Below are 144179 nucleotides of genomic sequence, written 5' to 3'. Positions count from 1 at the left end.
AATACACAGATTGTAAACTGTTTACTTTATGGTCTTAATCTAGAGACTTAGGCCAAATGTGGGACGTTTTTAATGGCATTATAAGTAATAAAGGGGTCAAATGTGATCATGTTGGATTCTGAGCCATTGATTAAAAATCCACTATCCTTTGACAGAGTTGGGATAAAAAAGAAAGCGAGACTAATAATTATTTTGACCAAACTATTTAAGCACTTTTTATGGTCTTGCGTAATTGTTATTTCGTTTTTCAAGCCGTTCAAGTTAAAGTTTAATGAAACATAATTCAGCTTTACCCTGCTCATGCTTAAACTAATTTAATGAAATACTGGTTGAACAATTGTTAAGCGGCTTCTATGAATATCAAAAGTATAAAAAGAAAACTATCAATCAATACATGCTTCATATGCTAAAGATTATAAACACTGTTGATCCAATGAGTAAGGAGGACACTGTTAGAGGAATTAGACCATGGCTGACCTTAGGACCTGGAGAAAAAGATTGCTTTACATGAAACATTGCTTTACGCGAAACATTGCTTCACATGAAACATTGCTTTACGTGAGATCCAATTAAAGACTCCAGTCAAGTTTTAATATGATTTTCTTTTAATGTTTTCACATTTGAAGTTTAGCAATCACAGTGTTTGTGACAAATAAGATTAAAAAAGGGGCTTATGGAAATTGAATCTGGGCTTGTGAAATTTGAGTCAGGGCTTGTGATCTTTTTTGTTACCAGCCCTGGACCAGTGTCTAAAAAAGTGTTCTTTAACTATTTGTTGCTTATATGTCAATCTGTAGCAATAAGGAATAATGTACTCTTTCTTCCTTCAGTAGATGCATTTTGGAAGAGATAAGGACTTCTGATTAATCTTATCAGAAACTTAAAGTTGTGCCAGTTTGTGATCTGGGAGTTCTCATATGAGACTGAGGCTTTTTACCAATAAAGTGCAGAGTGGAAAACTTGCTGACAAAAGAATCTTTGTGAATCAAGGAATAATCGTGAACTGTATGAGCGTCATTTTCAAAAGTTTCGACCTTTTGCTCTTCAAGACAGGTCACAGCTGATACAATTCCTCAACTCTTCAATTAATACGAGTTGTCTGATGTTATTGTAGTATTGATCAACCTTCTTGGCTGAGCATCACCTATCAAAGAATTCATCTTTTTCTCTTATAAATTTGACATGAGTCTGTCTAGTTCCATTTTACAGTTCCTAAACCTTTTTCAATATGTCTCAGGTACCAACTCATAATCCTTCAAGATAGATTCCATATCCATATCATAACCAGCAATCTGTTGTGCTGACAACGAAGTACAAACTTCACAAGCTTTGCCGACAAATACATTTGTTAATAATTGAGTCCATTGCTCTCTTGGCCATTTCAAATCTTCAGCAATGTTCATATTATGGAAAATATTTATCGACTTCTTTTTCTTTAAAAAAATGTACTAATCTAATATTTCTGGAAACATCAAAACTAAAAGATGTGTGTAAAGTGGGGCAGTGCGCTTGCCAGCGAAAACTCCTTTAATCTAAATTGAAATTCCCTTTCTTCTTTTTATATCTGCACATTTATTTCCCCTCTCTTCTTTTCCTATTTGCATTAGCATATCTTCTCTTTCTCATTCTATAATTGCATACATCTTTTTTCTTTTTAAAACTACATTTGTCTCTTTTTTTCTCATTGTCCCATTGTATTGTCTTTCCTCTTTCTGTAACTGCAATTCTGTCTTCTTTTGTTAAGCTGCATTTGTCTCTCTTTCCTGCAAAGCTGATACTTCCTTAAATCTATTTCAGTCTTGTGTTTTAATTTAAATTCCATTACTTTTATGCCAGAACCTGATACAGACTTACTAATCAAACCTAACGTACTTTTATCCAAAATATTCTTTTCCACCAAATACTGAACCAAAATATTTTTCATTTCTTGCTTTGATAAATAAGCCTTTATATGAGAAATATCATGTTGTCTGGCAACCTGGAGCAATCTGTCCTGTTGAATGACTCTAACCTTTACTGGGTAGCATTTAAAATATAGTTCTCCACTTTAGATGACATTGTGAAAGTTTGTTGGTTTCATTATTGATTTCTCATATATGTAAAATAATACCTGGGACTTGAAATATTCTTGAACAATGTGAATTTAAATTTCAAAAATATGTTTCCTAAAATATTTGTTAAAAAGGATGAGCCCCCAATTTTCTATTATGACTTATGGTCTTAAAGTAACAGAAATGAGTGAAACCCAACAAATATAAAACTTGATCAATAATTCCTCTGAATATCAAGTGAAAATTTAAAAAGAACTTTCAGTATTGCGAATTAATTCCCAAGAAGTCCAAAAAGTTTTATCACCAGTCCTAATGAATAAAGTTCTAACTAAATTCCAGTGGTGTTTGAAATAGATCCAGTGCTGAAGGTGTTGATGTGCCAGTAATCTTGAACGTACCAGTGTTCCAGTGGATTGAAATATGATGATGTGCTAACAGTCTTCCAATTACTTACACTAGTATAATCCTGGATGTCCTTGTCTGAATTCACTGCAAGGCCACACACAAAAATGTTTCTGATTGGCCGACCATCCCTATTTTTCATTGCTGACCTTAGCACCATTTCACTCCCCGCAAGTCATGTCCAAAATACAATTATAGATAACCTATGCTGAGAAAAAAAGTAACAAATACAAATGAAACAATGTAAGCACTTGCAAAGACTGTCAAATAAATGTTGCCCTATTAGATGTAATGGTATTAAAATTAGATCGGCAATGATACAAATATAAATCATGAATGTAATGAAGACTTTCTCCATGTCTGATCTGGACAATACGCTATATAAGCATAGTATGTGATTTCTACGGGGCATAACAGCAGAGACTTTTTAAGAATGCAAAAAACATATACTCTTTAAAAAAAACGATTCAACAAAATCTGTTTTCAGTTCTTGGGAAAACCTTGTGATGAAAATGGCAAAAGGAAGAAACAAAAAAAATAAAGCAAAGATGAAATTTCCATTTAACTGGTCATATTTGAGTACCAGTACCTAAAGCATGTGTGAATTCATCATGACAACAGTTCAGTAATCTGAAGTCTCAAGCTACATATATTTAGGCACCATACATGTACATGTGTGCTAAGATTAATTCATCTTTTTATAGAACCCACATTACCATCAAATTAGATTTCTTGCATATATGCCATCTTGCCATATTTTTTTCATTCTTTCTTTCATTTGATGATGGTATCGTTGGCATATATATATATATATATATATATATATATATATATATATATATATATATATATATATATATACACTGTAAAGAGTGTAATGTGTTTATAGAGATATTTACTTGCAGAGAAAACTACACAGCATTTATGGGATTTAAACTACTGTTGATGATTTTATTGTTGTAGTTTATTTTCTTATAGTGCTACTGTAGGGGTTAAAAATTATAAATGTACTCGCACAGTGTGACCACGCTATAACACGGTGGTTAGGATCCATAGAACCTGACCGTGTTACAGACCGAACAGTGTTATAACCAACCAAGTCTGTTAGCAGAAGAAAATTATGCATTAATTTTAAATATAGCCCAAGGGAGGTAATAAATCTGGTGTAAAAATATGTGGTTTGGATTAATGAAGATAAATTAGTCTGAAAAACACCTGTAGATCAACAACTTACATTTGTCCTGTACAATCCATAGTCCATTATCTACTTTAAATGTATATAAGAAACCAATAGATCTGAGTATAGATCACATTATAAATTGTACGTATGACTCGCATGCTAATAGTTTCACGCAATATTATCATATACCACCAAGTCAGCCAATTCTGTGTGTCAGGTAATTCTGCGTAATGATACAACATTCCAGTAAACACTGGATCATGTGTTGTTTTTGGTAGAATATCCAATTTTTATCAAGAAAGAACAATCATCCTTTAATTAAGGAAGTGATATTCATAACGTGTACAGAAATATCCCATATTTCCACCCGAAATGCATATGAAAATGTGATTTTCTAAATGTCAACATGAAGACCCACTCCATGACCTTCTTGAACTTGTAACCCAGAAAATCCTATTTATTATGTATCTTTGATTATCATACAAATAAATATATCACATAAAAGATGGAAATGTATACCTTAAAACAATACTACAAGTTTCCAATTTTGCAAGTAGTTGTACCACACATACAAAATTGTCTGATATCCAAAATGTCAACTTTCCGCTAGAACGGGCTTCTTAATAAATTCCCCGGCATATAGTCTGTTTCTAAATTCTTTAGAAAGTTTTTTCCCCATAAACGAGACATTGTAAACACATAAATTGTTGTTTCTCTTCAACATAATAGCGCATATTTTTTTACAAACTTTTGAACTTTACTAATTTCTTTACAAGATCGGTTTAATTTGCTTAATATCTCTTAATTTACTTAATATCACTTCCATGGCCCGATGGATAAACATTACATGTTTTTAAAGCGATGTGCAGAATATGCCGACAAATCGCGAGTCATGAAAACACAGGGGTGGTATCCCGTGTGTCCAAAAGCAATATCATTTTGAACATAATATTATGGTGATAACTGCCTCTTTTCAAATGGTTTGCATTGCAATATTTTATTTTCGTCAATCAGTCGAATTCAGTATGCGTTTTGCTTCAGTCTTGGTGACCGTAATCTTACGTGCGCAGAAATGCCCAACATCAGTGAAAACATTACAACTGAAGTTAATGACACTGGATAAAAAAGAAAAAAAATGTTTTATAAAATGACAATTAATTAGCGTTTTATCTTGAATCGTTTGAACACATCGGAGCCCATAAGTGATAAACTACTTCCTCATTTGTTTGCGTTAGTCGCCGCGTTTGGAAATCAATATGGCCGACTATTAGGTGTATGCATTTGTGCAAGAGCAGGGGTGCACAACCTGTAGCCCGCGGGCCGGACCGGACCGCAAATGTGTTCTGTCCGTCCCTCGGGGCAAATTAAAACAACACATAAATCTGGCCCGTTCACATTAATTATATTAAAGAAATTAGTGTTTGCGGCCCTCGAGTGGTTTTAGAAAACGCAATTTGGTCCTTGGCCGAGAAAGGTTGTGCAAGAGCAAACTCGCTTAGTTTAATCTTACTGCAGACTCATACTTACAGAATATCTATATATCCCTTGAAATATTAGTTTCCTAGTATTCTCTCTCTCTCTCTCTCTCTCTCTCTCTCTCTCTCTCTCTCTCTCTTGGTAATCGCAGTTCTCCAAAGTCGCTTTATTTTACGCATTGAACAACAACTTGGAACAACAACCTGGAATAAGTCGTTTCTAGACAAAATCTGCCTAAGAACATGGAATTCCAATATTATCGCGCTCTTTCTCGAAAAATTGCAGGATCGTGTTTCCTGAAAATCAAATATTACTAGACGACTTGTTTTGACACTTTAATCGGTGTACAGACATAAATAAATAAATACACGATATAAATGTATCACACTACTGCCAACGCGTTCTTAATACTGGTGAATATTTGAAACTTGTAATTCTAATTAATCAGTGTAGTCAAATATACTTCCCTGTTTGTTTGTACCCCACCCCACCCCACCCCACACACACAGAGTGCTGATTAAAAAAAAAACGAAAAGCTCAAATTTGATAAAAGATGCATAAAACTTAGTTCGTTTATTGGTTTATAATTTCAAACCTAATCATGCCCATAAAAAGGGGAGCAGGGGCTCATACCGTTATCGTCTGCGCATCTCATTCCAAACGGAGGTTTTCACTGTGAAAGACTCAACTGCTTTCCAGTCATTTCCAGTTCCTGGAAAAGTCCATTTTCAGCGAAGGGGTATTTGTACGCCTACCTAAGTATGTACAGAGAAGGAAATTGTATGTAGTCTGCTTCCGATATTTACAATGTTGAATCAAGCAAAGGAAAATAATGTCACCAACGAATGTACCTTTTTCCGTGGATTAAGGAAGCTGTGCAATTTCTATAACTTCAAACTCTCAAGGTTATGTTAATCTACAGAATTATCTGACAGTTACCGTATAGGATGAACTACGTCACAATGTTTTCTGAGGAAAATAAACTAGCCCATAGTGTACGCAATATGGTGCCGTGTTAGTATGGAAGTCTATTAAACATGAAAGGTGCAGAGGATGCCAGTATTAAGACTGTCTGGTCAAAGTCAGGTTAAAAATTATAAATCAGTGAATAAATTTACTGAGTTCTGTGTACTTTTAAAAAATCTCATACAACATTTCCGTTATTGAAATGGGGGGGGGGTTTACAAATAAATTGAGATGTATAGCCAGACTATAGATGCCTGCAAATGTTAATGTTTACGAACCTGGGATGAGTATTCCTACAGTGTAAGACATCGACCCACATATTTATGTTTTGGGGGTCTAGGTCTTACTGCCTAAATAACGCCGCTGTGTCGGGTGTCTTGATGTCGTCTATAGTCAAAGTCACAGGTCATGTACTGTCAGTAGTCATTCAGCACCAACTATTTCAGTAATGGGTGTCCTTTTCTACACAGGTGCTCGACGCGAGCTTTATGTTGAAAAAGAAAACAATAATCTAAAGGAAAAAATTAAACAGAGTGAAAAAGATGCCTTAGATTACCCCCATGACCCGTTCTGACATAGGAACCCTCCCTATCATGATAGAGAGGGTCCTATGTCAGAACGTGTCATGGGGATAATCAAAGGTATTTTTGTCACTCTGTATGATTTTTTCCTTTAGATTATTCGTAAATCAGTGAATAAATTTGCTAAGTTCTGTGTACTTTTATCATTTTTTCCTTTAGATTATTGTTTTCATAGTTTTGTTTTTGTTTTCTTTCTCAACATCAAGCTCGCGTCGAGCACCTATGTTTTTCTATAGCTTGATTCTACATATCTTTATAAGGCAAGTATTCACTTCATTTTGATTCATATACAATCATATTCCTTTGGAAGGTCATTATTTAGACGCCCATAGATGTGCATAGATAAAATCAATGTTAGAGATTTTTGGACAAAATGAATATATAGTTGTGATTCAGTACAATCCGGATTGCATGTCTCGCGCTGTGATGTCACAGTGAAATGTACGGATATTGATAAACAAATTCGTACTACCCTATACTGTGACGAAGACGTTGTCACTCACCCCTCATGGAAGAGCGACGGATTCAGAAACGGTCCGACTTGTCATCAGCTTTTGGTTCACTTGATATACTATCATATTCTATGGGAACGATCTTATTTAATTAATGAACAGAGGCATCAAACGAAGGTAACATTATTTAATGACAGAAAAGATGAGCCAAGCAGCTCAAGTGACTTATGGGAAATGTTTGTGAAATTATAGCGTGATTAACATCATGAAATGCAATATATTACAATCTAAAGTAATGCTAGTGTAAGCTGAATCTGTTAGTAGAACACAAATTTGTTCATAAAGCTTGTTAACATATGATAAAACTAACAGGAAGCAGCAAGTAATTACATATGCTTTTCTAACTGAAAGTACTTTTAAATACAGATATAGAGAGCTGAAGCATGCAAGTGCATGAGAATGCAGTGTCAAGCAACTAATTAGCAATAAAGTCTAAAATACTCATGTGTATCTTGTTATTTCTTATATGCATAGTTAACATGGTTAGCATTGAGTCATGCAAGCTATTGGTATTCAATATTTTCTAATTTATTCTTTATCCATTCATGGGGCGGGTAACAAAAATAAAAGAACCTAGTCTGGGTTCAAGGTTTGCCATTGTTGGTGCACCATAGTCTTTGGTGCTCAGGGTGTCTAAGGTCTGGGTGCGGATGTCTGTTCTTGGACATGTTCTTTTCATTCTGCACACTCATTCGCTCTCAAGTGTCATAGATCATCATCCAGTGTCTCACCAATTGTACGCTGATGACACCCAAATATACAAATCTAGCCACCCAACTCAAGTTGATGCTACCATCCAAGGTGTAGAGAGGTGCATTTCTGATGTGAAATCATGGATGACATGTAACAAGCTGCAGATGAATGAAGATAAAACTGACGCCATTCTGATCACAACACAAAGACTTTCTCTTTCACATCCGTTACCTCAAACAATAAATATCAGCAACACCAACATTAAATTCACACGATCAGTATGAAACCTAGGTGTTACTCTGGACAGTACTCTCACATTGCACCAACATGTCATGAACATATGCAAGGCTGCATATCTTGAGCTGAGACGCATCAGCTCAATTTGCAAATATCTTTCAGTTGATGCCACTAAAACACTTGTGTGTTCATTAGTACTTTCAAGATTGGACTATTGTAACTCAGTTCTGTCTGGATCATCTCAATATGTACTCCAGAAACTTCAAACAGTTCAAAACACAGCTGCTCGGATCATACTTAGAGTACCACGATCAGAGCACACCTCCCCGCTGCTCTTTACCCTACACTGGCTATCCATTCCATCCAGAATCAAACACAAAATTTGTTCTCTGTGCTACGTTTCACTGTCGGACTCTAGTCCAACATACCTATCCGATCTCACCCATGTGTACACAACAGCAAGATACTTACGCTCCTTTTCTGACAATCGTATACTCATTATTCCCACTATGAAAACAAAGTCATATGGACAGCGTTCTTTTGCATACCAGGCCCAGCAACGTGGAATGAATTGCCCACTGAACTTAGACACAAAGACACAGTGATCACATTCAAGAGGGCTCTCATAATTCACTTATTTCGACTGCAAGAACAAACTGAAAGACCTAATAATGTTTCCTACCTTAACTATTCTCAGCATGTTTTTTTTATTTTTTAATGTTTTTTCTATATTCATTATATTTGTTTTTGTAATAATATTATTATTAGGTTTTTTTTATCTTATAGGTGTTATTTAATGTTGTAAAGCGCTTAGAGTTTCTAAAGATTAGGCGCTATACAAAGTCCTCATTATTATTATTATTATTTTTATTATTATTATTATTTGTTGTTGTCCTGGTTTTCTCAATATCGAACAACTTGCACATCTCTGCAAAAATCAGAGATTCAAAATTGGAACCTTTATCACTGTGTATAAAGCAGGGAACTCCAAATACTGCTATTACTCTCCACCAGCACACTAACAACAGTTATGGCCTCATGGTTTTGTATGGCAAAAGCATCCATCCATCTGGTGAAATAATCACCAACAGCTAGAATATACTTGTTCCCTTTTGCAGTACGAGGCAAAGGGCCTATTACGTCAACTGCAATCCTTTCCAGGAGTGCTCCTACATAATATAACCTAAATGGTGCCTTAAGTCGTTTAATTGGTCTCTTATGAGACGCACAAATGTCACACTTTGTGATCCATTGTTCAACATTCCTCCTTAAGCCATACCAGAAAAATCTAGCCGCTACTTTTTGAAGGGTTTTCTTAACACCTAAATGTCCTGCAGTGTGGGCGTCGTGCAGTTGTGTCAAAACAAAGCCACATAGGATTTCTGGCATCACTATGAGCCAGGCTACATGGTTTACAACAGCGCCGTTCCACTTATAATACGACACATCGTTTTTCATTTCTAGAGACTCCCACCTGGCCCAATAAAACTTCAACTCAGCACCCTCTGGCCACCTCAGATCATGCCGGACGAGAGTTATTTACTTTCCACTCACAGTCTTTTAATGATTGTGTCTTTTCTTTGTGCATCTATTAGGGAAGCTGTACTGTAACACCACTCTTCTGAAGGCGTTTCCCTTTTTGGGATTAGGCGATTAGAACCATCAGGTGGACATTCAGTCTCACCTTTCTTTGAGTGTGATCTAGTGACCACAGAAAGAAATTCCATGTAGGAACCACATCCTGCTGATACATCATTTGCATCAGACATTAAAAGGGTAGAAGGTTCACCATGCAGTATTTTACCTCTACTATAAAGGGAAGAACTATTTCCCAAGTCAGTACCACATACCTCTCCATCCACAGGAAGTGATCTTAACAATTGAACTGATTTATTTTCATATTTGCTTTCAGCCCGAAGGCAGTAAGTACAGTTAGTTTCAAGACACGGTCGTCTAGAGAGCGCGTCGGGATTGGATTGGATTCTCCCTGCTCGATGTTCAATTTTAAAATCATATGTAGCAAGAGTCTAAATCCATCGAGCTATCTGTCCTTCAAGACTTTTAAAATTTAAAAGCCAACACAGTGCTCCATGATCACTTCTCGCTTGTAAATACCTGCCATATATGTAATGATGAAAGTGCTTGATTGATGACACAACTGCTAAAAGTTCCCTTCCTGTGACACAGTATCTACGTTCTGCTTTTGAGAACGCTTTACTATAATAGCTGACAACATGCTCGACATTGTTCTGTAACTGAGAAAGAAGCGCTCCCATTCACTCATTACTTGCATCTATATCGAGAATGAACAAATCCCCAGGAGTGTGATATATAAGAATGGGAGAGCTAATTAAAGCACACTTTAACTCTTCAAAAGCTTTATGACAAGCTTCAGACCAATCCAATTTTATCCAACTTCTGTGAGTTTGTGAAGGGGCCTTGCAATATCAGCAAATTTTCTAATAAATCTCCAATAATAGGAGCACAAGCCCATGAAACTTTTGACTTGCTTTACATTAATTACATACAGGCCAGCTCATCACAGCCTCTACGTTTGACTGATCGGTTCCATCGCCTTCACTGCTTACCCCATGACCCAAATAGGTGAAGTGTTTTCTAAACAGATGACCATTTCTCAGGACTCAGTTTCAAATTAGCCTGTTGAAGGCACTTAAGAACTTGACTTAAGTTTTCTATGTGTTCACTAAAGGTCTTTGAAAAGACTATTATATCATCCAGATAAACTAAGCATACTTTCCAGGATAAGCCCCTAAAGGACCCATTCCATAAGTCTCTCAAATGTGGCTGGTGCATTGCACAAACCAAAACCCATCACTGTAAACTGCCACAGGTCACTACAAGGAACTGAAAAAATTAATGCTGTTTTAGGCTAGGGGTCGTCCATTAGTTATGTCAACAAAATAAAGGGGAGGGGGTTTGAAGAAGTTTGACAATTGTTGACATGGGGGAGGGGGCGTTCAATATAAATTGACGTCAACAATGTTATTTTTTACAATAAATTTAATAAATCAAAAAATAGGAAATTAGTCGGTGCGTTGGTATGGCACACACTCACTCGACCGTCAACAGCCCACCAGTTTAATCCTAAACCGGTTGAGCTCTTGTCAAGGAAGTCATAGTCTTGCTTCATCATATTTTGTTTTTATTCAATGTATATTGTAGACTGTAGACAGATTAACCACATATGGTATTAATCTGAAGAAATTAATGAAATCAGCCACTATGCCCATTATAACAATTGAGGAACATTTGGCTTCTCCATGGGAAGATGATAGAAGCTAGAATATAAAGTCTCGATTTTTTATAGTCAATTTGAAATCTGTTAAACAAGTAAAAAAAATGTATTAAAATTTATTTGTAGACCTTTTAATTTCCATAATTCTATTTTTAGCATAAAAGCCAGCAGTATAAAATATTGTTATTTTATGGGGGGAGGGTACAAAATTGTTGACATAATTTTATTAGGGGGTCACTGAAAGTTTGACAGTTGTTGACAAAGGGGGGAGGGGGTAAAAAATTGCCTAAAAATTGTTGACATAATTAATGGACGTCCCCTTATCCCTGTCTGCAACTTTTACTTGCTAGCATCCACTTTTCAAGTCAAGAAAATAGCTTAGCACCAGATAAGGCATCAATGTTTCATCTGTTCTGGGAAGGGGATGTGAATCTTTAATGGTCACATCATTCAACTTGCGGTAGTCCACGCAAAAGAGTGTGGACCCATCTTTCTTCCTCACCAACACAAATGGTGAAGACCAAGGGCTATTTGATGGTTCAATGATCCCTCTACTAGCCATATCTTTCATATCTTCCTCTGCTCTTTCATCTTGGCAAGGGGAATGCGACGAGGGGGTTAGCATATGGGTACAGCATCCCCAGTATTTATTATGTGTTCAACTAAGTTTGTAACCCCCAAAATCTTTGGAGTCTTTTGAAAATACATCTCGATATTTAATCATTTGCAGTTTTTCTTTTCATCATGATTCATCTTCTCAGGGCTAACTTCACAATTGTCGTGTAGATGTGAAGGTAAAACATCAGAAGTAGTCGCATTCTGAATATTTATGCCCACCTCACATTTTTCTTCTTCAAAAACATACTCCATTGTCTCATATTTAGCTGCAATTGTGTTTTTGCATGTTTTGCAGGTTTGGTTTGAAGCATTCAAAATGCTGAGAGGAACCATGCCTCTCTGAGTCTCTACCAAAGTATGAGCTAACATCAAACCTGTTCTTTCAACAAATTGTGGCATGGCTTCAACAAAACCAGTCTGAATGTTAACCACAGGGCCAATATACCTCCCAGGAACAATGATCTCAGTCTCTGGGGGAATGTCTACATTTTGAGAAACTGCAATCCTACAGATGGTAGGTTTGACATCTTTTGAAAATGATAGCATGGTATTTTATCTCCTCGAACAAGCAGACAACTCTCTCTTAACAATACGTCACATCCTACATTGGATAAGAAATCCATGCCAAGTATCCCATCATTTTGTATATCAGCCACTAAGACATCATGCATAAAAATATGTTTTCCTGATTTAATTTTTACATTCATCTTTCCAAGAAATGGTGAAATTTCACCAGTTGAAGTCACTAAATTCAAATTTACTGGTTCAATCTCCACAAGGCATGAGTGTGGAAATTTATCAGCAATATCTTGTTTCAAAACTGTCACATTAGCACCAGTATCCACTAACATGGTTACTGATACATCTTGAACTTGAGTTGCAACAAACAATCCCTCATCACCATACTTAGATGATCTAATGGTAATAGCATTGGGCCTGAATTTCCCTGTCGAACATTAGCCCTTGTGTTCGACTGGTTCACGTTTAACTGTGCGGACTCTTAGCTTTTTCTGATTTATTGTAGCCTGTATTGGGCATAGAGGAGTTGCCCTTTCATGCATTGTAACCTTTGTTATTCTTTCTGTGTGATTTATAATGATTTTGCCTGTGTGTATTGTTATTCTGATCAGCAAAGAGTGCTGATTATACTGATCTGAATTGCCCTGAAGCACATACCCAATTGTTGAATTAATAGTACCTCTAGGCTCACACTTATGCCTGGAGATTGTATATGCTTCTTCTGGATCCAAAACCTCTGTATTTCTATTTGAAGAAGGATCAGCTCTGATGCAACTGGAATACATCCGCTGTTGTCTCAGATCGGTAACCAACTCAGAATGTGGATTTTGGTCACCTCCGCCTGTCTTGTCACTTTTAAAACCCACACTGTGGATTTGCGACTTCAGATCCGAGATCTCCTTGTCCATGCGAAACAACACCCTTTCAGTAAACTGCACCAAACTCTCTTGGTTTGCATGTAATTTCTCCAGCATCTTTTGCCATATCAAAGCAAACTGATTTTCTATCTTGGACTCAATGCTAAGTAGTCTTGCTTGAATTGCATCAGTTACAGAGGTTTTGGCAGTTTCAATCCCCATCTCTACAGCATCTTGCACATCAGACAATTACTTTTCTGAAGTGTTCGATGAGCATTCCTCCTCAAGGGATGTTTAATAATGATTCACAAATGTAATCTCAGAATCATCCGTCCTTGATGAAATATGCACGCTTATAAAATCCTCAGATTTACCATTCATAACAAGAGTTTCACCTCAATATATGACAGAGTATCACATTTTCAAGGGGAATAACTATGTAAGGGAAATAACTCCCACAAAAGGAATATATATATATATATATATATATATATATATATATATATATATATATATATATATATATATATATATATATATATATATATATATATTATCCAAAAAGGTATATAACTCTGGTCCATGGTTTTCGCCAAATAGTTTTACATCAAAAGGGGAACAACTCAGTCCCACCAAACTGTGTTATTCATTCAGGGGTAGATAACTCTTAGGATCCCCAACAACAAGTGGATCCCACTGCTGCCACCAAATTTTGTCACGTCACCCCTCATGGACGGGCGACGGATTCAGAGAAAGGTCCGTCTTGCCATCAGCTTTTGGTTCACTTGAGGATATACTATCGTATTCAATGGGAACGATCTTATTCTAAGGGTGCCATTAATGAACAGAGGCATCAAATGAAGGTAACATTATTTAATGACAGAAAAGATGAGCCAAGCGGCTCAAGTGACTTTTGGGAAATGTTTGTGAAATTATAGCGCAACCAACATTATGAAATGCAATATATTATGATCTAAAGTAATGCTAGTGTAAGCTGAATCTGTTAGTAGAACAAAAACGTGTTCATAAAGCTTGTTAACAGGAAGCAGCAAGTAATTACATATGCTTTTCTAACTGAAAGTACTTTTAACTACCGATATACAGAACTTAAGCATGCAAGTGCACGAGAATGCAGTATGTCAAGCAAATGGTTAGCAATAAAGTCTAAAATACTCATGTAAATGCGCAATCATGACCTTGTGACTTTTACTGTAACATTGTAACGAAAGTCGGTGTGTGTGATTTGGATTTTTAACGTAGCTTTGACAATTTTTCAGTCATATCGCTACGATGTCTGCAGTGCGGCAGTTCATAGTGATGTCTAGCTCTGGGGCCTTTTGGCACGCATTACGAACGGCGCCATCTTCTCCGCGTTCTCAGCACTGTCTATCAGAAGTCTTCATAGAGAGCTGTTAAACTATCTTTAGTATGCAGTAATTATTGTAGAATATAAATATATATCTACATATATATTTCTTTTACAAGAATTATAAGCTAGTTATTCCATTGAAATCTTTGTTCTGGTATGGATTGTAGATAATTTATAACTGCATATGATATTTGCATGCCATTTGCGTCGCATATGAATTGTGTTAAGTTTGTATTGTCTCTGGTGTATTTATTGCTGGTATTTCTATTCCACTGTTTGTTTTAAATGTTGTAGGGTTAATTACTACCTTCCATAAGTCAGCGAATAAATTTATATTGACTAGTGAATGAATCATTATTATTCAATCACCCTGTCCACCTGTATCAATGTTGTTTACTTGAAAAATGTTCATTCTTTCTTCACATCTTAATTGGAATTAGTGTTGTAGTCGTACTAGATGCTGCCCGAGAATTGTATATGCTGTTGCAAAACTCAACAGACCGCGAATATGGTTAGGTATCCAGCAATCACCTCTTTGATATTTCTGTATTTTACTTCTGTCAGTAACATTCCAGATTCTTGTTTTGATAGTTTTTCAAACGCAATTTTTTAAAACTATTATGTATTTCATAATCTTCATCAATACCAGGTTTTACAATTACAATTTTTTCAAGCTCCTGATAAAATATGTCTCGTTCGACATCATCATATGACTCTATTCTGGACTCCATTTCTGGTACTGTGTTTAGAGCAGAATTAATGTGATATACCTAGTACTTTTTTATCGCCGGTGAGACAGTCTATTAGAACTAGATATGCTGTTGTTAGCAGGTTAGTGTCAGCACTATTATCTACTATTTTTAACAGTGTCCATTTGTCGTAGTAGTCCATGCCTAGCATAAGAAATACATAACGTTTAACAAATCTGTCTTGGAGCTTATGATTTTAAAGAAACTTGTGTTTTCTTGTTTCAAGTAGTTTGTCAAGCTCGTCATGAATCTTCTTTATTCGCTCTTGTTCTGGTTTCTTACCACCATGAAATTTTGTTTTTATAAGGTGAGATTTGTCAATCATCAGAATATTTTCCTTATTTAGCTCAAGCAGTGTATTTATTTAAAAAAATCTGTTCAACTTTTAATCGGCGAGCCTCGCACTCACTTACAGGACAGTATTTGCCAATTATATCAAATTCTCTGATAGCTTATCTCAGTTGAGGGCCTCTCATTCCTGCAACTCAAGTAAAATTGTCGCTGTTCTCATTTAAACCGGGTGAATTTAAAGTTAATGTTTTCATTCGAGCAATTATATTCACCGCTCTTGCGTCCTCGACACTTTTTGCGTCTAATTTATCAAAGCGAGCTGTTTCAATCTCCGTTTTATAAAATTATAAAACTCTTTTGCGACTCTGATCGATGGAGGTTCAACAGACATTATATATTACAATTACATTTAATCATGGGGTGCTAGCACGCCAGACCTGTATTAGGTGATTGAGTGTATATATCTGAAACATCATGAAAACTGGATAAGGCCCTGTAGCTCCTAAAACAGAAATCTGGAAATACGATTACTTGTTTGCGGTTGCTTCAGTATCAAGTGTAAATTGCCGAGGAGCAGTATCAACATAAACATTCAATGCCGTATACATCTCAGTCCATGTTTTATCATCATTTGATTCTTCTAATCTCCAATTATAAATTATTCCGACATTAAAATTAAATCTGCCTTTTGGTTTAACAAAAGATCTGTCTCATACGAACACTTCCAAATCTCTGTCTGGCGCAATTTTGGGAATCCAACTTCTGATAAGACTGATCAGAACTCTTTTTTCTTTCTACGTGCACTCATTGCAAGAAGAAAAAGCGCGTAATGTCTGATTGCTACAGATTGAAACACAAGTAGCAGAATCAAGATAGAGCTATTCCAAATGCTCTTATTTATAATAGGTCCAGGTGACGGGCATGTATTGAAAGCAATACATTTATTGGGTTAAACCAACCCCCGTCTGGCTTTATCATGAAGAACTATGTATCATTAATATCGAAAGTTTCTATATCATTTATTGGTGATTCTGCCAATCCTATCCCTATTAAATATTAAGGGGCACAGGGGCTTCTCAGAGTCTTTTATTATCAGATACCTTGCTCTTATATGAGAATTCTTGTGAAATTGTTCTTATTCAGGGAATAGAGTGCGGCTTTGTTATTGCTCCTTTCTACTATGTAAATTTGTCATCAGACTTAGTCTCAGGACCCGTGAAAGTCGGAGCAGTTACGTCTTTAGCCATCGATGGTATTAATTTATTACTAGGCAATGAACTAGCTGGAGATAAGGTAGTGGTTAATCCACTTGTAAATGATAAGCCTTGTTTGCATCAAAAAGTTGATCATATTGAAAAGGAAATCCCCGATTTATACTCAGCTTGTGCAGTTACTAGCGCTATGGTAAAGAAAGGTATTGATATTTGATCTTCTTAATACTCATTCGCTTTATTATAACAAGGGTGACCAAAAACAATCATAGTCGAACAGGAACAAGATCACGAGATCTCCTGTTTATTTCAGAGGGTTATAGCAAAAGTGAAGCCATGCAAGTACTAAATTGCTATTTTGTAAATTATTGGGGTCCTTATGAGAAAATGGGGATCACGTGAGGTACCCGCTGGAGACGCGTGGTAAGTGTGGTCTCAAGTGGTTGTTCCTAAGTCATATAGACTAGAAATTCTGTAAGATCTTGAATCATTTTCTTTGGCCGCAAATTAAAAGTGTAGATCTTGTCACACTTGTCAAATGGTAGAAGAACCCAATCAGAAGATACATAAGGCTCATCTGCAACCTATTACTGCATTTTATGAACCATTCAGCAGGATAAGGATACACTGTTTCAGTACCTTACCTAAGACCAAGTCAAGAATGGAATTAAAGTTTGACAGAAATACAAAAGAAAGGAGTTTTCAGCCTGGTGATAGAGTTCTGGCTGTAAAATGAGAAAGAAAATAAGTAACTTTAATTATATTATTAAGACTCGTGGGAGGTGAAAAAACGACTCTGCTATGCAAATATGTTAACGGAGTATTTTGATCGACATTGTCCTGTTAGTCATTCAGCTTCATTGTATCTGTCACACATAGTGAGAATTTAAGTGATGGAATGAAATTGGGCTGTAGTAACTTTTGTGTAAGCATTCGGTGGAGATCAGATATATTGAACAATCTGGGCTTCAAACTTTCATATGCACAGCTGCATGAAAAGAATGAAATAAATCAGCTATTATTTGAATATGAGCACTTGTTTCCTGATGTTCGAACGTGAATACATAAATCTACTATAATGGTGAAATTGTAGATTTACATGTAAATCAGCATATGTACAGGATGAATCCTCTCAAACAGGATTGTTTAAAGTGACTGGAGTTCATCATTTATTCTTGAGCCAAAAAGCAGAAAATACTGTCCGCATGTACGCAAACTACAGAAAAGTGATCAGTGTAACCAAATCGGATTCGTTTCCATGGCCAGGAATTTATGACTGCATTGACAAAATTGAAAATGCAAAATATGTCACCAAGTTTGTCCATTTAAAAGGACCCTGTCAATTTCCACTCACAGACAGAGCAATCGAATTTCAGTCTTCAGAATACCAGATGGACTTTATCAATATAAAGTGATGCTGTTTGGGATGAATGATTCGCCTAGTATTTTCCATCATTTAATGAACACGATTACATCTGGTCTAGACAAGAGTGACGCTTATATTGATGACGTCATCAACTACCTTGACACTTGGAAAGATCACATGGAAACCATTAGGAAATTCTTTGATAGACCCAGTGATGCAAATTTGACAAGTAATTTATCCAAAAGTGAGTTTTTCAGTGCTTATGTACATTTCTAGGACATATCGTGGGACATAGTCAAGTTAAACATACAGAGGTTAAGATCAATGCTGTCTCTGAAAAAGCAGCTGATGCAATTTTTGGGTATGGATGGATTTTATCGGAAATTCTGCTCTAATTTTTCCATAACTGCTGAACCCCTGACCAATTGGTTGGGAAAGAAAACCTTGATTCATTAGTCTGAAAAAAATGTCAGGAAGCTTTTGACAAGTTCAAGGCCTTATTTAAGATTGCACCAGTTCTTTCAGCTCCAAGTTTCAGTAAATCATTTAAAATGCCTGTTGAGGCAAATGATGCTGGGGTTTGTGGAGTATTCAATCAAGAAGACAAAATTGGTGTAGAGCCTCCAGTGTGCTAGACTTCTAAAGTATTAAATAAGCACCAGAGAAAGTATTCCACGAAAGAGAATTAATCTTTTTCTTTCATACTGGCTTTGCAACACTTTGAAGTGGATATTAGTTTAGGAGCTTCTTTGATTATTCATGTCAGTGATCACAACTCCCTTTCATTAAAAAATGATAAACAATGGTCAGAGATTGTTAAGGTTAAGTTTGATTTTGCAGGAAAATATCTAGACATCATGCATGACATGGGACAAAATAATCTAATTGTAGATGCATGTTCACGTGTATACAGGTATTATTTTGTGTATTTTGCATCATGTATAAGATATCACATGTAATTTTAATTATATGTATATTTGACTAATGTGTAAAAGAAAGCTGTATTGTATAAATGTATTTCTTTATGAGGGCAGGCATTGTGTATACATGTTAATTTTGTATTGCTGTTGCTTTTTCCCATGATAATGATAAGTACATAGTCCTAAATCAATTTAATGGTCTCCCTTGCTAGTGACATTTATTTTGAAAATAATATATGGCTAATATTTTTCTATGATTATAGATGAAATATTCAGATGATTATTAAGGAAGGTAAACATGTTCATTCAGATCTGAGTCTAAGACATTAGTTTTTCACTTGGAAATTCCTAAACTTGTCAACAACTCTAAATGTTTTAGAGAGGAGACTGACCTATATCCTAGAGCTATAATTGTGTCTTAGCTTTTTATATCGATAATGTTTGCTTGAAACACCCAAAGTGGAATCAGTCTTATTGTGCTCAGTTTTCAATTTGTGTGGATCTATTTATTTAAATTATACAGTGGAATTACAATATGCTCATTAATACTTCTTGGACTAAATCATTATTTTGGAATTATTGTGAATTCATTCAAGGACCTTTTGAATTATGTTATTGTGGAAGGATGAAATGAATGTAAAGGTGTGTTTCCCAGTTATCCACACATGTACAAATGAATTTAATTAAAGCACACATAACTTGTATACTATGAGACTATTACATAACCTCATGTCACATTTTTATGTTAGTTTTATGAGCAAAATGGTGTCAAGAGTTGGTATAAAATATTTTCTACATATACAGATACCTAGATGCTCTGAATGGTTTTAAAGATTTGAGCAGTATAATGGAAATTTGAGAAACCAATACTAAGGCACAGAGCAGCATCTTTTTGTAAACCCAGGTTGTTTTTTTAAAGGTGGGTATAGGCAGTCCTTCAGCATTCATGGTGGCATAGCAGCAGGTAGGTGACTATCACCAACACACCTATTAACGATGCCAGGGGTCCATTTGACACTACTATGGACATCCTGGGTGTGTAAGTGTTAAGACAAAATGGGAGATAAGTCCTCTAGTGATAACGGCATTAAATTTGATTTTAAAGAGTCAGTTGACTACCGAGATTAAGTTAAGAACTATATACCCCAACCCCGAAACCTTAGAGACCTTACTTATAAGTGCCATTAACATGTATCTGACTTGCCTGGGAAACATGGTTCTTACCTGGATCCAAGACCCTTGCTTTGAACAATGGGGATATTTCATCCTTCCTCCTTCAATAGCTACCCTGTGTGAACTCAACACAATAAATGTGGAACACTGCACTTGTCATTGTTTCCTTATTGTACACACCTTCCGGTAGATGCATTTGAACAGGCATATTGCAACTTGATGCAGTGGCCGAATGGTCAAACGCACTCACCATTCCGGATCGCTGCCATCTCACCTCTGCGTGGGTTGAGTCCAAGGCTCGGCTAGCGTGGGTACGTGGGAAAGCCTGTCAGTAGCTTTTCGTGAGTTGGTGGTTCTTCCCTGGGTTTTCTAGGGTTCTTCCTCCACCTGTTATACTGGCCGCCATGTATAGCTTATCTTGTGCTGAAAAATGGCATTAAGCCCTAGAACAACAACAACATCAACTTGCTGCAAAAATCAGTGTGAGCTATCTTGCTTCACTACCCCTGGACACAATGTTATAAGTTATACAGACCCTAGTTACACTTGTTTTAAATACCATTCATTAGTCAACTTTGCTGTCTAAAATTGGTCAGTTTCATTTAAAAAGTCCTGGATGAAAATTTAATTTTATGTTAAATTTTAGTTGTCTAAATTTAAATGTTTAGCCTATAGCCTGTCTATGGATAATGGAGATGATTATTATCATTATTACTCTTCTTCCTCTTATTATTAAACATTTTCATATCTAACCACATTAAAAATGTTGTATAAATCTGGTAATATTAAATATAACAAAACGTAATTATGGGAAATTGAATAATAATCTAAAAGTTTAATTTAATGTATTCAGAATGTGAGTAAGACTTTATACCTTTCCATAAATTTAGTGATATATAATTATTAAACTCAATTTTGTATGCCATGAGGTTAATCTACTCTCTAATAAATTGGATATGGAAATATGTCCAAACTTGGGCATTTCATTAGTTTGCAATTGTGCAAGCTTGTGAAAAGCACAAGCTTGCCAAAGCTAGCATGAACCTGCTTACTGATATCAAAGCAATAATCGTGTCAAGCTTTCAACAAGACAAAAATATGGATCAATTTTACAATGGAGATTCTTTCTAAGGCCTTTAAAGTGTTAACAAGAGTGTCATCAGAAGCATAAATAATTTCCTGCTATTGATTACGGTATTCTTTGCAATTTCTTGATGGACTTGCTGTTTATTGTAATAAAAACCTCTGATACAATCTATGTATGAATCATGCTGTTTATGCACATGTAATTATGAGTTGTGTCTTTCAATTTTTTTTTTCCAGAAGAGATATTGTGCGTCATGTATATATTTGTATCAGCCAATAATGACGAGATACAAGTGTATGTCATGCATACTTGTATCAGCCAGCAATGAAGTGATACATCAAGTGTATGTCATGCATACTTGTATCAACCAGTAATGAAGGGATACATCAAATATATGTCATGCACACTCGTATCAGCCAGCAATGAAGTGATACATCAAGTGTATGTCATGCATACTTTTATGAACCAGAAGTGAAGAGATAAATAAGGCAAATGTATGTCATGTAAGTCTGTATGTATAGAGTGAAACCCCACTTTAGCATGATGATCAGGGCCCACATGCATATCCTTGTGACTCTACCAAGAGGTGTGGTGGAACTATTAATGCACGCACCAAGCGCGTGCTTTAATTCCACATTTCCCATCTTAAATCATTGTATATTAAAAGAGAAATAGGGACCATACAATGATTGTATATTTAATATTTTATTTTAAATAATAGCTTGAATCGGCACATACGTATAGAGGATGAATACTATAGTTAACAGTATCAATATGTGTATGCACTGTCTGATTTTAATGCATCTGTAACAGTATATCCATAATTCCATCAAAAATATGCACGTTTTAGTAATTACAGCACATATCATGCTGTGTCTAAATTAAGCTGAAAAAAGTAATCTAAAAATGATAAGGACGAAATGAAGATTGAGTCTTCAGGGCCTTTCATTATGTAGTGTTTGTATGAATTACATTCTTGCTAGACTCCATATGAATCTGAGTACTTTATGTACTTCTTATGACTACTGCATGAATACCTATTGACTAACATGATTAATGTAAATTGTTTGAGAACATAACTATGTCAAGTGCACATACAGGCGGTTTCATTTTTGTTTTTGTTTTTATCGAGCACTAAATGATCAATAACCTTAAACTTTAGAGTTTGTGATTGATTAGCAATTGCATAATTAGGCAGGTACATTAACTGATGTATGAGTTTGGGAGAGGTACTTTTTCTTTGACAACACATTGTTTGGTGCTTGGTGTGCAAACATGATGGCCCTGGACTAAATAATGATCATAAACATGATGCACTGATGACAAAAGAAGTCTTAATCACTTTATTGTTGACGGTTCAGGAATAATCAGATTAACAATTATCAGCTTTTTATTGAGCTTAGGTCTTTCAAAAATAACTATTAAAATACAGTAACTGACTACTGACACAATTCAAAAGGAACATTCACATGCAGAAACTTGGAACAGCATTATGTAACAAAAGGTACAGTATTGAAACAGTTTTCCGATAGGAATAAAACAACTCATGGCATATTATAAAATAAATCCTGTTTATGTTGGCACTGAAAGTTTTAATTACTTCAAGATGTCTGTCAAATTAATGTGATAGTTTGGGAGCCATGGCATGATTGTGTTACATACAAATTCATGTTAAAATAATGAATACTATAGTGGAGTGTCACTGTGTACTAGTATCAGCCAGTAATTATAGGTTACTGCATTTGTATGGGTAAATATGAACTAGTTTTTTGGATGGAATACTGCACAACCTTAGGAGTGCAGTATATCCATCTGACAGAACAAGTTCATATTTTCCCATCCAAATGCAGAAACCTTTTTATTATATGCTCATTTTTATATTCTACCTAAGGCTTAATTATATAAACAAAATACATGCCATGAAACAACATAAATGAATGTATGCTGTATTCCAAACTAAATACACAAGCACATATTTATCATTACACAACAACAACATTACTACTGTGCACATAACTCCGTCCAGATAAATTTGAACATAGTCACGCACTAGACATGACTTTCGAAAGAAAATGGCCTATCTAGCTAAAATTGAAATTTGGAGTCATATTGTGAATGAATGTGCATTGCAACAACTTTTCCATTTGATCTGGAATTCATAGATTTGGTTATTTTTTTCGATTCTACGAAATTTCATGATTATGGACTGGATTTGTATGTGACAATTCCACATGAAATACATGGGATTGAAGAAGCATGTTGACATCTGCAAATGTGTTTCTGTTTCTGTCACTGAATGTTTGAAATCATAATGTGGGAAAAATATGAAGTCTTTCAACTGTAATTATCAAAAAGATGCTATGGAATTTAATGCTTATTTCATTTTGAGTGCAGTATGGAGGCTGTAATTGCATTTATCATCGAAATTGCAGTACAATTTCGAAATGTGTAATCCAGATTGCAGAACTAAGAAAGTACATTTTTAGGAAATTCAGGAAATGTAAGACTGTAAGTATATTTTTTTTGCCATTCTTATCACCAGCTAAAGAAGACAGAATATGACTTGTCACTTGTATGTTATTTGTAAGGACTTTATCATGCATCTGTTGTATACTGTAGCTAGCCTAAATCTGAAACATTGTATCAACATGGAATGTGCCAAAGCAGCTGGTATGTGGCAGTCCATGAAACACCTGTTTTAGTTCATTCAAAACAAATTTAAACAACCACAACGTAAAGCGTCTATTACGCAAGTGTACATGATTTGTTTACAAATCAAAAGTGCTGACATCTGCATCCATTGTTTGTTTACAATAGAAAGTAGAATGCTATATGTGCATTGGCGTGCGGGTTCAGTATCGGGTAATACTGCATGATTCTGACAGTGTAAAGTTAATGGGGAAAAAATGAGCATATAATAATGACGAGATACCATATGAAAACTTGGCATGATTGATTTTCTGATACAGTTATTTCCCAACATTGCATAAGGCGGGATCAGCTACAGTTGTGTGTCCTTGGGCAAGGCACATAACTCAACTTGCCTCAAAAATATATATTCTGAAAGTACATGTATTGTTGTGCCATGAATAAGCCATAATTGTTGACTCTTTATTGTCTTCATAAGAATTATTGAGCCGTAAGAAAAACTTTGGATTGTCTGCATGGAGCAAATATTTGATGCAAAAATGTAACCAGATACTTATTACCTCAGTTCAATGTCAATTCCATTAGCAAAACATGAACAGTAATATACAATGTGATAAGAGATAAATAAATACACTTAAACACGAATGGCCATGATAGTGATAAAAAGATATTTAAATTAAGAAAATATCTGGCAAATTATCATAATCTAGCAGTAGAGGGTGGTCAGGTTTTACATTATTTTAATATATTCTTATATGAATTCAGCCACCTTATTTATAATATCTGGGCTAGAACAAATCAGAAACATATAAAAATATTATCATAATCATTTTTTTAATATGAAATCAAAACATTTTGATGAATGGACAGTACTAGTGTTTTTCTTAGTTGCTTATTCAAAAGAGCATCACAATAGGCAGTGTTTTTCGTCATTTAAATATTATGCAAAATTTTCATGTTTTGTGATTGATTCTAACCCAGATATTATAAGACCTGATCTCAATGTTGCAATGAAATTAGTTGTTGTTGTTGTTTTAGGGTTTAACACCATTGGCCAGTAGAACTGGTGGAGGAAGAACCCTGGAAAACCCAGGGAAGAACCACCGACCAATGAGAAGCTACTGGCAGACTTTCCCATGTATCCATGCTAGCCAAGCCTTGGACTCGAACCCATGCAGACAGAGGTGAGATGGCAGTGATCCGGAACGGTGAGTGCTGTAGACCACTCGGTCACTCAAGGCCCCATGAAACTGGTAGAACAGTTGCAAAATATTACACAGAGAAAAGGTACATTCATATCAGCATATATGAGTAAATTAAAATGCATATTTTCTAAACATGCAATAATTAACACACTAAGCACTAAAATGTATGCTTCCTTTACATGTGCTATAAACAACACTTGCCACTAAAATATGTGCTTCCTTTACATATGCTATAAACAACACACTTGCCACTAAAATGTATGCTTCCTTTACATATGCTATAAACAACACACTTGCCACTAAAAGGTATGCTTCCTATAAATATCATAACACACTTAGCACTAAAATGTATCCATTATAGGTGTATATATATATATATATATATATATATATATATATATATATATATATATATATATATATATCTTCTTGGTAGTCTCTTGTGCCAAGGAAGACAGGTTGTGCTATCTCATCAACAGTGGATGAAAATGTGACTCTGGAGTTCAAATTCCAATGCACACAGGTGGTTGCAGGTGGGGCATGGGACACTGGTGGTTGGGGGTGGCTGGGATACAGTTCTGTGATGTCTCTCACAAGCTGCAACAAGACGCTGGTGGCAGTCAACCTCAAAGGTGGAACAGGCTTTTCCGGTCAGGGCTTGCCAGTGGCTTCTGTTTGAGGCAGCGAGCTTGAGCTGGTGGGGTTGAAGGTCTGCCCATTTGATGTGCATCTTGAGATTGTCTTTGTACCTCTTGCGAGGGCAGGCATGGTTTCGGTTGCCCTGGGCTATCTCGGCAAAGAACAACTGCTTTGGGATCCTGTTTTGATCCATGAGGAGGACAAGGCAAGTCCAAAGAAGCTGGGCCTGGACTAGTTTTGCTATAATTTTTGTTTTGTTGGCTCTATCAAGGACTTACTGGTTGGAGATTCGGTCCTGCCACTTGATCCACATGATGGATCTCAGGAAGCGCTGGAGGAATTGTTCCAACTGACTGATATGCCTTCGGTAGACAGTCCACGTTTCACAGCCATACAAGAGAGATGTGAGGACAACTGCACTGTACACTTTTATCTTTGTTGACAGGTGTTATATCCTTGTGCTGCAAGACCTTGGTTTGGAGTCGTCTGAGTGCTTGACTGGCTTTTTCGATCCTCGCAGTGATCTCTTTGTCCAGGAAGCCATCGCTGGATATTGTGCTGCCAAGGTATTTGAAACTGTCTACATTCTTCAGCTGCATGTCACCAATGGTGATGCATGGTTATAAAGGGGCAGTGTCTGGGGTGGGTTGGAAGAGGACTTCTGTCTTTCCTAGGCTAATTGTGAGTCCAAATAGGTTGGAGGCTTCAGAGAACCTGTCCGTGATTACCAGTAGGTGATTCTCTTCATGAGCCATGAGGGAACAGTCATTTGCAAAGAGTGCATCTGTGATAAGTCTTTCTAACATCTTGGTTTTTGCAGCTAGGCGACGGATATCAAACACTGATCTATTCAGGCAATATCTAATGTAGATACCAGGGTCAAGGTCATGGATGGCGTGGAGCAGTACCTGTGTGAAGAAGAGGTTGAAGAGTACTGGAGCGAGTACACAGCCCTTTTTGACACCGTTAGATATGGGGAATTTCTCAGAGGGTTCACCATCTGAGAGAATCTCTCCAGTCATGTCATCATGGAAGAGCCAGACGAGGTTGGTAAAGTTCTGAGAACAACCAAGCTTCTTGAGTACTACCCACAGTGTGCCTGTGTTGACTGTATCAAAAGCGTTTGTCAGGTCCACGAAGACGGCATACAGATTCATGTTCTGCTCAAGGCACATACAGTGTTTCCCTTTACGCACATTTGTGCATCAGGGACACACAATGGAGAAAATTGATGCACACATTTCAATGTTGTGCATTTTTTTATGCAAAGGATTCGCATACTGCAATCAGGATTTATTTAATATCCAATGTACATTGGACGAGGGATGGCATCGTGTATACTTCGAGCATAGGCATTGACTGGTTCCCCGCTTTGTTTGCTCCCTGCAATGCACTCCTCTATTCGTATAGCAGAGTGCAACACAGGGAACATATCAAACAAGGAACCAGACTAGCACAGGCAATGTTATGGAGTAGCTTCCCCTAATTTCGCGAGCTCTCACACGATTTCCATTGAGTTCACCAAGATTTCATCTAGATGTTTAACCTCAATGCTTGTTGCACCAGAAAGTGATCTCCAGATTAAAACGTTGTGCACTAAGAATCATTAGCGAAGAAAGTGAAAGAACCAGAACAGTAACTGGATCTAACTGTAATGAAAAATTAAGAAAATAATTCCACTGACTGGAATACAGCACATCCATCCATTATGATTACAGGTGTGACTTCTGATCACATAATTGCGAAGACTGCAAAAGTGAATAATCCTTTAGTGACAGGATTTAAGAATTTTAAAAAATCTGCCTTCATTCACCACAAGATATCAGAAGAACACATTATAACCCAAAACATTCTTTCACAACAAAGAAATCAGTAAACTTGCCAAGACAAATGCATTATTTGGATTACAAAGTCAAGGGGTCATTGCAGATATTATTGGTTTTTAACTTTGCTGCAATAAAAAAAAAGATCTTAAAGTTCAAGTGTAACTTTATTAGAAAGAAGATGAATCATTAGCCTCCTTTTTTTTGATGTGTGCATCAATTTTCTCCAGCGTGCGTCCCTGATGCACAAATGTGCGTAAAGGGAAACACTGTATATATATATATATATATATATATATATATATATATATATATATATATATATATATATATATATATAGAGAGAGAGAGAGAGAGAGAGAGAGAGAGAGAAAGAGAGAGACATACTGCATAATGTGACAAAACATATTGGCTTTACACTAAAGAACTGAGTTATTATGAAAGTCATGCAAAGTTTCAACAACGTAACACATGGACAAGCATCAGCATATCATGAAAATTGCCTTTACACTGAATTAAGAATTAAATGCATACCCTTTTGTGGATTATATATTGTATTGGTTGTTGCATGGGGACCATGTGAAAACCAATAAAACTTAACTCCATTAGTGTTCACTGGCATCTCTATAATGATCAAGAATGAACAATACCTAAACTGGTATAATGAACACATAAAATGATTCTGACATAAAACAATATATTTTTATGAAATAACAAGCATAAACGTGAAGAGATATTGTTTTGTTATAACAGTCAACACATTGTTAATGATAATATCAACAAAATTGAAACTTGTACTCAGCAGTAGGATTTGAAAGAAAGATTTCCGCTTTTGATGACATTTTAGAAAAAGCTTGCAGATTTCACTAAGATTTTAAAAACTATGGAATTCAAATTTCAAAAAAAAAAGTTTTCTGAAATATTCTATCCAAAATTCAAAATTATCCCAGATGAGCCGCCAATTTCTTGTCATGTGTTTAGGCTCAAATAAACAGTAACACAAGAAAGAGTGAAAACAACAAGCTTTGCAAAAAAATACAATAATTTATTTCCCTGGAAAAATTGTGTAAAAGAAAAAATAAAAAAAATATGAACTTACAGTTTTATAGAAGCAAATCCAAAGATAATCCAAAGATAATCCAAGAATAAATTTTAGTAGTCCTAACAACAAAATTTTCTACTGATTTCAAGTTCGAATCCCGATGAAGAATCCAAGATGGAAGACGCTGACGTATGGTGAAATGTGTAGTGTTGTGAATTCTACAGTTCCTTGTAGAAACAAGAATTATCGCTCTGGTTTCTGATAGTGGAATGAATTTTTATTTAAAAAACTGTCCTTGTTCAACAACTTTACATGAGCAAACATATTTTCCTGAAAAATAACAGAACTAATCCTTCTGAATCTAAGTAATTTGAAATAATTCCAATCCAAGTAATTTTAAATATCTCCAAACAGCACAACATACAACTTCCAGTGTAACAGCCCAGCTTTTACTGAGAATAACTCTCCAAAGCAGGTTGTATCGTCTCTAAAATGTAAACAAGGCGTCATGTGATCATCTTCTGGAAGCTTATAGACATTAAGAACTTGTTAAAGGTCATGTACACCCAGTGTGACTCTGACAAAAACCAATCATTTTACTCTAAGAAACAACAAATGAAAAAAAAATTATGAACATCTTAAACATGAAGTCCCATCATGACCTCAACAACAACCATATTAAAATAAAGATAGAACGTGTTTATGTGGCTGCTACAAATTTTGAAACGAGGTCAGGATTTAGATCAACACCTGGTGTTTATAAAACAAACAGCCAGGTCAAACTATTTTCTGAAAAAAAAGTATCATCTCCAGAGAATAAATATACATTACAATAGCATGTAATAATTTAAAAAAAAAAACTGACAAACAATTAAATTGATATATATATTAAATCAGATATAATTAAATCAAATATACATAAAAGTATGAAGTCTGAGCCTCCAGGCTGGAATTTTCACTCTGCTATCAACTAGGACTGAGCTTTCTGCATGACATCTCTGATATCTTTGGCAGTCTCTTTGATTGTCTCAACTACATTTAATACACTAGCATCTTTCATTATCTCTATTAATTTATCATACTTTCCTACACTAATTATATCTTTTGTTTCAAGACAAGACCACAAATCCTGCAGGTCTTCGGCATTTTCTACAGTATTCCTTCCAAGATGTGTCTGTGCCATTTGTTTTATTTTTTTAAATGAGACTTTTGAAATATTTTCACTCAGCTTAAGACAGAGTTGATTGTGTTTCCTCTTAGCCTCTGTCTGAAAGTAGAATGTAACACACACTTATTAAAAACGGTTAACTCCAGCTGAAAAAACAAAATTATAAATAGTTTCAACTGAATAGTACTGTGAAAGGCACTTAAGTTTAATACAAGATGCTGACTCCAAGATTTAAGGGGAAGAAAAAAAAATAGAATTGTCAGTGTAGCTCAAATATGAGGCTGCACCAGGTGGGCAATTCTCTGAAAGATATTATCAAAACATGGGGTCAATGTTGAAATGTGTCAATGATGACCTGAAAGAATCTTTGAAGTGTTTCTTCTGACCATCCTGAGATCATATTTGGTAGTTACTCTTCTGATATAATGTGGCCTGCAGTTTCATCAGCCAAGTGTAGATGCTTAGAATGCCTGGCTGTATGAGAACCTCAGAGTCTGGTACTCTGTCCTGCCATCTTATCCTCAAGAGTTTCTTCAGGCAGCCCATGTGAAAATTGTTCAGTATCTTGGCATTGTGTCCTGGTTTCACAGGCATATATTAGGGTTGGCAACACAATAGCTTTGTAGAACTTCAGATTTGTTTGCAAACTGATGCCTTTTTGCTCCCACATATTTACCAAAGGCCACATTTGCTTTAGCAATTCTAGCATTGATTTCGTCATCAATCTGGACTTCATACTGCTGAGATAGGTGAACTTGGCCACTGCAGCTAGAGTTTGACCATTTACTGTGATGGCAGGCTCTATATAAGGCATTCCTGGTGCAGGTCGGTGCATCACCTCTGTCTAGTTTATACTGATTGTGAGATCAAAATTATTACAAGCTGAAGAGACATGGTCCATTAAGTGTTGCATGTCAGACTCAGATTTATCAGTCAGGGAAAAGTAGTTAGCAAACAAGAGATCGTGAACAGTCACTTCCTTATAACTTCTTCTTTTCCTGTAGTCTCCTCAGTTTGAAGAGATTGTCATCAGTCTGGTATCTGATGTCATTTCTAGTGTCATAATCACAGAAGGCATATGTAAGCAAAACATCATATGGAGAGCATTGGGGCAGTCTTGCTTCACTCCACTGGTGACTGATAAAGGTTCAGATGATTCGCCATCGTTCACAACATGCTATCATAGTATTGCTGAACTATTACAATGAATTTCAAAGGACAGTCAAAGTTTTCCATTATCTTCCAGAGGCTCCCTTGACTGACTGTGTCAAAGGTTTATGTTAGGTCAATGAATGTCGTGTACAGGATAGAGTTAAGTTCCTGACCTTTCTCCTGGAGTTGAGCTACCAACACAACATCTGTGGTCTCATCCTTCCCTGAAACCACACTAACTCTGGCAGAAGCCTGTGATTAAAGTGATCCACAAGCAGAATTCTGGTGAAGAATTTACCACTACTAACAAGCAGGAGATGCCACAGTGGTTTAGCAAGATTGTCTGCTGACTTTTGGCTGGTACAAGTGTACCTTCTGCTACTGAGGTATATTTCCTTGAGTCCACATTGACTAGCAGAGTCCAGTCAGTTTCTCTACCATATGCAAGCGTCCAGCTTTGTAGACTTCCATTGGTATAGCATCTGATCTAGGTGCTTTGCTATTTGACAACAGGTAAAATGCTTTATCAGTTTTCTGTCAGCTCTGGCCGATCAGCAAGTGATGTGTTGATTTCTGCTTGGAACAGCTGATTAATTGAATCAAAGTTGTTAAAAGTGTTCTGAACATCTCTTCTTTGTTAGTGTTGTCAGAACTCAATACTGGAGATTTCCTGATGACCATGGCCTGTAGACTGTCTTCAATGTATCTTTGAAGTCTTCATTTGATTCCTGTCTGTGTAGAACAGAATCTCACCCGCCTTGTTGCTCAGCTCACTGAGTTTGATTTGAACAGTCCTCTTGACGATGTTGAAGGCTGCCTTCTTGGATGATGAAGTGCAGCCTTCTGTAGCTTATGTTTCTCACTCTGTTGTTCAACACCATTCTCATCAAACCACTCTTGATGTTTACATGTGGTGAGGCCAAGGGTTTTTGATGCAGATGAGTACAAAAGTCTCTGAAGGATGCAGTTTTCCATGCTATTCCTTTAGTTTGCATAGATTGTTTAAAGATGGCTGTACAGTTCTTCAACAACTGCCTGTTTCACATTCTTTCATTACAATTTGAAGATGCTGAGCTTCTTTGGCACATTCTGCCTTGTGGATGTCTGATGGGCTGAATCTGGATATGAAGCTTGGAGACTGAGCCTGTGGGTGGTCCAGCATTCTGCACTTCTCGTGGCCTTCATGAAGTGGCCATTGATTTGCTTCTTCTCCTGATGACGATATAGTTAATAAGATGAAAGTTCTTGGAGCATGTGGTCTGGCAGGCAGAATACTGTGTTGGTGAATAAGTGGTCATGTTTACTGCATTTTGTCATTCATTGTTGTTGCTTTTTGTCAAAGACATTTTTGCCAATGATACCTGGTCATATCTGGTGATTTGTGCTAACTATAGCATTAGAGTCACTGAGGATAAGATTGTCTGCCTTTGGTAAATCTGTGATAAAAGACTCAAGGCCTGCCTTAATAAAATTTAACCTTGATCTCATCTGGATTGGTCATGATGATAGATGCATGTCTTTTCACAGACATCTGCATTATTAAGGTGAAGCAATGTTTTGGGTAAAATTTCGAGCCCCCCTCCCCAAAGGACTGCTCAGTCACCCAAGGGGCTGCCAAATAACATTGCTCCTTTAGTCCAGTGAAAAATGACACTATGCCCTATGCTGCCTATGTGCAGGTCTGCATCTACAGTTTCAAGTAGCCACACGTCCATTGCCACAGTACTGGAAGGTATCTGGTGGAGGAGGGGAATGATGTCCGCATTGGATTTAATCGAAGGGAGAGCTGTGTAGAGTCTCACATCCAGATATGTATAAATCCAGTAGAATGCCAATGTTGAGAAGTCAAGATGTAGTGGATGGCTCTCAGGTTCCACTGCATCTGATGTCCTGCATTGTCCACAAAGATCTTGCTATCTGCCTTCACAGCTTGGAGAGTATGCATGTTTATTCAGCCACTTCATCCACCAGGGAGGACTTTCAGGATGGAGCTAGATGTAGCAGCCCACTCTGGGTCAAAAGTAACAGGCAGTATTGTCCATTGCTACTTATAGTAGCAGGCATAGCATACCCTGACCCCCCCCTCCACATACACACACACATACACACACAGAGATGCATGCAAGCATACACACATGCACACAGGTTCTATATCAAGTCTGTATTTGGATGTTTTATCAATCATTTTTTGTTTGAAATTAATATGATTTTAAAAGAATTGTGACATAATCATCAATGCAACTAATCTGCAATGAACTTATTTGAAGATACTAGTGCTCTGTCAATATCGATCAAACTATAATGATTCCATAATGTAAAGTTTCTTTATAGATTATCATAAAGATACACATTACACATTTGCTACAGTTTTTAAGTATCCTACTTCCACCATTGTGTTTATAAAGTATATGAAATATATGAAAACTCACCATGGAAACTTGGAGGACAGATTGACATTTGTACAAAATGTCAGTGTTCTCCTCCTGGCCAAAAACCTGTAGAAGTTACCCACTGCTTACTGTCATATCTATAGTCCCCTATATGCCTTGTTACCTTAGTTAATATTATCATAACACAATCATTAATTGATCACACCTTTTAATGGTTCAGCAGCAGAGAGACTGAGCCCACCAACTATTTCGTCAAACAGAACCTTCTATCGAAAACACTCGATAGAAGGTTCTGTCTTCACAAATAAACCTTTCTGGTCAGAAAACACTGATAAATAGGCTTTCTTCGCTGACCAGAAGGGTTATCTCATGAAAAATATCTACCTATATAACTACTTCTCGATACAAGGGTCTACTAGACGAAACATTCGGTGTTGTTTCAGTCTCTCTGCTGCTCGAAATGCTTGCATTTCTAACCCTAAAGGATTTCTGTGAATTAAAAAAATTATAAAATCAATAATAATGGCAAATATCGGAGAAGCATATAGTGTTAGATTAGCGCGAGAGCGATTAGAAGCAATTAAAAAATTTCTTCCTGTCCGCGATAGTTTTAGAGAAAAACTTCAACAACGACAGCAAGCACAGGTTGAATTTGCTACGGGTAAAGAACAGTTATTTAAACCCGTTAAAACAGCTACTGAAAAGGCTGCGGCGGTCACTGAAAAAATTGCAAGGAGAACTAAACAAACAAAAAAGATTTTACAAAAACTTCCAACTGATATAGCTGCAGCTCATCCTCCTGTTGGTGAAGAAATACTTAAAGGGGTCAGTGAAATTCGTACTGAAGTAGCTGCAGTAAAAGAAAAACTTACACCTAAACCAATAAAAGAAAATGTTGCAATGATTAAAAAATTTAGAGAAGGGTTTGTTGAAGATATTAGAAATACTAAAAGTGAGGAACTACCTGAAAAAACATTAATTAGTATATTTAATAAATCCAGTATCTTAAAGCCTGGCTTTGAAAAAATAAACGATGATAGTCTTATCAAATGGATATACCGTATATATAAAAATAAAAAGCAAGCCAGAGATGATGATTTAGAATTCATAGGGTTTTTTAAAGAAGTAGAGAGACTTTATAATGAGAAAGTGAAACAAGCAGAACAACAACTATCCACTCAGTCACCTCCGCCATCAGTAGAAAGACAGCTACCGCCTTCACTTCAACGTATTCCATCCCTGCAGCCTTTACATCAGCTTGATACACCTCTACCGTCTTCATATCAACTTACTACACCTCGGCCACCATTAGAAAAACGACAGCGGGAGTTAGCTAAGGAATTTGAAGAAGGGGGACCTCCCGGTGCTACAGGTAGTGGTCTTGGTGGTCACATTACTTGTCCTGATAGTGTTCTCAATGATGTATCACGATTAGAAGTTCTCGTCGGAGGCAGACGAGCTGATAATAACTCAACGGAAATAATTAATGAAGCAGCTGGTATTTGTCAGCGATTATTTCAGGGTGGTATCATGGATGTTCACGCGTATCGAGAACTTATCGATGAAATAATTGACTGAAATCATCGAGTTAGATAAAAAAAAATAATAATGATGATACATAACGCTCACCGTGGACCCGTCGTGGTCAGGGTAATAAATTCACGACTACCTGTTTATAGAGCAATTTACGGAGATGGACTAGGTGATGTTATTCAAGGTTTATTCAGAAGACTAGCACCCAAGGCAGCGCCGATTGCAAAACAACTATCAATGAAAGCTATTGATGTTATTAAAGATAAAGCTCCTGGTGCTATCGGTAATATTGCCAGCAAGGCATTTACTGCAATCAAGGAAAGATTAGCGCGATTACGCAGACCAGTCAAATTACCAGCCACCGCAGAGATGCCTGCAGATGTCAGTAAAGTAATAAATCAAGCTGCAAATAAAAAACTAGCAGAGATATTGGATCAACCAATAAATACAAGTATGATATCAGGAAGTGGTTTTCGTTTTAGATGACTATGATTTACTATAAAATGTTTAAACGCGTGTCTGATCCAGCTTTCGATATGGATGCACCAGTACTCAAGGATGAGTCTGTGCGCGATTATCAGTACTATTCTTATGAAGCAGGAGAACCAGATCAGCGGGGCAGAATTGAATTACAAGTACAGGATACAAGTAGATATTTCTTGCCCGCAGAAGCATTTAATGAAATTACAGGTGAAATCGTAACAAATGTTATCGCTAATACACCATATGCAGCTGATGTCCAAGTTGGCTTTGTAAATAATGGCATCATGGCACTATTTTCCAGCGCCAGATATCTCATAGACGGCAAAGAAATTGAGACAATTCAAGATAATGTTGATGTTGCTATGACAATTATTGGGCTGGCAAGATATTCAGATGATTACACTAGATCAGCTGGCCCAACAATGATGTTCGCCAAAGACAATTCTAACCTTCCTGATGGAAGACCTAGCATCGTAAGGCAACCACAAAACAATGCCAAAAATGCTAATGCCGATGTGGAAAATTTATCCTTTTCCATCCCTGAATACAACTTAGGGTTTGGAACACGAAAATTAATGTTGAAAGGTGATAATAGAGAATTTTCATGTGCGATTCCACTGTCTCACATCTTTGGATTTTGTAGAAATGTCAGAAAGGCCATTTTTGGAGCCAAACACACAGTTGTACTTGTGAGAAAAGGTGATGACAATGATGCTATCTGGCGAGCAGCTGGCGTTGCTGACGGTAAAGTAAATATAAAAAGACTTGCTCTGTGGATGCCGGTGATGACTCAGTCACTCGCTGAAGAACAGCGGTTAATTTCTTTCATGGATCAAGGTGGTAAATCAATACTGTCGTGGCTAACAAGAACCACTGACGTTAATCAAAATTATGTTGATGGGCTATTCACGTGGCATATATCATCACAGCAAGGTGTTGCGGCACCAAGACATGTCTTTGTTGCGTTTCAACTTAATTTACGATTAAACAATCAAGAACGTTCTCATATGATATTTGATCAACTTGGTATCACTGCAGTATCCTTGCGAATAAATGGACATCAAGAACCATCCGAGGATATAATATTGAATTTTGGCACTAATAATGTAGCACGTGTATATCACCGTTTGATGACATTTATGTGACGTGATCAAAATATTGATACTGGTTTGCAAATATCACAGTTGGATTTTACGAGTATGTATCCGATTTATTACTTTTCACTGGAGCATCTTGATTTAGCTAAACAATCTGTTGTTGATTTACACTTCAGAGCTAACGTAAACTCGGGTAACCCTTACAGAGCAATCGCGGTCATGCTCTCTGATAAAACAATGCTACTTGAAGGTGCTGGTGGACGAATGAGAGTCGTTGATGCCCCAGTGGAAAATATGTAACATTGCTAGCAGCAATATGTAAACAATTAGATCAATCTCGTATTAAATAAAATGTCATACAGTCATGTTAATGTCACTCTGACTCCTGGTCAGGTGAAGAAATTACAATCGAAGAACGCGAGCACATGTGGGACAAAAATAACACTAAAACACGATCAGCTAATGGGCGGTCCAAACAAACTGTCATTAACTAAAACCCAACTAAAACATTTCAATAAAGCAAAGCAAGCAACGACTGGAACTCAACTTGATTTCTCTCCTGCAGCTGTCAAAGATATGGTTAAAACCGGCGGTATATTTCCTCTTCTTGCAGCCATACCAGCACTGATAGCTGCTGCTGCTGCTTCCGCAGTCGCAAAAGCAGCCGCGTTAGGAGTTTTTGGAACCGCTGCTGGAATGGCACTAAAGAAAGCCACAGCAAAAGGATACAAAAAAAGGGACGCGGGTTAAGACTTCCAGGAACTCCGCCATCATGGTACCCAAAACGGTTCTGAAAACCGCTGGTTTTCTACCGATGTTGAAGCTTTCAGCTTCTAATTTTGATTTTCTTGATGCTGTTAAACAATTAAATATAAAGAACTTCAGAGGCGTCTTTATGCGAGATCAATTACCAGCACGACCGAATAATCCAGAAACCGGAATTATTAATCTTGATAACAGTGATGGTCCAGGAACTCACTGGGTTGCTTACGCGATCGGTCCACGTGGAATTATCTATTTTGATTCGTACGGGCTAGCACCGCCAATTGAGTTTCTTCGATATACAAAAAACATCCCCCTGACAAAGTCAGAGACAAAGTCAGGTAAGGTTTGGTATTCAACGTTACCAACACAAACACTGACCGATCCTCCGATATGTGGCCGTGAAGTATTAAATGTTCTTGATGCAATCTCGAAATCAAACATTTCTCCTCACAAAGTCGTGCATGAATACACGTTGAAATCACAGATGTGATTTCCAAATTTAAACAACCCCATAACTAATAATGGTTGATATTTACGGAAGATCAAGCAGAACAAAGGAAGAAAAAAAAGATATCGATTTATCGAAGTATGCGACCAAAGATGAAATTGATAATCTTTTAAATCTAACCGGAATAGACCCAGATGAGGTTGTAATTTTTCAAGATCGACATGGCAAGCTAAAAACCAGTAACATTAAGTGGAATGACATAATTAGCAGGGTCCTCGGAGCTACCACGGACAACATCGTTGTATTCACTGACAGCGGCAGAATCATAGATTCGTCGATATCAATTGCGATACTGCGAGATGATGCACGAAAAGCCGCAGGGGAACGTGTAGCGAAGACCGGTGATACAATGACAGTCGAACTCAGCATGAACGGTAACAAAATAACCGTTTTAAGAGATCCAACATCCCCGGAAGATGCCGCAAACAAACAATATGTAGACACGAGTGTCCACACAAGCACTAGCGCCAATGACAGTAAACTAACCACGTTGCGGGCAGAGTATGATGTTCACGTGTGCGCGTTTACAAGACTTCGAAGAAACTTCGCAAAAACTGATGATGTCGTGGATAAGTTCTTTGGGACTCCTCCAGTCATCGACATGAACCTTTCTGAAATCATACCAAATCTTACTAATAACGTCAACGATATCAACAAGATTAATACCCGGTTAGGTGTAGTCAGAACAGATATAAGTTTTTCAGATCAAATCGCGTTGATACAAAATAGCATTGACACGATCAAACAAACACAGCAGGATATCGTATCGGGTATTCCTGAGATCGTTAGCAAAACCAGTCTGATTAGAGTCCCCACTGGAGTTACCCCCGGGCATATCATCAACATCGTATATACAGTATCATCGGGATTCGCAACATGGTCCAAACAAAATAATACTATCAAATATACAGCAACAGCCACTGGCGTGTATGGACTGTCTGTGTTCAGTGCCGCTAAGTTTGAGATCTTCACAACATATCCTTGGAGACATTCCACCGATAAATATTCCGGGGTTGTTACTATCATATTAAACAAGGAAACCGAAGAAACATTTATACTGGAAGCCGCAGACAAGAAATTAACCGCAACATCTTACTGGTGGTGTTTGGAATTTGTAGCTGAAACGCCTCAATTGGTTACCGCGTAAAATAATAAAATGGCATCAACGACAACTCTAATGACAGAGTCATTAAGTGCGCAGCAATATAGATATGATCAAGTACGCGAATGGCAGTCAGAGTTAAAAAACACTATTGACAAATGCGCAACAAAGATAAAAAAATACAAACGGCGTGTAACTGTATTAGACACAATAGTGTATTCGATATCCGCAGTAGTTGCATCTACTGGGGTGCTATTATCAGCGCTGACACCAGTGACAACTGCAATCGCGATTATAATTACAGTATCAACATCAATGACAATTGCAGGAGTTGCTAATATTATTGCGGAAAAAATATCCTCGTGTGCGCTAACAAAATTGCACGAGTATGAAAAGTTAAACAGCGCGGCCACAAGCACCTACTCGAAATTGTCATCGTTGATATCATCCAGCCTTGACGATACAGTTATATCCGATTCCGAATTCATGTTGATGTCCAGCGCATACAACGATTACATTCAAAGTACAAAGTACTTTGATTTGAAAATGATGAAGATAAATAATGACGGAGATACTTCAAGAGATAGCCGCAAACACAGCTCCGGTAAAAACATCAATGATAACAATATCTTCGACGCAACCAGAGTTTAATATTAATTTTCCAACTGCAATTCCAGTAAAAGAAATCGCACTGGCACAATTACGAGTATATAATAGTTGGTCCAACATCAGGTCGACATCATTTCACGAACAGTTGCCAGATAATTCATTTGTATTTTCGTATCAGAATAACCCCGACGGTACTCCAGATTGGGACGTTATTCATTTACCAACAGGGTCTTATCAGATAGAAGAAATCAATAAAGAAATACAGCGTCAAATAAAGCGCATCACGGGAAAAAAAGCAAAAATATCAATAAGTGCTCACGAGCCAACGTTGTCAACGATCATCGAAGTCGCTTCACCGGGTTACGCCGTAGACATTTATAACAGTTCAATTAGAACAGTATTAGGATGGCCTGAAAATCCACCACCTACACCACCGATACCACCAGAACCAAAAAAGTCTGATTATATCACTGACGCGCAGTCATATCACAGAATTACACCGCTATACAAAGAACAATTAGATCTCATAAAAGGGGAAAAATGGTTTGACTGGGCTCACCAATCTGAAGATGACAGCAGCGATATCTGGTGGATCTTTTCTGTTAAAGAATTCCAGTGGGGGAGGGAGGTGGGTATACTTAATATTCGTCTGAGTGAAATTACTGAACATCTTAAAATTATTAATCTATCACATAGAGGGCAAGTAGCGCATCTACGGCAACGCTTCCAAGAACATATTTCCGATGTAACAGGTTCACGTGAAGAAATTATTAAACGAATTGAGATATTAAATCAGATTGCCGCAGATATGGAATATTATAACCAGCGAATGATTCAGATATTAATTAGCAGTAACCCCACTACTAAACCACTACTTTTGAAAAGGTTCTCGCTGAAAGAAGATGAACTTGCAAATTTTAAATTTCCAGGATACGTTTCCCCGGTCATCTTGAAAAAATTTGTTACTGATATCGTTGATGATTACTTCGATGACATACTTGACCAGCACAAAAAAATACTGCCACCACCAACTACCCTCAGACATGACAATTCCACAGCCAGTGATGGCAGACATATTTCTCCGGGAATCGTAAATATCACTGAAGTGGTCGTGGTCAATCTTGTGTGTGACGCAATTGATGGCAGTTACAACATAGACACAACAGTATCAAATCGAGCCCAGCAAGGGTTTATACTATACTCATTTACTCCTAAAGAACCATCTGGGTTTTTGATTGTACAAGAGCCAATTAATCCAGTATTTCTACGGTGTTTAAATCCAACGCTGACAAGGATGAATTTTAAAGTCACTGACCAACAGGGTAGACTTTTGGACCTGAGAAATAAAACTATTAGTATTAATTTGCTGGTAAAGTCCTAAGGACTTTTAATCCTAGAGTGTTTTACACTCCAAGGATTTTCAAATCGTGAAACGATATTCAATTAATAATATCATATTATAATAATGTCCAAAAAATCTTCGATTTTCAAGTCAAATACTTCCAATAAAAAATATGATGATGATGAAAATGTCTCTGACATTTGCACCGACAGTGATCTCTCTGACAGTGATTTTATTGTTAGTGACAGTGATCTCTCTGACAGCGATTTTATTGTTAGTGACAGTGATCTCTCTGACAGTGACGACACCGACAGTGATGTCAGCAACAATAACAATGCCATCACCATTAAAATAAATTATATTAAATGATAAAAAAAATATAGCATGTATCAGCACGTGAAATGTTCCATACACGACAAACAAGTACTTGAAGAATATATAAAAAAAGTATTCAGCGGAACGTCGTTGATAGGTGAAGTTAAAATAGTTATTGATAAATACGGCGATGATAATTTTTTACTGACAGAATCACAGTTGAAACAACTACAAGAGAATCATATCACAATGATCATGTGTTTTCCAGACCAAATCATGAATTATGCTCACTCGTGTATTTCACAGGATCATCTTGATAAGTTATTACAGTAAAAACGCTAGCATTAGAAATGTCAAAGACATTTCCAGAAATACTTTATTTACTAGTAAATCGGACGGTAATAAAAAGTAATTTTTTTTTACTTTCGATTTCACTTCCAAGTATTTTACGAAGTCAATGACGAAATCAAGGTGAGGTATTTACTTCCTCGTCAGTGACTTTGTCAGTGATTTCATCCTTGATGCTGTCATTCATCGCTGACTTTGTCAGCGGACATACAATGTTTCAATTTTCTAACGCGATTATTTATTATCTTTTTAGTTTCATACTCGGCTGCCAGTGCCAGCCTGATCTTTTCAATTGCACGGGACAATGGAATAAATTCATTTACTTGTGCTTCTTCTACGCTGGCCAGCCATTTATACAAATTATTTTGAATCATCTTTATGTATCGATATTGAGCAGGAAGAATATAACGTCCTGCTTCATATAATGATTCAAAATCAGACAGAATTGTTTCAGAATTTAGTGATATATTAAATCCTAAGGACTTTTAATCCTAGAGTGTTTTACACTCCAAGGATTTTCAAATCGTGAAACGATTTTCAATTAATAATATCATATTATAATAATGTCCAAAAAATCTTCGATTTTCAAGTCAAATACTTCCAATAAAAAATATGATGATGACGAAAATGTCTCTGACATTTGCACCGACAGTGATCTCTCTGACAGTGATTTTATTGTTAGTGACAGTGATCTCTCTGACAGTGATTTTATTGTTAGTGACAGTGATCTCTCTGACAGTGATGACACCGACAGTGATGTCGGCAACAATAACAGTGCCATCACCATTAAAATAAATTATATTAAATGATAAAAAAAAATATAGCATGTATCAGCACGTGGAATGTTCCATACATGATTAACGTGATTATTTATTATCTTTTTAGTTTCATACTCGGCTGCCAGTGCCAGCCTGATCTTTTCAATTGCACGGGACAATGGAATAAATTCACTTACTTGTGCTTCTTCTACGCTGGCCAGCGATTTATACAAATTATTTTGAATCATCTTTATGAATCGATATTGAGCAGGCAGAATATAACGTCCTGCTTCAAATAATGATTCAAAATCAGACAGAATTGTTTCAGAATTTAGTGATATATTAAATCCTTGTTTTTCTAATTTTTTAATAGCATCAATCACATTATTGATATTTTCGTGATTCATATTTATATATATTTTTATATATTTAAAATAAAAAAAAACATCACATCTCTTTTGAGTCTCTAGGGTGTCTTATGACATCCTACCAAACTCAGGAGTGGAAACACGACCCCCAATGAGCTCCTAACCTGTCAAATAACAGTCTAGAGAGCCCAGAGGGTGTGTTTGCGAACGACGAGACATTCCCCATTTGTGAACCCCTAGCTTACCATTTGATATGCTAGCAAGGTTCATATAGGGACAACACATAACATGTAACTTATCCTAGTACTTAATTCTAACTTATCCTAGGGATGGTACAAACACATAGTATTTACAGTAGAAGCATATTTACAGCAATTGTATTTACAATTATATAACTTATCCTAGGACGGTACAAACATATAGACAACACAGACAGATGCGGGGTTATATTCTACGTCCAACAAAGTTGCACCCCCTCCCCAAAATCAATCCCGTTGGGTGGTAAAAGGCCACCCCTGACGGGGCGATAACGGAGAAAGTTGTGGAACTTCGTTGGGTTTCGAAACCCCGTATATTATTCGGACGATATTGTATATAAACCGACTGATACCTGGAAGTTCAGAAATAGCTCAGCGTGATTTGTTTAAAATATCTTTTCTTAAATATGATCCTGTGAAAAATACAGATGTACCATAACCCCGAACAAGTGTAATAAAATAGTGATATTGTCTGTAAAAAAAAAGATAAATACGCGTTTATCCCTGACTTTATCAGGGATAAAATCATTCTTGACTTTGTCACCTTGATAAAATCAAGGGGAAATAAAGGGAAGTTATTTACTTCCTTGTGCAGAAAACCATCTGCTGTTACCTGTAAATGATTTACCCCCGAATAAATTTACCCATCGCACAAAGGGAGGGAACTAATTGCATGAGATACGCCTAGAAATGCCGGCATTTCTACGAAGTTATCTCCATTTGAAAATCCTAGGATTTTAGCGATAATGAAAAGTAATCTTCTGCTTATATGTTTTTGACAGTAGATTTGGTTATATTTTCTGTTACGTTTTGTACTGAGGGTGTACAAATATCAAAATACTTGCCAGCCTCGTACATCGATTGATGTATTATTTCTTCATTTGTATCTAAATTTATGGATACAACTGCCCTAGACTCTCTCTTTCCACCAGCATTCCCAGCCCTACAATTTTGGCGTTGTGTCACAGCTCTTAAATTGGACAAATTATTATTAAGTCTTTGTCCATCAATGTGATCAATTACAAGACCGTCTTTGATTATCCCAAAGAAACACTCGAACGCGAACCTATGATTAAGATACCTCTTTTTCCCAGCAGTAAACATGAAATAACCAGCATTATTAACGACAACAACTGGTTTTTTCAATTTACGATGTCTCACTATTCCCTCGCGAGATGCTTCATAATTCTTAATGGTTGGATGTGGGACAAATTCTTGGTTCATTTATATAATAATATATTTGTCTAATTTATAATTTGTCTGAGAACTTAGTTATATAATCGCTCTCGGATTTCAGCGCATCTCCATTATTTTTTTATTGTAGTATCGCTTGAGTTCACGGTATCGCTTTCCTCTGCATCCTGCACATAACTGTGTTTTACCCCTGACCTCAATACCACATCGCAGGCAAGGTATCGGTCCTGTGCTTCCTCGTTTGATGCTTTGTATGTGTTCACTGCAGAATTCCTTCCTGCAGGGCTTATTACAGACTGTTACAGATCCAACTTTTAACCACTTGCAGTTATTCATTTGTATATATATAATATTTCTTATTTAAATATTTGTCTTAAATATAATATGAAGGAGTTATTTGGCGCCGGGAGATTCGATCTTTACAGACTAAACAGAGACTCACGACGACGGAATCTAACTGATCTATTTAATATTATCAGGGATGCCAAAAAAGAATTCTGCGACGACGGCGCTTCTCATGCATGGTCATTGTTTAAAATTATCCGCAATATTGACGAAATCATAGATGACAGCATCGATGTTGATGAAGTCATCAATGCTACAATGACTGATGCCCGTGCAGAAACAATTATTGATTATCTTCCCCTTGATAAACATCAATGCGGTAAGAAATATTTTTTCAGAATAAAATTTATTGTGCAAACAGATTCCGATACGTGGATTATCCGTGACAAACTCGATCCTGTTCTTGCTAACGGAAAGACCATTCTGTTAAGTAAAGATTCCAAACCAGGAATGCTGACCGGATTGAAAAACCATATTACGCTCGAGCGTATCCTGTGACCTCAGTCGTTTATGGAATCTATCTGGTAAAAAAAACAAAAATTGATAAACTCACCCCGATGAAAATGACTTCGTCGTTGACGATTTCGTTAAATTGTGTAGCCGAGCGAGTAATGGAACATTTTAAAAATGCAAAATGAAGAAACGGTTTAACTGATCTGCCACGTGAAAAAATAACAGCATGGGCTGAGCAAGTCAAGCATACTGGGGCATCAATAAATGATGTTGCTGTGCTATCAAGTAAATTAAAATTTTCAATAACAGTAAAAACACTAACTGGGGAAATATTATATAATTCGAAGCATTATGAAAAGTCAGGATCACCGATTGAAATTATTGATCATAACTCCCATGCCTGGACTGACGCAGTTACAATATTTCCACGACATCGTGTTGTAAAACTTTACTCGGAAAACATATTTGATGTTATTTACACGCTGAGTAAAACCGACCCTGTGTCAGTGTGGTTATTTAAGAGTTCCAAAGATGGCGAATATGATCAATTTGTAAAACCCAACGGTGAATTATACCGGACGGAGTCGTTGCAACAACAAATGAAAAAACTCGCAGAGAAATATGTGAAAGAAAACATTGAGCAGTTATTGTTAATTGTTTTACAGTTCCGAGTGTTGCTGCTCATGCCGCAAGAGAAAGAAATTCGTGGAGACCAACCCGAAGTCAGTTTCTTTCGGATATACAATTAAGTTGTGTCGAGTATGGACATGGCGGGCTGTGGAATACCCGGTATGATTACCGGGATATGATTTCTGTGGATATGATTGCTTGCTACCCAGGAAGCTTTCTTGGGATGGGCGAGTGTTGCGAATACTTTAAGCGATTTGGACATCCCACGAACACGAGTTGCTATAAACGGTCCTTTACCCGACTTTGACCTGACAGGATTTGCTCGTGTGACTTCGTTTGAATTCGCCGCGAGACTTCATCTGTGCTGTTATGTTTGGTTTGGCAGACACTTCAGTGAAAAGCGCTGGGTACCAATAGTGTTATTGTGATATATGCTTGACAGCCGAATACTGGTATCGTTGACTGTCAGTGAAGCAATCATATCATATCGACCGCAGACCTCAGTTTGGTTGCCAACACCGGAGCGTGTCAGTGTAGATGAAATTATTAGCGAGTATGCACGAGAGAGTCCAAATACCCCGATGGATGTCATTGTCGGTGAGGCTCCTAAAGTTCTCAAGATCAAACTTAGCAATAGTGAAAAAATATCAAAAGATCTCGGACGAAGAATAATCGGTAAATTTACTCAAGGTGCTGCATATGATCACAAACTACATCACTCGCGACTGATTATCGATGATGCTGAATTGGATTTTATAATTGCTGACGCTGTTGCGAGAAATATATTTTGTAATCGGGAGGATGTGTTCTTGTCCGACGGGAAAAAGTTGGGCACAATTGTAAGTTATATCGACGGAGAATCGCCTCAATACACACATCTAAGATCTTCAATGCTGGCTTATGTTTCTATAAATTTGCTACCAATGATAAATCAATTTCCTGACACCGCAGTTAGAGTTGCAACGGATTCATTTTATATCAATAAAAGATACTTAGAATCACTGGCTTTTACAAGCAACGATGAATGGAGTTCGTGGAGAATAAAAGCAGAGATGTTACATGAATATTGTGAATCCACTGATGTTGCAATTAAGGATGATTATTGTAAATTATCAGAAATGTCGACGACAAAGTCAATGTTACCATCTGTGCATGATTCAATCACTAGACACAAAACTGTTTATTTGAACGGGCTGGGTGGGTCTGGTAAGACAACTCGAGCGATTGAATTATTTGGAAAATCGGATATGATTGTGCTAACACCTACACACAGGCTCGCCAGGGAGACGAAACAACGAGGAGTCAATTCTTGTACTTATCACAGTTTATTCAAATACAGCGGCGGTGTGTGGACGTCAGATCAAATGGGAACAAAATATATTCCCGAGAAAATAATTTGGGATGAGATATGTACGGTGCCCTTGGAAACATTAAAAACATTTCTTGATTGGCTGCTAACGAAAAATACTGCAGTGATTATGTGCGGCGATCATGGTCAACCACCTCCGTTTGTCGGCGCATCTCCACATGATTGGTTAAAAGATTTTGTTGATTATTATGAAGAAGTGTCTGATGATCATAGAGCACTTGATGCAACGTTGAAAGAGCGAGATGATTTCTGAAACTTCAATGAGCGACTTTTGGAGCTCGTGGAAACCAGACGATTTGATAGTGGCAAGTTGAAAGATAGTCAGAGACACACTTCAACAGCAGTTATTTCAATTACAACAAGAAAAGTTTCCAATGTTGCCAGTGCCGTTATGTTATAGACCAGCTGATACGTGGTTACAAAATATAGATGTTGATATCCCTGGAAAAACAGAGAAACAGAATTTAGTATTGAATGATATTGTGTTAGTTGATATTAATGCTGTCAAAGATGCACTAAAAATGAATAAATCCCTGTGGACGCTAGGATACGCAATGACAATTCATTCATCTCAAGGACTAACTATCAGTGATACAACTGTCTGGATTGTTGATGATCGAATCGAATGGTCAAACTTAGTCTACCTAGCGGTGTGCAGAGTCAGAAGAATATCTCAACTGTGAAGAATTGTCTTGGAAGATTCAATAGATGATAAAATTAATAATGAAAACAACAGCGACATAATAAGAAAAAAACTAGCCGGTTACAAACAGAGTGACAAAAAAATTAATCGCGATTTCAACCTTGATGTTGAATTTATTATTGAGTTAAAACAACAGCAGAATAATCACTGCGCAAGCTGTAATTGTATAATGCTATGGCAGTATTCGAATAAAAATTCAAGACAATTTACCGTAGACAGAAAAGATAACAATCGCGGTCGTACACGCGATAATATCATGTTGACCTGTCTTGAGTGCAATCGACGTCGGGGTGCTAGTTAAGTGATCGCGGTGGTAATTGCATATCCTCAGGAATCACCTGTAATTGCTCACGTGTGAATCCACGTTGAGGAGCAGTTGAATCCAACCTGTAGATTGTTGGTCTACCAGTGGATCTTGTTATGTTAGATATCTTGTGTGTGGTAACACTACAAATAGGATCAGTCGCTCTTCGTTTACCACCTTCAAGTTCACCCGGTTCATATAAATATCTAACTGTAACATCACCCAGTATCGGCTGTGCTGAAGAATCACGTCGTACGGGTATATGTTTTTTTTGTGATTGCGATGGCAGGTTTCATGTTGGTTGTTCGTGTAATCTCATTATTTAGTGCAGCTATCACGTTTGGTAATCTTGAAACCCATTCATGAGATCTCTTGTCCTGAATAAATTCCTTTGCGTATTGATATCCAAATAACCGCTCAGCAAGTGTTCGATTGAATTGCTCAACAATTGCCTGATCGCGATGAATTTCAGTATGTCCTCGTCTGATGGTGACGTTATGTTGCTTCATCAACGATGATACTGCACCCTGAAATTCTTTGCCAGGATCAAATTGTAATAGATGTGGCCACTGTAGACCACCTTGTGGTCCACCACCTCGTTGATAAATTCGTTTAAATGCAGAAGCAACCTCAGATGCTGTTTTAGTCGTTAACGGTTCTGCATCTTTGTATTTACTTGCAACATCAACTACAGTTAACGCGTATTTATATGTTCGATGACCAACGGTATCATGTGGTAGAAATAATATATCAGCCTGATGAACCTCATTTGGCACACTAACATCAAAATGTGCAAAGTGAATTTGTTTAGGACGCGGCAGATAAATTTGCCATATTGCCTGTCGGGATAACCAATTTTTAGCAGTATCACGTGTGACTTTTGCTGCACTGGCAAGTTTACTAATTGCTGTGCTACCCCTCCAGTATTCTCTTGGGGAATAATAAATAGACTCCATTATAATTAATTACCAGCGCCTAATACAAGCTTAGATTTCATTGCGGATTTTATTAACCAGGATGCTAACTTTTCTTTGAAAGATTTATCAGTGATGGCATTTAACGCATGAATTAATTTCACATCCGCGAGATGGCGCTGCTGCAAATCCTTACTTCGGTAAGCTACATCATGAGCATGACACGCTTTATCAATAGCATTTATCGGATATTCACCTGGATTTGGCTGATCCTGAGCTTCAAGTCTGATATCAAGTCGGGTTCCAGGACCACAGTAATTATATCCTGGAAGATGTTTTTCTCCTGGGTATTTAGCCCACGGTGTTCCTGGTAACTTGGCTAACTTGGCTGCGATATCACCTCCTTTTTTTTAAAAATAAATTTAAACTTTTTTGTGCCACATCGTTCACAATTGCCTGTAAGCGCTTGTCGATTATTTTTTGTTATAATTGTTGTCATATCCACAGTTGGGGTACGTGCTCGGCATTTCACACAATATAAATCCATATTATTTTTATGATATATAAAAATATCAAAGACATTTCAAATGGAGATTACTGACTTTTCTGCGTCAAAGCGACGAGAGCCAATTAAACATAACTCAGTGCTACCAAATTCTGTTTGAATGATTATTATAGGTCCATCTGGGTCGGGTAAAACGCAGTTGTTACTTAATTTAATAATGAAGTGGATGAAGTGGGATAAATTATATTTGATAGCCCCATCTGTGGATGATCAGCGATGCTACCGCGTTTTAAAAGATTTTAACGAAAGTGCAAAATCGATAAGTGAAGAAGATGTTGATTTTATAACTGATATTGATGAAGCACCGAGTATCGATGATATTGATGGGAGTATTAATAATTTAGTCGTGTACGATAATATCATGTTGGACAAACAATCAAACCCCGCCAGGATATTTTCACGTGGACGACACAAAAACGTTGATGTGATTTATGTAACTTAACGATATACACAAATCCCGAAAGTGATCAGAGATAACTGTAACGTTCTTGCGGTATTTAACGGCATTGACGCACACACATTACGAAATATTCATCAGACCTGGTGCAGCGGTGACATGGACATAAATAAATTCAGAAATTTCTTTAGTTGTGCTCAGGCAAAACCACATGGATTTGTAACGATAAATTTACATGATCCTCAGACACGGTATCGAATAGGATTAGATACAATTTTTAACTAGAAATCCTAAAGGATTTTCCAGAAATGCAAGCATTTCGAGCAGCAGAGAGACTGAAACAACACCGAATGTTTCGTCTAGTAGACCCTTGTATCGAGAAGTAGTTATATAGGTAGATATTTTTCATGAGATAACCCTTCTGGTCAGCGAAGAAAGCCTATTTATCAGTGTTTTCTGACCAGAAGGGTTTATTTGTGAAGACAGAACCTTCTATCAAGAGTGTTTTCAATAGAAGGTTCTGTCTGACGAAATAGTTGGTGGGCTCAGTCTCTCTGCTGCTGGTTCTATAAACAAATAATTTGACTAACTAGACCATTTTTAAAGAGCATCTGTATTAAACCAATGTTAATCTGTTTCACTAAAAGCATTATTACTATCTTTATTCACATTTTACCCCTTTCTAAATTTTTGAGTATGGTATATATTTCACATCGTTTAAATTCTGGGCAAGACATCTGAAGAGGTTTCATCTTTAAGAAATTAAAAAGTACCATTTATGAGGTGCAAATAAATACAATCGGATTCCTATAACTACATTTATTACCTCATTCTTAATACCAAACAAACAAGTTTATACTTTTACTGTTTTCAATGTTTGTTATAAAGTTTCTTGCTTGTGTTCAGTGTACTCAATGCCATCCAATACCCCTTTCAATGTCACAATAATCATATCCATAATCCAGTCACTGTCATGCCAATGCCATCCATGATCACCTCAATGTCATACATTATGTCCTGTTGCTGTCACAACATTACATATTACACATTACTCATAACCTGTGGTACTCTTTTCATGCCATTAGGTAAATACCACTCTTCTGAAACTATTATCTGCTTACATGCTTGCTTTTATGATCAGGGAATACAACAAATACAATCAACTTCTCACAGCGATTATGGAGTTTCCACTGTAAGAAATATAACACACTCAAATTTTCAGAGAGAGTGTGGAGTTTTCAATGCATGAAAGACAACAAATACAATCACATTTTAACTTCTTACTGTGTGCACTTTGTAAAGCTGGGAATACAATACATAGCAACCAATGTTTCACAATGTAGAGTTTTCAATGTCAGAAATAAAACAACAAAAAAAATATCAAAATTTCACATGGAGTTTTTCTATAAAGGGAATACAACAAAATAAAACTTTTCACATCTTAGAGTGTGGAGTTTTCAATGTCCTTAATACACTGGATACAGCCAAATTTTTACACTAACTGTGGAGTTTTCACAGTAGGAAATGCAACAAATACAACTAAAATTTCATATCTTAGAGTGTGGAGTTTTCAATGCAGGAAATACAACAATTACAACCAAATTCTGACATATGAGTGTGTGGAGTTTTCAAAATATGGAAGAAAACAAAAGACAATCAAATATAAACATCATAGAGTGTGGAGTTCTCAATGAAAGGGAGTACAACAACAAAAATTTTCACATGAGTGTGGACTTTTCCATGTAGGGAATAACAAAATGTTCATATTAATAGAAATCTACATGCCACCCCCCCCACCCCACCCCGAGCAAGTAAGTGTACTTTGGGCATAAAAAGTGTGATATTATGTAATATATAAAACACTTCAGAATTACACCATCCATGAAAACGATAATTTATTTTTGCTACTAACCTGGTTTTGCAGCTAGTCAAAATTCTTGTTACAAAGGGCAAAATTAGGGATAAGTACCAGAATACAAACACAAAGTATACGACAAATTATTCATATTCAGCACTCGCTGTGACTGATCTACATGTGAAATTTCCAATGAATGATAATGAGCTTGAATTCTGCAAAGAGTGATTGAAGCTCCCTTGCCATAACAAAAAGAAATGCTTTTGAAGTACCAGAATAAACTGTAGGTGAAATTTCACAATTCACTTACTGGTATATCCTCCATGACACTAGTGCTGTTGGTACTTCTAAGTTTTCCTAAAATATGCATTAAAGGATACAATTTAGTAACCAAGCAGAAATGTAACTACTGAAACAATAAAAAAAATTTTATCCACCATTAGTTCATAAAATATTTAAATAAATGACATATTAAATTGATCTGGTCAAGAACAAAATCTGTTTTGGTTAGTCAAATACATTCAGAAGATACAGGATGGAGATAGATATTTCATAATTTGACACTCTGTAACCACCACAAAAACCAATAGTAAAAGCAACATTACAGTGAAGAAAGTGATATATGTATATTTAAAATTCATAAAAACATTGCCCATGAGCAGTTAGCAAAATGATGAAAAGGAAGAATCATTTGTTTAATGTATTTTTATAAAATGGTGAAAAAAGTATACACTTTTGCAAAAAATCAGACACTCTTATTCAAGTGTCCTTTAGTGTATCAATATCAGTCTATATACTTCTTTATGCAATGTGTTTGTTTCCACACTAACAGAGAAAAATAATGAATGTAGAAAATTCTAGTATCTTAATTAAGGCATCTGTACACTTGCTTAACTTGTGTACCAGGTTTGGTTGAAATACCTTCTATCAATTGTGAGTTATGACCTAACTGGTGAAAAACTTTAGTGATAACTACATCCCAGACAGGCAAAACCTGCAAACATGAGTAACAAGAAGCTCATGTGGATAACTTGGGAAAGCAAATTTATATATGTTTTGGAACTGTGTAGTGGAAAGAAATGTTTGCAGGACTTATTTGCTGCATTATCAATAAATGTCTGTGGCACTTATCTTCTATTCTGAACCTGAATTAAAGTAACACTAATTAAATATGACATAGCCCGTGCTCATACCTTGTTTATTTAAATGGTTTATTTCGGATCCATATTCAGCCTGGTCACCACTAGATCTCCTTTTCTGTCTCTTTGAATCTACACGACCATAGGAAATAGTGAAAGACAACATAAAATCATACATGACAAATCAAATGTTGCAAGTCTTGTGTGCAATAATGGTCAGGACTGTAAAGATTCAATCTTTGGCTCATAAGGTGAATCCCTTTGATAATTTGTACTTATGTCATCTTAGAATTTATATTTGTAGGCAGATGATCTCTGATTTATAATAACATCTCTGATGATAGTTTTTCAATTCAAACAAGCCCACCATCCCCTCTCAGAAATATTCAGTCCAAGAAGCAAATACAAAACCTTTTATAGTGGTCAACAATTACCACAGTGAAATTTGAAATGTAATTATTTCTTTCGTTTCTAGCTATTGATTAATCAAGCTCAATAATGTTATGACATTTAAAACAACAATTCATAAAACCAACTCCTAAATTTCTTTTCAACCAAACCCGTAGGTATCCAAAACCATCTTAAACACTTATCAGATAACAATCAATGCTGAAAGACTTGAAACTACATATATATCCAAACTGTTCAACATTTTCATTATTGGCTCTCTTTGTTACAACAAATACAATGCTAAAATTGTTTTCGCAAGTGACCAATAAGATCAGCTTGAATTTGGCATAGTTACATGTGAGCTCACTCAAATGTTTACATGATGGTCAATATTCTTTGTTCACAAGCAAGAATAGTCAATACTAAAGAATACTAATAAGACAATATAATGATTTTTAGATCTGGCTATCAATGTCCAAATGTGTTATATTTGTTTCTTGACAATTGGTAAATGAATTTACATGTATAACATGAGTGCTCAATATTGTACACACATACACACACACATAGAAGATAAAACATGATTCACTTCTGACAAAACTGTTAACTAGAGAAGGAAATAGAGATGCAAAGAAATATATAGATATACCATGTGACAATAGATGACATGTACATCATGAAAGACATAAATGATAAACATCTGATAGAATATATACATGTAAGGAAGAAGAAATTAAATAATGATTTCAATAAACCCAGCGATATATGAAGTTACTGGAAAAAGACATAGATATGTTCACTAAAGTGATGGAGGACAAAGAAAAATATCACCAACGAAAATGAGGATGGTAAATTAAAGTAGTTAAAAAGTCCTGCTGAATATTAAAAATCAGAGAGCATAAGAACAAATAGTGGAAATAAAGAGTTATATGAAAGGAATGATTGAGAAAATATATGTAAAAAGTTAAGTAACATATTGCTGAAAAACTTCAATAATTGTTCAAAAAGATGAGCAAATTAACTATTGAAACTAATGCAACAGCTAAAAGAATCATTGCTACATATCTTACACTGACAGTTGGAAGCCTTATTAAGAATGTAATTAGGCCAACTCTCAGTCCTAGCTCTAAAGAGGCAGTGACAAAATTAAACAAGGTTTGAACAGTAATACAGAATATCTGAAAATGTTATCTGGTACCCATGCTATTCATGGCTGATCATTGAATACTAATGATGTTAGCATTAGTTCATTGAGTATGGTGTATGCTACTAAATGTTGTTGTTGTCGTGGGTTTAACACCATTTTTCAGTACGTGATAGGCTATATATGGCAGTAAGTATAATAATGCTGCTAAGTAAGTTCAAACAGTACACATCCCTGCATATTTTACAGAATTAGTTTTGAAATGTTTAGAATTTGGTCCTTCTGTACTTCCTGAGGTACACATCCCAGATGTCCCTAGGTATGGAGAAGTTTCCAAATTTAAAGTACTTTTGGAACTTTCAGAAGTGGACACTTTCCAAGATATATGAAGGTCTCCTTATTTTGCAAATGAAAGAAATGCAGCTACACCTCTCCATTGATAACTTACGAACAGCAGGGTCCAGAAACATAGATCGCACTGTAAGCAAGGGCACAAGTTACCAAGGGACCTCCAAAAATGAGAGATCCCATCACCGCTGGACATCGAGAAAACCACCAAATGGGGGGGTGGGGTAAATGTACTGTTACTTGTTAATTAACCTCTTTTCCTAATGAAGCTGTTTGTTATTCTGTGTAAATTACATTTATTTTCGAACTTTAGCCTGACACCAGGCCAACCAGTCCTAACACTAACCTCTTAATCTTAACAACCAAAAGATCGTTAACATTATTCCAACCGGTTTCAATCAACATTTACATGTATGCAAGAACATTTGTGTATTAGGTCACTGCATTTTGTAGCTGATTATTCTGGTTTCCACTTTATATTTGCCTACAAAGTATGAAGCAGGAAGTCTCTGAGGTGACAACCAGGCTAACTGTTGATACATCACAAAACAAGATTCCAAAAACTAATGACATTTATTTCATACAACAATTATCTGTGTCAAAACTAACTTTCTGTATGGCTCAATTAGTAGAATACTGATGCTGTGATTTCACTGCAAATATTAGTGATACTTCCCACCCTTGAGGATATCTCAAAGTGCCAATTCAGGAATTCTCTAAAAACGCACTTCTCCACAATCATACTATCTATGAAACAATGCTCTTTATTTGCCAAAATATTCATTTTGCTTGGCTGCCTTGCTATCTTGATCATATTTATGAATAAGTAGGTTAATTTAAGGTAGTTTAATTATATTATGTACACAATAATATTTATGACTATGTTTGAGATCAAGTGGAATCATTCGAATGAGTTTAACCGATTTACGACCAGGACTTGCTAGATCTTATGCATATAGGATTTGCATGCGGTTTAACTTTTCTTTTATTCAACCTCCTTTATTTGATACAAAAGAGGCAATTAACATGATAACACAAAGGAGGCCAGCTTCTAATTTATTGCAACTATACAGCAAATATGTCCACAAGTCAGATATCAAATACGGTTGGCTCTTAATTAAGTTGTCAGCAAAACGCTTGTAGACTTGGGTGTTACGGTTGACTGATGCATTTTACATTTGAATACAAGAAAAGACAGTGCATTTATGATGATTAAACTTAAACTGAACTAAAATATATAACTAAAACACAAATTTTGCTTGATAAAAAAAAATCTAATTGAAATTTATTTCTTAATATAATGCTTCCAGCATGCATGACAATTTCATTGATCAAAAATTCATTCAATATTGATTTTATGGTACACTAAAAAGGTCTTTTGGAAAGAACAAGTAACAAAATATGTGACTTCTTATTGGAATGTGATAATTTGATAATGTTGATTAAAATGTTCAGGTCCTATCTACCGTTTTCATTGATAAAATGGATGATAAATCAATGTGTCAGTTACCAATTTTGATCGTGATTTTCTTCAAGTTGAACAAATAGGGCTAATATGTTATGTATTTTCTAATTTTAAAAAAGGGGTCCACATGTTTGCAATGTTCTTACAGTCTTGTGCCTCATTATCAATGTTTTCATGGATTGTTTCACTTTCTCTATTAGATGATTGAATGAATGGTCTCCCTACATCTGTGTTAATCTTATTTAATACTATACAGACTTTTCAGACTGTTAACCCTACAATGCTACCAGGTTTCATGACTATATTGCTAAATAAGAAAAATATACCATTACCATCAGTGGCATAATCCAATTCAACTTTTAAATCTGTAGTATACTGATGAAATTCAATCATTTGGCTTCAACCGAAATCTAGCTTTGGTGACACCATTTTAAATCCTGTTAAGTTTTGGTCTTATTTCTGTAGTGGTTATGTAGGAAACTGGAGCAACCAGTATAAATATCATATATGATCTAATACTTTTTCTTTGTATTCCTTCATTTGTTATTTCATAATTATCTGGCAGAAATAAGTTTGCATAACCTGTCAACTGAGCTGGTGTTATATGAGAGTTGTATCGTACGCACCAGCCTCTTTTCTGACATTTGTCTGCTCCATATCTTTCTTGTTTACTTATTTAATCTTCATTCAGTTTTCATTACTATTTTTTTATATGTGTTGGACCATTAATAACAGTTCAATTCTTTCAAATAAAGTCATTACTGCATCCCAAACAGACAAAAATAGTTAACACAAGTCCCAAGAAGGTCTGACATTGCTCACCTGGGTATCTGACATATATCTGCTTTGGCAAGCAAATGCATATCTGTTTTAAATTGTGAAGCAGAAAGAAAATTTGTTTGCGGGACTTATTTGCTACAGTTTGTATAAATGTCTGTGCTGTGTCACATCTGCAACTGCAATATGAGTACAACAATGACCCTCCGCTCAGACAAGTCTGTTGCCTGCACCAACAACAACAAGTGCTCAAAGAAATGTGTTGACATCAGCTCATTTAGCTCACACAAGTGAGACACAAATTTCAGCACCTCTTCCTCAAAAAAGTTGTTTGTGGGACTTATTTGCTACAGTTTCTATAAATGTCTGTGCTGTGTCACATCTGCAACAACAGTAAGAGTACACCCATGGCCCTCAGCTCAGACAAGTCTGTTGCCTGCACCAGCAACTGCATTTTCAAGTGCTGAGACAAGTACATTTTCAAGTGCTGAGACAAGTGCATTTTCAAGTGCTCAGACATCAGCTCAATTAGCACACACAACTGAGACACCAATTTCAGCACCCCTTCCTCAAAGAGGTGTCTGAAATATGAACCGGAATCCAACACAGGAAATCACAAGCCAGAAAAGATAGGACTCTAATAATTGGCTCATCAATATTGAAAAGCATAATACCAAGGAGACTTCTTAAAACAGATGTACAGACTCTTAGAGCTGCACAAATCAACAACAGCATGGACAGAATAATGAATACTGGCCAAACTAAATACACCACTCCCTCGATAACTCGCGCACATCGGGGTCCAGAAACATCGACCGCACTATAAGCGAGGGGCGAGTTATCGAGGGACCTATAAAATAAGCCCAAAACCAATAAAGTGATTGACGACATAACGGAAAAATGGGGGGGGGGTAGGCAGATTATACTGTTGAATATTCACTTTATAATGGTTCTGAGATTAACTGTTAATAAATATCTCTTCATAACGGTGTACTTTATTATTTTCTCATAGGACAACATTAAAAATTTCAGGAAAAATTACAGTATATTGAGGCGATCATCGAAAACATTATTCCACGTGGTTTCCGTTCACTGAACATGTGTACCACTTCACACATTGTGTACTACGTCACTAATTTTTATGTTGAATTGTATACATTCTAGTTTTATTGTTTGAGCCAAATTATAATTTTTTTTTACACAGAAGATCGACTCTTTTCGAGAAACAGTGTCGATCGAACGATAGATAGATAGATAGATTTGTATGCGATAGAAGTAAAATGGAAAAAAAAAAAAACAAGAGTTAATCAGTACTAACATATTTAATTGGTCTCAAATTTAAAGCAACGTAAATTAGAACAAAGTTAATACTTGCCGTTTGTGCCACGCTTGACAAATATCAATTCACTTTTTGAAAAAATCAGTTAATTTTTTTTGTGTGTGTTACTCCTTGGTTTCTCAGCCGCCGAGCAAAATCCCTCAGATTTCTCAACTGCATGAGCTTTACGTAGTCAACATTTTGGGTCTCCAGCCACCTTATGGCAATATCAAAATATTTGCTTCCTGTGCAGAGAGGTGGGGGTGCAACATCTGTGTCTGCATCACTTTCAACACTTGTGTTATTCCAGTTAGAATCGTCTTCTGCTGCAAATTTGTTCGCTATAGAAATAATTATAGTTTCATCTGACATGTATGCGGCTGTAGGGCAATCATTGTCAGAACAAATCCACTCCTCCATCAAGAGAAACGCCCATCTCAGGACCATGAGTCTGTACTAATTTCTCCCAAACTGCCTCGGCATTAATGACATCAGTTTCACTGAAACATTCGAAGTCACTATCGTCGTCGTTGTCTCTGTTACTGTTTTGCTTTACGTCAAAGGCAGCTCCAAGACCCTTAATCCAGCACCCGAGGTCTCTTGTAATCGATTTTTTTTTTTAATGCAACAAACACTTCCCCAAGTTGTTGATCAAAACAAAGCTGGCATGTACATGTAATTAGGTTCTCACAGAAGTACTCACGGGTTTCGATGTGACGGTCGATTGACTCTTTTCATGTTTTCAATGAACAGACTATGTTGTAATTATAATGTTTACACTGAAACGGAATTAAAGGATTAGAACGTGACTTTCACACAGGAAGTCGTTTAATTGGTGTTTATTTCATTCTCTGTTGCCACCTGTTAACATTTACCAGAAGTTTTCATTGATCGCTATTTCACCAGACTGTTTATTTACAGTATAATGACAACTATTTATCCTAAAAACTTACATAATATATGATATCTTTAAACAGAGGTCTCGCTAGGATTTTAAAACTGGGTCTTTCTGCCTCTGAATTCAATCACTAAATATCAGTATATTTTTTCACTCGGCCGCCAAGTCAAAGCCTTTGAACTAGCCGCCTAGCTGTTGCATCATGTTCTTTTTTTTTTTTTAATGTACTCTTATGAAATAGCAACAGTACATCAAAGAGTCTTTCAGTCACTGAATTCTGTCATTGTAAATATCAGCACAGTAAACTGATCAACACATTTTCCCACAAAGCAGGTGGCTGAAACAGGACCGGCAAATCTTTGAATTTTCCCGCACACCTATTACATGCGTACGGAGGACTCCCGCCTTTTCTGCGTCCCAGATCAAAAATTGGCATCCAAATACGCGTAATTAAGCATTTTCCAGATCTCTGAAATTAATTCTTCTCTAGAACTTGCAAATTTCAAAATATGGATTATATTTTTACGGGCATTAATCACCATTTTCGATGATAAAACGAGCAATGTATCAAGGTTTAATTTATCAATTCTTATCGTAATTTTTTTCATGTTCAGCATATTTTAAAGATATTTTAAATACATTTTCTCTGGAAAAAATCGGGAGCCAAGACGGACACCGCGTTATAAGCGGGATCGCGAGTTATCCGGGCGCGAGTTATCGAGGGAGCGGTGTACAACCAAATTATTATTTTAGTAGGTGGAAATGATGCCAGTGATGGCAGGTCACTAAATCAAATCAGAACAAATTCTGAAGGTTTACTGTATGCTGCTAGGTATTGCAGCCCAGATAACATGTAAATTAATGTTATCAGGACTACCTCCTTGTGTGGACACCAGGGTGAAAGAAATCAATGATCTGATAACTGACCTCTGTGAAGACTTCAACCTACAGTACATTCCACAATACACATCTTTCTTTCTTCAGAACCAGGATGTCAGCCTAAGCCTCTAGCACAGAGACAAAATTCTTTTAAATAGAAAAGTAACCTAGCTACTGCTGAGGAATATTAACATGTCCCCATTTCCAGGCAATATGATGAAGAGTACTGTCTCTACTGTGGAGAAACTGGGCATGTGACACATGTATGCCATCATAGCAAACAGATTGAGTGCTTCAGATGCCATAAAACTGGACAGAAACAGAAACTCTGTGAATCAATGTATCATACATACTAGGAAGCTGGCAAAGAGGAGAATGCCAATGCTTCGTTTATAAGAAATACTCTAAATCTAAATGTACCTAGTGGAACTATTGAATCTAACCATTCAATGGACACTGTGGTAAATGCAAAGTAAAATGATTTTCAGGGTCTATATGTGACTTTGCAGATGAATGCACAAGGGTAAAAGAATATCAATCACTCTTATTTATCACATTTATACCAACCTACCAGACAACGTGGCTTGTGTTAATGTACCTAATGTTGGTCTTTAAGTGACCACTATCCTAGTTTTTTTACAACAAAGGTCAAATGCAAGAGAAATAGGAAAAATACAGACAAAACTATCACTGACAGATCATTCAAAATTTTTAATAAAGAACAATTTCTGGATGACCTATACATGTATAAAGTTCCATGGAATATAATCCAAAATTTGGATGACACAGATGAAGCTCTGATAGTGTGGACTAACATATTTATAAACAAAGTCTCTAAGCATGCACCACTGAAAGTATATCGAGCAAAGTATGAAATCCAACCTAACTGGCTTACTACTGAAATCTTAGATGCCATAAAACACAAGACCAATTCAAGGCTATGGGAAACCATGCACAATATAAAGTATGGAGAAATACAATAACAAGTATGATTAAAAAAGCTATAAAAAAAACTCAATCAATGCTAGAAAACAAAAAGAGCAACACAAATACTATTTGGAAATATTTCAATGAAGTCATTGGGGAAACACACCATGATCAGACTAATAAAATCCACTCACTTCTGGTAAATGACACCATATTCTCTGATGGCACTCACATTGCAAATGTTTTCAATGATTGTTGGGTTTTTTTTCTCACCACCACAAAGTTAAAGGAACCAGTGATAGAAAACAACTTTAATGAACTGAAAGGTTCTGTAGAAGCAAAATCCCTAAGGAGGTATGTATATCTATCCACCAGTATCAAAAAACTGTTTTGAAAACTGTCTCATTGAACTTGATACCAATAAAGCTACAGGACTTGATCAGATTGGTCCATTACTCGTTAAAACTTCTGACTCAGCTATTTTAGATAGCATAACATATATAATCAATTTAAGTATGCAATCTCATCTGTACCCAAAATATGGAAAACTGCAAAGTAATGCCTATTCACAATCTGGTTCTAAGGATGATGCTGATAGCTACCAGCCAATCTCAATACTACCAAACTTGGCAAAATTGATTGAAAAACATGTCCATGACTCGTATTTAACCCAACGCTTGCTGTTACACCCTAGTCAATCAGGCTTTAGACAGAAACATTCATGTGAAACTGCCTTGATCTTTCAAACTTATAAGTGGCTTCATGCACTTGATCAAGTTAGAATAATAGGATCTGTATTTGTAGATTTCAGGAAAGCTTTTGACATGTTGGATCATGAAATACTTTTGAAGAAACTGAAAATTTACCAATGTGATGAAAGAACAATTAGATGGTTTACTTCAAACTGTGAAAACACAACATGTTTATATAATGTTCTGTCTGAACCAGGAGCAATTAGATATGGAGTACCAAATGGCTCAATTCTAGATCCATTACTATTTATTTTATTTATTAATGACCTACCACTTTTAGTAAGGGATTCAATTTGATCTACAGATCTCTATGCAGATGACATAACCTCATCAGACATCCAAAACACAAGGCATGAACTGGAAATTTCTTTACAGGATGCCCTAAACAAACTGGACAACTGATGCCCATGCAATGGCATGGTGGTAAATACTGGTAAAACTAAAATATTACTGATCTCAACACGGCAAAAAAGGACAAATCTTGATAGTGATGAACTATGTCTGACATGGGAGGATAAAAATTTGCAAATGATCTGTCATGATAGACTACTTGGTATTTTGGTAGATAATAACCTATCATGGACTGAAATTATCAAACATATCAGTAAAAAAGTTAATTCCAGTTTATGGCTTCTCAGTAAAATAAGATATTTTCTCCCTGAAAGGCACAGAAAACTATTTTATAACAGTTACATACAACCTTTTTAAGACTACTGAAATACAGTATGGGGTAATTCAAATGATAAAAACATAGCAAAGATGGCACATCTTTAAAAAAGATCAATTTGGCGAATATAACTCCAAAAAGAAAGCAAGGAATATTTAGCTGGTAAGTTAAAAACTGTTACCTATTATAGACAATCCGGATGAGAAAAGCCAAATTAATGTACAGGATATCCAAAAATAACAGTGCTCCTGAATATTTCCAATCACTATTAGTATAGGCTACTACTACCCACATGACCTGCGATCCCTGTCTACCAAACAGTATAAAATTCGCAAACCAGATAAGGAATTATAAAAAAAAAGTTTCCAATACATGTACTATGAAACTTTTTTCAGGAATTCCAGTTGACATTAGAAATGCACCCTCTATTTCCTTCTTCCAAACCCCAACATATCCAGTGGTTTCAGAGATGTAGTTAAACTGAGAATGAAAACAACTTTACATGTATCTGTACTCATGAATGACTCTGGCCATCATTAAATATACTACTCATCTATTAATTGCCTATTGCATGATAATAACTATATGGGTTCAATATATATATATATATATATATATATATATATATATATATATATATATATTGATATATGGGTGAGTATCCATCTGGTGAAAGGAAAGAAAGTAAATACTTTGTGCCTATTCATGTTTATGCTACTATGCATGTGTGTGTGTATATGTGTGCATTTGAATATAATTAAGTTCCTATGTACGAGGGCCACAGGGTAGGTTAGTTCTTCAGCTATTTACATAAAGTGATTATCATTATTGCTATTATTATTATTATTATTATTATTTGCAGGATTAAAGCAGGGCCATCAAATGACCTATCATTCAAGTTTAAAATAGAGTTTGAAAATAATTTCTGTTATTATGCAGCCTATCCACAATGTTATATGTTTCATGGAATTTCATACATATGACAAACCTATAGATTTTCCATTAAATAAATTCTGCTATATGAGGCCAACTGATTAATTGACAATAATATCTAGCTTTTGCCTTCATGATTTTACTTGAAATTGGTACTCTCTCAAGAAATTAAAATTATGAACATCTAAATGGAGCTAAAATAGAACTGGAGTTTAATTTTTTTATATACAGAAATGCTGGTGAAACTGCAATTAAAATTTGTCATAGGAGGATAAATTGCTCATGTGATGAATGGTAATAATAAAATATTTACTCACCTCCAATCTCCAGCTCCATTAATTCATTGGTGTCACCAGATCACTCTGCTTTTCAAATCTCGAGCATTAATTACATTTCAGGACTTTCAAGTTATAAGGAATTTTACAGTCATTCAGTAACACAGGGACAACACCTTTTGTCTTTTTGTCAAGTTCAATGCAATTGTAATTTCACATAAAACACAATCACTCTGACAAGTGTCCTGTGTCATAACTACAATTGTTTTGTATGCATATCTGATGCTATCATTAGCAAATTGTAATAATGAAGTTCCTGGAATATGGTCTTGTTTATACTCACAGCAAACAAATCCGTGTCCTTTTTCTAGTCTCTCAACAGTTTTCTTTACCCACTGAATGTCTGAGCTAGAGTACATAAAAAGACGTATTTCTTACCTAATGGTGGAACTGTTCTCTCCTCAGGTGCAGTCAGATCTGGTATACTTGAATATATCTGTTCATCTGTATCCATCTTTTGCTGCATAGGAACGTAAACTAAAATTAACATCTGCTCCTTACCCCACAGATTGCAGTCTTTATTTATACCACTTCCAAATAGAAAATCGGATATTCTAGAAAAGAATTTCCAAATATGTTCAACATCTAGTTCCTATAAAAGTTAGATTATTTCTAAAGTAACCCCTTTGGATATAATGTAAGCATAACATTTATTAAAAACATTCATAAGAAGTTTAACTGAAATTAGTTCAGCTGTTCTAGAGGAAAGTACAAAATAGGTTTTTCATCTGGTTGCTAAAGCAATTTTGAAAACATTTTGATCTCACTTGTTTGTGTACTAACTTAGTAAGACTATTCATTAAAATAGCAACATCAGCCATGGATGCATATGTTAGGTCTACATGAAACTGCAGCAAGGTTTGAGGTTTATACAGTTTCCAGATTGTGACATAGAAGCACTATGGATAATTTGCCCCTTTTGCGTTTGTAATACAAAAAGAAAATGTATCATTTTTGGGAATATTTATTATTCATTTTTACTGAACAAAAAACTACATACTATTTAGAACTGACAAAATGCATCATTCCCCAAAGAGAGTTATATTTGTTCTCAATAGTTCATAGAGCACAATGGAAACAAAAGATTTACATTTAAAAGCATGTCCGGTGAATACACTAAAATCGCCTAAGTTTTTATACTTTGCAAAGCTTTCATTTACTGTAAAATGATACCAAAGTACTGCATATTTGCTGATTTCTAACTATTGCTGAATTGTTTTTGAATATACATACACCTCAGCTAGTTACAAGGTTTGCTTTACTGTTTCTAAATAAATTCCAAACTGTTTCTAAATTTTGCTGTTCTGAATTTGTGAATCATTTTTTCTGAATATTTTCTTGCAACACGCCTGAAATGCAATAGTGCAAGCTAACAATTGTTGCTTTGTTGCTGTTCAACTGACATTTAAAGATTATATTTTATTTTCCTGTGATCTCAATCTTTTAGGTACAGTGTGTACAAAATCTACATGATCCATGCTGTATGTATTATTTGTGTGTAAAGCATGTCATGGAGGACTGATATTAGATTATTAAATGCACTCCATGGTTTTGCTGTGAACACACAAAAATTGTCCAATTACCATATGCTTTCATTTTCAATGCCAAAATGTCTCCAGGTCTTGGAAAACCATGGACATGTAGTTGATGTAACTGTGCAAGAGGAATTAGCCACATGCAAGTGGGTTTTTCTTTTCTACATTTAATTTAACCTTAACGACTCCAGTTCTATACGATGACTCCCTTGTATTATGTTTGACCCTGGCTTATATACAATCCTAGTTGACTTCTGAGAGAGCATTCCCTGAAGAACTTTTTTCTAGCTAAACTTATCTTAGGATTGTGTTAGTTGCAGACCATTTACCTAACTCTAGTCTACAAAATGCACAAAATCTAAATTGACATACTTACTGTATATGATGGGACATGATAAAATAATTTTTTTTCCCTGCCCCAGAACTTATGGTAAAATTTTTTTCACCTAGGTCATATGTCCCAAGACATAAGAAATTAAATAGATTTGTGATGAATTAGCACCACCTTGTACTGCACATTGCAATACAATAGATAATCAAAACGCTTATTTGATAACAAAATTAAAGAAACTAACCATGTACTATCATCATTTATTCCTCTTTTTTCATCAAAAGCATCAAAGGAAAAAATATATCCATGAACTCTGTATATGTAGCATTGACATCCATACTGTGGCCAGTATCACTTATGTCAGATAACATATAACACACATTGTTCATTGATGTGAACACAGAGAAATGAATCATGTTTGGTTGTACTCAGAGGTTTGAATATGTTATCTGACTGAAAACTGGATTCAATAAAATTGCAAACGAGAGGAAAATATCAACTGATTGCTTGAAGACATTTGCCAGTCATGCATGACATGGTGATAGGTGCATAATAACCAAGGCTGTACTATACCCAGGTTAACTATATGACAGTATCTCGCAAATAAAAATCGTTACTTGAAAAAACATTTACTTCAGTGCAAAGACAATCTAGCATTGGTAACAAAAAGTATCATTAAAGCAAGTTATTGCTGTGTATACTATTTACCCACATACATCAATGCCCGATTGTATTAATTATGACTACAGATGAAAAGTAAATAGAAGCCTGGGTAGCGAATAAACAAAACTGGCAGTTAGCATTAAACTCCTTGTTTGTTGTTGTTGTTGTAGGGTTTAACGCCATTTTTCAGCACATGATAGGCTATACATGGCAGCCAATATTAATGGTGGAGAAAGAACCCGGGAAATTCCCGGAAAGAACCAATGACCCACGAGCTACTGGCAAGCTTTCTCACAAACCCATATTGGCCAAATCCCAGACTCGAACCCACGCAGACAGAGGTGAGATGGCAGTGATCCGTAATGGAAAGCGCTTTTAGACCAACTGGCCACTCGAGGCCCCTAAACTCATTGTTTGAACATACTGATAGGATATCAAATACAAAGGTTATTTTGTTACAAATCACACCAACCTCGAAAGCTGACTTTGGATTCTTTCAAGTGTGCCATTTTTTAAAATGTATTCATGAGAATTTTGAAAATAAAATGAAATAATGGAAGAACTTTTAAAGTAAATAATATTGTACTTTGTGCACAGACATCAATGACCCTTTTGATCTTTGCATCCATGTGTTGGTTTACCACAACCTCAGCTATATCAATATATATTTTTATAAATGCAACTGACATGTCAGTGTTTCATCATTTTCAGTGATTTCAGGCCTTTGAGCCTGACAACAATATCCTGAATGTCAATATTTGGCAATTGAAATTTATGTTTGATCTTGAAAAATCACCTGGGTCAACACCAACAACAACACAGCTAGCACACTTGGTCAAATCTGCTATGGTGGTAACCTGCTCAGATCCACATCAGTGCTGCATCTAGTGCAGTAATGTCCATAAATATTAATAGACATTTTGTATAACATTAACCTTATTTTAATGTAAAATCAATAAGTGTGGTATTGGTAATGAGGAAGCTCAGCACTGGTATAGTCAAGTAAAATAATATATATATATGACAGGTGTTAGCACTCTGGGTTAAAAAATTAACAAATCAAGTGGTGGTGCAAGTTCATATGAGTTGAAATAAAATGGTAAGGTGTCACAACTCAATGAATACTAGGTCCTGTTGTCATATCCAAGTTAATACTAATTTCATGTGTGCATTGCACTGCTGATGCAAGTTCAATGTGAATAAAGACACCATGAAAATGCTTGAGGTTATCATCATGAGTAAATGAGTTACTGGATGCACAGCCATCTATGCAATTGGAGACGTCTTCCCAATGGTATTCAATTCTTGTTCCTGGCAATCAAAGGCTTTTTCCTTTTTGATTGACCTTCCAGGTTCACTATAAAAGGTAATGCCTCCAATAGCCTTCTTCAAAGCCTTTCCTGCTGCTGTTCCAACAGCCCCTAGTATTACCACTTTTATAACTTATGCAGCTACTCTGCTAACAATGCTAGAATCACTGGAAGGAATAAAATATTCCACTGGTCTTTTGCATTTGTGTCACCAAGGCGTTATTGTATTTGGCTGCATTAAGCTGATTAAGTTGTGTTTGGAACAATTCTTCTTTTGTTGGAGAAAGTTTCAATGTGACCCCACTATTGTTTCTTACTGCATTTTTTATTTTTATAAGCTGACTTTTACTAAGGTCGACCTTCACTTCATGATAGGACAGTACTATCAAATGAAAGAACAGGTTCAATTACTCTATCAATTTTCCACAGTTGCATCAAGTATCTTCATTCAACCACCCTCTAACAACAGGGTCATGTCAGAAAGTATCATGGCATAACATTAATTACCACCACCAGCACTGCCTACTATTTTATGAAAATACATGTCAACAACAGACTGTGTGTTTCAACGAAAATAAATTGGGTAAAGTGTACAAAAGTTGTGTTGTGAAATTTGCAGACCAGTGTTGATGTTTAGATGCCATTCCTTGTAGGACCAAAAACTGTGATATGCACATGTAGTTTGAGTGAAGGAAGATTTCTTCAGAGGGTTCATGACTGTTTAACTGCAAACAGTCTCCACTAGTCTATCTAATTTTATCTTAAACCATTCTTGGCTATTATCTCACTCTGTAAGTTGAAATGCCACAAATGTTTTGGTGTGGTAAGAACATGTTGGGTGCTTACTTGCCACAAAAATTATCCCACAATATTACTTCTTGGGTGCACATCTGTTGTGTTCACGAGAAATGACACTGTTGGCATTGATATGAAGCATCTTGACGTGTTCTTGATAAAATAGAATGACTTTGTCTCGTACATGAGCAGCTTCAGCAAATCAAGTACTGATGAACCAACATCGACTGGTTTGGTCAACATCACATTTGCTGTCTCACTGAGAATGGCAACAAGACCACTATCAAATATCTTATGGGATTCTAATGCATAATATGCAGTAAGCTCTTCAAAGCTTCTCTTGCTCACTAACACCAACAGGTCCACTTAAATTCACTTTCATAAATTCTCCATTATTTTGCCAAATAAAAGAATTGTTCATGAGCTTGAAGAAATCTTTTTCAAAACTGTTTGGCAGCAGCTGTGTTCAACTTTGTATTCATTTGTATATATGGAGCCATCCAAGCTTGCTGATGATATCTAAGCACCCAATGGACTTTAATTAAGTGCATTCCAGTTGCAAATATAACTGCAGATTTGTAAATGCAGCTTTTGATCCTGAGACTTGGAAGAAGCACATTCAGTAAATTTATGACTGCACTCTGATAAGGTGATAACCAACCACCAGGTACTAACAATGGTTTGGTGCTAGTGGATATTCATTATGAATGCAATGACTTTGTTATGAAGTACATACGGCCTCTGATGTTGTCATAATCATGTGTTTCGTTTGTCAATGAGTGTGGGAAAATCCAACAATAGGTAAATGATTATGGTATTGCCCAACTGCAAAGGTTGTTGTATCAAGATACATGATGAAACAGTTTGGGCCACACGCCTGCCTATGTTTGGGTTGTTTCCACATGCAATTTGATGACCTGATATACCACCATGATGTGTGTGATGTGATGTGATTTTGATTTTTAACGTAGCTTTAACAATATTTCAGTCATATCGTTACGATGTCTGCAATGTGGCAGTTTATAGTGATGTCTAGCACTGGGGCATGATGCCGTAGACATAAAGCATGATGTCCCACACAGTCACATTATCCTGACACCGACCCTACCAGTCCTAACACTAACCTTTTAATGCTGAGCGCCAAGCGAGGCAGCTGTTAGTACCATTTTTATAAGTCTTTGGTATGACTCAGCCGGGGATCGAACCCACGACCTCCCGCATCTGAGGCGGATGCTCTAACCACTAGGCCACCGGAACGGTCCCACCATGATGTACGCATTCAATAAACAAATGCATATTAATAATGGTGAGCATCTGCAACTCTATTTTGATTTTTGGCAACTGATCCCAAGCCATTCTATCAGATGGGAAGTAATGTGTACGATCTAATTTGTACACATGCATGACAATGTCACAAAATTTTCAAACACATCAGCAAGCAACAACACATCAGTGCATAAATACAAATCATGATAGTCACTCATGGTTTTACAATCAAATGTGGACCAAACTTGTTTTGTGTATACATCGTCATTGACAGATTATACCTTCACGTGACAGTGACAAATAAAATGCATTGATTGATGTCAACTAAGTTTGGCATATTTGTCATGTACTTAAATGGATACACTCATTTTCTTGTTAACTAGATAGTGATTATGTTACATTACTGACAAGTAATTCTGAAATTTTCATTCCAGTAGATTACTAACTTTTCCAAGAACAAAATCAAAAACTGTAATGAACTGATGAACTGTAATTGTCAAAGTTTAAATATAATGTATTTTTCCATGTTCTCTGCAATAACACTTATTTGTGCCTTTGACACCATTGCAACTTCCTGCATCAGAAATGGCCATCATACACATTCAGTGGTTATAAAATAGTACAGGAATTCTGGTCTGACTCAGTTTAATTTTCATCTGTAAATAACGTGATGTGTAAACTTCTATATGCACCAGTGATGTGACAGTGTCACAAACTTTGGAACTTTCAGTGTCTTTGCTTTCTACCAATGAATGGGGCTATTACAGATCCAGCAATCAGTGGCCTCAGAAAACTTGTGTCACTGTTCATAATCATGTTGGCTGGTGAGAAGAGCTGTTGACTGATCTGTTTTGCTGAAACCTCAAGTGATTAAAAGAAGAACCTCAACTGAATTCTTGCCACAATACAACATTAACTGTTTTTTTTGCCATTCATATCTGACAACAGTGTAATAAAACCCACATGGGACTTGTGCAGTGGTTTGTATTGTATGGTCGCTGAAACCACAGATGGACAGGAATGTGTCTTCACTAGAACATTTAAGCATGCAAAGTTCACATGGATGATATAGGGTACTGTCATTTTTTTACACCACTGTAAACTTCAAAATGTTTTACCAGGTTCTGGTATAATTATATGCTGTTGTTTTTGACTGATTCTACTGCAATAAAAGTCATGTTCATCGAGCTGCTTTTCTACTGGTATACCATTTGTGAGAGTCTTAATCATGCAATAACATCAAATTAATATTGAACAGACTGCAAACATTTCAGGATAATAAAACTGGTTGCAGGTTTTTATTTGAAACAAACAGATGGAGAACTATATCAAGTCTGAGTCATTCAAATTTGCCGATATCAGTAACCTGCATAAGAAATTTAATATTTCCAAAGTTGAAAACACCCAAATATTGTGGGTATTTACGTGGCTGGTCGTAATTATCATTAGTTGGATATAACATGGACTCAAAACATTGGTTTTGGCAGTTTCTGATCTTGGTAGAGTAAACAAGTTATCAACAAACTTTTCAATCAGAGAACACGGTGTTTTGTGCAAACACAGGCTTAGTAGATGTTTGGCTACAAGCAAAATAATACTCATGAACAGATCCTCATGGCCGACAAAGCTTAATATATCTAATTTGATTACGATACTGCATTTAAGACATGGTCAAGCACCCATTTTTCTGACTCAATACAGGAGCAAATGTACTTTACAATATTCACAATGGCACATTCTACTGCATAATTAATTTGTGAGAAGTATGCCGTTACAGTGATTATGTCCAAATGCCATTGAACTTTTAATATATCACAGTGTTATCTAATTAGCTGATTTTTCCACGAGCTGTCCTTCATTTTCCAGTCACCACTGTTTTGTCTTCTCTCCTGCATAGTGTTGTACATTAATAAGGAGGGCAATATCCAACATTTTATGGAATTTAGTAGTAAATAAAAATTGCAAATAAGGCTTTTGCAAATAAACAGGCTCATTCTCTTTAGAATCATAAATTCCATTATAAAGTTAAAGACAATTTTTAAAAAAAACATTGTGTCAGCCCAAATGAGCAAATATGACATATCATGGCAAAGTATTATGCCAATTCAAATATGCACAGATTTATATTCAATAATGTCAGATGTCATGGAGTACTTGTAAATTTCCTCAACAATTTTTGCTTCTTTGCATTTAGCAATAGCTTTTGTAATTATTTTATGTTACTTGGACCACTTCTCTTCTTGTCTGTAATCCATTTCAGAGATATATGGAAGATTGGTGATTGCAGATGCCAATGTTATATTAATGCCAAAATGTATTTTTCTAAACAATTTAACCTTTGGTGACCCCCTATACTGATATATCAATATTCTCATCATATTAGTCATCATCATCATTGCAGCAGACCTCTGTACTTGTTTGTGCCTTTATTCTTTTCTTGCACAGTATGAAATAATGACTTTTCACGTTTTTGCTCAAACTGTTTGCCAAGCTCAGATTGCTCCTGCTTAAAGATAATTCCCAAGTTAATTACTTTATCAATATGTTCTGGATTACATGTTCAATAATACAGAAAACCTCTTTTTGGTCTCTTTGATAAGTCTCTATGAGAAATACACTGGAATGAAACAGCTATTTGGTCTTTTCTGTAATGTTATTTACACTTCAATCATCTGGCAGAAAAATACCATGACTAAAGCTCTCCTGATATTCTTTTAAAATAGATCTGTAAATATTTTGCTATTATATACTGCAACAATTTTCAACACAAAAATATTCTTTGGCAGTATAAAATATTCTCTGCAGCAGAACATTTCCATACTCTGTAGCAGCGATCAATATTTATGTTTCTGTCTCACAGCAGTTTTGTAGTACTGTCTCAAAGCTTACCATGTAGATCATTAGGGACTTGGAACAAATTACCATCAATAATTGTGGAAACTACTAACTTGGTATCTCACAAACAGGAGCTTTCCAAAATCACATTCTAATGAACTGTCAGCTGCAAGTAAGACCTAGTGATTCTCAGGGCTATGCCAGTTGAGGTTCCTTATTTCATCACTGCTGTGGTAGCCGGATTGGTTTGAGCATGAAGGGACAAAAATATATACAGACACTGTTTTACTTATTTCTGTCTTTCCTATCATTACTTTTCTGACTGTCTTATCACTTCTGTCTTTACTTTATCTTTGACCATGCACCCATTGCTTAATAGTCAAGTGTGATTGCATAAGCATATTTATCAATAGATAGAATCTCATAATAAAGAACAGTAGTAGTATGGAAATGAGTTTTGTTGGACAATAACCCTCAATGGTGAGGCAATAGGAATTATTGTCAGGGATATCTCGATCGTAATGGTGTCTCTCATGGTGTTAGCAAATTAATTTTGAGACAGCTGCATTTATGAATATGTGCCTATTAAGTACTTCTTGCAATCTAGTCTCAATACAATTAGTGAACTACTTGAGGATAAAATAATTAGCACAGCCAAGTTCAAGAAAGTGATGGTGGAAATGGAAAATCACTGACAACTCTGATAAGGGACCGTTGGGTAGCAGATTCACAGAGAGTAAAAAGTTGAGTAAAAATACCCCAAAATAGAAATACCTAAACAATTTGTCACGTCACAATATCAAATTTATTTACCATACTAGTGTTATAACTTGGTTTTGTTAGTAACTAACATTGGCCACCGTCCTATATACCCCATAACTGTTCTCTTATATCATCACATATTGATCATTTTCATGGATTATAATCTGTTGGCTGCATGTACACAATTGGCTTTTAACCAGTATAAATAAATGTCATGGGGTATAGAAGGCTGAGAAAAAAATCTAAATCAGTTTGAAACAAAACATCTGAAACAACCATTCTGACACTACTAACAATTTGGGTTATTCTGAAGAGCAAAAGCTAAAAATATAAATATGTATTCAAAACAAGTTGTGAACAATGGCAACAAAAAGATTCCACCATATAGTACTGGAAGGTTATGGAACAGAAAAAACAAGATCCAGTCTGACTTGTGTGTTACAGCCCACATATGGAATGCCTTGCCCTTTGACATGAACCTCAACAACAGGACATTAGAACTGGATGGGAGGAACAATCCTTCTATCAGGTAAGTATTACATAATACCCCACCCCTCTCCCAACACAATATTTTAACAGTAGCAATATATTACCTGCAACTATTGTATTGCTGAGTTTTTCAGTTAGGTGGGAGGCTGGGACAACTCAGGTATAAACATCTGCACTTACTGGAAGAGATCATTATGATAAGCTGATATGAAATTGGATAAGTTTTACGCATCAAAGACGGAAGGTAAAATGATGAGAAGAGAGTGAAAGACTGCCACAAAGCAGCTGTCATAACATGCTTCAAATAAGCCCATGATGGAGTAATAGCCTGAATGTTATTGGCCATTATTCTTATAAAGGAAAGGTCCCAGCTTTCTTCATAGTAAGGACAATCCACTTAGAAACAGTGGATGCTGAAATATCACTGGAACCCCTGCAAGGGAGGGAGAGACTGAGCACCTACCTCAGCCACTTGGATGATGCCAAATAAAATCTTAGTGAATGTAGTAAATTCTTAGCCCAAGCACCTGAACAAGGCAAGGAAATGCAAACAACCAAATCACTGCTTGCTAAGTATATATCCAATATTCTTAAAATTTACAAATAGAACACAGATAATTCTAAAAAAGTGACAAGGATTGAGGGGACTTACACCTGATTGAACCCAAACTGTAAATGGAATGAAAAAAATGTTTAAAATTGCAAACAAATACATAAACTTTGATGCGCAAAGTGTCATCAAAGGAAAAATAGGAAGGTATTTTGCATTTGGACTGATGCACGAGTCAGATTGGGATCTTTTTCTTTCTGTGCTAGAGCCTTCTAATACTAATTGCAGTGAGAAATATCTTGGACAGGAATCATGAGTCCTGGAGAAGGATAGCAATGCATTAGCAGCACGTACTCTATTACTACAATTAATCAACATTGTAAGGAATATTTGTTTTACCGCTGTGTCATATTACTCACTCATGTCGTGACCTATACAATTTGCTACAGACAAAAACTGTCAAGTTTATCTATATGTTAAAAAGAAATGTATTTGCCACAATCCAATCTGCACAAATCTATAAAGGAGTTTTATTGGTACTCACCTCATTCTCAAACCAGGGTTTCAACAGTTTACATGACTCAATCATGTTGCCATGGAAACTACACTGAACTTCTGCATCCTCTTTGAGTTGAGATACAGGGATCAGGCCATTGGTGGTGTCACTGTTGCTTTCAGCACACTGTATAAAGTATTCAAAGTTCAGTTTCTGGCTCAGACATTCATTAATCTTGTTCAGCATATCAGTGATGAATTCTCTGACCTCAATGCACAACTCTGAAGATGGTAAATTGACAGATTTCCCCTTTTTTGCAATTCTTACAAATATGACATGCTCCCTAAAGTGTAGGGTTATTTCGTGGTACTCATGAAGCTGAAAAACACAGCAATCACAAAAGATCAAATTCTTCTTCATCAGTGTGACTATAGGCCAGCGTACAACACAGGCAGCAAGAAGTCTTTGAAAGACGTAAGATGGCATGGATTTTGGTGTGAAGACATAACACAAGGCTGATGAGTTTGCAATCTGATGATCTTGTTTTGGGCAGATAACCTCTTTTGGTGTTTTCTTCTTATCAAGTATCCATGGAGCAAAGAAGAAATTCTCCTCCTAATAAATAAATGGATTCATTATTAAATGGGAATATTTAAATGGGAATATTTAGCAAATATAAATGTTTCATTATCTATAGTATAGGCCCATATTAAACAAGAGTCCCTCCATAATAACTGCTGATTGCTTAAACCCACTCTGAAACTCTTCAGCAACAGCAAGATTTTAGCTTAGCTCTATTTTTATTAAGTACAAAGGAGACATCATTAGAAGTCTTTTAGTGAGAAAATCATGTCATAATGATCACTGATGCATGGGGAGTAGTGACGAGATTTTGAAGACAGTTTTAAAACGTTTTAGATGTGTATAGTTTTTGGAGGACTTTATTCTGCCGAAAGTAATGACTTTATTCTGCCAAAAGTAACCTGTTACAAAAGGTAGGCTGTTACTTTATTCTCTGCAGGAGTAATGAGTTATGTTTTAATGCCATTATGTATAATTTTACCAGTAAAAAAAACACAAGATTTCAGATAATTTCACTTATATTCATAAACAGCTTTATTTTAGGCACCACAAAATCTAAAAGAAATGGAGTACAAATATGATAGCAAGCAACATCACTGAGAAAATATTCAGCTTTAATAAACACATGATTGCAACAAGATACCTATTTTCCAATCAAAATACCTACTCGCACACTGAATAAAATTAACACTTAACAGAAATTTTTTAAAGTATCATAGGTATTGAATGCTACACAAATACTTCCATTATTCAAAACCAGACATTACAAGAAGAAACATAATAAATAAAATAATTAATCAGTGATTTCTTTTTATAAACTCTTGCAATCAAGGAAAGGGATGCGACAATTATTCTAGGGCAAAATAGGACTTATAAATGAATTGTTCTTTGCACTTTTATCTTTCATCTTGTAAGACCAAGTTCATCTGAGTGTGTTTATTCTATAGTTTTTTACATATACAATTTTTCCTTTATATTTGTTTAACTTTTCATTCAATCAGCACTGCATAACCATGACTGAATTGATACATACATACAAACAATAAAATATATACATACGTAAATACAGACAGACAGTGACATAAACTTTAATCCTAATATAGCAGCAGGCAAAAAACGTTTTTTGTGTAAATTAATGCTATAAAAAATAGAACTTTACTGATGAGCTGCAATTAAATAAACTATCAACAAAAGATTTTAAATACAATGAATACAGTTTATGATCACATTCTTTTTTTATTCTGTGGAACCATAGCTAAATTGAGCAGAGGCAGTAACAAAATATATCTTAGACAGTTTCAGAGAACTGGAAGAAAAAAGGTATAGGATTGCTAATTATTTCACAGCCAGGAACAAATCTTCTGGTGGGGGAATAAAAAGGAAAGTAATGAATATTTGGAGACACAACTACCAGTAAGTAAATGGATTTAATTTATTTCGTATAATGAATTTCATGTACTTCAATATATGTACAGTTGATGACACAATATTTACTTTTATTTTGGTATTCTGTATTTAATTTTCTAATGGCAAAATAGTGTATGGATTCATGGTGTAAGACTATGCGAATCAGGAAGTCACTTGTTTAGCACCATGAGGTGTAACACTTTGTAAAGCACTTGTTTCTCAAGGCTGAAAAAAAGCTGCTATGCTAATGAATGGAAGTTATGTCTAGTTTGATCTAATGAAAAATTAATTGCTTTAAATATTAACATTAAGTTTTATAGGAAGTTAATTAGTGGCCCAATCCCTGAAAGTCTGCCATGTCTCAGCTATGTAGCAAATAAACATTGCTCATACAAAGTCCAGAGTATTTGATGATACGGAATAAAGCAAACCACAAATATATGTGATATGTACAAAGAAGCATTCATAATTTTGCCTCCAAGATTTGATAACAGATTTTGATCCATAGTAAATCACTTAAAAACCAATTAAAATACACAAAAAGACCATGAGTTTGCCTCAACAGAAACATCACTCCAAGCTCTCATATCATTTAATACTGTAAAGACAGTGTTGCACCTAGCATCCCGTGTCCCAATCTTCTAATTCTGTGGAACATACATGAATTCAAAGAGACAATTATTTGTATTATTATAATGGCAAAAACTGTGTAAAAAAAGGGATACACAAATTAAATATACAAAATACATGCATAAAATAAGTTTACCCTAACAAAAGAACTTTTGATTTAAGCATGACCATTTCTTTTGAGAAAATCTTGTATAATATAAAACAGAATTGTACCAGGAGAGGAGGGTTGATCTGGTGAATTCATTTTTAGTTTCTTTCTTTTATTTCCAACATTTTCCAGATGCTGAGTTCATTTATTTCCAATGGAATTCAACACAAAAGAAAAACTTCCATAACAAATTGAGGTTTTATATTAACTGACCTTTATTTCATTTCCACCTTCAATATATGACATTGGCCTTATAAGAATGCTCATCTTATCCATGAGAAGCAAGAGGTGGTCTTTATTTTTACGGAATTCTGTATTCTCCTTACATATCCAGATGGTATCTAGAATGTTAAACAAAGATTTGGGTGAATAAATCATTCTTAATCATAATAAAAATACTAAACTATCAATGATTGATAAATGGTACATTATACATAATGAAACATTATATGAATCAAAATTACATCTCTCTTCAGGAATAGTGTCTAAGATACTGAATGATAAAGAACAGTTAATGCAGATCACTATAGTGTAATATATAGGTCACCATGACTTACATTTCACACAAAAGTAGTACATCTTTTATAAAGCATCTTTATACCAAGTTGTACAACTCTGCAGGCAAAAGTGGCCCAGAAGCTAAACACACTAACTTACTTTTGACTGGAAAGTATAATAATAATTCTAATGAAGCATTGATATACTAACTTGTATCAGTGAAAATAAGCTGACCAGAAAGATTAATGCAGATCACTTTGAACTAGTGAACTAGTTTTGACTATGTGGTGTAAATCTTTATTCCAAGTTGCATAACTCTGAAAGCAATAGTGTCAGGGAAACTTAGCTCATTCCAAACTTTAATGAAGAGAAACTCAGTTGATCACCAATGAAAGCACAAAAGGCTGAAACATGTATGCCAGTGACATAGTTTCAATGTAGTACTTCTCATGAAGCAACTATCATAATGAAATTTGACTCTACAAGCAATAGTGTCTACAAAAATGATCTAAATGTAAACCATATAGACAACACATAGGTTGATGGACAATCCATAAATCAGAATTGCTATGCAATCAGAATCCAATTATGAGACCCTTGATGTGGTTGATGATCTAATGGCCAAAGAGAATTTCCAGGAATTCAGAATGAGACCATTTTGTCACTGAGTGTTGAAAAAATACAATATTCTTCAGCAATAACACAATTGTCAAATTAGTGGCTGTGGTGGCCAAAGTAGCACAAGTTTCATTTAAAGCTAACAACGTAACAAACTCCCAGTGAAGAATCAATATTGATATTAATTTTTGTTTTGCAGGAGCAACAATAAAAAGATTTTCAAGACTGTTGTTATAGTGGCACCATTTCCATTTAGAACAAGCAGGAATTATAAGAAGTCTTTTGATGGAAACATAATATCAATATGACCAGCATTTTTCTACTTATTATTATAGAAGCAGTTATAACAAGGTTTTGAAGTTGGCCATTCTGGTAGACATATTGGAAGAAAGATCAGCATTATTTTTCATGCATGACTACCTTGATATCATAGTAAACCTTTAAGTTAAAATCCCTGATATGGCCATCCATTTAGAATTGTTAACAAGATTTTCAAGATGGCTAAGTTGGCAGCTATAATGGATGTCTCAGCAGCCCAATTTTCATTTAGGACCACCCAGACTTCATAGGATCCATTCAGTAAAATCCCAATGTTAATATGATCATCCATTCAGAAGGAGTAGCTATAACATGATTTTCAAGATGGCCACTATAATGGCCACACTGGATATCAGATACACACCATTTTCAAACTGGCCTAAGAAGATATCACAATAAGTTTTTTTAGTGAAAACCTTATGCTGATATGACCATCCATTCTGAATAAGTAGCAACGCTATGATTTCCAAGGTGGCTGTTTAAGTTATATTGGTTATCTGACTGGCACCATTTTCATTTAACACCAGGAGTATAAGAAAATAAATGTGTTTAAAGTTTTACGGCAATGCTCCAAAATGCTTATATAACCAGTAGAGCTAACAACGCTGGAAATGCTTGTCCAAGGAAATATCTCTTTTAAAACCAATGAACAGATTTGATGGTATTCTTGAGAATCTTTACAGTATTCTTGAGAATTTTTACAGTATTCTTGAGAATCTTTACAGTATTCTTGCCTACATCTTGTGCAGAAATCATATATCCTTCTCTTTCCCATTTGAGGTCAATAAAAAGAAAGTGAAAGATTACAGGTACAAAAGATTAATTTCAAATGCTTTTCCAACAATAGTCATTACTGCATGTATTGATCAAATAAATATTGTGAATTGTTTCCTAACACGGTGACTTTGAAAAATCAATGACAGACTGCAGTTTGTTTCATTAATAAAGAAACTTTTATTTTCGTACTTTGGAACTTGAGTACTGATAGTTTCCTTGTCTAACCATGAAAACTTCAACATTCACACCGTTTATATGTTTCTTTTAATTCTCATCAAGACTATCTTCAACCTTAAAAATGATAACCTAAAATTTGATAATGTCACAGTACAGTGTACCCATACAAATGATAGAAGGTATTGACCAATCCATTCAATTTCAATGGAATATGGAACCTGCATTTAAAATCCAAAAAGAGAATTAGAACAATTCATCAACGGATTCTTTTTGCATACAAGGTCCTTCTAGTTTAATTAAACCAATTTGATTGTCTAGGTCTGAATGTGCAATAGCTAAACAAAAATGGGATAAATGTCATGGGTCAGATTTTGTACATGCAGCATGTTTAAAATCTTTCAATACTAGACTCCATATTCTTTTACTAATTACATTTAATTTGTATGTAACTGTTTTATCATAGATGTTACAACTGGCACTGCAACTCTTTTAAAATGTAAGATTGGTAAACTGGCAGACAAAAACAATTTTAGACAATAGCTCTCACAACAATTGTTTCTAGATATTTCTGATAGTTGTTGCGACGGAAGTAACTTGAGTAAGGCATTTGATATCATCAGTCACTGAACAATTTTATTTTTAAAGTTACTCAATAATCAAAATATCCATCTATATAATTCATACCCAGGTTAACTTTGTATGGAAAACAATTATATTATGTACATTTGGGTAACACAGTGTCGAGTTGTTTCATGTAACCAAAATGGAATGAGGTAGTCAATGGATAAAAAGGAAACAAGTTATTGGTTATACAATAGTTTCCATAACTATTATGCCTTCCAAGATGAAGCACTGAATTTTGTAAACTATTTTTTATTTAGGTTTGAAGAATTAATGAGAAAACATAAGTATTTAATGATGACAATTTGTTTTAGTTCTCAGATTATACACAGATGGCACAAATTACTCTTTAAATGTCTTACATATTTTGTCCTTAACAAGGACAGACACATTTAGTCCTTTTTTAACTCGTAAGACATTCTGTGATATATTTTATGTTTAGAATATATTTACATTTTAATTCAGAAACATGAACCATGCAGTCTGAAATAAAGAATTGTCTTATCTTATAATTGGATAATCTTATGGCAATCAAAACATACATGTTTGCTGAATGTCAATCACCAACAAGAATTATGCTGTATATCTCGCATGTTCTGTCAAGGCAAATTCCACATACTTAGCAATGTCAGTAAAGCGTGAAAAGTAAGTTACTGTGACCTCATTTTGCTTATGATGCAGTGCAGCCAATGTTTCATGATGTTACATGTAACAGTACCTGTGGAAAAAAGCCATAGTGAAGAATTTTGTGCAACAACAAAAATTACATTGGAAATGTGTTATATATGACTTGCTTATCCTCAAACAATGAAATGATAAATAACTATGGAACAATAGCAACATGAATAACATGTTATATGACCATATGTTGTACATAACTGGAACTTTTGAGCATAAACAATTTCTCTTCTGTCATTCATAGTGCCCTTGATTTTTTTTACTTTTAAGTGCAAGCCACTCACAAAGTTTGGGTTATGTCTTTAACATAGTTTAACATAGTCTTATTGTTCAGAAAACACTTTTCTCATTTTATTCAGTGACCTCAGCCTTTGACCTTTTCATCACAAAATGAATAACTTTCTCTGATCCATCTAGAACCCACAAACAACAATTGGTTGAGGTATGTCAAGTACAGCAACTGTTACTGTGTCAAGACCATTTCTTTTTCAATCAAAATGAGCATGACCTTGGATCTGTTGACCCTAAAATCGATGGGGATATTCCATATACCAAATGCAAGCCATGCACAGATGATGGAGTTATCATGCAGAAACATCATTCTTCTTGCAGTCACAGGGTCCCTGATCCTTTAACCTTTCGAGCCAAAATTCAATGGGTTTCTTTCTTGCTCCAAATGTAAGCTGCCTACAAAGTATGATAACTGCAGCTGGTGGAGATCTCAAGTTATGCCATTTTTCTTCTTTCAGTCAGAATTAGTTTACTTTTACCTTCTGACATTAAGACTGAGAAGGCTCTTCTGTGTCTCAAGTGAAGGTTTCTGACAGCTGTAAATGTATCTGAGTGGAAACCAAACTTGTAACAGATGGATGGATGGGTGAACTGAGAACATGTCAGTCATACAAACATTTTATAGAATATGATGAAGGATACACATATTCATGTCAGTAATGTCTGCCACATTTCAATGCTAAGTATGATGAGATCAACAAAATGCCATGGAATGTCTTTATAGTCTGGATGAAAACTCATCTGTGAGTAAGGTGGTAATATTTCTGCTTTACCACTGATTAGTAAATAAAAGCATGTCACTTGTACTCCTCACGCACAAGGACTAATGCAAATTCCACATGCAAATTCTATGGACTTAATCTTTGAGTGTATTATGTTACATGAAAAATAAGGTTCTTAAGTTAGAAAATACGCACCTATCAGTTCATGGATAAGTTTGCCTTTTTCTTCGAATTCATGCCATTTGCCCCATAAGGAAGGGTGATTCGGAAAAATGAACTTATCGCCAGTGATGAGTGAGTTCAGGGCATCAATTAACCATTTTGGATCAAGCACAATTCTCCCTCTCAAACCTTTCACACTGAAAATAAGATTAAAAAAAGAATTATTAACAAGCAGAATCTTGATATAAATCTTCCCTACAGTTGTGAAGCAGGCAAAACACTATAATTCTGCCATATTACTGAAAATGATCTGAAACTGCTGCAACTTTACATGTTAGAAAAATACTTTACAACAAACATGAAATGATAATAGTAAATGAAGATGAAATTCAATACATGCTGAAACCGCAAAATTTATTAAATGATTATCATGGCAAGAACAAATTTAATCAAATAGTGATGAAAAGGAACTTCGACAAAGACTGATTACCTAAAAATCAAAAGAGATAACTTAATTTGTCTACAAAACATCAGAGATATATATAGAAATATAACCTAAACAATAAAGTACATATGGCAATAATAAAGGTAGCCTTTAGTTAATAAATTTTATTCACTGCAAGTAGAAAGCAAATCTTCAATTTTTTTAAACAATAGAGAATACAATAAAAATGGCACCAGAGCCTTTTAAAGATAAACAGTTTAAGTTTAGAAGAAGCAGAATATAAAAATTTAGTCACTGAAATAACATAGTAGGTGAGTGGGACAGAATTAACGGGGAAATTAAATTAACAGCAAAAAGGTATGGTACACTAAAACAGAACAAAAGATGAGGAATGGAAAGAAAATGTAACAGGATAATAAACAGTATGGAACACACAAAGAAAAATGAGAACCTAGAAAGAAGTTTGAATATAAATTAATGGGAACAAAGATAAGGACTGGAAAATGTACGACTCTATATACTAAAGTGCAGGGGATGCACTGAATGGAAGAAATAAGAGGAAAAAACAAACAACAGAGGTCATTGGAAAAAGATAGCATTATTTTAACAAACTGTACAGATATAAAGCAACAGCTATTATAATGAGTTGTATACTAAGCAAAACTGGAGGTGATAGAAAAATATTGCAGTTGTTATTGTAGGCTTTAATGCCATTTTTCAGTACAAGATAGGCTATATATGGCAGCCAGTATAACTGATGGAGGATGTGTGATGTGATTCTGATTTTTAATGTAGCTTTAACAATTTTTCAGTCATATCGCTACGATGTCTGCAATGTGGCAGTTTGTAGTGATATCTAGCACTGGAGCATCATGCTGCAGACATGTAGCATGATGTCCCACCCAGTCACATTATCCTGACACCGGGCCGACCAGTCCTAACACTAACCTCTTAATGCCGAGCGCCAAGCGAGGCAGCTGTTAGTACCATTTTTGTAAGTCTTTGGTATGACTTGGCCGGGGATCAAACCCATGACCTCCTGCATCCGAGGGGGACGCTCTAACCACTAGGCCACCGGAGCGGTTAACTGATGGAGGAAGACCTGGAAAATCCCAGGAAGAACCACCAACCCACGAGAAGCTACTGGCAGGCTTTCTCACATAACCACGTTAGCTGAGCCTGAGACTCGAACCCATGCAGACAGAGGTGAGATGGGAAAAATAATGTAGAAATATAAACTGTGTGCAAATTCCACAAGGCTCTATGGAACAAAGTGAAAACTTTATATCATCAGATGAAATTTGAAAAGCAATTAGGCAACATCTTAAAGGTAAAAATCACCTGGCTCCAATGGCTTATCATCATACTTGTTTTACGACTTTTCAAATCTTTAATCACAATTCAAGCTATTTATAACAATATTTTTCTTCATAAAGAAATGATAGCAAAAATGAAAGAGGGAGCTATAACACTACTACCGTATATACTCGCATATAAACCTAATTATGTATAAGATGACCACCCCAAATGAATAGGTATAAACACTGAAAAGTGCATGACCCGCATATATGACGTCATAAGATGCTAAATACATTTATTTAGGCAAACTTACATTAGCAAAAATTACTCATATAACTCTCTTGGGGTTGGCATGTCCGATTATTATATAGAAATGGTAAAAATTTGTTTGAAAAGTCAAGAAATTTATTTGTTTGTTTTCTTATTGTTTTTGCTTAATTCGGATTTGTGTACAACTTGATCAGATGAGGACAAGAATTGAGCATTCGTGGGTTGCTGTAAGACTACCTCTCCTTTTTTACTCAATTATTATTTTTTTAATGCGTTATTGCATTAGACTTTTTATATATCAGTGCACCAGAAGTTACGTTTTTATTTTGAATTTAAATTGTAAATACCTAATTCATTAAAATATTATCCCAGTATGACAACAATGAACAACAATGGGTTTGATACAATGCTAACAATTAAGCTAGTGAGAATGTTTACATAATGGTACTATGGCATGTACATTATAGGTTTGAACACGCGCTGAATGAAGTATATTCCGCTGAATATCCCTTGGATTCAAATTAATGTCACCACTGCACTAAATTTTAATGATAAATTCAAAATACAATAATGAAGTTTCAGAAATAATGCTACCACAAATTCTTAGTTGTAGACTTACTTCCAGTTTTACAAAACTATGGTAATCATGCTAATACTACAGAGTGAAAGGCAATTACACATCAAAGTACTGGTATAGTTGCCAGTCGAAATTCCCTCTTAAACCGAAGCCAGTTTCAGGGTTTTAATAATTAACTGGCCTGTATTGCTTTTGGAAAATAAAAGACAATTCTGCCAATTATAAACAAAGGAGATGCCAAAACATCCAGCTTTCCTAAACTGTTTGGCTCATACGCAAGTATATACGATATATAAGGTCAAGGAAAAATAAATGACTTAAGGAACTGGAGACCATTTTCTCTCCTAAACAGTGATTACAAAATACTTAGCAAGATTTTAGCTAACAAAATAAAAACCTGTATGGGTACTATAACATTAATCAAGAATGTAGGGAGAGGGCTGAAATATTACAAATAACATTTCAAACTTACAAACTGTGATATAATACATAGAAATCGAAGGGGAAAAGCAAGGTTTATGATTAAACGATCAAGAAAAAGGCTATGATCAAATGTAACTTAGTGTTCCTACTCTTAAACGATGTAACAAAAAAGTGAAATCATCAATTTAATAAATTCAACAAGTAATTTATTTGCCTCAAACACAAAGTGAAAATTCAAAGGATAATTACAGTATTGAAAAATAAATTCCAGATAATCCAAACTGTCCTATCAAAAGTCCACAAGTATAAAATGTTCTAAATGGATTCCAAGAGTTTCAAATGTCCTAATGCACCACAGTTATACTGTCCAGAATGTCTTAGAGTTCTCAATAATCCCAAAGTAGTGTTCAGGTCCAAAAAGTCAATGATTACTTTGTATTCCAATAAAAAATTTAAATTAAAAAATTCCTCTCAAAGTAAACCTGAACACATCTGTAACTCTGGTCATCAATTCATAAAGACCGATAGCAAATAAAAACAATAAATTTGTTTACTAAATCTCTATATATACAAACTGTCACCTGATCTATGACACAACAGAATGTTCTGGAAAACTTAAATTTCCAATGGAAACTTCCATTATCTCATGAAATCAGGTTCTAATTGTTTACTACTTATAATTATAACAAAAGTCAGGTAGGCATTAACTCCACAGCACTCAATTACGATTATAATAAAAAGTCTGGTACACAACATAAATTAAATATACCTAACTATAACTATATCAACACAAACCTAAGAAAGTATGGCTTTGGTATAAATTTATGTAACTGGGTAAAGATTTTGTATCAATATCAAAATATCAACACTTTGTACTGGTAAATGGTACATTAACAAAGAAATTTAATACAGAATGATCATTGAGACAGAGTTGTTCCCTGTCAATGCTATTATATATAAAAGCAACAGAAGCCTTGAGCACAAAAATTACCAACAATAAAAACATAAAGGGTATTAAATTTCCCAATTTAATAAGGAACTAATTGATGATTTTATTTAATTTTAACTAAATTTATTTTGAAAGACCTCTCCTTTAAAGATTTACAAAAAGAATGTATTGATTGCAGAAAAGCTTCAGGATCTAAAATGAATCACTCTAAAATGGAAATATTGCTAATAGGTAACTGTCAAGAGAACAGACCTGAACTTATCAAGGAAGCAGCTAAGGCTTTATGAGTGGTATATGGACAAGATTCTATTAATATAAACTTGAAACAAATTATAGAAATAGTATAATGTGGTCACTTGCAACATTAAAGACAATAAAAAACATACAGGTAGCCAAGATATATAAGTATAGTAGAATTTGCTGAACTCTGTGGATTTTAATGACAACATGTTCAATCTAACTGACAAAGAAATAACTCATTTTATATTTTATATGAGGAGGGAAATTACAGAGAATATAAAAGAAAGGTGAAGGGAGGACTGTGTATCCAACACCTAGGATCTAATGGTAAATATTTTAAATATGAAAATCTAAATAACAAAGTAATGTGTGGGTGGGTAAGTACTGGTGGTTGTTGTTGTTTCTGTTATAGGGTTTAACACCATTTTTCAGCACAAGATGGGCTATACATGACGGCCAGTATTAATGGTGAAGGAAGAATCCGGGAAAACCCCAGAAAGAATAACGACCCACGAGAAGCTACCGGCAAGCTTTCTCACGCATCCACATAGGCCGAGCCAGAGACTCAAACCTATGCAAGTACTGGTATATATATATATATATATATATATATATATATATATATATATATATATATCTGAGAACTAAAACAAATTGTCATTATTAATGAGATTCATAAAAAAAGTTAAATAAGAAGAATGTGATGCATAAAAAAATATAATTTTTTAATACAGAGAAATTCAAAAATTGAGGAGAAGGATTCAAATATATATAAATTTTCAATTCAAGACTTTAGTAAGAGAACATGCTTAATAAGTGAAAATAGGCATGAACAGCTGTCCAAAGTATGATATACAAAATATTTGCATGATGATTGCTTTCTGAAGAAACAGTGTTTAGGAGATGTATTTTAAAGAAAATACCAGTCTACCCCTTATGTAAAATGGGTTTATAAAAAAAAATGTGATACTGAACTCTAAGACAACTGAAGCAGAGAGAAAGATAATAACTTAAAAATCTACAACCCAATATGTTACTTACCAGGTTAATAATCTGTTCTTTGTTGTGTGTATTTAATCTGTATTGTGTGCTGGCTTTTGTGCATCATTATATGCTATGTATATTTAATTTGTATTGTGTATTTGACCTTTAATCATAACTGTGGGTAGGAGTTGGGACTACCTGACTAATGTCTTTCTTTGTTATAAACAAAATATAACATATCTAATTCTTGTCTATAATTTTAGATTATATTTTAAGATCATTATTATTTAGAGGAAAACATGTTTACAGATGTTGAGTTCAAGGTCAAGTTTTTTTTATAGCAATTGATAATTTTTTGGCAAAGTTTCTTGATGGTGTTAAGGTGTGCAGGATTGAATAGACTTCGGTTAAAAGAAAAATTAAATAGTATTATATTTTAAAACAACAATTTATATTTCAGTAAATGCACATACATGACCTGTATGACTTTTACAATACATGTGTACAATAAATGAATCAGCGCTTATTACAAGCTGCAATTTGATAGTTGTTAGGTTGATAACAACTTGAAAGATGCATTATGCTGGAAATACCTATGCTTGGCAAGTGTTGTTTTTGTGGGAAATACCTATGCTTGGCAAATGTTGTTTTGTGGGAAATGCCTATGCTTGGCAAATGTTGTTTTTGTGGGAAATACCTATGCTTGGCAAATGTTGTTTTTGTGGGAAATACCTATGCTTGGCAAATGTCGTTTTTGTGGAAAATACCTATGCTTGGCAAATGTCGTTTTTGTGGGAAATACCTATGCTTGGCAAATGTTGTTTTTGTGGGCAATACCTATGCTTGGCAAATGTTGTTTTTGTGGGAAATACCTATGCTTGGCAAATGTCGTTTTTGTGGGAAATACCTATGCTTGGCAAATGTCGTTTTTGTGGGAAATACCTATGCTTGGCAAATGTTGTTTTTGTGGGAAATACCTATGCTGGGCAGATTTTTTATTTCTGGGACTTTTTTTCAGCCAATCGGAAGATCAAAAGATGGGGTCAAAAAATCACAAGACTACCAGACAATCTGGGAGACTTGGCATGCATGATATATATCTTCATCAGCTCATGGTATTTTAAAATATATTTTGCCAAGCTCTTTGATAATTTCTCTTCCAAAATCAACATAAATCAGGTTACAAAACTAAACACATCACTTGTACAATAATTAGTGCTCCAAAAGCCAGAGGGGCCTTTCTGTTACCTAAAGTAAAGAATATTGCCCATCTCATGTTGAAAACTGAGGTATCGATCCAGTTCTGCAATCTCCATTGGAACAGATCCTGTCTGATTCAGTTCCTCCACTTCACTCAGTGAGATGACCTGACATAAAGAATGATTATGGTTTTATGAGGAAATAAATCTTGGAATCAACAACATTCCATGTTCAACTTTCATAACTCTTTTATTGCTAAGGATTAATTTTCCACATTTTATGACTGCTTATTCTCTCTCTCTCTCTCTCTCTCTCTCTCAGGAATTCTGAAATTCTATTGACTCTTGCTTGGCATTGTTCCTATAAATTAGTATTGAGGACATTTATTGGTGAAATTTAAGACAAGAACATTCAAAGGATATATAATAATTTGTGACAAAAGTTAAAACAAAAAGAAATTACCTTTGACTTCTCTCCATGATTAATTAGGTTAAGCTTTTGAACTCCTTCACAAATGTCCATGCGAGAGGAATAGTGATTATATTTTCAAGATGGTCCCTGTTATGGCTATATTATATATCTGAGGAACACCATTTTCATTTAAAACCAATTAAAACTTGACATGAATAAGTATGCATGTGTAAAGTTTCATGGCGACTCTCTCAGTAGTTGGGCATTTGGGAGTAGAAGCAATAATACAAGTGTGCGAATGGACAGACAATAAAATACAGGCCATCACAAGTTCTTATGTTCTCTGACAGGTAGGACATGAGTTAACTCCAATAAAGTTGGTGCAGGATTTTTTTCAAATATCTGCTGGAATAATATTATTAATTTATCAGCACATATATTTATAAACATAATGGTGTCAGAATAATTTAGTTTTAATTGATAGTGATGTTGGAAGGAATTCAGAGTTGGGCATAAAATAATGCTATAAATGTTTTTATTTATTTTTCATTCTCCTGTAATCTGGCTAGTCGTTGGGGTGCCACTGATAACTACAGCAATCTTTCTCCATTTTGCCCTATTCTCCAATGCTTTTTGGGACTTTACAAAGTCCACGCCTGTCCACTCTCTGATGTTATCTTGCCATCTCTTCTTCTGTCTGCCTCATTTTCTCTTTCCTCTCACTGTGCCGTGTCTTTGACAGGCTACTTGAGCATGAGATGCATCTAGGTTTGAGCAGATCTTCATAACATCCAAATGCACCTTGCATTCTAATATACACCTCATTAGAGACATGGTCTAATATGGGATTTTCAGGATCTTTGACACCTCATCTCTAAGTCATGGATTTTTCTCTCTAGCTCTGCTGTCAGAGTCCATGTCTCACATGCATAAAGGAATATGGACATGGTGAGGGAGCACATAATCTTGATCTTGGACCCAAGCATGATGTAAATAGGCTTCAGCCTAACCAAAGCAGTTATTGTCTGCACAATCTCGGAAAGAAACTCAGACTTTTAACCTTAATTTGAGTCGATAGCACCTAGGTACTTGAACCAGGTTACTATCCAGGTAGATGTTGAAGATAGTGAGAGAAGGCACCTGTCTGACTCTGTGGTTCTACATTGATGAGAACTGTTCAGAGCTGGGGACCAAGCTATACTAAACTTCCCACTGACCACAACAGAGGTTGACCATTTTGATCCGCAGAGAAGAAGTGGAGGCTACAGTAAAGGCACTAAATAAATGGTCAGCTGGGGTGGACAATATGCCAGCAGAACTTGTTCAAGCAGGAGGAGCTGCCATGATAGATGTTCTCACAACAAACTGCAATAAAATCCCCCATGGATCCATTCTCTCATCATTACTCTTTCTAAGAAAGGGAATCAACAACTGTGCCAGAATTACCAAGCAATCAGCTCCAACAGTCATCAAAGGCAAAGTTATGTTTATGACTTAAACCCCAAGCAGGGCACATCATCGCTTAAGACAACAGGCTGGTTTCAGAGCAGGATTCTAGCACTATATAATAGCACAAAAGAACAGATCTTCATTCATCCTCTGTGAAAAATATCTGCAGCATCAACAGGCACTATGTCCCTGTCTTCATCGACTTCAAAGAAGGCTTTCAACAAGGTATGGCATGCAGTACTTTTTTACTATCATGCAGACATACAACATAAATACAAAACTAATCAACACCATAAAAATCCCGTATGAGAAGGCATCTAGCACAGTGTTCTGCCCATCTGTTAAGAATCTCTTGATATTCTATGAGACTCTTACCAGCTTTGTCCTTGATCATGGTTGCCCCTGTTTCTCTTTTGTCAGGTCTTTCACCAACTGGTATGCCTTTTAACTATTATTCTAGGTGATGCTTTCTGACTTCCTTACATATGTCCTCTAACCATCTTCCCTTTGCTTTCTTTGAGTTTTTCTTGATCATGTTGTTAATCTCCCTGTACTTCTCTACTCCTTCAAGATCTCACTGCTTCCTCCTCATATCAAAGAGGCTGACAATATTTGCTGTGACCCAGGGCTTCTTTAACCTATGATGCATGCTAAGGACCTTGCTGCCTGTGCCTATTATTAACATGCTGAAGGTGGTGATCAAGGAGTCTAAGTTTATTTCTTCAGCACCCAGAAATGTGAGTGGTGCAAACTTGCTGCCATGCTTAAAATGCTTGTGCCACACTTGGATCTTTAAGTTTTTCAAGTTCAAACCTGATCCTAACCTGTCTTGACTTATTGTTTATCCTCTGACAAGTTTGTTAGGGATGATTAGCAAATCATTGTTGCTTCCTACGTCAGCTCTTTGGAAGCAATGCTAGACAAGAAGCATTAAGCACTAAGATGCAGTCAATCTTAGACTAATTGGGTTGTAACGTTTTCCATCTGGACTGTGCCAAGTCCATCTTCTAGATATTTTGTTGGGGCCAAGGGTGTTGTTTAGGACTTGATTATTGTAGGTGGCAAAGTCCTGGAGGTTGAGTTCTCTCTCACTGGTCTTTTCTTTACAGTATGGACCAGACTTCTCACCAGTCTATTTGAATAACTATAATATCCTTGGGTCTACGAGAGTCTGAAGCTGTTGGTAGAACTCATCAATTTTCTTGTCATCATGATCAGATGTTGGAGTACAAACCTCTATGATGGTGATGTTGAAGGAAGATGCCCTCATGTGGATGGTATTCATTCTGTTAGACACTAGCTGAAAGTACTCACAATGTCCTTGTGCAGAATTTTTTCTTCTTTCAGTTACAGTTACTTTTATCTTTGAACTTTTGACCAGTGATAGATGGCATTCTTCCCCTCCACAAGTGCAATCCATAAACAAAGTTTAGTAACCCAATGTGGTAACAAACATGTGATATTGTTCAAAAACCATTTATTTTTCTATCAGTCAGCGATTCGAACCTTTAACTTTCTAAATCCAAGGGTTTACCTTATCCTACAGTTCAAGCCATCCAAATGTTTGGATAATGTACAGGTCAAATTATTGTAAAGAAACAAACTAGACAATGTTTTCTGCTTTCAACCATAAAACAAGAGAAGGATGAACAGCACGTTAGAGGCCTGCTCATTTTTAATAGTTCCCTATAATTTTGTGCAGAAACTATTATTCCTTTTAAGCAACAATGACTAAAAATGTTGATCCTTTTACTTTCTTTTTTATCCTAGTTGGCACCTTAAACAATAGGATTAGTAAACACTTATTTTATTCAGCAACATCCATCAAAATCTTTGACAAGCCAATTGAGAACAAATATTTTCTGTATCAGTCTCCTGTAAACAACAGAATATAAACAGTGTTTGTGAGTGCTACATTTCTGATACACTGATCACACTTTGAACAAAATCCTACTGGTGGTTAATTGGCAGAGAAAAGTGCCATTTATTTCCATACACACCTGTCAAAAGAAATCTCACAAGTTATATAATAACAGTTAACACACTCTCACCTTAAAATTGGCAACATGCATCACAACAATCTTTGACTAGCTGATTGTTTAGAGTTAGCAAGCTCAGAGATTGCCAGAGACTTAGTTAGGAGCAGAATGTCTGAGAATCCCAGATACATACAAATAGTATAAACGTAACTTTTGAGTTAAAATAAAAACATTCCTTATTTGTCAAAACATGCTATAAATAGAAATTATTTCAAGGCACAAAAAAGTGACTGACTTTAATACTGACTACAAGATAGAAATCACAACTGATATATGGAAGAAAATGTGGCCAGTTTTTAATAGAAGAATGTGGTACATATAAACACTAAATAAAGGTGTAGTTATATGTAATGTGGCAAGACTGAAGGTTATAAAACTTGCAGGTCATAAAACATTCCTAATGGAATATAACTCCATTATCTCTTTTCCTTTCCTTCTTTTTTTAAAAAAAATCTTAAAATCTATTTCAGAAGCAATTATATTGTCCACCTCAAGAAGCACAAAACATTATTGTGTGCAAGTCACAGGATTTGTTTAACCTTCGTGTGACACATAGCACGGCCATTACTAGAAGCACAGTTCATTCATTACTAATTACCTTGATTAACCACTACTTCTAACAACTCGTGAAATGCATTCAATCATTCATCAAATTCAAATACACATTCACAAGTACACTACACAGCTAATCTGTTGAGTATAGTAATTAATATTAAAAGTTTACCACTAAATAAATATATTTATTACTGCTTCCATCTGAACTAGCTAACAATGGCTGTTTATAGTACTGACAAATCATTTGCTGTACACAGATACTTAAACTATGTTACTAAAGCAGAAAATGTGGGTCAGAGACCTTGTTTGTTAGTATGGACACAAGTGTGAACACAGATGCATCAAATTATCATGTTTCATGATTCTAACAAAAAGAGCTCCCAATAAGTGACGTTTAAATGCTGAACTCCAACATAGTCACTAGAAAGCCTGAATGTTATGGTAGTCCAGAACCCATTATGTTTTAGATACAAACCAGTCATGTTTAAGAAACAATTGCCCTGTGGACCTTTAATGTCTTATTTGTTCCTACAAATTAATGAAAACATGCTTTTTAATTATAAAAACATCTGAAGAGTCATAAAAGTGCATTGTTGTAGCCAGAAGTTGATCAATAGTGTTAGGTGGTGTCAACTGTTACTTGGAAATTTGTCAAAGTGTGTTCTTCATTGATCAAACATTTGTATGTTCTCAACCAAAACGAACACTAAGCAGACCTGCCATCTTGAGTGGAATGAAAATCAAGACGTCAAATAAAAAAAAATCTGGATTTGTATGGAGAAAAAAAGAACAGGATTAGTGTCTATGACCATATATTTACAAAAACTTTACAAATGAAAGGTCTTATGATGTGTACTTATTAACATGAAAAACATATGCTACAGCCATGTCATGAAAATCTATCAATTTTTCATTTCATCTTTTATGCTGATATTTAGAGTTAATTGTGTTGTCAAGTTTATCTCTAATGGACTGAACACTGTCACAGAAGAAATCTGCAGACAGGTTTGAAAGGTCAACTAGAAAGAAGGTTGTTGGAAGTGGTGTACATTTATTCCTTGACATTAACTTCTTCATAATCTGGAAGAGCTCTTTGCACCTGGAACTTTCACTGATCTCAGTAATGTAACATTGTAGGCTGATTTAGCTGCATGGACTATAATTGTGACATTCTTCTAGGCAGTTTCACAGATCTGCTTATGAATAGTGAGTCTGGTGGAAAGCCAAACCTCTGTCTTAGCAGTACAAACACTACTTTACCATGAAGTACACTCTGGAATTCACATTCTACACTTCATAGGAAGAAAATGGAAAAATGACAGATTTTAAGTGTATTCCTCATGGAATTTCTGCATCACTTTTGCACTTTTTGAAGGAGGTGAACACACTGTGAATCAAAAGATTTGTGTTTTGTCGAGTTGTAAAAAATCTGGAGTTTTGGAAATAATCGGAAAATCGGATTTTTAAACAAAATTTCAGGATGATCCCACGTAAATCAGGATATGTGGCAGGTCTGACTAAGCATTACTAGCAGAGGTTCCAGGTTGATGTTTAAGTGTGGATTAACTGGTGAAAGGCAAGAATCAACCACAGGGAATATATCTGCTACAATATGTGTTGCACTGCAAAACTTCAAACATATTGGGTCCAAAATGGACAGAGATTATGATAAAAACAAACTTATTTTGACTTTCCAGGGACTCAGGAAAAGACCTGGCCATGCATTAAGTATGATAACTAAAGGTTGTTTTATGTTTTGTTCAGCATGTACAGCATACCAAGAGTCAGCCAATCTTCCTTATTCAAAGGCATATCTAATGTTATAACTGACCCATTGATAGAACATGAAGACGCTAAGTGCATATTAGTAAATAAAACATAACCCTTCTCCATCATCAAGACCCAGATTGCCTTGAACCTTTACAAAACTGAATGCACAACCATTATTAATCCTGTCATAGGGACAAATTTTTTCCAAATGTTGTATTCGGCCTGAACATCTTAACATCCCTTTTGGTGCCCATGATAGCATACATGACATGTTCATACACATGAGTCAAGATTTATAAATATAATTGCATTGTTATAGTCCAAATGAATTTGTGTAAAATTCAAAATTCAACTATTTTGCAAAAAATATTTATAAATAAATTATGGAATTTTATTTCCATGAAATAAGGATACTTAACATGTCAATAAATTCATAACAAGTTTACTTGGGAATATCTCCATTCATTAATGACAGAAACTACTAAGTACAGGTACAGTGAAAAAGCCAGTGGTACACACCACTGGAAAAAAATACTGTGATAAACTGGTATACCACACACTTTCAATATATAGCATGCAACAAATCAATACCCAGAAAAACTGGACCCAAATGGTTAAATGTAGGAGAGTGGCCTTTTGTTGTAAAAGTGAGTAATATATGCATGCATACAATCATCTTGATGATTCTAACAAAAAGTCTTTAAGAAATGAACTTAAAACATCATACTGAACCCAAGTCCAGGAAGTGTAAAAAAATGGGTCATAAGTGACCTAATTTTGCAATAAGAACTTAAGATATATTTCCTCACCTACCTTCATAGGTCTAGGTATGCATGGGTAATATGCTAAATGCACAAACTTAACATATACCAGTTAAATGTGAAATGAAGGCCACAAGGAATTTCTTTTGTATGAATGGTATTGCACTAATGGAGGTGCATATCATCTTCAAGTTTGGATGATTCTAGCATAAAAGACCTTGAGAAATAAACCACAAAACTGAAATAAAGTCTTGTAAGTGTCAGCTATGGGTCAGTGGCATACTTGTGTGAGACAAATGTAACAAGAAGATGTAATACTCATCGATATGTATCCATTAATGAAGTTTCATGATTCCAGGAGAAACAGTATCTATACATCATAAGCTAAATTAAAAAAAAACTCACGATGTCGATTATAGTAATTTTTTTTTACTATATGCATGTAGCACTAACAGAGATACAAACAATCTTCTAGTTTAATGATTCTAGCATAATGACAGCATAAGAAATAAACTAAAGACAGAAAGTTTAACCAAGTCAGTGAAGCATGAAATATTAGTCACACAGAGTGACTTATGTTATGCTGGTCTAGTACTCAAACAGAATCCCTTCGCCAACTTTCAAGATTTTATATACATGTATACTGCAAATCGTTTATTTGGTCATGAATTAAGTGGGGAAAAAAACCTAACCAAAGTCAGAAATGTGAAATACTGGTTACAGTGACCTTCTTTTGCTGAAATGATGTGGTACTAATAGTACTAAAAGATACACACACACTCATCTAGTTTGATCATTGTAACATGAATATAAGTTAAGAAACTTAAAATATCAAGTTGAACCATTGTCACTAGCACAAAAACATGAACCAATGTGACCTAATTTTGTGATGAAGGTTTAGTACTTATCAAGATATATACACCCATGATTCCAGGTATTATAGTTTGTAAACTGGGTGCAAAAAATCCAGGCTAAAGGAGTGATATATGATCACATATTATTCTTTGTAAACACATAACATTTGGAGTTTTATTCCAGCACAATAGATTATCAAACATTCAATAAATAAATAGCTACCAACAGCATGGAATTTTCAAATACATGTAAGTAAGGAAATATAAAGCACAGTATTTCTTTAGTGAAAGCATGCATATATTTACATGTTAATTTTACATCCTCTGAGAAAAAAGCATGCTTATAAAACATGGCTGAAATTTTCTAAATTGTGTTCTATAAACCTACTTTTCAAAACTGTGCCAGAAGCTTGGTACAGCTATTTGCCACAGCCTTGCCACAAAGACTGTCTTGGAAAGCTAATTTGCATATGCAGAAAGACATTGCCACCAATGAATTGCAAGCTTGCCTCATTTGCCTGCCAAGGGTGTATTTTTCAGTAAGAGTTTGGTTCATTTCTTTTGATGTTTTGATTTTTTTAAGAATCAGTCATTATAAAGTTTTATATTTTAGTAACAGGCAGCCATATTGGATAGAAGACCACTCTTAATGTACAAACTGATAAGCATTCATGACATAATTCTTTCTGTCAAATTTGGAGAAAAACTTGTTTAAATATTTTTATATGTTATCATGGCCAAGTTAGATAGCACATCAGAATTTTTTGCTAAGACTTTTAAGGCCTTTATGACAGGATGCTATCTGACAAATTCGGTTAAAATTTAAGATGGTCAAGCTGTTTTTACGAATATGATGTAAATAGTAAATGATGATGGACAAAACATGATGGATGATGCAAAACATAAATTGAAACATTCACATGTTCACTCTGTCTCATGACTGGGTGAGAGAAAATCTGGACTCCTCACTCCAGGATGAAAAAATATTCCAGAGTTCAAGGTATTGAAAATGCACTTCATGTTAAATGTGGCATGCAGTATTAGAGGTGAAAAGGACTGCTTTGGAATAAACTTTTATAAGACATTCTAAATAGTATTGCTATCAATTTACATTTCAGTGTTTCTTGCAGAAGGTTAAGACAAACATTACAAACATTACTTTGGAAACATTACAAATACTAAAGGATCCTTTATATACATATTTGTAGTATATCCTATTCCCGTTTTAAGATTGTAACTTCAATATAGAATAGTTTGAATACTGAATTACCACTTCATTGTCAGCCATATTAAAGACTTACATGACATCACAATATTGGTTTCTTTACAATGGCTACATATACTGTGCAGTTGAAACTTGTGCTGACATTACATGTATTTCCATGCTGATAATAGCAAATTTTCTTTCAATTTTATCACCAGATAGAGGATGCTTTATCTGTTTAAAAGATTTAGTTCCAGTAATTTCATTTAATGTAAAGTGAGAGAAACTTTAGTCCTTGCTGACAACAAAATCACATAATTGAATTAAAAGCAAGCACAACTTGAAGTCTGAATACAGTAGATTCATGTTTTGATTTTACGAAAATCTAACTAAACAAAACCAGTCATATAGAGTATATAACTGTAGTAAACACAAACTGACCACTCGATGCAAAGAACCAGTGATAGACCCTCTAATGCTTTCCTATAATACTTACACTTTACCTCTGCAATATGAGGGTGCTGAACAAAGTAGATCCACATGACATTTTCCACAAAAAATTCTTCTTCAAAAGTTGTATTTTCCATCTCTGATTCCTATCAAGGTATATTTTCCATCCTTTATGTGTTGTGATCTAATGACATTCCTTTTTAATCTCATGTCATATGATTTGTTCAACATTGTCAGAAGTAAATACTAATGTCATGATAAAATATGACAATCTGATTTGAAATCTCATTGTACACATAAATTTTATCAAGATACTTTATACTACTTAATTTTCTTCTCTTATGTACCTTAGTGCCAGAGGCTTTGCGCTCCATGAGTGCCTTTTCCAAGGGAAGACAATTAGCAGGTATTTCCTTTTTCCAATATGGCTGCTTTGAAGTTAATTCAAAAATCATTTCTTTCAGGGTCCTCAACTGAGGGTCAAACAGGGTGTTATCAACAGCAATAAAATTCTTCAAGTGATGATGGGTTGGTTTATCGGCCAGAATGTAACAAATCTGTTTAAAACAACTCCTGATGACATTCTGATGCTGAGCCTGAAGAAAAAAGGCCTATAATCTGGAGGAGACTCCTACTGGCTGAAGAAGTTCTATATAGTAAAGATAATAATGTACATCAAATTAATCCAATTTGTGTTCTGGATGTGAACATACAACTGTTGCTGGTATTGTTTTCTTTTGTTTAATGTACAACAAACAAATTTAAAATGCATGATTTATTGTCTTGGCTGGTAACTACATTAAAAACCTCATGAGCTTTATTTCATGGACAACCATGAGAAACCTTATCTAAATTTGGAGACTTACTTCAAGCATATGATCTGGTAATGATTTGTTCCACTAAAATATAGTAAAATCACAGCAAAAGTCCATAACAATATAAAAGTGAATGTATAAGCTGTAACACTCACTCCATGTCTTGAACTGTAAAATAGTTATTAATTAATTCCTTAAGCATGGGATATTATGATACATGGATCTCCATTATGAAAATCATGTGAGATCTTGATTGTATAAGCCTATATTCCAAGTTGTATCACAATCAGATAAAAAAAGTTGGTTTCCAGAGTGTTATCATCTTTAGTTAATCACCTCATTAAAATGTGATAATTGATTTATGCTGCTTGAATCAGCAACTGAATATCTTGTCCTGTTTAAGCTGGTTCACAGTCATATAATCACAGCATCATTACCATAAATATACTCCCCTTCCTTGATAATTAGTGCACACAGTGGTCCAAAAACATGAATCACATTATAGGTGAGGTCACAATTTACTTTGGGACCTCTATAAGATAAAGAAGGGGGTGCCATCCCAGTTAGACATCAAGAACATGAAGGAGGGGTAGAAGTGCTGTTTGCTAATTAAATGGCTGAAAACTCATTTTATAATCATGATGGGAATAGTTGTCAGTAAACAGCTGTATCTCATGAAATTGTTCACTTTTTGGTATAAACAACCTGAAGAGATTTCAACACATTATGTACATGTGTGCCTCGCTGTGTACCTGCAAAACATTGTGTATTACATCACTAATTTTTGCACAACAAAACAACAGATCTTCTGTGAGGCAGTTGATTTTTTGCCTGCAAGTCTGACCAGTTTTTAGCAAGGTGTAACAAAATATCTTGTACTGCTACTGTCAAGTTGTAAAACGTGTGCATCTTCGGTAGTCCAAACTGATACATCGACAGTAAACATTATGTTCATGTAAAGTACACATTGACCTTATTTACCTCAGTTGCACAAACTTCAGTTACAAACCCTATGCAGCTGAATGGCTTGCTGCCGTCTCTCAACTTGATGTAATTCTTGGAATTTTTTATTTCATTTAATATAACAACAGCAACTGTATCTTCAACCATATGACATACTCAAACTGACACATCATGTCCAATAAACATAACTGTGACTCTTCCTGAATGTATTTGGAACAATCTGAATCTTCCTTGTTTATTCTTTTGTACTGATTATTCAACTTTTTAAGAGGCTTATTTTTTCATATTGTCTTAAACATATATTGATAGCTGGTTGCCATCTTTAAAAAGTCTACAATCAACAGTTTGATCATGCATTCACTTAACATGAAAACATATGTGCAGTTTAAAGCATCTGAGGTACTAATGTAAAGTTAGTCTGGTTCACCGACTTATTATACTGATGAGCCAATTATCCCGATTTTACCGCAACAACCATTTTCATAGTTTTTCCTTTTATTCTGCAAGTTCATATTTTATTAGTCATTGTTGTAAGACTTGTGGCAAACTTTAAAGGGTTGGCAGGTCTGTATTTGTGTCATGCAAAAAAGCATCAATGCTAAAACTTCAATTTTTTTAATGGTTTTATTAGTGAAACCTTGATTCCGTAATTTCACTGAAATTAATAGTGAAACTTCCGCATACCCTTGAGCAAATTTTTGTTTGTCAATTAAATAATTTTAAATTTCACTACAAACTTTTTAATTCACTTCTCCAAAATGAACCATATCTATCAAATAAAGATTTGGATTAACCAGGTAGTGCCTTCACTTGGTTGCTTTGCTATCTTTGATCATATTTGTGAATGACTATAGGATAATTCAAGCTAGTTTTAATTGGTACTTACACATCTATTTATACTAGTGTTCAAGTGGTCCCATAAAATGAGTTGAACTGATACACAACCATGATTTCTAGCTCTTACACCGGTAGTATCTTGTATGCCTTTTAACTTTTTTATTTATTCCATTCGATTTGATCTGATGCAAAGGACAAAATCAATGTGAAAATACAAAAGCAAGCTTGCTGTTAATTGAGTATAACAATTCAAAAGAAACATCTTCAAATCGGAGATCAAAACAGAGTTGGTAGTTGATTAGATTCTCACAGAAATATCTGTGGACACAACCATGACAGTAGATTAACATTTCTTCACATATGAACACAAAAACGCATATTACATTTATGATGATTACACTGAAAGTGAATTAAAATATATGACAAAAACACAAATTTAACTTGACAGAGTTATTTCATTCCTATTTATTTCTTAAAGTGTTGCCAATGTTAGAGAAATGTAACAAAATAAAGGAATTATTAAGAACTGAAAATGTCATGATTTTGATTCAAATTTCTGGATGCTGACTGCCAATTTTGACAATAAACCAAGCAATATATAACAATCTGATTGCGATTTTCATCATGTTCAACATATTAAGTTCCATTCTTTTGGAATTTTCTAGAAACAAAATGGGATCCAAGCCTGTCCTCACATTATAAGCTGGTTCGAGAGTTATCCAGGTGCAAGTTGTTGTAAGAGAAGTATACTACACTGGAAGCAAGGTTTGAAAATGATGTAAAAAAGTATAAATGTAAATAATAATTTTGTAAACATGGGGTATTTCAGTAAGTTATGGGAGGGATGGGAGATGCTCATCTTGGGAAGAAATCTCTCCTGTCCAGGGGGCTGACATGTATGTATCAACATTGTCCACGATTTGGATCATATAAGCTCATTATTCCAAGTCTGGTTAAAACTGAATTACAAATATGTACTCCATAGTGGTAATAAGCAACTGTCTCTGGAAAAAAGGACAACACACAGTGAACCCAAGGCCATACCATATGCTGACTTTGTCTTATGTCCAGGTGATCTAAATACTGGGGTTGCAAATATTGTTACCTGTCAAACATGACACATTATCAGCTTTCCCTTCCTCTGTTCTTCTATAAAGGGATTTGAAGTCCTCATGCAAGAGTAATGTACTCGTCAATTTATTTTAGGCAGCTTACAATGAACATTGGAAGTATGCATGATTTGGAATAACAAATGAAGATTTTAAACACAACATTTTAGTAACTGATTTCTCATTATGTGCACCAAATGAACCCAAGTTTCTTTCTTCTGAGAACTTCTGTATTTCAGCACAATGTCTCATTTATCCTATAACAGCTCTATGAAATTACACCCACTGTATTGTGTGCTGTATGTAATTTACTTAGTAATTAAAACTCAAGAATATGAAGTCATTCATGGAAATGATCAATCATTTGTATACCAAATTAATAAATAACTGAACTTTAAATTTTATATCACAGGCACTCTTAGTACCATCTATACATACCTTTGGAATCTTATCCAAATGTGTAAACACCAATATCACAGGAGGGATGCCAGGTTGAGAGGATGGTTCACAGGAATGTATGAGGTTCAGCCATATTTCAATCTGGTCTGAAGACAGAATATGCAACTGCTTTATATGTCTTTGAATAAAATTAATCAGGACTAAAGCTGCCTTAGCATTTAAAGAGAAATCAAAAGGTCAAGAGAAAGAAAATTAAATTTGCAGGGAGACATATTTTAGGTTGAGAAATAATTTCCTATTTAAAGTTATATTTCAACTTAGCATGTATTTGTGCATGCATGGATGCATGTGCGTCTGTATGTGTCTCTGTGTTATGTGTATGTGTTAATGTCTGGCTGGTTACATTAAGAACAAAAGGAATAAGTGGTCTTGATATCACTCTTCTTTTGCCACCTGTCTTGAGCAGCAAAATGCAAGAGCATTTGGCCATGAAATCTGACTCATTAGAATGCTTTTTGTTTAAATTACCAATGTTGTTCCAGTGTTGTAAACTGTACTCATAATGAAAATAATACCTTCAAGATTTCTCCAGTTTTTCTATATTTATCCATACTTGATGGCCCATCAGCATTTCTTGTCCATTACTAGAAGGGCCCTTTTCCAGGACACTTTGTGTCAAAGTTGGTCAAATTTCTGTTCACCAACTTTGGTGATAAAGTTCTGAAAATCCTTTCAATATTTAATAGTGCCATCATCATCTAAAACTGAAAAATTCTATGCCTTCTGACAAATTTTGTCAAATTTTGTGGAACAGTTTTTCAAAACTTATAAGAAGAGTTTTTGAAATTTTATAAACAGTGACCTTATATAATGGAGGGTCAGGTACCTTTTGCACAAATTTGAAAGGTATTCATCCAAGGATGCTTTCAAAAGAAAAATTGTTTAAAGTCTCTCAGATATATGTGATAGTAAAATAAGTTATTAGAATAAATCTGAAAGGTTCTTGAGCCATGATTTTTCTGAAAATAATTATCAAATTCTGTTTAAAAGTTCTTTAGAAGCTGTTCAAGTTTCTTTTCTGTTTTTATTAATGACAGACCTGCATCAGTTATACCACTCTGAAAACCACCATATGCCCAGCAGATCTGTGTCATATTTGGTCAAATTCTGTTGAGCAGTTTTTATAAAGAAGTCATTTAAAATGTGGCTTCCTTAGCAACAGCAGCAGCCATATCTGATTACAGATTTACATAATTTGCACACATCTGAAAGTTCTTCAAGCAAGGATGCTTAAAACGAACTTTGGTCAATTCCATACTGCAATTTTGAAGTTTTTATTTTTTATTGTTACTAATGTAATGGCAGCCAAATTTCAAGGCAGATGACATCATTTGTACAAATCTGAAATTTCTTTATGCGATCTGTCCAATATGGGGAAATTCTGTCCTTTTGTAGGTTTTGAGAAGGTATCTGAAGCTTTTATCCTGCTTTAATAACAGTGGTTGCATGCGACAGCAGGTAAGAATCATTCATTAAAAAGTGAAAGGGTTTCATGCCAGGATACTTCCAATTAAGTCTGGTCAAATTTTATTCAGAGGATTTGAAAAAGAAATCATTTAATTGTTTACAATTTAGCAATGGCAGCCACATTTGATAATGGATAGGCATCAATCAAACTTGATATTCTTTATGCCAGGTAACTTTCTTTAAAGTTTGGTCAAATTCTCAAATTCAATTTTGAGGAAGAATATTATATAACATTTTCTATTTTTTTTAATAGTAACTTGACTCAAAGATCATTTCATTTCTTCATTTTAACAGCTAAATTCTTAAGTAACAAAATTTTCAAGGTGGCCACTATTTTGCCTATCTCCTGTGTTAGGATGTCTATGGTACAATATCAGAGTTCGTGTCTTTCAGTAGCATAGGTAGGTCAGCTTCTAGGAGATGGCCAGGTAGGATTATAGCAAGATACATGTGGTTCATCACTGTTCTGCTGGCACTGATTTTCCTTGCTGGATGCACCTTTTCTAAGAGCTGCCAGGTGGAACTGTATTCAGGCAGATCATTGTGATGGAGTGCAGGCTGGAGGTAGGGTAATCTCAAGCCATTTCAGCTGGTTCAGCACTTGGAGGCCCAGAATGGCGTTGCAGTGAACTTACCATCACTCAGTAGTAGATATGGGTTAATCACCCCTCATTATGTGGATCCTGCCAAGAGTTGATTAGCTTCTTGATTGCCCCTGGTGCCAGTGTTAGTGATGGCTGTGGCTGTCACTGAAGGTCTAGCATGGGTAGAGTAGACAGTAGCTTTGAATACCTTTAGGCCAGTGTTGGTCACTTGGAGTGTCAGCCTTGACCTGACAGCCAGTACGGTTTCCAGCATACCACTGTATTCACTCTTGGAGATCTGACCCTCCTTGAGCATTGATTTACTTGGCATTTGGCTATGGTGTTCTATGATGTACCACTTTTCTCTAAATGAAAAACTGTAATTGGTTGTTGCTGATAGATGAAAATAAAATGCTGACTTTTGTGTCACTTTTCCATTCAAACTGGGTGGTGGACAGATAGAAAAATTCCTTTGTTTTATAGTCAAACTATGATGAAGCGAAATGATAATAAAACTTTTAATACTTTTAATAACTGTTTAACATTTAATAATCAGAAATGAAAATATGCAATAACTTGTGAAGTCTTAACTCCCACTTCTACTATTTTCATCAACTCAGCCTATTATGGCTGGTGATAATTTCATGCAGATATCAGAGTCCAGCTGATGGACCCTGACTTATTATTATGACCAAATTCACTCAAAAGCATTGCAAAGCTTTTGAATGATTAAGGTGACATATGGTAAGGAAAATGTAAAATTTCATTTCCAATATGGTGAAACATGTAATGAAAATGAATGCAAATGATGGAAAAATTATGGCAAGTATGATTTACTAACATTAGATTCAGATATTTAGAAACAAAAATAAGTTCTGGGGTCACCTGATTAATATAGCATAATCATAGTCGTCATATGTCATCATACACCTCTCCATTGATAACTTCCGCACATTAGTGTCCAAAAACAAAGACCGCACTATAAACGAGGATGCAAGTTACCGAGGGACCTCCAAAAAATCTGCTAAACATCCAGAGAACAGTGAGCTTTAGGGGGAGGACTAGGCTTTTTAATGACTGAATCCTCGCTTTACAATCGTGTTGAGAATAATTGTCAATAAAGCTCTTTTTCCAATGAAGTTGTTCGTAATTCTATATAAATTACATTTATTTATAAAATGTCCAACATCTGAAAGATTGAAAACATGATTCCAACTGGTTTTAAAGACTAACATGGTGCACAAAATCATTTGTGTATTACGTCACAGTTTTTTTTATTTTGTTGATTAGTTTGGTTCCAGGAGTGTTTTGGATAGTATCTTCTGAAAAGGATCTGCCAAGCAGGAAACCAGACAAACTGTTGATAAACTACCAAACAAGATACCTTTTTATCAACAAAGCAACATTCTGTGAGACCATCATCTATGACAAAACTCAGTTTTTTAATTGTTCAGTAGGTAAGATATTGATGAATTGATTGCATTGCAAGTAACAGTGAAACTTCTTATCATCCTTGAGGATATCTCTACATGTGAATTCAGGAATTCTCTGAAGCCTGTTTTCCCCACAACTGTCCATATCTGTGAAACAAAGCTCTTTATTTTAAGAAGTACTCATTTCACTTGGTTGCCTTGCTATCTTTAATCAGTTATGACTGAGAAGCTTAATTTAAGATAGTTTAATTCGAACATTTATAACAGTGTTCGATTGATCTAACTGTAATGAGCTACGACTGGGGTTTTTAAGCATGCAGGATTTGGATGCCTTTTAACTTCTTTGCTAAATTCCACCTCATTTGATCCAAAAGACATATTTAATGTGATAACAGAAAAGGAGGCCCGCTTTTTATTTAATGCAATAATACAACAAATGCTTCCACAAGTCCGATAACAAAACAAGGTCTGCACCTAATTAGGTTCTCAGAGAAATGCTCGTGGACATAGCTGTTACGGTAGATTGACAAGTTTTACGTTTAATTACAAGAGGACAGGTTGCACTTATGATGATTACAATTAAAAGGAACTAAAACAAAGTACTAAAACATAAATTTTAGTTAATAAAAACATAATTGGTATTTATTTATTAAAGTACAGCCTCCACTAGGTGTAAGTGACATTTTCATTGATTGAAATTTCCTTGAATATCATTAATTACGGTGTAATAAGAATGTCATCTGGAAAGAAAATGCAACAAATTGTATGACTTCTTTTTATAGCTGATATTTCATAATGTTAATAAAAATTTCCAGATCCTATCCACCATTTTCGACGTTTAAATGAGTGATATATCAAAGTTTCCATTACCAATTTTGATCGCGATTTTCTTCAAGTTCAACAAATAGGTATCAGTTCTGGGGGTATTTTCTGATTTAAAAATGGGATTCACGCCTGACACCATGTTACAAGTGGACTTGCAAGTTATCAGGGCATGAATTTTCGAGGGAGTGGTGTATAGCAGACCATACACAATTTATATTTTGTTCACAGAGTAAACCAAACTTAGCTACGGAATTTTGTTACTGTTTGTAAAGTAATGCAGTAATAATAATAATAATAGTTGTTGTGTTAATTGGTGTAAAAAACATCTTTTAACATGTCCTTAGTTTGAAACAGAGTATTTTCAGCCAACAAATGTATCTGTTCATTCATCTAACATAATACAGATTTAGCGTTAAAATGTATTGTTTTTTACTCACAGGTGTTATTGGAATAAAGGTGTTTTATGATTATATGGCACCTTTGTTTGTTGAACACTGAAGTTATCTTCTTTTCCACAGGAATAATTCTTTTGCAACATATTTAGTTATTTACCAAACTGATCAAACTAAAAACAACTATAAAACAAATAACTTCCTTCAGAATAAAAAGCCACAAAAAAGAATGTCTTAAACATGATTCAGTTCATGCAAAAAATACTTTGGAGTTGCAAACAAACCACATGATGCCTTGTACACTTTGCCAAAAGACGTTTAGGTAAATGATTCAAAAAGCATAAAATATGTGCATCAGTCATTATCATTATGCAGTGACATTTATCGAAACATGATAAAAAAAATTGTCATTAAGGACAGAATACACATTCAACATTATAAAAGCAGGAGGACTTGCACGTTACACAAACATGGGTGTTTGAATGCAATCCCATCTTCCTTGGCAAAGAACTGAGATAATTAAAGTCACTTTTTTCTATAAAGAATAAAATCAAGGATATTATATTCCATCATTAATTAAAAGAAATTCAAATAATCAAAGATTATCCCTTTCATTCTCCTTAATACTTTTCCTTACACATCAGTTTTGGTTCATGGCTCAAGGTTAGCTTTGTAATTTGATAACTTATACCTCATTGCAGAACTTTGTATAGCCCTCCTTTTAACTCTGTCATGCCATTTTTAGGCTTGAATCAGTTTGTATTATCTCAGTTTGGCTCATTAGATCTAATACTAAAATCCATTATATGTTGACTTAAAGCAAAGCTTTGTTTGCTCTGACCTTGTAAAGTACATATTTCTATTCCATGCCAAGCCTAATGCCATTTCCAAAGCTAAATATGATGTACTTACCATAAACTAGAAACTCTTTTCTTTCCTCATTATCATCTTTTAAGAGATCTAACAGTTGATTGAAATCTACGACCAAGAGATATACTGCATGACTCCTCAGAAAAATCGGAAAAGCAGAGTTGATTATATTCGGGCCTTCAAAGTCACACACTGTCAAGGATGCATATTTCATGCTACTTGTGTCTATTTTGTCTGAATTATTCATCTCTGCCTCTTGATTATGAACACGCTTTATAGGGAAATGGTACTGCTCTGAACCTGAATGAAAATGCATAAATAAAATAAATAAATAATAACAATAATAATAATAATAATGCTTTATTTATTGAGGGTGACTCATTAGTCAAGGACTATTCTCCCTTGAGGCCCTCTTAAGGAGAGTATAACAATGCACACTATATGAAGATAGCAATAATTACTGTTTATTTTAACATGTTTAGTATTAAATACTAAATTCCATTATCTATTAGAAACACATACATGCTCATGATATCTCTTCTTAAATACTCTAATACTTTCAGCTGATTTTACATGCAGTGGAAGCTTATTCCACAGAACTGTACTAGAGTATTGGAAGCTCTTTTTAAATTGGTCTGTTCTTGGTTTTGGTGCTAGAAGGTTTCCATGTGATATTAATCTCAACTGGCATTGTGTTGAAAAAGGCCTGAATAAGTCCTGTAGATACTCTGGTGCAGTTCCATGTACATGCAGACATTTATATAAAAGAACTGCCTCGTGAAAATCTATCCTGTTATATATTGTGAACCATTTGAATACTGTAAATAATGCTTTTGAGGGATGATCACTAGATGCATCTAAACTTACGCATGCTGCTCGTTTCTGAAGTTTATAAATCCTGTCAAGCTCAGATTTAGCACAGTTTCCCTAAACATCTGAGCAATAATTCACTGCTGGAAGAATATATGACTTGTAGTATAGATTGCGAGTTTCCCTAGGTAAATATTTCTTGATTCTGCTGAGTAGGGCAATTTTGGATGACAGTGTTTTACAAAGCTTATCAATATGGTCATTCCATAATAAATTATTATCTATGGACAAACCTACAAGCCTTTGATGTTTGACATTTTCTAAAGGATGATTATTTATTTCAAGAGATAGTTCTAGGTTCCCTGACTTGTGTAGCTTTTGTGATGTCCCTAAAATCATACATTTTGTTTTACCTTCATTAATTACCATCCTATTTTGTTGTGCCCATTTCTGGACTCTAATAAGGTCTGAGTTTAATCTTGTTTGGATAACGTCAGTATCAGAACTAGATGTATACAAGGTTGCATCGTCTGCAAACAAATCTGTATTTGTGTATTCATTATTTAGTGGTAGATCATTGATATAAATAAGGAAGAGGGGAGGGCCCAAAACTGAGCCTTGAGGGAACCCTGAATGAATAGTGCAAGTTTGAGAGCTAATATTGCCAATGCTTACTTGTTGAGACCTTTGGTTTAGGTATGATCTAAACCAGTTTAAAGAAGGATTGTCGAACCTGTAACAGTTCAACTTTTGCAGTAGAATTTCATGATCAACAAGATCAAAGGCTTTCTTGAAGTCAAGGAAAACAATCCCAGTCATATGTCCATTATCCATTTCCTTCAGCCAAAGATCAATTAATGTGGTAAGTTCTGTTTGGCATGAGTGGTACTTTCTAAATCCTGACTGCGCTTTATGAAATAGAGAGTACATTTCAAAAAGTTTATTGACCTGAATGGCTACATGCTTTTCAAATAATTTTGACAATACAGGTAGGATTGATATTGGCCTGTAATTCCTGGGATCCTCCTTTTCTCCTTTCTTAAAGATACATGTAACCTTTGCACATTTCAGTGTTTCTGGAAAATTACCACTCATTATACTTAAGTTTATGATATGTGTTAGTGACTTTGTTATTACTGGTGCAGCAATTTTAAGAATTCTTGGACCAATACCATCCAATCCAGAGGATCTATTAACATTCACCTTAATTAGCATATCAAAATCATTAGCTTCACTAACATTAGCTACTGAAAAATAATTATCATCATTAACTTTATCTCTTATAAATGAAAGAAGAGCATGAAGTTCAACTGGGATGTTAGTCAGGTTCTGAATACTGTTACTGGAGATGTTTATAAAGAAATTGTTGAACATTTCCACAATGTCTTGTACAGATGTTGCTATATCATCATTTTGCTTAAGTCTAGGGGGAAGACAACTATTCTTGAATGGGTTCAGCTCTTTTAGATGCTTCCTTAATGTCTTTGTACTCTTAATTTCATCAATAGCCTGTTTATAGTAGTTCTCTTTTGCTCTATCTATCAGGTGCTTAGTTTTATTCCTCCAATTTCTAAAGCTTTTCACGTCCTTTTTCTTGTGAAAATTATCTCTTAGGTGCCTAGCCTCAGTGATCTCAGGGGTAATCCACTTGGGTGTAATTTGGTGTTTAACCCTTTTTGTTTTAATTAGGGCATGCTTATCTAAGGCTGCATTGAACATCTGATACCATTTGTCTAAGGCAGTGTTGACATCAGCTATATTGCAGACTGATTGGAAAGGTTTGCAAACTAAATCATTTAAGAACATTTCCTCATCAAACTGTTTGAAGTCCCTGTATTGTATTTCAATGTATTGACCATTTTTAAATGATTTTGGAACATGTCTAGTTATACAGACTGGGTATTGGTCACTCAGTGCATACACTGGCACATTAATTTCACTTATGTTTTCAGGTCTATTAGTATAGACATGATCAATGAGAGTAGCACTTTTATCTGTTACTCTAGTCAGGGTGTTAAATAATTGAGTAAAGTTGTAAGTTTCAAAGTTATTTATCCACGTTAATGGTTGAGTTTTCATGTAGTCAATGTTAAAATCACCTAATATGGTAGTTTCTTAATCTTCCTTTAGTAATGCTTTTTGAATCTGCAGCTCAAATCTATCAATCCAATCAGCTATGGAACTAAGTGGCCTGTAAACTGAACATAAGAGTATTGGCTTTGATTGGGCAAGGGTTACTTCGATCCAGATACTCTCTACCCCAATAGTCTCTAGATCAACACATCTGTTACAACTAATGGAACTGTCTACATAGAAAAGAATACCCCCATCCCCATGTATTTCTATCTTTTCTTTCATAGTTGGACCCCTGTATTTGGAGAGCCAAATCATCAGTATCATCAGAAAGAAAGGTTTCACATAGACCTAGAATATTGACTATCTAGTTTGCTATAATATTAACTTTATCTCATTCAGTTTAGGGAGGATGTGTTGAAGATTTAGGTTGATTACTTGCAGACCTCTTTGAGGAGGCCAAAGACATGACAATTTTGATCAGAGGATTGATTTTCAGACAAGGTAGTAAGCAATGTTTTGATTTTAGACTTGATAGATTTCTTTTCATTGCCTCGATCATTTATATAAACACATGATTTGTTGTTGTGGTTGCTGTTCAAGAGTTTAACGCCTTTTTTCAGCACAAGATAGGCTATACATGGTGGCCAGTATAACTGGTGGAGTATGAACCCTGGAAAACCCAGGGAAGAACCACTGACCCACGAGAAGCTACTGGCAGGCTTTCTCATGTACCCTTGCTAGCTGAGCCTTGGACTCGAACCCACACAGACAGAGGCGAGATGCCAGTGATCCGGAACATTGAGCACTTTAGACCACTCGGGGTCCCATATAAACACATAAAGATGACATACAAAATCTCTCTGTTGTACCATGTCCACATGTAGTAGATACATGAGAATGTTCAACTGATTTACATACCTACAATAAGACATTGATATATTAGACACTTGAGAAGCCTCAGAGGGAGAAGTAACTTGAACAGTATCACATAGTTGTTTACATGTGAACGAGTTGCACTTTGTACACAAATCAGATAGTGCCTGAAACCTGTTTATAGAATTATTGTTATTACATTGAAAAGTATACACATACTGTAACACATTTTGTTGCTGGATATGTGTTGCATAGGCCTGTACATCACTGCCTTCTACCTACTGGTATGTGCACAACTTTTGGTTATGTCCTAGTTCATTACAAAGATGGCAACGAATCTCCACAATACAAGCAGTTTTCTGACTCATGCATAACTCCTTTTATAAGTCTTTTGTAAGTCTTATGTACTGGTCTATATTCCTAAGGAGCAAGACAATACCTCTGTTGGTCAAGTGGATTTGGTCTCACTGGTATAACTAAAGGTTCACTCGACTGTCTTTGAAGAAGGTCCTGTATTGTCGAACAAAGAGTGTTTGGAAATTTACACCACACAATGTACTTAGGGTATCATTTAGTGGAGTCATAAGTACATCCCTTCTTGGCGGTAGACCTGAGATGATTATTTTACACTCTGTGTTTTTGGACCTGATGGCATACAACAAGCTTTCATAATCATCCTCAATGCCCTTCAAAGATTGGCCATTACTGTAATTATTGTCACCAATGAGAAGAATTACAGTATGATATGGTGACATATCCATTTCCAATATTTTTTCTGTAATAGTATTAATAGTTGCACCTCTGTGGGTTTTTACGTCGGTTTTACATAATCCTCTTGTTCTTACTCCTTTGATTATTGATGATCCTATGAGAAGATATGTCTTTAATTATGTTGCTGATTTTGACAAGTGGGGGATTCAGATGCATTGCTTGGACTTCTTGATTTCCATGACTAAACTGACTGAGAGTTTGGCAACTGCTGTATTTAGTATCTGTATTTAATTTAGCTTCATGCTGTGGGTAATTGGAGGTTGTCATTAGAGCAGTTCCTTCTGTACCTGGTTTTGATGTTGAGTGAGACACATGATGGTCATTGTTTAAAGTATGTGCTTTAACTAAAAAAATTGTCTGCCCATCTAATATCTATGGAAGACTCATCTTGTTTAATTGGTGTGGTTGCATCTGTTTGTGTGTATAATGATTTTTTTCCTAATAGCTGGTTTTGGTATGGTCTGAGTGCCCTGACATGCTCTTGTGTTTTGGTCCCTGACATGTTTGTGTATTGTGTTGTCTGGGTTTCCTGACACACTTTTTTTTGCATCTGGTTTATCCATTTGAACACTGTGTAGACTTTGATTTTAGTGCAGGGAGTTCCTGTTCTAACCTTTCTACTTGGGCCTGGAGATTACCTATCATTACTAAGCACTCTATGGAGGTGCAAGTCTGGTTATGGGTGCCATGAACTCAAGGAATTTGTTGCACCTATCATAAACTGGGGTCCAGGAGTTTCCTCCACACTGAATGCAATCTGGTTTACTTCATGTAAAGGTGTTACTGTTAAGTGGATTTTTAGATCTGTGGGCTTCAGGAATGGGTGTTGAAGCCCTTGGCTGAGAGGTAATTAATTTCAATCTGGTGTTACCCATTTGCTGACAAGTGTTGATAAAATAATTTACCCATTCTGTATAGCCTGGCCCTTGTACATGAATTTTACCAGATGCTATGTATAGAGTTACTGTGGCAGAATCTATATCCATGGATCTATAGATCAGTCCATTATGTGAATGTCCATGCTGGAAGTGTAGGTTCTCATCCAAGAATTTCTTGATTGTTGGAGTTTTTTTGGGCCAGCTGTGACTGTTATACTCTGCATATTATGTTGGATTTTAAGAAAGCTAAGAAATGAAGAGAAGTCGGCCATGTTGGATTTTGGTGTTACACAATCTTTGTACGTTGAGTCTATTTCAAGTGAATATTTCTGTTCAGATTGAGTGCGTCTACATTCTTTATATCATTTAGGAGATCCTCTTGGGGTAAATCCCGAAAATGAATCTGATTTGAAATATCAGTAGATCCAGTGAGATAGTGAAGAAGTGGCCATATTTGTTTTACTGTTCTTTTGTCTGAATATGCAAAAATGCAAATCTGTACTTATATCCACGGTCTGAGCTTACTAAGTTACCCTGACACTTTATGCACAGCCTAAATTAGTTGCTGGTAGTAAGAAGTCCAACTTAATACATCAGGCTCTCCACTCTCCAAATCTTAATGGTTGTTACATATGTTTTAAAGATAAAATGATATATAACTATTTAAAAACAGATTTGATGAAAAGGGCATTGGGACAAAGAAGGCTGGGGATATGTGACAATGGCTAAAGGTTAGTCTTCCATTCTAGGATCTCTCACTTTTTATATTAAACCAATCATGGCCTCAATATCATAAAATAATGCACTATAATTAAAAACAAAAGTTAAGCTGCACAGTAAGCTGGTCTCATTTTTATTATGAAACTATACTGTATTTTATGCAGTGTCTCTGAAATTTACAATGCCCATTTGTTTCCAATTTATGTTACCAGGGCTGCAATGGAGACAAAATTCGTAAATGTGTAAATAAACATGCATTCAGCTCTCAAAGAGAATCTACTATCGAGTTCCAATTAAATTATGTTTCTATATACAGTGTGACCCCGCTACAACGTGTTCCATTATAACACGAATTCGGATATAACGCGGTCGTGGCGTGGCTCCTGAAATTTCATATATATGTATTTTTCTTGTGCACAAAAAAAATCTTAAAAAGTATGAAAAAACCTGTAAAAAGTTGCTTATCATTTTGGGATACAGATCGCGTATGAATAAAAAAACGCAAGATGATTGTGGCTTGGCTCCTGAAATTTTATATGTATTTTTCTCGTACATGAAAAAGTACATTTTCTTTCTTTTTAAAAGGAAGAAGAAGAAAAAAAGACATAAAAAGTTTATTCTGGGATCGCGTAGGTCATCGCCAATGTCGCAAACTTGGATTGTTTTTCCCTATTGGCTGCAAAACATACCATGTGGCTTTTTTATTTGTTGGCGACATTATTGGCTGTTTAAACTTTTATATACAACCATTGGTTTAGAGTGCAGAAATGCAGAGGCCCCATGAAAGGAAGCTGCAAAGTAGATATAAAATGCACTGAGATTTATTTATTGTTACATAAACAAATTCTTTGTCTATACTGACAAACCATCTAAACAGTGCATTGTTATATCATAATCCGCTTATCCTGATATCTAGCATGAGTTCTGTATGTTGTGAAATATCCGATTTTTTGTTGTTGACATTTCTTGTAACGGAGATCAACTGGACAAGGCATTCTCTCGTAATCTGTCTTTCATCGGATTTTCGGCCGCTCGCTAGTAATTAATATATTTACAAAGACTGGCATTTGTGTGTGGATGGTAAGTAAAATTCCTCTTCTTTACACTCAGAATTAAATCCTTCAGAACATTCATGTTTTCTGTAATAATCCATGTCATCAGAACACCTGCGTCTCTATCGTCCGTTGACCTTTTGTTAATTTTCAGATGCATGCGTAGAAGGCAACATCATGCGGCTACCACAAATGTATTAAAAAAAAATTTTTTTAAATTCTTATTGGCTTATTCAGTAGGCATGGAGGGACAGTAACTAGAATAGTCTAAATGACGGCCAATTCCTTTTAAAAATCTATCCAGATAAAACAGTTTGCTGAAATTTCAAAGGAAACAGATTACCTTTGAAGCGCCGACTGTTATGAAAATGTACTCAGCAAATGGAAAAAATCCCCGTCTCAATCATGCAATACAATTATTTGATGTTGCCGACACAATAAGAAATGGGCATTTGTTTGGTTCTCCAAAGCTGTTCTTTAGCAGCGACTTCAAAAGCGCATGCACCCTTTATCAAAGAAAGCCAACTACACTCTTTCAATAACAGCAAGAAAGTTTTCTTCAAAGGAAGTCAGTACCAAACTTAAAAATAAGTGATGGAATCTGATGGATTTTTGCATTTTCCAAGGTGACTGGAACACTTTAACTGTGCTGTGCAAGTTTACTTTTTGTAGGGAAAAAGTTTATGCCAACAGCGGCTTAAAACGCAAACTAACTTTTACCGACTTTGAACGTACAGAGGGACCCCGCTATAACGCGCTTCGTTATAACGCGAATTCGGATATAACGCGGTCGTGGCATGGCTCCCGAAATTTTATATGTATTTTTCTTGTGCAAAAAAATAAAAAATTCTTAAAAAGTATGAAAAAAAACCGTAAAAAGTTGCTTATCATTTTGGGATAGAGATCGTGTGTGAATAAAAAATGCAAGATGATCGTAGCTTGGCTCCTGAAATTTTATATGTATTTTTCTCGTACATGAAAAAGTATTTTTCTCCTACACGAAAAAGTACTTTTTCTTTCTTCTTAAAAGTAAGAAGAAAAAAAACGCATAAAAGGTTTATTCTGGGATCGCGTAGGTCTTCGCCAATGTCGCAAACTTGGATTGTTTTTCCTTATTGGCTGCAAAACATACCATGTGGCTTTTTTATTTGTTGGTGACATTGTTGGCTGTTTAAACTTTTATACACAACCATTGGTTTGGAGTGCAGAAATTCAGAGGCCCCATGAAAGGAAGCCCCAAACTGGATATAAAACACATTGAAATTTATCTATTGTTACATAAACAAATTTTTTGTCTATACTGACAAACCATCTAAACAGTGCACTGTTATATCATAATCTGCTTATCCTGACATCTAGCACGAATTCTGTATGTTGTGAAATATTCGCTTTTTTGCTGTTGACATTTCTGGTAACGGAGATTAACTCTTGTAATCTTTCATCGGATTTTCGGCCGCTCGCTAGTAATTAATATATTTACATAGATGCATTTGTGTGTGGATGGTAAGTAAAATTCCTCTTCTTTTCATTCAGAATTAAATCCTTCAGAACATTCACGTTTTCTGTAATAATCCATGTCGTCAGAACACCTGCGTCTCTATTTTTCGTTGACCCTTTCTTGATTTTCAGATGCATGCGTAGAAGGCAGCATCACGCTGCTACCACAAATGTTTAAAAAAAAATTTAAAAATTCTTATTGGTTTATTCAGTAGGCATGGAGGGACAGTAACTAGAATAGTCTAAACGACGGCCAATTCTTTTAAAAATGTATCCAGATAAAACAGTTTGCTAAAATTTCAAGGGAAACATATTACCTTTGAAGCACCAACTGTTATGAAAACGTACTCAGCAAATGGAAAAAAACCTGTTTCACTCATACAATACAATTATTTGATGTTGCCGCCACAATAAGAAATGGGCATTCGTTTGGTTCTCCAAAGCTGTTCTTCAGTGGCGACTTCAAAAGCGCAAGCAGCCTTCATCAAAGAAAGCTGACTACAATCTTTCAATAACAGCAAAGAAGTTTTCTTCAAAGGAAGTCAGTACCAAACTTAAATAAAAGTGATGGAATCTGATGGATTTTTGCATTTTCCAACATAACTGGAACACTTTAACTGTGCTGTGAAAGTTTCCTTTTTGTAGGGAAAAAGTTTATGCCAATGGCGGCTTAAAATGCAAACTAACTTTTACTGACTTCGAACATACTTCAAAGTAAATGTGCTTCGTCCTTCGTTACGTGATTGTGCTATGTTTTTACACTGAATTCAGACCAATATGACCTGTTACAAAATTAATGAATATTTTAAAGCTGTGTATGCATATTTTCGATGGAATCACTTGTACTGTGGATTCAATGTATATGATGAGGATCGCAGGTGAGTACACTGCATTGATACTCTGATCATGCTATACATTAGACATTTATATATAAACAGTATTCACGTATATATACCAATTCATGGTTCTCTAAATAAAGTATGATGTCTTCTCTCTTTTCACTACAGGTGTATTTCTCATTTAATATGCATTAATTCAAGATAGCAACTGTGCCGACGAAGCACGTATTTTACTGCCCGCATGTATTACCCTCCCATTTTTATTTTTTTTGGGGGGAGGGTACCTTTTCTTCAGCTGAGTTGGTTGCATATAACATGGTTTGGTTCATAACATGGTCGGATTCTATGGCTCCCAACTACCGTGTTATAGCGGGGTCCCACTGTACTTCAAATTAAATGTGCTTCATCATTCGTTATGTGATTGTGCTATGTCTTTTCTCTGAATTCAGACCAATATGACCTGTTACAAAATTAATGAATATTTTCGATGGAATCACTTGTATTGTGGATTCAATGTATATGATGAGGTTCGCAGGTGAGTATACTGCGTTGATACTCTGATCAAGCTATACATTAGACATTTATATATAAACACTTAAAACAGTATTCACGTATATATACCAATTCATGGTTCTCTAAATAAAGTAAACTATTATATGATGTCTTCTCTCTTTTCACTACAGGTGTATTTCTCATTTAATATGCATTAATTCAAGATAGCAACTGTGCCGATGAAGCACATATTTTTTTACTGCCCGCATTTATTACCCCCCCCCCCATTTTTTTTTTTGGGGGGGGTACATTTTTTTCAGCTAACTGACTTGGTTGCATATAACACAGTTCGGTTCATAACACGGTCGGATTCTATGGCTCCCAACTACCGTGTTATAGCGGGGTCCCACTGTATCTGCAAAAGCTATTACGATGATTGCTTATTCCATAAAATAAGTAAACAGAGAATTTGTACAACTGGGGCAGATTTTAAAAAATCTAACTTTAGTCCTTATAGTTTCTGCGGCGAGGGGGTTGTTGTTGCCTCCAATGATAATTGTTCGTGGTGTGCAGGAGGTAACAGATATCCAGGCACAGAAATGATGGATCGTAGTTTTGCTGGCAATGGGTTGGATTGATGAGGAGATGATGCTGCAGCAGATTAAAGAAATTTATCTCAAGTACACGCTTTATTATTTTATTTTAAATAAAATTTAGGTTTGAATGTGTTTTTTAACATCGAACTTTTGAATGATTTAAAAAGGTGACCCATAACTTACAACTCGAAAAAAACAATGTGTTCTAAGAACATACAGTGCACAAAAAATTACTTTAAAACTTAATTTATGGTGTCTCAACAAACATTATTTGGCCTTATTAAAATGTAATGAGCATTGATTTCTAGTCATACAAACCTAGACTTTCATTGTATTTGTTATGTTTTCATTAATTTGTATGAGGCAAGCAGCATGAATAATTACTTTATTAATTATGTCATAGATCACTATATAGTAATATATCAACATTTAGATCATGTTATTGAATTGATAGAAGCAGTGGTTATTCTTATGTAGCGGGATACAACTGTATAAGTTATGTACATGGTTCCCAAACGTTTCTAAAGATAAATTTCGAGGTAATTTCCAGGGCTTTTTCAAAATGAAATTAATTTTTTCAAAGTTCACATATAACCAGTACTGAATGGAATGAAAGAACATTTTAGATTATAAAACATGCATTTTCTAAATCAAAAGACGTTTTTCTTTCCAGACCCTCCAAAACTTCTAAGTCAAAAAAGATTATCATGTACAAAGCTACAAAATGTATCACATGAAATAAGTTTGACTAATTTCCTATAAACTGGCATGCAAAGTCATTTCAATGTGCAGAATAAAAATTCTGACTTTGCTGAGCTGCATTATGTTGCTATATGGCAACAACATAATGAACATAAATTAGTATTGTTACCTTTCAAACCTTTAATTCTAAAGAATTCTATAGCAACATAAATGCATGCTATACAAAGTAAACGATTCCTATCACAGTATTAAAAAAACCCAATAAACATAAAGTATTCAAATCTTATCTTGTAACAAAAAAAGTTTAACCCTGAATTTATCTGAGCAAAAAAAAATCCCAAACAAGATTTTTCAAAAAACCTACACTAAGATTTGGTTGAAAATCCATCATTTAAAAAACATGTACAAAAGAATTGAATTAAATTTTGACAAAAGACCTTCAAAACAATAAACTGTTGTATAAATATGGACTGAATTTTCTGTAAAATCAACTTGTCTTCTTGTAATTTGATAAATCAGTCCCCATACCTGTATTAATACAGGAGCTCGCATCATTTTTTGTATTATATAATACAAAGGACAACAATTTCCTTTTTCCCCTGCATATAATTTTAGATCTGAAACCAACGTTTCAAGCTATATCACTGTATAATAGTTTCACACCATAGTTCAGCTCAGAGATTCAATATTTTGGACAACAAATTTGGCTTAGAACAAATAGCAGTCCATTTTCTAACTGGGTTTCCTCCAAATATTCCCACCCCATTTTTTAACATTTGGACATTCATATTGGGGTGTTGGATCAGAACAACTACATATCGAAAATCTGGAATTTGCAGCCTCCATGTGGGAGCATCATAGGGTAGTCACTTACCAGTTGTCCTAGCAAATTTAAACAATGTTATATTGGCTCATACTGGTACCTGCATGAACTCAATAGGAAAATGGTTTATTTTCTCAGAAATTGCAAGTATTATAATTGTTGTCTTTAATACGCTGACAGACTAGCAAGTACCTGGTTAAATTTCATCAACGCCATAGTTTTATATTGTCTTTCAGCAGATTCAAGACATAACAATATCGATTTTATGCAGATATGACTCAATTTAATGTTTAAGTTTTCTAAGACATCTGGTAAGCGGCTACACTTTGCCACCAATATGTTGGCCTCTTGTGATGCTAGACTGGTTTTTATACCCTCCATGTAAGGAAAGATACGGATATCAAGCTGTCTGTGTAAAAAAGTCTTCGGGACGAATCTAATCCACTGAGCATTTGGACTGACTCAATATGTTTACAGCAAGCACCCAAGATCCATACTGCAACCTCTGAATATTCTGGTCAGAACTAGATAAATTACATAACTGTAGTTACGACTCAATTACGTAATTGTTTGGGGCGTCAAATGGTGGCGGGAAATTCCCAGGTTTTTCCCCCCGACTTTAATCAATATTTGCAAAATTCAAATATTTTTCATGGTCAGGAAAAAAAATGATCATTTCTCACGATCTTTTCCTGATAGTGTTGGAACCCTGTATGTAAGGAGACTTGTATATTGGACCTTTTAAGGTTGGTCACCCATTAATCAGATGAAAAATCTGTGAGAGAAGTAGATTGGTTATCTAATGGCAAAAAAGGGGTGCAACAGATTATGTCCCTTGTCTTATTCCTTCAGGAAGTCCTCAGGGTGCCAGTGAACGAGCAGCCCAGAGTAAGAAGGAAGAATGGAATGACAGAAAGGGAAAGAAATGAGGTAGAGGAATGACAAAATGAGAAAGAAAGGAAGGAGCTGAGGTGGAAAGAAGGATAGTAGAAGAAGGATACGAGTGGAAAGAAGGAGAAACAAATGAGTACAGAGACGATACAAGAACTCTCATAAACAAATCATAGACTTCACATCATGTGATAAACTGTTAAATGGAGTTTGACCAACTAGGTCAAATGCAATGAGAATATTATTGAGTAGAGACTGTGAACTTGTGTTATTCTACTTACTAAACAGGGTCCCGAGTGGCCGAGTGGTCTAAAGCGCTCACTGTTACGGATCACTGCCATCTCACCTCTGTCTTTGTGAGTTCGAGTCTCAGCCTCGGCTTACGTTGGTACGTGAGAAAGCCTGCCAGTAGCTTATCGTGGGTCGGTGGTTCTTCCCGGGGTTTTCCAGGGTTCTTCCTCCACCAATTATACTGGCCGCCATGTATGGCCTATCTTGTGCTGAAAAATGGCGTTAAACCCTACAACAACAACAACAACAACTTACTAAATAGATTCTTTACATTTTATTTCTTAAAAAATATTACATCTGTTGAGTCGTGTTGTTATTATATATGCTCAGAGTATAGGCTTAAGCTAACTTGGGCCTTGTAAATATTTATTTACACCTGTCTGCAGTATTATTCATATTCAGTTCCTAACAGATAACTTTCTAAAACAACTGTCACAAGAATGAATCACTGAGAGAGAATAAGTATTCTTTGATGAATGGAATTTATAAATTATTTTGTATGTGTGTATGTCTATTTGTTTCAGAAAACAAAAACATCAGACAAAAAAATTACTTACTCTTGTTTGTCCACTCTCCAGTTACCAAGGAAACTTTACAGCATTCCACATGAACATCTATTCCTTCAGTGCTATGTCTCTCAGACAACTTTACAGCTTTTCCAAAAAGGTGATTGGTCAATGATGTTTTTCCCACCCCTTTTTGCCCCCCCACCATGACACTGATATCAAAAGAGGTTGCATCCATTTTAAGGCCCTCTGCAGGGTCTGGATCTGAAGTCAAATGATCAGCACATTGTAGATGAAGAAATCATACAAATTCATACATGTAACACTCCAAAAAGCTCAAATCAGTTGAGATTTCATTTGGAAATGGAAGGTATACAAAAAAATAATGCAAAGAACATATCAATATTTAAAAATGAATGGGTTGTATATCAAACCCATTCAGAATTCAAGATAAAATTACTAATAAGTGTCTGTGCAGAGTATACTATGCAACTATCATTACTTTTATCAGGAACATAGGGAAGGAGTGTCATTTTAGTTCCAGTTTCTGTGTAACATGCCAGAATCTCTACTTACTCGTTAAAAATATATCATCACATTTCACGTGTGTGTGTGTGTGCACATGTGGTTGTGCATACACACACACTTATACGTCAATACTAATGAGAAACTTCAAAGGTATCTTTTAATTCACTCATTAAAGTTGTTTTGTCCCCTTTCCCAACTTCCATATATGATTCAGGACAGTCAGAAAATGTTAATGCAAAACCTATTTTATAAAGGGTGAAAAATGTTATGCCTAGAATTCAGAGTTTAATCTGTACCAGGGATGTTAACCCTTTACCTCATAGAGCATAGTGACAAAGTGCAGCTCGCTATAAATAGAACACGTTACCTAGTCGACCGCATACGCATAGCCTGCATGTGAACTGTTAAGCAATGTTGTGTATGTTACGTTTAACAGCAATTTTAACCATTTTACGTACACATCTATTATATGTGGAACAATTTAAGAGTAAAGTCCGATTATTATAGCTGTATAATTATTTATCACGGAAGAATTTGTTATTTGCTTTAAAATCTGGAGAGAACTCATTCACCATCATGTCAGTGAGGCCATGTGACTAACCGTAGCTGCCATTTCTCATATTCGAAATTTACAAGTTTTTCGTCTGTTTCTACATCACTAAGTCATCTAAATTTAATAATTTATAAAAACTAATTGCAGCCTATAACAATATCAGAGCCTTTACCTAGGTTATTGAATCTTTCATAGTTGTGATTCTAATCATGAAAACTTCGTAAGTACTGAATGAAATCCGCGACTGCCATTTTGGAGGGTGGAGATTATGACCCAGTTACTTTAAATAGCAGATATCGACCAGTATATAAACAGTGACCACGTGATCTGACGTAATTGTCATTCGCAGAAATGAATGTAGTATCTAATAAGGGGTTTTCCCTGAAGGTGGCGCTATGAAAACCGGCTTAAAATGTTTGACGTTTACAGCCGACGTCAAAAGGCATTTCTATGGGACTTTTGTAGAAGCGTCAAAAGGCGCTTCGATGCGACTTTTGTAGAGGTGTCCAAAGACGGTTGTATGAGGTAAAGGGTTAAAGCCTAGTAGATGACCTAAGCAAACTTTATCAGAAGCAAACCGCACATTGCCAAAATAAGTGGCATCTTGTTCTTGCCATGTCACTGCATTATCAAAACTGATTCCCTTTGCTATTTAATCCCTTTGTATAAATAGAAGAACAATGCATCACCGTTACAATTTCATTTTTGTGGAATGGTTGGTACGTAAAAGAAGATGATAAAAAATCTATACTTTCATGACATTTGCATGATTGATAGAATTTTATCACTGGTTTTGTCTCCCATTATTTGAACTCTAGCCGTTATAGCTGTATGTATCTTGCATGGTGTATGTTCCGACTTCAACTTTCATGAGCAACTGAGCATCTGTACCACAACTCCGCTGCTTATTATGTACATTTGGCTGCTCACTTTACTAAAAGTAGCATGGATTTAATATTGTACAAGATGCTGATGACAATATTTTTAAATTTACAAAAGTCTGTAAGAACAGAACAAGGTATGGTTTGAAAACTGTAAGGCATAAAGGAATCCAATTCCCAGCTGGACTGTAACAGTACCAGGTAAGTGATTTTAGAGATCAGAGGTGGGGTATAAATCATAGCACCAGAGGTGGGTATGGATAGTATCAGAAGGCTTTTAGTGACATCCAAACATGAATAGCAACAAGATTTTCAAAACTGCCATTATGGTTGCCATATTGGATGTCCAAGAAGCATGATTCTTCTCACTTAACACGAACTACCCCTCAAGATGAATGCCATGTAAAGTTTCAGGCTATCCTTCAAAACAGTTCAAAAGGAGCAGCAATAACAATCTTATGCTACCACAAGATCAATGGTAGATGAAAAAAAGGAGAACTAAAAGCCCACAACACATTTTATCTAGTGCTACTGCAAGATCAATGGCAGATGAAAAAAGTAGAACTAAAAACAAATAACACATTACAGACCACTCCAATAACTCTGAAAGATTTTATTTTATCCTGCATTGCATGTTAACTATCTTGTCTGTCATAAACTGTGATACAAGTGCAAGACACTTGAACAATTGTCAGAGTGTTGACCAAACTCAAAAATGTCTCCTTTTTATCTCTGAAAGTGTGAGATGGGTTTTAAACCTTGAAGGGAGGAAGGGAAATGAGTTGAAATCATTCCTTATTCTAAAACAAATGATGCTATGTAGTTTCATTGTCCTGTCAGATCCAAGTTTATGTAACTAAAATAAAAAAATATTGATTTACCTGGTTGATGTAACTTCAGTCTGTATTGAGTGATCTTATTACTCAAATTACTTGTGGTGAACAGAACTTCATGCTTTTCATCAAAGAATATATCAGAGGATGGTGACTGCACTGTGTGGATGGCCATTAGTTCACCTCCATGTGTCAGCTGATAAATACTGGACTTCCCATTATATCCATTACATACAAATATAAACCTTGTGTCCACAGTTAAACCCCAGGGTAACTTCAAGTCTTTATGTTGATATAGAAACTTCAGCATACAGGAATTATCAATATCATATGCATACACACCAGCATTATTAGAGGAGTGACCTACATCACTACATGAAATATAAACAGAATTGTTTTTAGTAGCCAAGTGACTAACCATGCTCCCTTCACAAATCTTGTGAAATGGTTCTATTTGTCCACCTTTATGGGACACAAAACAATAGTACATACTCCTGTCCTGTTTCTGCCCGCTGACAATAAGTTTGTCCACTGACTCTGCTTTTCCCACTGCATAACATTTATCAAATCCTGTTATATCTAATGTACTGACCAGTTTAATGTCACCTGTAAGCTGAAATGACATTATTTTTATTTTGGAATCCTTTAGAATAACAGCAAATTCAGCATTGCTAATAACACACACACCCATGGGATTTGACTCCAGTTTTTCTGATGTAGCCAGGAGTTTCCCATCAAGATTGTATATTTGGACATTCATACCACTGAAATGTATGACCACCAACATCTCCGCAAACAAAGCAAGACCCCTGTAGTCAGCAGAATGGCTAGCTGTGGAGAAAAGTGATAAATATCAGGATATGTCCAATACTAGACTATACACAAAATATTGACATATATACTTCTATATAAACAATGCAAAATAACTTCCATACATTTCCATATTAAGAACTTGAAAATAATTTATATCTCACGATCTTCATTCTATTTCTGACTTTAGAGGATATTCTCTTCTCTGAACTGGAATGACCATCATCCTAAAACCACTACCATCTAATTTATTATTATTATTATTATTATTACATACTAAGATTTAGGAAATAATACATTCATTAAAAATATTATTATCACCATATTATTGGCTGTGAATAAGCAGTTTTAATAATAATAATAATAATAAATTAAAGTAGAAATATATATTTTCTTCTCTTCTTCTAAATTTTTTTTTTTTTTAAAGAAACATGATGGGGGGAGGGGAAGGGGATACATATGTACAATAATTGTTTCATTTTTATCATGATCAGGAGGTAATGATAAAGTGGTTTAGGGGTGATTTTACACAAATTTCACAAAAGGCCTGACTTGTATTTCTCACAATTGAGAACTGCAATGTTTGATCAATGGCACAAACAAGAATAGTTGATACTCTGAGGTCTATCCCTAACTCCCAAAACACTTAGCCACTGGCTAATTGCATACAAACTATTTAATAGACAAAAGACAAATGTATGCATGTAATGGGTCATGCATTATTTCATTACAGACTGATGCATATAACTGACATTGACCACAGCTACCCTTAGAGTTTTAGCTTTTCAATAATAACTTGTGAACTATTGAATTCCCCACATTTAAACCATATCTACATTTAATGGGCTTGCAGAGGTCATTGTAGATATACATACAACTGTATCTGACCCCAGGCATTCCCTTCCCCCAGAAACTGAACCTATGTGTCACAACTAAGAAATCCTTGAGATCTACATATTATAAGCGTGCATATACTTAGCTGCATTGAATAGACAAATTAATACATGCTGCTGCCACCCACAGCATCTGTCTTTGCTAAAAACTCAGTGTTCGGAAATTATTCGTGTTTGCTAATCAATGGTGAACTATGGTACTTAAGTTGGTAGAGCTTCAAACTCTTAATCTAAACCTCAGTGTGCCTTTGGGAAGGTATTTAGTTCCAATTTCCTAAGCATGTTAGAGCCAATAGTGTAAAAATTAATATGAAGAAAGGTTGTAGGAATCATTTTGACACACATATTTCCAATATATCCTACCTGTATTTCTTACCCTTCTTTTTTCCTTTGGAAGCATTAAAATAAAAGTGTAGTACCCTAACTGGGCATAAAAGTCTATCTTTATAATCTCCAGCACAGACTCATCTGAGACTGAGAATCACTGTGCTAGGTAATCATGAAACTACCAAAGATAACTGACTTTTTTTTGCTAAAAATCCTACTTCTCAAAGGAGAGAAACAGATCTGAATTCCCATTAAATTGTAGACATGCAGGGCTGCATCTCTTTAGATGCCAGGTGAAGAAAAAAAGTCTTGTGTGTGAGGTCTGTAAGGAAGTCTCACTCAAAGGTCCATTGGATTTTGATTAAAGACCATAAAACACAAGATACATTCCATCACGGTATATAAGAGTAGGAGTCAGGTCTCTGGAGCTTAAAATTCATTAACAAGATCAACAAGGTGTGAATCTAAACCAACTGCCGTGCCCTGAGAGAATGTATGGCTGTTGGAAATGGCAACCCTATAGCCATTTGTCAGATACTTAACATCTATTGTTCTCAAAAAAAAGAAAAAAAGATATCAGCAATTAAATTACAGTGGGACACCTAGAATCAGTGTGTTTGCTACTGCACCAGTCACAGAAGGTTCTCCAACTGGCATCATAAACCTTAGATGTTGAAAATCTCCCAGGCTAAATAATGCAACTGGTCACCTAACCCAAAAACTTGTTCTGGCAGATAGAGCCCAGTATGAAGGTGCAGAAAGTATGGGCTGTTGTGTAGGAGTGGGCTCCTGAGCTGCAACAGAAAATGCCTCTTGTGAGGTAGAGACCCGGGTTGATCTATCAACAGGACTAGAAGATCACTGAACCATGATCATGATGCCAAAGTGGGGCTATGAGAATTATTTGGGCAGTGGAAGTTCAGACTTTTGGCACAGCTTTGTGGTAGCATTCAGAATGGTGGGAAGGCATATGCAAACAGATGATCCCACTGGAAGCTGAAAGTGTCCACTGCCCAGTGTTCTCTGGTCTGTGGCTGGACAAATGTAAAAGGGAAATCTGTTGATAAGCCTGATTTATAAGTCCACCAGAGTCTTTTTCCATAGTGAGAAAATGGACTCAGTTATGGACCAGTGGCCCTGCATTCTGCAAGGACTATTTAAAACAACAGGGACAGACTGGTAATAAGACCTTTACCATATATACTGTATATATTATTGCTACCAATTAATTCATTGATAATCCTGCATTTTGGTTTTGACACAGCCCTCGTTTTCTCATATCAACTTACTTTAGGCCATTTTCTATATAGGCTGGAAGCATCAAACTCAACTGTATTTTTGTACTGTCTTCTATTTCTTCTTTCTCCATATTCTTGATCAAATTAATCCCATTTTTACAGGCTGATTTTCCACTAAACACATTTCTTCTTCTGGGATGTAAGTTTCCACCAATCCCAAAGTTTATATGGAATCATGAGCTTCTACAGCAACAGTCACAGTTGTTCATATATATATACATTATTTCCATGTGCTATTTATTCAAATCAAAAATGATGTTGCTACTTTTCAAATCTGCAATAATGTGTTATATTATCTATATAAGTCCAAATGTTTGACATGAAATTTATGGGTCAGAAAATTGTGCTTTTACAAGGATGACACTCTTTATAAGTTTTCTGGAATTTTACATTTTATCACAATATGCAGCAGTGCTCCTTTATGAAAGACATAGCACAAATTCTGCACAGTGTGTTGAACTCAATTATATCCAAAAAGGTATTTACAAAAATTTGTTTTGTCCATCCCCTACTTCCCATACACAAGCACAATAACTGTAAAAAACACAAGGCCAATAAAGATTAAATACTAGCATTTGGTACACCTTGTGTTTGTGGAAGGAAGCGAGCCAACAGAGATGCAAATTATGATTCATAACAAGGACATTCATGTTTACATTGAGGTTATAAAGAGGTGCTGAGTTTCATATCAGGGTGTAAAGCTTCAGGCAGAAAAGGTTACAGAACAATTTTGACACACTTTGCATTCTTCAGACCCCGATACCTAATTTTCACACATTTAAACTCCTCTGCCAGGCTATCTAATTGTGATGGTAGTATGCATGTGAGTTGAGTGAAATAATGTATATATTAAGCTTCTTGGTAAGCTTTGAATGCAACAAAAAAAAAAGAAAAGCATTGGTTATGGGTTGTTAAAAAGCCAATGCGTTTGATACAAAACTTGTATATGACTTACTGTCTCCTAATGCCAGAGTAGATTCTTCAACCAGTTTCCAGGCAACTGCTTTCTGTCCTCCTGTGGCCATCGTATTGTTTTAAGAGACTTTGTTTTATGGTTATTGACTCCAAATAAAGCTTCTGTCACACTAATACAATGATGGGCTGCAAGAAATAGGAAGCACAATTCAAATCACATCCATGTCATGCAAATACATGTAACTACCATTAATTTATAAATCATACAGACGTTAGCTTGTTTGGCAAAGATATAGCAAGTAAAATATATTCCATAAAGAACTTGGAGAAAAAAAATCAGCATTCATTTTGTGCAACAGCAAATAGGGTCACCATGTGCTAAGTGTTCAACAAACATTATCAATGCAATTTTGTTAACCTCTAATATAATTATCCAGTGCACCACCAACAGATGAGAAGTTAACAAAATGTAAAAAGTGACAAAAGTCACATTATGTGTAGGAATCACACAGTTGGTTTTGTAACATCTGAGAGAGGAAGGTAGTAATTATTGGTTTAGACTGAAGAAATCACTACTGTGCAAATGGTTAATAAACTATGTGTTCCATATCAGCATACAGTTATTAATTATACCAGCTAGTGGTATTTATCAGCCAATTCACTATCTTTAGTTACTCACTTGTGCATTAGAAAATTAGATCAATAACATTAGTAAGACTGTATATTCATACAATTTAATTATCATTAAATCAGGAAGCCATCTTACTAATTTTATGTCATTGTAGTGGTGTCATTTTAGTGATGTTGCGTCATATTACAGTGTAATGTCATCTCATGAAGTTATGTCGTCTTAATGGTGTTGTGTCATCATCAAAGTTCATAATTACACTGACAGGACAAAACAATTCAAACTGTATTTACATGTGTTAAATTACATTAACTGGACAAAACAACACTAACTTTGTGTATATGTGTTAGGGGAGTTGGTGGCAGGTGTATATGTGTATATGTATTAGGGAGTTGGTGGCAGGTGTATATGTGTACATGTGTTTGGGGAGTTGGTGGTAGGTGTATATATGTGTTAGGGGAGTTGGTGGCAGGTGTATAAATACTGTGGATTGTAAGTTAGTGGTGGTTTTGAATAATACACATAGGTAGGTTGGCTGTGGGTACAAATACTGTGTATGACGAGGTTAGTGAAATGTGTTGACCAAGATGTTAGTGGTGATGCAAATATTGTGGATGGGCAGGCTAATGGTAGTGTCAACACTGAATGAAGAGGTTAGTGGTCAGTATAACTGCTGTGGTTGGAGAGGTTAGTGGTGGTTTAAATACTGTGGATGAGGTCAGTGGTGAGCATAATTACTTTGGATAGGGTGGCTAGTGGTAACTAGAAATTATGAACAGGGATGTTGATTGTTATAAATTCTGCAGATGGGTTGTTTATCAATGAGTGTAAATACTGTAGATGGGGAGTTTAGGGTGGACACAGTGTAGATGGAGATTTGTTGCAGGTATATTTTGGGGAGGTAAGTGTTTGGTATAAATAGTGTAGAGGAGGAGTAGGTGGTGGTATAAATAATGTGTAATGGAGATGGGGTAGTGGTATTTGTAAATACTGTTGATGAGTAAGTTTATGGCACCACCACTAATGTTAGACAAAGAGGCAGAGAATACCTTGCTGGTCTAGGAAGGTTAATGTCAACTAAAAATTATGTTGATCTATAAAGCTTCATCTATCTTTCTACTGTTTAAAATTTAATTGCTTTATCAGTGATGCATACTGAACGTGACCTCAGGAGTTTGCCAGAATTTTCTCTGTTTTTTGTTAAATTTGTAAAAAAATATGCTCACAGTCTATTAGTGATGCCAATCCATATCTATGCTGGTACTGCACTAGTAAAGTCACATAAAACCTGAACAATGGCAACAATTATCTACTTTAAAACAATATATCTTGCAAAGAAAACCATCAAGGTTTATAGTAGTTGGCTTAGTTTCAATGTAAAATATTCAACAGGTGTTAGTTTAATATATTTTCAAGATTTAGTCTGTAATTTAAATAACGACATAAAAGACTACATTTATGCAAACACTTAATTTGTCATTTAATATATGACTTGTTAGTTTGAAAAGAAATTTTCATTCAGCAAACATAGCTATCATATATATCAATACTAAAGCTGTCAAAATTTTAGAATTTTTTTTACCTGGTAGACGTCAATCATAATGATCAGTTACCCAAGTACCTGACCAAGCCAAGTCCATATTTTTTTAAAATTCACATCAGCTTATAAATATTGCTACCTAATGTCATCTGGCACAAAGTCAAAGAAATCATCCTCAATGTCTGACAAAGTTCTGATATCATCCATTGTCATCTAGTAAGTCATTGTAGTCATCACAAATATCATCTGACTCCCTTTCCTTGGCCTCACTGTCATGCTTACTTATAATCTGAGCTTGTTGTTGTTGTTGTAGGGTTTAACGCAATTTTTCAGCACACGATAGGCTATACATGGCAGTCAGTATTAATGGTCGAGGAAGAACCCAGAAAACCCCAGAAAGAATCATTGACCCACTAGAAGCAACTAGCAAACTTTCTCAAATACCCACATTGGCTGAATCTGAGACTCGAACAGAGAGCACTTTAGACCACTCGGCCACTCGGGGCCCCCAAATATGAGCACATAAGTAACACTTTGATCATACAATATGCGAAATCTATTCAAGTTTGCATCTGAACACGTTAATTGTTTGGCATGATCGAATAACCACCCTCTGTTACTTGCCACTGTACCACACTTGCAGGGCAATCAAAGAGTTGTGATGAGGGAAAATTAGCAAAAGGATTAAGGTGAACTGTTTACTGGAAAATTTCTGCTTGGCACTGAAAAAGTATATGTACAGTAATACCTCGTGCATTTGCGTTTCTGGATTCGCAAAATTTTCATTGGTACCCTCTACATACATGTTTTCTTTATTTTATTGAATTGAAAACCAAGGCATCATGCCTCCTCCTAGATATATAAGTGAGAGAAAGGATACTTGTACTTTATATGCAGTTATTGTAAGTGGAACTGTGAAAGGGTACACATAAGGAGAAAACATATTTTTAGACCTGGATATATTCCACATAACAAAAGTGTTAGATATCTGACTGATGATACTCTACCAAGCTCCAGTGCTGTATCTGTTCCAGTGACCAGAAGAATGGATACAGACAAGTTCTCTCATAGCAGTGACAAAGCTGACAAATGTGGGTCTCCAGTCAGTTGTGACAACAGCCTGTAATGGCACACCTGGGTCTGCTAGAATTTTACAGCGATCATTCAAAGCAAAACTGAACCTGAAATAGATGGAAGTGAATCAGCATGATGGGACACTTATGGTTTGTATGAAACAAAATGCAGAAATGTGGAACAATATCATTCATTGTCATGGCAATGAAGACAACATGTGAGAGACCCAAGTTACAAATTAGTATTGAAAGAAAATGGGGACTTGCTAGGAAGCATACTATGATGTGTAAAAACTGCAGGTTTAAGTCACCAGACTACAAATTATACGAGGAGATAAAAACAAATCAACCTGTGGGCCAAATCCAATCAGAACTTTTGCTCCTAATTTTGAGTAATTTACTTGCAACTTAGAGCCCTGTTATATCCCTATTTTATTTTTTGGTACTAACATGAGCCTATATATATTAATGGAGCAGTCAGGTGTGATTAACATCAGATGGCTTTCAGCATATTGTCAAAATGTTTTGAGAAGTTTGTTAGGACTTCATAGTCTTAAACTAAGTAACAAAAATGCGATTTGTAAAATTAAAGTTTATTTTTTCAGGTTACAAAGTGAAAATATAAAAGACACAGTATTGTGAATTAAATCATAAATAATCCAAAATGTTCTATCACATGTCCAAAAGCATTGAATGTTCCAAATGAATTTAAGTACTGAATGTGATGATGTATCAATTGACTTGAATGTGTTCATGCAGCAATAGTCCTGATGTATCAGACTGATATAATCCAGAATGTCTTTGAATGAATTCACAATAATCAACAAATTGTGTTTTAGTGGGAACAAAATGGACACAATATGATTCCAATGAACAATTTAAATAAATGTTTCCTCTCAAATTATATCTGAACACAACAGTAAATCATCCCATGACATGCAAGCATTATGCAAAAATACAGAATAATCCCCATAACTGTGAAATATAATTCTGTGATGCAATAATAGCATCCACTTGAGAGATTTAAATTCTTAAAAATATTCATTTTCTGCTACAATTCCCCTCAAGACCTTTCCTATCTGTACAATAGTCTTTACATGATTAAATTTACAAACATTGTGTGCATACATTGTGCAACAAATCCCTTGTGAAATACAAGTCTATGGAGCAATAGTAACCAATACCTTTAGATCTTTTAATATCTTGTTTCTTTGCAATAACTCCTGGAATACCTTTCCTAACATTAAATGATTACATTTTCAAAAATTGCATACAGACATCATGAAACAACTTGGAATAATCTTCATGACTGCAAAATATAGCTGTGGGGTGCATGGGTGGGTGTAACAATCCCTTTAGACCATGAATAGATTCCAAATATACTTTTCACGAGACAACTCTCTTTAAGACATCATGCAACAACCTGTAGTTGACAGGAAACTTTTGTAATGATCCCATTAGATCTTTCTCCTATCTCCAGCCTATCCTACCATGAATCAAGTCTGGAAATTTGTACATCATCAAACAGGTGTAACCTTCATCACCGTGAATATGCCCCATGCATCAGAAAATTTTCCCCAGTAACTACCTAATTTATAAATAGTTCTGTGCAACATTCTTATATATATGTATTCAGTCTTCTGGGCAACAAAGAAGGAATCTAACTTATAACGAAGATAACAAATTTGTTAAATAAAGAATAATAAATTAAATAATAAATAATCAAATCAAAATTTAACTAGATTATTTTATTAATTTTATATCAACTGTTAAATATACATTTCAAGTGCAATTATTTGTTTAAATTATACCATAGAAGAAAAATTAGATTTTTTATATATATATATATATATATATATATATATATATATATATATATAACTAACTATTTGGAAACAAGTGTGAAATAATTAGATAGCTATGATTAGTACTAAGAATTTATTATGCATAGATGCATATATACTTTATTTCACTTAATGTAATTTCAAAGTACAGAGCATGCATATCTATATATCTATATCTATATATATATATATATATATATATATATATACACTCACATGTATAAGATGAGAATTCATTGTTTCAGACAACAAAGCCCATACATCTAAATTAAAATATAATTATAAAGTAAAAACATTGTAAACATAAAAAAACATATATATCATACATACAAGTATACAGATACATCTACAACAATTAATTGTGCCATGCATTGTTAAGAATGACATTAAATGGCATTTTTAAAGAGTATTTTGTTCCATCTACTAATAATATGAGAATTTAAATGAATGTCTTAATTCCAAAGAGATTTCAACAGTTTTTACTATTAGATATTCTTGTCATCATTGAGAAAACATACTTTCTCATTACTTCATCAAAACTGAATACATTATAATTTACAAATATGCTGGAGGCACTGTTACACCTAGTAAGACCTAATAGCAAATGAAGACTATTATTATAACCAATTTTCTTTTCATACATTCACTGAAAGATCATGCATACTGATTTTTTTGCATCATAGATATCATTCTCAATGCGTATTGTTCACATCTTTTATAATTTCCTTAAACCTGTGATAGAAGGACTTATCAATGACACATCATCAGCAAAACTAAAATTATTAAGAAACAACGCATTTGGTGGCAGACATATCCCCACATAACACTGAATGAGCCTATGATTTAACTCGTCTATATAATATATATATATATATATATATATATATATATATATATATACATATATATTACACACATGCACACCAAGAAACCTTCTGGACTCGGATCACAATTAATTTTCGTGTATCATCTCTACATTTGTTTATAGTACTGAACTGTCCACTGTGTCCCAATCAATACAAATCATATATTAATCCAAAATACATTGCCATCTTCATATAATGTGCATTGTTATACTCTCCTTAAGAGGGCCTCAAGGGAGAATAGTCCTTGACTAATGAGTCACCATCTATAAATAAAGCATTATTATTATTATTATTATTATTATTAAAGCTGACTTCTCATACGTTAACCAGCTGCACTGTAAAAAAAAAAAATGTGCAATGGGACAGATTTTACTTCCAGATTACTCACTGTGCACTGTTGCTGATATAAACACAGACAACCACATATTAAAAAGAATAAACGATTACAGTTAAATCCATACCAAGGATGCCTATCTCTAATTCTTGTATCACCACCAAAATGAGAGAGAAAAAAAATGCTCTAAAAATAGACTTGGACTACATTCGTGGGTACTGAACTGTAATGATTTCTTCTGATAAAATCTGTCTTTCACGACCATCCAATTTCTTGAGAAAGGGTGCAACAATTTGGAATTTCAAGTCGTTAAGCGCAATAACTGGAAATCGCCTATTTTCAAGTTGTATCACAAGATAAAAATAAATCCAGCTAACCAATATGCGCGCGCATCGTATGCAATAGAGGGAAGACGGTGACACAAGTAGGTTGTACATGTACAGAATATCATAAATAGATGATCGATTTCGATACCTTGGCCTAAATTCCAGTCTTACGTCATGGGGTCACGAGCATCAACAACTTACGAACTTACCGAAATAAGACAACTTTTCGACAGATTCGAGAAAAATAAATAAAGCTTATAAAGTTGTAACAATTTAAGTAGATATCGCCTAATAGGATATATGGTTATTAAAAAGTTTTTCGGTTTATATTACGTTTAAGACACGAAGAATTGGAGCGCGAAGATATTTTGCGTGACACACATACTAAACCCACATAGATTTATCCTAAACAAGATATATAGTAGACTTGTACTCACTCAGTATATATAAATCCCTTAAAATATAAGTTTCCCAAGTTAACTCGGAGACAACAATCAAGTTATTGTCTCAATTGGCATCCAACTTGGAAAAGGACATTTCTGTGTGCGCAACAACTCTGAATCCCAAATTGTTGCGCTTTCTCGAGAAATTGCATTGGGCTCCTACTCGGAATTGCCATTTCTCGAGTAATTGTGCGCAACAACTTGGAATTCCAAATGAATCGTTAGTTTTCAAAAATGTATATATTTATTTAAAATCTTTATATTTGTTTAATCTTATTATTCTTTTTGATGGCATTTTTTAATATAATTGTACTTGCAATCTGTTTCAGAAAATATTTGTATTTGAAATATCTATTTGAAACAATGTTAGTACTTTTGAAATGTTTGTAAAGTATTTAGTAAAATAATTGATTTATATTTTGATTGATTTATTGATTGATTGATTGATTGATTGATTTAACCACTAATATTATTTCTCTGTATTATATTTGTAATATGTTTGATTTAGTGTTGCTGGTTATGATTGAATCAAAGCATTTTGTTTGAATGTTGTACAGAACTATTTCATAATAGATAGTCGCAATGAAACTTTTTGTCTGATGGATGGGAAATATTTCACAGTAATGAAGGTGTGTTCAAAGATGTCTTGAGGAAATTTTCTGACTTTAGTCCTAAAGGAATAGCTTGAATGTAGGAAGATCTAATTGGACCATTGCAAAGTTTCACTAGTATGAAACCTACTACAAACTGTTACCTGATGTCCTAACAAGAGTCATTTCATGAAACATATATATGGAATGTATTAAAGATCTAAAGGGATTGTTCACATCCCTCAAAGAGTTATATTTCGCAATCATGAAGATTTTTTTCCAAGTTGTTGCATGATGCCTGCATGCCATTCTGGTAAATTAATCATTTAAAGACCATTTTAAAGGTAAGAAAATGTACTAAAGGGATTTAATGCAGAGAAAGAATATATAGAAGATATTAAGAGGTCTAAAGTGATTTTCAAAATTGCCCTATCGGATTATATTTCACTGTTATGGGGATTATTCCAAGTTGTTATATGATGCTGGCATCCAACATTTTGGAATTTAGTCCTGGAAAGAAAGATTTAAAGGTAGGAAAGGTCTTGAAGGGAGATGTAGCATAAAATTAATATTTGGAACATATTAAAACTCTCAAGGGACTATTACTGTTGCCCCATAGGGTTATATTTCACAGCCTAGGGTGTTTGTTATTTGAAGTCTCTGCAAATTTAGTTCTATGAAGACTATTTTCATGGCAGGGGAGACCTGGAGGGGAGATGTTGCATAAAATGAAAAGTAGGAAGATATTAGTATTATAATAACTTAGATAGGCCATCATGTTTAGCCTACCATGTACACTTACACAGGCCAGCATATATAGCCTATCATGTACACATACACAGGCATGCATGTATAGCCTATCATGTACATTTATACAGGCATGCATGTATAGCCTATCATGTACACTTACAGGGCATGCATGTATAGCCTATCATGTACACTTACACAGGCATGCATGTATAGCCTACCATGTACACTTACACAGGCCAGCATGAATAGCCTATCATGTACTCTTATACAGGCCAGCATGTATAGTCTATCATGTCCATTTATACAGGCCAGCATGTATAGCCTATCATGTACACTTACACAGGCCAGGATGTATAGCCTATCATGTACACTTACACAGGCCAGCATGTATAGCCTATCATGTACACTTACACAGGCCAGCATGTATAGCCTATCATGTACACTTACACAGGCCAGCATGTATAGCCTATCATGTACACTTACACAGGCCAGCATGTATAGCCTATCATGTACATTTATACAGGCCAGCATGTATAGCCTATCATGTACACTTACACAGGCCAGCATGTATAGCCTATCATGTACATTTATACAGGCCAGCATGTATAGCCTATCATGTACACTTACACAGGCCAACATGTATAGCCTATCATGTACATTTATAATGGCCAGCATGTATAGCCTATCATGTACATTTACACAGGCCAGCATGTATAGCCTATCATGTACATTTACACAGGCCAGCATGTATGTACACTTATACAGGCCAGCATGTATAGCCTATCATGTACTGAAACAAGTGGCATTAAGCCCAAAATTAAAACAGCTATAGGGCTTGGGTGGTCCAATGGTCTAAATTGCTTAACTTTAGCTGACATTTCACTTTGATCTGAATCAATCTTTACCAGCTTTTGCTTTTATTATTATTATTATTATTTTACAGGAGGACGACTAGAGGGAATTGGTTATAACATGAACATTTACTCAGCAATATTTGAGATGACCGCCATGATCCCATTACTGACCAACTGGCTTGTGGCAAAAGGTGCTCATTATTAACGAATCACTGGATAGCTTAATAAGGAGTTAGAATCTGTAACATCTATTATGCTTCCCCCCACACACACACACATTGACCAATATCATTAGTTGAGACCCTGTGGCTCACCATTATATATTGCTCTAGAACTGTATATAGAAACTGCTCTGTTTGCTCTATTTCTATGTAAACACATAACAATGTATACAAACGTTTTATCAATGGGTGATGACAATAGATAGTCACATAAATTATTGCAAAATCTTCAACAGTGAGTCTACCATTTGCACCTTATATTACTTTTATTTTTATTTTTCATGTCATGCATTGAGAAGTGCTATTTTCTGATGAAGAAACTCCTTCAGACTCAGCAAACATCCCACTATGTCATGAATATACTCAGCAAACATCCCACTATGTCATGAATATACTCAGCAAACATCCCACTATGTCATGAATATACTCAGAAAACATCCCACTATGTCATGAATATACTCAGCAAACATCCCACTATGTCATGAATATACTCAGAAAACATACCACTATGTCATTAATATACTCAGAAAACATCCCACTATGTCATGAATATACTCAGCAAACATACCACTATGTCATTAATATACTCAGCAAACATACCACTATGTCATTAATATACTCAGAAAACATCCCACTATGTCATGAATATACTCAGCAAACATCCCACTATGTCATTAATATACTCAGAAAACATCACACTATGTCATTGATATACTCAGAAAACAACCCACTATGTCATAAATATACTTAGCAAACATCCCACTATACCATGAATATACTCAGCTGACATCACACTATGACATTACTATATTCAGGAAACATCCCACTGTGCCTTTAATATACTCACTATACATACCACTATGTCTTTAATACTCTGTTAACAGCCCACTGTGTCATTAATATACTCAATAAACATACCAATATGAGTATGTATTTAGCATAATCAGCAAACATCCCACCATGTCATTAATATATTCAGGAAACATCCCACTATGTAATTAATATACTCAGGAAACATCCTACTATGTCATTAATTTACTCAACAAACATCTCCTTATGTCATTAATATACTCATTACAGACCCCACTATGTCATCAATATACACAGGAAACATTGCACTATCATTAATTTACTCAGGAAACATGCCACTATGTCATTAATTTACTCAGGAAACATCCCACTATGCCATCAATATACTGAGGAAGCATCCCACTATATCATCAATATACTCAGGAAGCATCCCACTATGTCATTAATTTACTCAGGAAGCATCCCACTATGCCATCAATATACTCAGGAAGCATCCCACTATGTCATTAATTTACTCAGGAAGCATCCCACTATATCATCAATATACTCAGGAAACATCCCATTATGTCATCAATATACTCAGGAAACATCCCACTATGTCATCAATATACTCAGGAAGCATCCCACTATGTCATTAATTTACTCATTAAGCATCCCACTATGTCATTAATTTACTCAGGAAGCAACCCACTATATCATCAATATACTCAGGAAACATCCCACTATATCATCAATATACTCAGGAAGCATCCCACTATGCCATCAATATACTCAGGAAACATCCCACTATATCATCAATATACTCAGGAAACATCCCACTATGTCATCAATATACTCAGGAAGCATCCCACTATGTCATTAATTTACTCAGGAAGCATCCCACTATGTCATTAATTTACTCAGGAAGCATCCCACTATATCATCAATATACTCAGGAAACATCCCACTATATCATCAATATACTCAGGAAACATCCCACTATATCATCAATATACTGAGGAAGCATCCCACTATATCATCAATATACTCAGGAAGCATCCCACTATGTCATTAATTTACTCAGGAAGCATCCCACTATGCCATCAATATACTCAGGAAGTATCCCACTATGCCATCAATATACTCAGGAAGCATCCCACTATGCCATAAATATACTCAGGAAGCATCCCACTATGTCATTAATTTACTCAGGAAACATCCCACTATATCATCAATATACTCAGGAAGCATCCCACTATGCCATCAATATACTCAGGAAGCATCCCACTATATCATCAATATACTCAGGAAGCATCCCGCTATGTCATTAATTTACTCAGGAAGCATCCCACTATATCATCAATATACTCAGGAAACATCCCACTATATCATCAATATACTCAGGAAGCATCCCACTATGCCATCAATATACTCAGGAAGCATCCCACTATATCATCAATATACTCAGGAAGCATCCCACTATGTCATTAATTTACTCAGGAAGCATCCCACTATATCATCAATATACTCAGGAAACATCCCACTATATCATCAATATACTCAGGAAACATCCCACTATGTCATCAATATACTCAGGAAGCATCCCACTATGCCATCAATATACTCAGGAAGCATCCCACTATATCATCAATATACTCAGGAAACATCCCACTATGTCATCAATATACACAGGAAACATCCCACTATGTCATCAATATACACAGGAAACATGTCAATATATCATCAATATACTCAGGAAACATCCCACTATGCCATCAATATACTCAGGAAGCATCCCACTATATCATCAATATACTCAGGAAACATCCCACTATGTCATCAATATACACAGGAAACATGCCACTATATCATCAATATACTCAGGAAACATCCCACTATGTCATCAATATACTCAGGAAGCATCCCACTATATCATCAATATACTCAGGAAACATCCTACTGTGTCATCAGTATACTCAGGAAACATCCCACTATGTCATCAATATACTCAGGAAACATCCCACTTTATCATTTATATAACTAGTTTGAATTGCTTTTTAGTAATATGCTTAATTATGAAATAAGATTTGTTTAGCTTGTTTCATTTTCAGTGATGTATTTATTTTAATTTATAGAAGTAATATCTTAGTCTAACATAGTATTTAAAATTGTAGTCCAATATAGAAATTATAATTTTAGTCTAAAACATATTTTTTAATTTCACCTAATAGAGAAATTTTATTTTAGTCATATATAATTTTTAATTTAGTCTAATGTAGAATTTTTAAAAAATATTCTAATATATAATTTTTACTTAGTCTAATATAGTATTTAAAGTTTTAGTCCAATATAGAAGTTACAGTTTAGTCTAATATCTACTTTTGAATTTTAGTCTACTAAAGATTTTTATATCTGAGTTTATTATACAAAGTTTTTTTTATTTAGTCTGATAAAATTTATAATTTAAGCTAATACAAAATTTGTAATTTCAGCCTAATAGAGGAATTTTATTTTAATCATAGATCAAGTTTTAATTGTTGTCTACTACAGATTTTTAAAGTTTAGTCTATTAAATATATCATTTAAAATTTAGTCTAATACAGAATTTCTAAAATTAGTCTAACATTCAAATTTTAATTTAATCTAATATAAAATTTGTGATATTAGTCTAATATCAAATTTCAACTTTAGTGTCATAGAGAAATTTTTTATTTATTCTACTTTAGAATTTTTAATTTAGTCTACTAAACCATTTTTAATTTTAGTCTAATATAGTTTTTTAATTTTAGCCTAATATATAATTTTTAATTTAGTCTAATAGAGAATGTTTACTTTTAGTCTAATACAGAAATTTTAGTATTATTCTAAAACAGAATTTTTAATTTATTCTAATACAGATTGTATAATTGAGCCTAGTATAGAATTTTTAAATTAGTTTAACAGAATTTGTAACTTGAGTTTATTTATATATATATTTTTTTAGTTTTAGAATAATATATAATTTTTACTTTTAGCTTAATATAGGGTGTTTAGTTAGATAGTAGCTGTTGATGGAGACCTGGCTTCAAAGGAATACCTGGGGATTTATGAATGGTTTCCCCATATTGACCTGGATTCAAAGGAATACCTGGAGGATTTCTGAATGGTTTTCCCAGATTGACCTGGATTCAAAGGAATACCTGGAGGATTTCTGAATGGTTTCCCGAGATTGACCTGACTCCCAACCGCTAACTTTTACATAATTGAATTCCCAATGGGGAAAAATCATGTAAGGAAGATATCTCAAAAACAAAAATTTATATTTCAATTTCTTGGTAGGTCTGCATGCATACTTTATTAGCTCTACTGATCCTGACTTCATTCAAGACCTTTCCTCCATTTAAGTCAGTTTTTCTATGGCTAAATTCCCCAAAATGGCATGCAAGCATCGTGCAACAATTTCTGAATGGTTTCCCCAGATTGACCTGGATTCAAAGGAATACCTGGAGGATTTCTGAATGGTTTTCCCAGATTGACCTGGATTCAAAGGAATACCTGGAGGATTTCTGAATGGTTTCCCCAGACTGACCTGGATTCAAAGGAATACCTGGAGGATTTCTGAATGGTTCCCCAGACTGACCTGGATTCAAAGGAATACCTGGAGGATTTCTGAATGGTTTTCCCAGATTGACCTGGATTCAAAGGAATACCTGGAGGATTTCTGAATGGTTTCCCCAGATTGACCTGGATTCAAAGGAATACCTGGAGGATTTCTGAATGGTTTTCCCAGATTGACCTGGATTCAAAGGAATACCTGGAGGATTTCTGAATGGTTTCCCCAGACTGACCTGGATTCAAAGGAATACCTGGAGGATTTCTGAATGGTTTTCCCAGATTGACCTGGATTCAAAGGAATACCTGGAGGATTTCTGAATGGTTTCCCCAGATTGACCTGGATTCAAAGGAATACCTGGAGGATTTCTGAATGGTTTTCCCAGATTGACCTGGATTCAAAGGAATACCTGGAGGATTTCTGAATGGTTTCCCCAGATTGACCTGACTCCCAACCACTAACTTTTACATAATTGAATTCCCAATGGGGAAAAATCATGTAAGGAAGATATCTCAAAAACAAAAATTTATATTTCAATTTCTTGGTAGGTCTGCATGCATACTTTATTAGCTCTACTGATCCTGACTTCATTCAAGACCTTTCCTCCAATTAAGTCAGTTTTTCTATGGCTAAATTCCCCAAAATGGCATGCATTAAGCATCGTGCAACAATTTAGAATAACCCCCATAACTGTGAAATATAACCCTGCAGTCCCTTGAGATTTATAATATCTTCCAAATAGTCATTTTATGTATAACCTCCCTTCAGGATCTTTCATATCTTTAAGTCAGTCTTTCTATGACTAAATTCCAAAATATGGCATACAGAAACTTGGAATAATCTCCACAGAAAAATATAACTCTATAAGGAAATAACAACAACACCTACAGACCTTTAATATCTTAAAGATATTCTTTTATGCAACAACTACCTTGAAGACTTTTCCTGGGGGATTCAGTAATGGCGGCTATAGGTGGAAGCTAGTAAAGTGGGCTCTGTAGATTTTGGCAGTTATAAGTGGTTATTTTTACAGTGAAATGGTTCATACTTGTTGGGATTATGTGTGAATATTCAAGGAATGCAGGACATACAACATTATTGGTAGATTTTAATCAATTTTGAAAAAAATGTGTTTTTCCACTCAAAATTCAAATATGATGGAATAGAGATGGAAGTTTAGTGGTACAGTTTTGAGACATTCCCTACCTGATCTGTTTGACTCATTTACTTACTTCAGTGTAGTTTGCCTTCAACTGTAAGAATTGTTTGGCACATGGTGAGTAATAAATGTCAGTGTCACAACTGAGTAGTGAGAAAAAATTAGTCCAAACAAGATTATCTACAAGTATGAGTGGAAAGAAAGATCAAGGCAAGCAACAAATAAAAACCAGATTACAGAGTGGCACCCTAA

The 144179-nt window shown here is 35.1% G+C and overlaps 1 protein-coding gene across 1 annotated transcript; it reads right to left on the bottom strand.

Moving 5' to 3' along the window:
- Nucleotides 1–28184: 28184 nt before the first annotated feature.
- Nucleotides 28185–98974, bottom strand: LOC149787066 (uncharacterized). The gene is made up of 9 exons (XM_089978334.1): nucleotides 98657–98974; nucleotides 88865–88983; nucleotides 82463–82626; nucleotides 77781–77908; nucleotides 74849–75415; nucleotides 64147–64228; nucleotides 52990–53067; nucleotides 52107–52153; nucleotides 28185–30139 (listed from the first exon to the last, which is right to left on the bottom strand). The coding sequence occupies exons 1-9, from the start codon at nucleotides 98762–98764 to the stop codon at nucleotides 29843–29845; spliced, it is 1590 nt and encodes a 529-aa protein (XP_089834460.1). The 5' UTR covers nucleotides 98765–98974; the 3' UTR covers nucleotides 28185–29842.
- Between the last annotated feature and the right edge of the window lie 45205 nt (nucleotides 98975–144179).

This window comes from Sinohyriopsis cumingii, chromosome 12, assembly GCF_028554795.1.
Source record: "Sinohyriopsis cumingii isolate HCF-2022 chromosome 12, ASM2855479v2, whole genome shotgun sequence".
NCBI classification, from domain to species: Eukaryota; Metazoa; Mollusca; class Bivalvia; order Unionida; family Unionidae; genus Sinohyriopsis; species Sinohyriopsis cumingii.
This window is presented reverse-complemented; position numbering and strand designations above follow the sequence as displayed.

Coding starts and splice junctions, on each gene's coding strand:
- LOC149787066 (XM_089978334.1), bottom strand. CDS start 98,764: ATGATTTTTGAATTAACTTCAAAGCAGCCATATTGGAAAAAGGAAATA. Junction 88,984..98,656: donor GCAAAGCCTCTGGCACTAAG/GTACATAAGAGA, acceptor TCTTTATGTCAG/GTCATCTCACTGAGTGAAGT. Junction 52,154..52,989: donor AAACCATTTAAATAAACAAG/GTATGAGCACGG, acceptor TGCATATTTTAG/GAAAACTTAGAAGTACCAAC.